Genomic DNA, 143,382 nt, shown 5'->3' with positions numbered 1-143,382 from the left:
AGTACCAGATCTACAGAAAAGAGGGTTATGGGTCGGTGTTGACAGTGTAATAAACAGTACCAGATCTACAGAAAAGAGGGTTATGGGTCGGTGTTGACAGTGTAATAAACAGTACCAGATCTACAGAAAAGAGGGTTATGGGTCGGTATACAGTGTAATAAACAGTACCAGATCTACAGAAAAGAGGGTTATGGGTCGGTGTTGACAGTGTAATAAACAGTACCAGATCTACAGAAAAGAGGGTTATGGGTCGGTGTTGACAGTGTAATAAACAGTACCAGATCTACAGAAAAGAGGGTTATTGTCGGTATACAGTGTAATAAACAGTACCAGCTCTAGAGCATCTCACGTCTGGAAATACATTTTGGAGGTGACATGATCGCGAAGTCACCGCTACAATCCTGTTTGTATGTACAGTATAGCTGTCCTACTTTTCTTGCTATTCGTCAAAAGTTATTAGTCAGGTTCCTCTTTTGAGTGTGTACAGTTGAAGTCGGAAGTTTACATACACCTTGGCCAAATACATTTAAACTCAGTTTTTCACAATTCCTGACATTTAATCACAATAAAAATTCCCTGTCTTAGGTCAGGTAGGATCACCACTTTATTTGAAGAATGTGGAATGTCAGAATAATAGTAGAGAAAATTATTTCTTTCAGCTTTTATTTCTTTCATCACATTCCCAGTGGGTCAGAAGTTTACATACACTAAATTGGTATTTGGTAGCATTGCCTTACATTGTTTAACTTGGGTCAAACATTTCGGGTAGCCTTCCACAAGCTTCCCACAATAAGTTGGGTGAATTTTGGCCAATTCCTCCTGACAGAGCTGGTGTAACTGAGTCAGGTTTGTAGGCCTCCTTACTCGCACACGCTTTTTCAGTTCTGCCCATAGATTTTCTATGGGATTGAGGTCAGGGCTTTGTGATGGCCACTCCAATACCTTGACTTTGTTGTCCTTAAGCCATTTTGCCACAACGTTGGAAGTATGCTTGGAGTCATTGTCCATATGGAAGACTCATTTGCAACCAAGCTTTAACTTCCTGACTGATGTCTTGAGATGTTGCTTCAATATAACCATGATTTTTATTCCTCAAGTAACCATCTATTTTGCGAAGTGCACCAGTCTCTCCTGCAGCAAAGCACCCCCACAACATGATGCTGCCACCCCCGTGCTTTACGGTTGGGATGGTGTTCTTCGGCTTGCAATCCTCCCCCTTTTTCCTCCAAAAATAACAATGGTCATAATGGCCAAACAGTTCTATTTTTGTTTCATCAGACCAGAGGACATTTCTCCAAAAAATACCATCTTTGTCCCCATGTGCAGTTGCAAACTGGAGTCTGGCTTTTTTTATGGCAGTTTTGGAGCAGTGACTTCTTCCTTGCTGAGCGGCCTTTCAGGTTATGTCGATATAGGACTCGTTTTACTGTGGATATAGATACTTTTGTACCTGTTTCCTCCAGCATCTTCACAAGGTCCCTTGCTGTTGTTCTGATTGATTTGCACTTTTCGCACCAAAGTACGTTCATCTCTAGGAGACAGGATGTGTCTCCTTCCTGAGCGGTATGACGGCTGCGTGGTCCCATGGTGTTTATACTTGCGTACTATTGTTTGTACAGGCGAACGTGGTACCTTCAGGCGTTTGGATATTGCTCCCAAGGATGAAACAGACTTGTGGAGGTCTACCATTTTCTTTCTGAGGTCTTGGCTGATTTCCTTTGATTTTCCCATGATGTCAAGCAAAGAGGCAGTGAGTTTGAAGGTAGGCCTTGATATACATCCACAGGTACACCTCCAATTGACTCAAATTATGTCAATTAGCCTATCAGAAGCTTCTAAAGCCATGACATCATTTTCTGGAGTTTTCCAAGCTGTTTAAAGGCACAGTCAACTTAGTTTATGTAAACTTCTGACCCACTGGAATTGTGATACAGTGAAATAATCTGTCTGTAAACAATTGTTGGATAAATGACTTGTGTCATGCACAAAGTAGATGTCCTAACCGACTTGCCAAAACTATAGTTTGGTAACAAGAAATGTGTGGAGTGGTTGAAAAACTAGTTTTAATAACTCCAACCTAAGTGTATGCAAACTTACAACTTCAACTTTATGTACACTTGTGTCAAAACTGTCGTTCCGCCGCTCGACATTGTAAAATAAAGCATTATGACTAATTTCAGAGCAATATAAAAATACAAAGTGTTCAGGTATTTACAAGCTGTTATGCATCACCAAAGTTTTCAATCACTAAACGAGTGTGTCATTGCCTGTAACTGTCCGTTGTTGTACACAGAATAAATATACAGAAACACTTGTCTTGTTCTCTGATACGTATATCATTTATCTTCATTATCAGCCATCCAGCCACACCCAGAGTTACAGAATACAAATGGAAGATAGTAAGATAGTATAAAGATGAAAATGCACAACATCAAACTTGTACAGACGTTCGGCCGTGTGCAGTTGTCTCCCACAGCATTGTACAGACGTTCGGCCGTGTGCAGTTGTCTCCCACAGCATTGTACAGACGTTCGGCCGTGTGCAGTTGTCTCCCACAGCATTGTACAGACGTTCGGCCGTGTGCAGTTGTCTCCCACAGCATTGTACAGACGTTCGGCCGTGTGCAGTTGTCTCCCACAGCATTGTACAGACGTTCGGCCGTGTGCAGTTGTCTCCCACAGTATTGTACAGACGTTCGGCCGTGTGCAGTTGTCTCCCACAGTATTGTACAGACGTTCGGCCGTGTGCAGTTGTCTCCCACAGTATTGTACAGACGTTCGGCCGTGTGCAGTTGTCTCCCACAGTATTGTACAGACGTTCGGCCGTGTGCAGTTGTCTCCCACAGCATTGTACAGACGGTCGGCCGTTTGCAGTTGTCTCCCACAGCATTGTACAGACGGTCGGCCGTTTGCAGTTGTCTCCCACAGCATTGTACAGACGTTCGGCCGTGTGCAGTTGTCTCCCACAGCATTGTACAGACGTTCGGCCGTGTGCAGTTGTCTCCCACAGCATTGTACAGACGGTCGGCCGTTTGCAGTTGTCTCCCACAGCATTGTACAGACGTTCGGCCGTGTACAGACGTTCGGCCGTGTGCAGTTGTCTCCCACAGCATTGTACAGTTTGCAGTTGTCTCCCACAGCATTGTACAGACGGTCGGCCGTGTGCAGTTGTCTCCCACAGCATTGTACAGACGTTCGGCCGTTTGCAGTTGTCCCCCACAGCATTGTACAGACGTTCGGCCGTTTGCAGTTGTCTCCCACAGCATTGTACAGACGTTCGGCCGTGTGCAGTTGTCTCCCACAGCATTGTACAGACGGTCGGCCGTTTGCAGTTGTCTCCCACAGCATTGTACAGACGTTCGGCCGTGTGCAGTTGTCTCCCACAGCATTGTACAGACGGTCGGCCGTTTGCAGTTGTCCCCCACAGCATTGTACAGACGTTCGGCCGTTTGCAGTTGTCTCCCACAGCATTGTACAGACGTTCGGCCGTGTGCAGTTGTCTCCCACAGCATTGTACAGACGGTCGGCCGTTTGCAGTTGTCTCCCACAGCATTGTACAGACGTTCGGCCGTGTGCAGTTGTCTCCCACAGCATTGTACAGACGTTCGGCCGTTTGCAGTTGTCTCGTGTGCAGTTGTCTCCCACCATTGTACAGACAGTATTGTACAGACGTTCGGCCGTTTGCAGTTGTCTCCCACAGCATTGTACAGACGTTCGGCCGTGTGCAGTTGTCTCCCACAGCATTGTACAGACGTTCGGCCGTGTGCAGTTGTCTCCCACAGCATTGTACAGACGTTCGGCCGTGTGCAGTTGTCTCCCACAGCATTGTACAGACGTTCGGCCGTGTGCAGTTGTCTCCCACAGCATTTCGGCCGTGTGCAGTTGTCTCCCACAGCATTGTACAGACGTTCGGCCGTTTGCAGTTGTCTCCCACAGCATTGTACAGACGTTCGGCCGTGTGCAGTTGTCTCCCACAGCATTGTACAGACGTTCGGCCGTGTGCAGTTGTCTCCCACAGCATTGTACAGACGTTCGGCCGTGTGCAGTTGTCTCCCACAGCATTGTACAGACGTTCGGCCGTGTGCAGTTGTCTCCCACAGCATTGTACAGACGTTCGGCCGTTTGCAGTTGTCTCCCACAGCATTGTACAGACGTTCGGCCGTGTGCAGTTGTCTCCCACAGCATTGTACAGACGTTCGGCCGTGTGCAGTTGTCTCCCACAGCATTGTACAGACATTCGGCCGTTTGCAGTTGTCTCCCACAGCATTGTACAGACGTTCGGCCGTGTGCAGTTGTCTGCAGTTGTCCACAGCATTGTACAGACGTTCGGCCGTGTGCAGTTGTCTCCCACAGCATTGTACAGACGTTCGGCCCAGTTGTTGCAGTTGTCTCCCACAGCATTGTACAGACGTTCGGCCGTGTGCAGTTGTCTCCCACAGCATTGTACAGACGTTCGGCCGTGTGCAGTTGTCTCCCACAGCATTGTACAGACAGCATTGTACAGACGTTCGGCCGTGTGCAGTTGTCTCCCACAGCATTGTACAGACGTTCGGCCGTGTGCAGTTGTCTCCCACAGCATTGTACAGACAGTTGTCTCAGCATTGTACCGTTTTGCAGTTGTCTCCCACAGCATTGTACAGACGTTCGGCCGTGTGCAGTTGTCTCCCACAGCATTGTACAGACGTTCGGCCGTTTGCAGTTGTCTCCCACAGCATTGTACAGACGTTCGGCCGTTTGCAGTTGTCTCCCACAGCATTGCTGAGCTTTATGGTACCTGTTGTACTTTAGAGCTGTGAGGTTTGCACCGGTTTTCCATCATAAAATACTGTAGGAGCTACAGTAAAATCAAGTGCAACTATGCAATTGTATTCCCATGTTGCTCAGTTGATAGAGCGTGGTGTTTGCAACACCAGGGTTGTGGGTTTGATTTCCATGGGGGACCAGTACAGGAATGTATGAAAATGTATGCACTCATTATTCTAAGTTGCTCTAGATAAGAGCTCCAGCGAAATGACAAAAACATTTGATTAATTTATTTCTCTAGGGCATTTGTTGACAATTCATTAATACAAAATGAATAACCCAAAGATATAGGAGGTATAGAATAAACATACATAAAGATAGTAACGTATTTAAGTAGCCTATTGTTTTTTGCTTTCCTCTTTAAACCTGGGAAAAGTTCAACATAATGAGTGTCTTTTCTTGCACTCTCTCTGAATCTCAGGAGTATATGTATGACCAGAACATGGTTTATTATATATATACTTTATCAGCATTAAATGAAGTCAAGCATTTAGAGAGGATGCTTTCGCTAATTTAATATCTGTTGATTGTTACCATGGAGATGATTCTGGTGTTGTTCATTGTAAGATTATTAGAAAGACTGCCTTTATTTTGTGAACCACATTTTCCTTCTAAAACACATCTTTTGTTTTGAGGCATAACTTCACGTGAAAATAAATTTTAGAATGAAGTATAATATCGAAATAAAGACAACCTTACTGAAATGTCTAACCTTGTGGTCTTTTATCAAAAATATAGTTAAATTAGTGTAGCAGCGTTTCATATTAATAGCTCGTTTTGCATTTGTTTTCCTTAGAGTTGACCACGTTCCTAGATAGAGGACCACAGAGACAGGAGTAATGCACCCACACACACACCTCTTAGGTTCAAATTCTTTACCATGTGTTCATATTCCAAGTCTGCACTACTATCAAAAAAATATATAATTCAATTCGTATCAGCATTACAGAGTGATTGAAATGTAACGGTAACAGTCACGCGTTAGCAGAGACGGCATTCACGGTCAACTCTGCATATGTTGGGTCAACATTTCTATCGCACTATAACTACCGAGGTAATGTTACGTCGATGAATGCTAAAACCAAAAGCAGTTTCAAGCTTTCCCTATACCTTCTTTAAAGGAGCAGGTATGCAAACACTGCAGGTGGTAAAGATCATTTCTTAAGTCATGTATTCTGCTAGTCTATAGAACCCTGGTTTAAACCTATAGATCCAGAATGCTTACTAATAGTGAAAAACAACAAGTGTTGTGTACAAGTGACAAAAATGGATCTAGTATATTTGATATCATAATTGTATTTTCTAGCATATAGAATCCAGGGTACTGAGGAGCACTCCTTTTTCTCCCCAATTGGTAGGTACAGTCTTGTCCCATTGCTGCAACTCCCGTACAGACTCAGGAGAGGCAAAGGTCAAGAACCATGCATCCTCTGAAACACGACCCTGCCAAGCCGCACTGCGTCTTGAGACACTGCTCTCTTAACATGGAAGCCAGCCGCACCAATGTGTCAGAGGAAACACCATACACCTGGAGACCGTGTCAGTGTGCATGCAACCGGCCAGCCACAGGGGTAGAGCATGATAGGACAAGGACATCAAACCCTCCCCTAACCCGGACAAGGCTGGGCCATTTATACGCCGCCTCATGGGTCTCCTGGTTGTGGCCGGCTATGACACAGCCCGGGATCGAACCCAGATCTGTAGCGACGGATCAAGCACTGCAATGCAGTGCCTTAGACCACTGCACCACTCGGGATGCCCGAGGAGCTCTCCTGCAAGCCAACTAATACAGCCTACATCGGTGATAATCAAATGGCAGACCATGATAATCCAGACCATGAGACCATGAAATGTGGTCTGTCCTGCTTATCATTTTGAGGATGGTATGTATCCATTATTAATTTACCACATTGTTAAAATTTTGGTTATGATTCAATTCTAGGTAGAAGTGAACCAAGAAATAACATAAAATACATTAAAAGGTTGTATGAAGTAACTTCAGTCTAATCGAATGTAACCTTATAGAAATAAGTGAGTCAAACATCCACTTCGCGCTCACAAATTATGAGTTGCTAGGCAATTGCAAGGCCATGTAGGCTTAATATGAGTGCTGCAAGATTGGCTTCAATTTATCTTAACTCCATCAATGCCGTTATATACAGTATCCACACCTATTAGAGTATGTTGGGTTATATACAGTATCCACACCTATTAGAGTATGTTGGGTTATATACAGTATCCACACCTATTAGAGTATGTTGGGTTATATACAGTATCCACCTATTAGAGTATGTTGGGTTATATACAGTATCCACACCTATTAGAGTATGTTGGGTTATATACAGTATAGTAGTATGTTGGGTTATATACAGTATCCACACCTATTAGAGTATGTTGGGTTATATACAGTATCCACACCTATTAGAGTATGTTGGGTTGGGTTATATACAGTATCCACACCTATTAGAGTATGTTGGGTTATATACAGTATCCACACCTATTAGAGTATGTTGGGTTATATACAGTATCCACACCTATTAGAGTATGTTGGGTTATATACAGTATCCACACCTATTAGAGTATGTTGGGTTATATACAGTATCCACACCTATTAGAGTATGTTGGGTTATATACAGTATCCACACCTATTAGAGTATGTTGGGTTATATACAGTATCCACACCTATTAGAGTATGTTGGGTTATATACAGTATCCACACCTATTAGAGTATGTTGGGTATCCACACCTATTAGAGTAGTTATATACAGTATCCACACCTATTAGAGTATGTTGGGTTATATACAGTATCCACACCTATTAGAGTATGTTGGGTTATATACATTATTATTAGAGTATGTTGGGTTATATACAGTATCCACACCTATTAGAGTATGTTGGGTTATATACAGTATCCACACCTATTAGAGTATGTTGGGTTATATACAGTATCCACACCTATTAGAGTATGTTGGGTTATATACAGTATCCACACCTATTAGAGTATGTTGGGTTATATACAGTATCTGTCACGCCTTGGTCTTATTATTTTGTGTTTTCTTTATTTATTTGGTCAGGCCAGGGTGTGACATGGGTTTATTTTGTGGTGTGTTTTTGTATTGGGGTTTTAGTAGGTATTGGGATTGTGGCTGAGTAGGGTTGTCTAGGAAAGTCTATGGTTGCCTGAAGCGGTGCTTAATCTTGGTAATTCAGTGATACATTGATCCACTCACTATAAAATATGGAAGATGCACCTTTAGTCAAAAGGTACAAAATGGCAATGGAAGGATCAAGGCCCTTCCTCCTGAGAATCAATTATTTGGAAGATGTTTGTTTGTTTGCATTATGCATAGCAGAATAAGAAGTCTGCTTTGCATCTCTGAGTTCCATACATATTTACTAGTCCTTGATATTGACTGTGATCAGGGATTCATATGCAGATGGAGGTCAACACGTTGATGGGGGTACTTTATGACAATACCATTGTACACCAGCAGGTGGTAGTAAAACACTTCCACACAATTCAAGCCACATTAGATAGGTTTGGGGCAATTCCATTTCAACACAGTTCAAGGAAAATTATTTTAAATTCAGTTCATTGAAGATTTTGACAGTTGTTTTAAATTATGATATGAATTGTTTTTTTGTTGCATAATATAGTCCAACAATACAAACATATGGTACAGTAATATACTGTATATGCATGCAAATTTATGAAGTTGATTTCTCAGGGATAGTTGGAGATTGATGTCATGCAATATAAAAATACTATCTCAAAACCCCTTCCAACCCCACCTTCCCTTCTTACTCAAAACAGATATGATATGTTTTGAGTAAGAAGGGAACAGATATGGTATGTTTTGAGTAAGAAAGGAACAGATATGATATGTTTTGAGTATGAAGGGAACAGATATGATGTGTTTTGAGTAAGAAGGGAACAGATATGATATGTTTTGAGTAAGAAAGGAACAGATATGATATGTTTTGAGTACGAAGGGAACAGATATGATGTGTTTTGAGTAAGAAGGGAACAGATATGATATGTTTTGAGTAAGAAGGGAACAGATATGATATGTTTTGAGTAAGAAGGGAACAGATATATGTTTTGAGTAAGAAGGGAACAGATATATGTTTTGAGTAAGAAGGGAACAGGTATGATATGTTTTGAGTAAGAAGGGAACAGATATGATATGTTTTGAGTAAGAAGGGAACAGATATGGTATGTTTTGAGTAAGAAGAGAACAGATATGATATGTTTTGAGTAAGAAGGGAACAGATATGATATGTTTTGAGTAAGAAGAGAAGAGATATGATATGTTTTGAGTAAGAAGGGAACAGATATGATATGTTTTGAGTAAGAAGGGAACAGATATGATATGTTTTGAGTAAGAAGGGAACAGATATGAAGAAATACAGCTAACAGCAAGGATATGTTCAGCAATAAGATGCAAAACTGACAGTAAATAATACATAACACTAGTCATAATTGTTTATTTTTATTATGTATATTTAATACAGGAACAACTGGAGCTCAGAATACCCATGTCTAGATATCATTTTGGCTCAACATAGCGTTTACTGGTGTTCTCCTTACATAAAATGCATTCGGAAAGTATTCAGACCCCTTGACTTTTTCCACATTTTGTTACGTTACAGACTTATTCTAAAATGTATTCAATTGTTTTTTTCCCCTCATCAATCTCCACACAATACCCCATAATGGCCTGCTCGCCTCCCTACCACTGAGGAAGTACAGTTCCCGCTCAGCCCAGTCAAAACTGTTCGCTGCTCTGGCCCCCCAATGGTGGAACAAACTCCCTCACGACGCCAGGACAGCGGAGTCAATCACCACCTTCCGGTGACACCTGAAACCCCACCTCTTTAAGGAATACCTAGGATAGGATAAGTAATCCCTCTCACCCCCCCCCCCTTTTAGATTTAGATGCACTATTGTAAAGTGACTGTTCCACTGGATGTCATAAGGTGAATGCACCAACTTGTAAGTCGCTCTGGATAAGAGCGTCTGCTAAATGACTTAAATGTAAATGTAAAAGCAAAAACAGGTTTTTACAAATGTTTACAAATGTATTAATTGGAGCTCAGAATACCCATGTCTAGATATCATTTTGGCTCAACACAGTGTTTGTGGTTCCCTCACATACGGAAGAGCAGGACACCACTGAATTTTTTATTTATTTCACCTTTATTTAGCTATGTTGTGATTATTGCGATAATCAAGGAGTCTGTGGTAAGAGGGGAGGCGCATGTAGACCAAGTGTCCCTCTTCCAGCTCTAGAGTCACTCCAGTGGATACATTCACTCTGTGTCCGTGACTATTGTACCACATTATACCCAGGTCATTCTTGAACAAACGTAAGTCCTTGTACTGTGATGAGCGCTTGTCCTTGGCACTGAATCTGAGGTAGTAGACTTCTCTCACTGGTGCTGTGAAGACACCTGCATCAGAAAAAAAACATGGAGACATCAACACTGTCTGTCTCTCACAGACAATGCAGCAGCCTGTTAGTAATGTTGGACACACTGATTAAAGCTGGCCCCTCTGGACACGTGTATATTATATGTAGATTGGTGTGTGAGCAGTACCTGAAATTGGGGTAGACCACAGTGGTGTCAGTATTGTAGGGTCCCACGTCTTTACCCAAAGCAGCAGAGAATGCCCCCTTTTGGCCTGTCTGTGAGCGGTGTACTGTATACACCTGACCACTAGGGCTAAAACATTCTGAATCCTATTGAACTGTAACATAAATGCAACATCTGGCAGCACATATCATAGTCTGCTGCTGGGAAAACATATGTGTTATGGCTTCACACCCCCTGCTATAATGTGGATAAAGGGGCTCGTCGTCATCGGTGATCAGGCCTACCACCTACGTGTTGTTGGCAAACTTAATGATAGTGTTGGAGTCTAGCACTCACCCCTGAGGAGCCCCCGTATTGAGGGTCAACATGACAGATGTGTTTTTGCCTACCCTCACCACCTGGAGGCGACCCGTCAGGAAGTCCAGGATCCAGTTGCAGAGACAGGTGTTCAGTCCCAGGGTCCTTGAAGGGCACTATGGTGTTGAACGCAAAGCTGTAATAAATTAACAGCATTCTCACGTAGGTGTTCCTTTTGTCCATGTGGGAAAGGGCAGTGTGGAGTGCAATAGCAATGGTGTCATCTGTGGATCTGTTGTGGCGGTATGCGAATTGGAGTGGGTCCAGGGTATCTGGGATGATGGTGTTGATGTGAGCCATGACCAGACTTTCAAAACATTTCATGGCTACAGATATGAGTGCGCATCCTGGTAATCCATCTGGCCCTGTGGCCTTGTGAATGTTAACTTGTTTAAAGTTCTTACTCAGATCGGCTACGTAACCACAAAGTCGTCTGGAACAGCTGGTGCTCTCATGCATGGTTCAGTGTTGCTTGCCTCGAAGTGAGCATAAATGGAATTTAGCTTGTCTGATGGCTTGTGTCACTGGGCAGCTCGTGTCTGAGTTTCCCTTTGGAATCCGTTATAGTTTGCAAGGCCACATCTGAAAAGGGTCAGAGCCGGTGTAGTAGAATTTGATATTAGTCATGTATTGACGCTTTGCCTGTTGATTGTTAGTCAGAGGGTGTAACGGAATTTCTTATTAGCGTCCGAATAGTGTTACGCTCCTTGAAAGTGGCAGCTCTAGCCTTTAGCTCAGTGAGGATGTGGACTGCAATCCATGGCTTCTGGTTGGGATATGAATGTACTGTATGGTCACTGTGGGGACGATGCCGTTGATGCACATATATATATATATATATATATATATATATATATATATATATATTTATATACACAGCACGAGATACTTTGATGACAGCTTTGCACACTCTTTGCTTAGGATCGTTGTCTTGTTGGAAGGTGAACCTTCACACCAGTCTGAAACCAAGAAACCAAGATTGAACTATTTGGTCCGAATGCCAAGCGTCATGTCTGGAAGAAACCTGGCACCATCGCTACGATGAAGCAAGGAGGTGGCAACATCATGCTGTGGTGATATTTTTCAGCGGCAGAGACTGGGAGACCGGTCAGGATCGAGGGAAAGATGAATGGAGCAAAGTACAGACAGATCCTTGATGAAAACCTGCTCCATAGCGCTCTGGATCTTTTCCCCCCTGACCCTACCATCTCTCCCCTAATTGGAGTAAACTAATGGACAACAACTCTTAGGCTTCTACTTCCAGCTTATACATACTATATACATTTTACGGACACAGTATAGCTTACAATAGTTCTATTTGGTTTGATTTTAGTACCATCTTTCAGCTCCACTCATCCCCTCCCATCTATCTCTGAACACCATCCACTGTTCAACTATGCTGTGATGTTCAACAAAATGTCTGAACCTTTACATTTTGATTGATTCTTATTGTAAGTTAAAGCTAAAAAATGTTGCAAATAGTGTAATTATATTATTAATCAATTGACTTAAGACTTTTTAAAATCACCCAGCAGTGCTATTTGCAGAGTTAGCTCCTGAACCTGCGACCAAAAACAAGCTACATATGGACAGTACCAAAACAAATCATCTAATGTCTCTACGCAGCAAAATCTGCAGAGCTGGGATGGTTGTATCCCCCATATATATAACATTATATTGGTTGCAAGAATTTTGTATAATCATTTAAATTGAAAAACTCTAATTTTTGAATTCAGCCCTGTTTTGTGTATCAGTTCATAAACCATGTTGTCATGTTTTGTCTTATTTTGTCTTGTCATTTTGCTTTTCCCTCTGTTCGTTTTACCCCTGCTGGTCTTTTTAGGTTTGTTCCCCTCTTTCTCTCTTCCTCCCTCTCTCTCTTCTCTCTATCGCTCCGTTCCTGCTCCCAGCTGTTCCTATTCCCCTAATCAATAATTTAGTCTTCCCACACCTGTTCCCTATCTTTTCCCCTGATTAGAGTCCCTATTTCTCCCCTTGTTTTCCGTTTCTGCCCTGTCGGATCCTTGTCTATTGTTCACCGTGCTGTGTCTGTGTATCGCCCTGTCGTGTCGTGTTTCCCTCAGATGCTGCGTGGTGAGCAGGTGTCTGAGTCTGCTACGTTCAAGTGCCTTCCCGAGGCAACCTGCAGTTCAAGATCGAGTCTCCAGTCTGTTCTCGTCATTACGAGTGGAAATTGTGCTTTATGATTGTATTTTTACTTTACTGGATTAAAGACTCTGTTTTCGCCAAGTCGCTTTTGGGTCCTCATTCACCTGCATAACACATGTGCCATGGAATCAGTACATCGAAAGTCTCTTCCCAACTATTTTGCAATCTAATGGCACAGGTGTCCATTTTTTGGTCCTTAAATGAAACTGGTATACTTTTTTATTTATCACAATTATCTTTAGCCGATGTTGGTCTTTAATGCAGGGTCAACAGAAAAGTTCCTTACTTTCTCCCCCTTCCACTTGCCTCTTCCATTTTTGCAGTAATGCTGCATTTAGTTGGTTGTAATTTTGAGTAGAGAAGATATTTCCATACATTTTTGTTAGCTGCATGTGTGCCATAACTCCACCAGTCCTATTTATGATATAATTTACCAATAATACCTATTATTATATATTTTTTATATTTCGAAAATATATGTTTTTTTAAATGAATTAGTATATTTGAGTTTAACCATAATATTTATTGTTGTGTCTTTTCTGTTGGGTTAAAGTGAAATCAACTTTATATGGCTTGCTTTAAAAAATATATAATAATAATAATATATAATAATAATAATAATATATGCCATTTAGCAGACACTTTTATCCAAAGCGACTTACAGTCATGTGTGCATACATTCTACGTATGGGTGGTCCCGGGGATCGAACCCACTACCCTGGCGTTACAAGCGCCATGCTCTACCAACTGAGCTACAGAAGGACCACGTTAGAGACACCAGTTCCCATTTGGGAACGCGCCCCCACCCCCCCAGCTGGAATGTGGCGCAGGGAACGCAAGAAATATTCCTAAAAATATTTAATCTCCACACATTAACAAGTAAAATAGCTCAAATGAAAGATAAACAAGTTGTTTATCTAGCCAGCAAGTCAGATTTATAAAATGTTTTACGGCGAAAACATAGCACATATTTATGTCAAACCACCACCGCAGACATAGCTCATTAGCATAGCCAAGTAGGAAAAAATATGCAATCAACAAAAGCAGGATTAAAAGAAAAATCATTTCACTAACCTTTTGAAATCTTCATCAGATGACAGTAATATAACATGTTACACAGTACATTCATTTTTTTCAATAATATGCTATATATATCCATAAATCTCTGTTTAAAATGATACATCGTTCAAAAAATGCTACCCAAATGTCCTGAGAAATGACGATAGCCCCGGCAGATAACGTCAGCTAACAAGGAATACACATCATAAACTTTGACTAAATATGCATGTTTTACATATGTATAGCAAGATACACTTCTTCTAAATGCAATTGCATTGTTACATTTAATTTTAACGTTACATTTTGCGTTCACTAGACTATAATATGGAGTCGGCGCTCCCACAGTAGCATAATGACTCCTCTATCTTGGAGTCGACAGAAACCCAAAATTAATACATGAAATATTCCCTTACCTTTGTTGTTCTTCCATCAAACGACCTGGAAGGGATTATACTTACCAAACCAGCATTTAGTTTTCAAGTCTACGTCTTTCGGTTCTCAAAATACCCACATTATTATTATATTATTTCGGTCGAAATTTACGCAAAATTGAAGTGATTGCGCACCAAAACGTTGAAATTATATATTATATGTCTAGTTAACTTGTCAAACTAACTTCATAATCAAGCTTTAACATGTTATAAAGGTGTACAGCAATTTTGAGAACAAACAGAAACACAGGCACCATTCAATCGATCTTGGAAGAAAGAGAGGACTTGACCACTGCGCACAGAAAAGTGACAGCTGTTTTTGATTGACTGGGAGCATACCGGCTCGCGAGCGGGCGATTCTCACAATGACAAGCCCTATTGAAAGCTGAGATCACGCTGAACACGTGGAGACTGTTCCTGGCGCTGTAACTGTTTGGAGAGGGTGTTTGTGATGACGTCAAAGGTGGCCCAAGTTTTCAGATGAGAAGAGATAGTTTGGGAGAATGCATATTTTGAGAGTTCTGCTTTACACAGAGACACAATTTAAACGGTTTTAAAAGCTTTAGAGTGTTTTCTATTCAATAATATTTATAATAATTATGTTTACCATGGGCACGCAATTACTTCAGCGGGGGCAGTAGACAGCCCTATCCCTAAAAGGTTAAAAATAGTGATATTATTGAGATTATTTCATTTTCAAATAACGGAAAGTGAGTTTGTAATCTGAATAAAGGGAAAAGGGACATTCTTGAATATGGGGTGAGACTTTCTTACTAATCTGCTAGAGAACCAGTTCGGATTTAAGTATGACTTTTGAATGACTGAAGCCTTTAGTGAGAGGTCTAATGTTTTAATATTGTATACTTTCTGCCATCGGAATTCATATTCATTATATAAATAGGCCTGTTTAATTTTGTCTGGCCTGCTGTTCCAAATGAAATGGAATATATTTAGCTCATTTAATTTAAAAACAAGTTGCTAGGTGTCGGCAAAACCATAAGCAAATAGGTAAACTGGTATATGACTAACGAGTTAACCAGGGGGATTTTTCCACAAATAGACAGGTATTTTAGTTTCCACGGTAACAAGATACATACCTTACATTACTCATCTCATATGTATATACTGTACTCAATACCATCTACTACATCTTGCCTATGCCGTTCTGTACCATCACTCATTCATATATCTTTATGTACATATTCTTTATCCCTTTACACTTGTGTGTATAAAGTAGTAGTTGTGGAATTGTTAGGTTAGATTACTCGTTGGTTATTACTGCATTGTCGGAACTAGAAGCACAAGCATTTTGCTACACTCGCATTAACATCTGCTAACCATGTGTATGTGACAAATAAAATTAGATTTGATTTGGATCCATTTTTGCTAACTTTCTATAAAAATGTATTGTAATGAGTTAATTTTTTCTTTTGGGATACGAATACCGAGTATGTCCACTTCACCGTCAGACCATCTTATTGGTAAACTGTAATGTAAAAGCTGTATTTTTAAATTATCCAATACATATAGTATACACTTATGATAATTTGATTCTAGTCCAGAGAAGTTAGAAAAAGTATCTAGATCATCTTTGAAGCTGTGGACTAAACAGAAAGCATGAATCATCAGCGTACAATGACACCTTTGTTTTTAAGCCCCAACTTTCTTGGCCCTTGATATTATTGTTGGATCTGATTTGAATAACATTTCAATGGACACAATAAATAGATATGCCGATGGTGAACAACCTTGTTTTACTCCTCTTGACAGTTTAAAACTTTGGAGAAGTAGCCATTATATACTCTTTTACACCAAAGGTATACGTATAAGAGATGACATGTATAAGAGATTCTCCAAAATTAAAATATTCCAGGCATTTATAAATTGCAGTCGTACTTTATCAAAAGCCTTTCCAAAGTCAGCTATGAATACCAAGCCTGGTTTCCCAGATGTGTCATAGTGTTCTATTGTTTCCAGTACTTATATTATCTACAATGTATTGTCCATGTTAAAAAATTGTCGGATTTGGATGAATAATATCCGACAATACCCTTTTAATTTTAAGCGCTATCCACTTTGCTAGAATTTTTGCATCAAAACACTGAAGTGTAAGGGGCCTTCAATTTTTAAAATGGACTGGATCTTTATATTTACCACTTAGGTTGTGTTTCAGTAATAATTTAATCAGACCTTGTTGAGTATCTGATAATCTACCATTTTTATAGGAGTGGTTAAGACATGCTAATAACGGAAAAGGTTTGGTACACCTCAACTGGTATGCCATCCAGCCCTGGAGTTTTCCCAGCTATAATTTGGTCTTCACATTAGTCTTTCTGTACAGCTGTTCATTTTACATTATTAATAGAGAAAAAATCCTTACAATGAACTGGTTGGTGGAGATGGAGTGAAAACATATGCTTAAAGTGAATCATGGGTAACTCCATCATTTGTAACAAGTTTCAGTAAATTATTTTGGTAGCATTTCAATGTTGAACTTTTAAAAACAAATGTGTGCATTTTTCCCCATATTCCATCCAGTTTGCTTTATTTTTTTATAATATATTACACTTGATCGTTCTTATAAGTTAAGTTCCTCCATTTCTTTTTGTTTTTCCTCTGACCTATTCTGTGCCTCTATGGTACAGTTTTTGTTTCTATCTATCTGCATATCACCCCAACAGATCCACTGATGATGCAATCTCTATTGCACTCCACACTGCCCTTTCCCACCTGGATTAAAGGAGCACCTATGTGAGAATGCTGTTCATTGACTACAGCTCAGCGTTCAACACCATAGTGCCCTCAAAGCTCATCACTAAGCTAAGGATCCTGGGACTAACCACCTTCCTTTGCAACTGGATCATGGACTTCCTGATGGGCTGCCCCAATTTGGAAAGGGTAAATAACAACACATCTGCCACGCTGATCCTCAACACACGGGCCCCTCAGGAGTGCTCAGTCCCATCCTGTACTCCATGTTCACCCATGACTGCATGGCCAAGCATGACTCCAACACCATCATTAAGTTTGTCGATGACACAACAGTGGTAGGACTGATCAACAACAACGAGGAGACAGCCTATAGGGAGGAGGTCAGAGACCTGGCCGTGTGGTGCTAGGATAACAACCTCAACGTGATCAAGACAAAGGAGATGATTGTGGACTACAAAAAAAGGAGGACGAGCACGCCCCCATTTTCATCGACGGGGCTCTAGTGGACCAGGTTGAGAGCTTCAAGTTCCTTGGTGTCCACATCACCAACAAACTATTATGGTCCAAGCACAGCAAGACAGACGTGAAGAGGGGATGACAATGCCTATTCCTCCTCCAGCGACTGAACAGATTTTGTATGGGTCCTCAGATCCTGAAAAAGTTATCCAGCTGCACCATCGAGAACATCCTGACCGGTTGCATCACTGCCTGGTACGGCAATTGCTCGGCCTCCGACTGCAAGGCACTTCAGAGGGTAGTGCGTATGGCCCAGTACATCACTGGGGGAAAAGCTGCCTGCCATCCAGGACCTCTGCACCAGGTGGAGACCCCAGCCACCAGCCACAAGACCCCAGCCACCCCAGTCATAGACTGTTCTCTCTACTACCGCATGGCAAGTGGTACAGGAGTGCCAAGTCTAGGACAAAAAGGCTTCTCAACAGTTTTTACCCCCAAGCCATAAGACTCCTGAACAGGTAACCAAATGGTTACCCAGATTATTTGCATTGTGTGCCCCCCCCAACCCCTCTTTTACACTGCTGCTACTCTCTGTTTATCTTATATATGCATGGAAAGCTGAAAATAGGTGTTCTGATTAAAAAAGCAATAAAACTGGCCTTCTTTAGACTAGTTGAGTATCTGGAGCATCGGCATTTCTGTAGCTCAGTTGGTAGAGCATGGTGCTTGTAACGCCAGGGTAGTGCGTTCGATCCCCGGGACCACCCATACGTAGAATGTATGCACACATGACTGTAAGTCACTTTGGATAAAAGCGTCTGCTAAATGGCATATATATATATATTGTGGGTTCGATTACAAAATGGCTAGAAACAAAGAAATGTCTTCTGAAACTCGTCAGTCTATTATTGTTCTGAGAAATGAAGGCTATTCCATGAGAGAAATTGCCAAGAAACTGAAGATCTCGTACAACGCTGTGTACTTCTCCCTTCACAGAACAGCGCAAACTGGCCCTAACCAGAATATAAAGAGGAGTGGGAGCCTCCGGTGCACAACTGAGCAAGAGGTCAAGTACATTAGAGTGTCTCGTTTGAGAACAGATGCCTCACAAGTCCTCAACTGGCAGCTTCATTAAATAGTATCCACAAAACACCAGTCTCAACATCAACAGTGAAGAGGCGACTTCGGGATGCTGGCCTTCTAGGTAGAATTGCAAAGAGAAAGCCATATCTCAGACTGGCCAATAAAAATAAAATATTAAGATGGGCAAAAGAACATAAACACTGGACAGAGGATCCCGGAGTCACCTCTTCACTGTTGATGTTGAGACTGCTGTTTTTGGGGTACTATTTAATAAAGCTGCCAGTTGAGGACTTGTCATCAAGGTCATCAAGGTTGTCATTAGCATATTTGAGAAATTCCTGATATATTATGCGGACCCATCTGGGGGCTTTAGCTTTGTTGGACCAATCCTGCCAGGCAGGCTCAGACTCTTGAGGGGGCAGTGCTGCTAAATGACAACATTTGCCGGATGACGGTGAAGACACTTCTGCTAGCCACCGGCTTGCTAACTTTATGAACGCCGTGTCTCCCGCTTACTAGCGTAGTAACAACTACCTAACGGCTTCCCTGTTCCATCTATTGCTGTTCAAGTGACCCTGATCACTTGGCTACATAGCTGATGCCTGCTGGACTGTTCATTAATCACGGTACTTCATTCTGTTTATTTTAGTTTATCTGTCGGCCCCAGCCTCGAACTCAGGCCCTGTGTGAAGTTAACTGATCCTCTCTGCCCATTCATTGCCATTTTAACTGTTATTGTTGTCTTAGTGGATTAGCTGTTGTTGTCTTACCCGTTGTTGTCTTACCCGTTGTTGTCTTAGCTGATTAGCTGTTGTTGTCTTACCCGTTGTTGTCTTACCCATTGTTGTCTTAGCTGATTAGCTGTTGTTGTCTTACCCGTTGTTGTCTTACCCATTGTTGTCTTAGCTGATTAGCTGTTGTTGTCTTACCCGTTGTTGTTTTAGCTGATTAGCTGTTGTTGTCTTACCCCGTTGTTGTCTTACCCGTTGTTGTCTTACCCGTTGTTGTCTTACCCATTGTTGTCTTAGCTGATTAGCTGTTATTGTCTTACCCGTTGTTGTCTTACCCGTTGTTGTCTTAGCTGATTAGCTGTTGTTGTCTTACCCGTTGTTGTCTTAGCTGATTAGCTGTTGTTGTCTTACCCCGTTGTTGTCTTACCCGTTGTTGTCTTAGCTGATTAGCTGTTGTTGTCTTACCCGTTGTTGTCTTACCCGTTGTTGTCTTAGCTGATTAGCTGTTGTGGTCTTACCTGTTGTTGTCTTACCCGTTGTTGTCTTAGCTGATTAGCTGTTGTTGTCTTACCCGTTGTTGTCTTACCCGTTGTTGTCTTAGCTGATTAGCTGTTGTTGTCTTACCCCGTTGTTGTCTTACCCATAGTTGTCTTAGATGATTAGCTGTTGTTGTCTTACCCCGTTGTTGTCTTACCCGTTGTTGTCTTAGCTAGCTCTCCCAATCAACACTTGTGATTGCTTTATGCCTCGCTTTATGTCTCTCTCTAATGTCAATATGCCTTGTGTACTGTTGTGTAGTTATCATTGTTTTATTTTACTGCAGAGCCCCTAGTCCCACTCAACATGCCTCAGATACCTATTTTGTCCCAGCTCCCACACATGTGGTGACCTCACCTAGCATAACTAGTGCCACCTGAGATGCAACCTCTCTTATCGTCACTCAATGCCTAGGTTTACCTCCACTGTACCCGCCCCCTATTAAACCCCTGTCTGTACCTTATGCCCTGAATCTATCTAATTGAATTACATTTTTTATTTATCCTTACTGCTATTAGCCCATACAAACGCATTGAATAACAGATAGTCCTTACTGCTATTAGCCCATACAAACACATTGAATAACAGATAGTCCTTACTGCTATTAGCCCATACAAACGCATTGAATAACAGATAGTCCTTACTGCTATTAGCCCATACAAACGCATTGAATAACAGATAGTCCTTACTGCTATTAGCCCATACAAACGCATTGAATAACAGATAGTCCTTACTGCTATTAGCCCATACAAACGCATTGAATAACAGATAGTCCTTACTGCTATTAGCCCATACAAACGCATTGAATAACAGATAGTCCTTACTGCTATTAGCCCATACAAACGCATTGAATAACAGATAGTCCTTACTGCTATTAGCCCATACAAACGCATTGAATAACAGATAGTCCTTACTGCTATTAGCCCATACAAACGCATTGAATAACAGATTCACTACATAGAACAACAGATAGTCCCCCGAAAACATTTAAAGGAAGTTTGTTCTGAAGTGTCTGTCCTTTATCTGAGAGATGTAACAAAGACCAGGAAACATTAGTCTCCATATATACTTCCATAATTGTTTTCAGCTGGTACTGGGGTACCTTAAGGAGGGTCTTGTGAGGCCTGTGGGTCATCCTAGAGCAAAACAACCGACATGTACGTGTTCATGAGAGTCTCACCTTTGCACATTAGTGTGTAGCCCAAACTGTTCGGATGCTACAGACAGAAGTTGGCAGATCGACTGTACCGATTTAAGACAAATCCCAAGGCGCTTGTGGTAGTCGTAGAGCAAAACGGAGAACACCACCATGTTTGTGAGAGTGTCATCTTTCCAATAGTTTGTAAGCCAAACTGTTCGGACGCTACAAATGATTTTGTGAGAAGACAGATTTTTGGGATGTCTCATGGTCTGACAAACACCGCTCTAGCTCTGTCACCTTTCACCGCAGGCCCGGGAAGTGTAACATCGACGGATGAGGTGGATTGAGATGCATCCAATGTAAAAAAAACAGATGTCTTAAACCGACGGAATTTATGCAGATTCTTTTTAAATATGCTAATTAGATTTCATTGGGCGCGGACGTCAACCTTATTAATTTTTTTAAAGGTATACTTTGGGATTTTGGGAATGAGGCCTTTTATCGACTTACCCAGAGTCAGATTAACTCATGTATACAATTTGTGTCTCTGTGTCCAGTATGAATGAAGTTAGAGGTAGTTTCCGAGCCAATGCTAACTAGCGTTAGCGGAAGTCTATGGGTAACTGCTAGCATGCTAGTAGAAGTCGGTGGGTATCTGCTAGCATGCTAGTAGTTACCCATAGATTTCCAGTCATTGTGCTAATGCTAGTTAGCCTTGGATTGCGAAACAACCTCTAACTTCTTTCATACTGGACACAGAGACAAAAAATGATGTCCACATTATTCATCGGACTCTGGGGAAAAGGGCCTCATTACCAAAATCCTGAAGTATCCCTTTAGGGTTTTGGCTTGTTGGCCATACTTGATGGGGATACTTCAGGATTTTGGGAATGAGGCCTTTTATGTAATTCCCCAGAGTCAGATGAACATGGGTATCTGTATGCTAGCAGAGACCCATAGATTTTCAGTCATTGTGCTAACGCTAGTTAGCATTGGCTTGTGAAACTACCTCTAAAATCCTCCATATGGGAGAAAGAGACATGAATATGGTATCCAAAAGTTCATCTGACTGGGAAGTTGGTAAAGGGTCTTGTTGCCAAACTCACAAAGTATCCCTTAACCTCTCTGCGCACCGAACCCGTTAGCGGGATTAAATTCGACAACATACGTTGATCGCTACATAACTAGTCATATTACACATGAATGAAAATACAAGTGTCTCACATGATTCGAAAGCCTAGAATCTTGCTAATCCAACTGCATTGTCAGATTTAAAAAAGGATTTACTGTGAAAGAATACGATGCGATTATCTGAGGACAGAGCCCCATAAAAGAACTATTTCAACCAGCACAGGCGTAACAAATTCACAAATTGCAATAAAATAAATCGTTACCTTTGACGATCTTCCTCTGTTTGCAATCCCAATGCTCATTGTTACACAATGAATGGTCTTTTGTTTGATAAAATCAATTTTTATAGCGTAACACGAAACATTTTGTGAACCGCTTGTGTCGTGAATTACGTCTCATTCAATTTTCGACGACACATTCAATGTAAATACACACACTAAACGTGATTTATCCAGTCATGTTTGGTTTCATTGCAATCAACTGGTTGTTTGTAACACAACCAAACTTGATGGGTCATTTCGCAGGACGTATTGACTGAAAGAAACCGATTTGAAGACAACAAGTAATGACATCATTGTGCAACAATGATATGACCGCTGTTTCGTTGGTTAACTGTATTTTAACCCAATGACTACTGATCGTCTTGAAATCTAGCCAATGAGCTGAGGTTGGAAGACCAACCCATGTAGTAAACTCCGGCATAAAGAGGGTCATTCGCCATTGAAGATTCATACTGGAAGGAGCCACGCATGTTACGCACAGCACTATTTTGGTAAAGCGCATCTTCAGCTGTTTATATATCAATCAGTATGGCGACTAAGTCAGGGAAAGCTACATCTAAGTCTAGATATACAGATGTACACACAATTTTAGAAGAAATTGATCAGGAAAGTGAGACAGATATTGTTGGAGGATGATTCATTTAGCTAGCATAGCTTTGATTCCCAAATGGAGGAATATATTTTGAACGGAGAGGACATCGTTTTGGACTGGAAAGTTCTTCTCATGCTAATGCCGTTGTTTGTAATTAATAATATAAAATATTATTTGTGATTTTTATTTTTTTTAGTAGCAATATATAAAAATGTGATGAAATGTGTAAAGTACACGTTAGCTATACAGTGTGGGTGGGGGTATGTTTGTATGTATGTGTATGACCCATAGCCTATGTTTGTATGTATGTGTATGTATGTGTCCTTCTATCATTTCATCGACATTGCTGTGGTGAATGCATTCATCCTACACAAGGAAATGGCTAAGAGCTGTGGAAAGCCCCCCATCTCACAGCTAGCCTTCAGAGAGCTGCTCATCAATGAGCTTGCTGGCTACAGCACCACAGCACCACTGCACCACATTCTGGCCCCTCTACCTCTGTCCCTTCTGCTCCTGCCACAAGTGGTGTTCATCTGCCTAAATGTATTTCTGCAGGCATGGATGTGTCTCAGGGCCAAAAGGGCACAGCATGGAGGTGTCGCTGTGTTCTTTGGAAAATGAAGTCCCCCATCACCTGCACCACATGCTTGGTGACCCTCTGCTTTACAGCAGAAAGAGACTGCTATGGCACCTGGAATCAGCAGCACAATAATGTGTAGAGGACTGAGGGTCTTCCAAATATTGAAAGTGTTACTTTGTAAATGTATATTTCTTTTTTTTCATGTTTTTTCTCCATTGTTTGGGGGTGTGTGTTAGAATGCCATTTTGGTATTTTGTATATACGAAGTTATTCCATTTAAAATGTATAACTTCACCAATTCGGCCACTTGGGTACATTTGGGCTACTTGTGTGGGACACCTGGGTGACTTCATGATAAATGTCATGTAGCACACTCATTTTGGAAGTTATCATTCTGAAACTTTGCACAAGTAATGTTGCCCTCATATGTTTCACTGAAATTGTCCCCATCATCTTATCTGAATGTTTTTTTTGTCTTGTTCATTTTAAAGATGAACAAACATTTTTTTTTTCATTGTATTATCTAAACCAGATCTATTGTGTTATATTCTCCTACATTTAATTCACATTTACACAAACTCCAGAGTGTTTTCTTTCAAATGAAACCAAGAATATGCATAACCTTGGTTCTGGGCCTGAGCTACAGGCAGTTAGATTTGGGATATGTCTTCAGGTGGAAATTGAAAAAAGTAGGGGGATAGCTGTTAAAGGTTAAGGAATGCTAATCAAATCAAATCCAATGTTATTAGTCACATGGGTCGAATACAACAGGTGTAGACCTTACAGTGAAATGCTTACTTATGTGCCCTTAACCAAAAATACGGATAAGAATAAGAGATAAAAGTAACAAGTAAGAGCAGCAGTAAAAAATGACAATATATACAGGGTGCCGGAACAGAGTCAATGTGCGGGGACACTGGTTAGTTGAGGTAGTATGTACATGTAGGTAGAGTTAATGAAAGTGACTATGCATAGATGACAACAGAGAGTGGCAGTGGTGTATAGACAGGGGGGCAATATGAATAGTCTAGGTAGCCATTTGACTAGATGTTCAGGAGTCTTTTGGCTTGGGGGTAGAAGCTGTTTTAGAAGCCTCTTGGACCTGGACTTGGTGCTCTGTTACCGCTTGCCGTGTGGTAGTAGAGAGAACAGTCTATGAAAAGGGTGGCTGGAGTCTTTGACAATTTTTAGGGCCTTCCTCTGACACCGCTTGGTATTGAGGTCCTGGATGGCAGGACGCTTGGCCCCAGTGATGTACTGGGCCGTACACACTACCCTCTGAAGTGCCTTGCGGTCAGAGTCCGAACAGTTGCCATACCAGGCGGTGATGCAACCAATGCTCTCGATGGTGCAGCTGTAGAACCTTTTGAGGATCTGAGGATCCTTGCCAAATCTTTTCAGTCTCCTGAGGGGTAATAGGTTTTGTCGTGCCCACTTCACAACTATCATGGTGTGCTTGGATCATGTTAGTTTGTTGATGATGTGGACGCCAAGGATATTGAAGCTCTCAACCTGCTCCACTGCAGCCCTGTCGTGCTCGGCGTGCTCGGTCCTTTTTTTCCTGTAGTCCACAATCATCTCATTTGTCTTGATCAAGGAGAGGTCGTTGTCCTTGCACCACATGGCCAGATCTCTGACCTCCTCCCTATAGGCTGTCTCGTTGTTGTCGGTAATCAGGCCTACCACTGTTGTGTCATTGGCAAAATAATGACGGTGTTGAAGTCATGCCTGACCGTGCTGCTTGCAGTCATGAGTGAACAGGGAGTACAGGAGGGGGCTGAGCATGCACCCCTGAGCGGCCCATGTGTTGAGGATTAGCGTGGCAGATGTGTTGTTACCTACCCTTACCACCTGGGGCCGTCCCGCCAGGAAGTCCAGGAACCAGTTGCAGAGGGAGGTATTTAGTCCCAGGGTCCTTAGCTTATTGATGAGTTTTGAGGGCACTATGGTGTTGAACGCTGAGCTGTAGTCAATGAATAGCATTCTCACATAGGTGTTCCTTTTGTCCAGGTGGGAAAGGGCAGTGTGGAATGCAAAATAAACTGCATCATCTGTGAATCTGTTTGGGGCGGTATGCAAATTGGAGTGGGTCTAGGGTAGCTTGGATAATGGTTTTGATGTGAGCCAGGACCAGCCTTCCAAAGCACTTCATGGCTACAGACGTGAGTGCTACGGGAAAGTAATCATTTAGACATGTTACCTTAGTGTTCTTGGGCACAGTCACTATCGTGGTCTGCTTAAAATATTTTGGTATTACAGACTCGGACAGGGAGAGGTGGAAAATGTCAGTGAAGACACTTGCTTGTTGGTCAGCGCATGCTCGCAGTACACGTCCTGGTAATCAGTCTGGCCCTGCGGCCTCGTGAATGTTGACCTGTCTAAAGGTCTTACTCACACCGGCTGCGGAGAGAGTGATCGCACAGTCTTCCGGTACAGCTGGTGCTCTCATGCATGTTTCAGTGTTATTTGCCTCGAAGCGAGCATGGAAGTCGTTTAGCTCGCCCGGTAAGCTCGTGTCACTGGGCAGCTCTCGGCTGTGCTTCCCTTTGTAGTCTATAATGGTTTACAGGCCTTGCCACATCTGACGAATGTCAGAGCCAGTGTAGTACGATTCGATCTTAGTCCTGTATTGACACTTTGCCTGTTTGATGTATGTCAGATGGCATAGCGGGATTTCTTATAAGTTTCCGGGTTAGAGTCCCGCTCCTTGAAAGCAGCAGCTCTAGCCTTTAGCTCAGTGTGGATGCTGCCTGTAATCCATGGCTTCTGGTTGGGGTATGTATGTACGGTCACTGTGTGGACGACGTCATCAATGCACTTATTGATGAAGCCAATGACAAATGTGGTGTACTCCTCAATGCCATTGGAGGAATCGAAGAACATATTCCAGTCTGTGCTCGCAAAACAGTCCTGTAGCTCAGCATGTACTTCTTCTGACCACTTTTTTATTGATGTAGTCACTGGTGTTTCCTGCTTTAATTTTTGCTTGTAAGCAGGTTTAACGGCTCGTTGGTGGTAGAAAGAGTAGACCAGGGCGCAGCGTGGAAAGTGTTCATAATTTGAATTCCAAAAACACTCAAACAAAATAACAAAATCGAAAAAAACAAAAGCGCACAGTTCTGTCAGGCAACAGTAACTAAACAGAAAACAAGATCCCACAAACTCAGGTGGAAAATAGGCTGCCTAAATATTATTTCCAATCAGAGACAACGATAGACAGCTGCCTTTGATTGGGAACCACACTATTCCAAAAACAAAGAAACAGAAAACATAGAATGACCCAGTGGCGTGCCGTGGGCCTTCAGTGAGGTCCTACACAGTCCCACCCGAATTAATCCACCTCTTATTACCATCATTATGATGCCATGGCCTTAGACACTATACATTTAGACAGAAACGCAGTATAACCAGGCGTTGCATCACTTTGAAATTGACATTTTTATTCAAAGAATTGCAGGGGAAGAGTACAATACCTTTTCATTGTGCAGCTCCGTTGCCCTGCTCGCTTGTTCGTTGAGCTGTACATCCACTCGGGTGTCCCCAAAAGTTTTCAAAAGCACCATTGCTTGTAAGTGCCCAGCCGTACTTTGGTGTCTCGTTGCTGCCTTGGTTAGACAACTCAAGTTTGCAAAGCCAGTGTGGCTCCAAACACCAAATCAATCACTTGCAAATAATAGGCATTCCCAGCAGTACAGTTTGCAGTGCTTCTCGGAGCCTGTGAGACATTGATAGCGCTCATAGTTGGAACTTTGAAAGTGGCGAACGAACCCCTTTCCCGCATGTGACAGGCTTTGTAGCGTCGGCGTCGGGCGACCTCTCCTTACAATGTCTAATTTTCTTGAAAGGTTAGTCTTGAGAATGGCGTTATAATTATATCCTCGACCAAATCGATATCTTCTCCTCCTTCCGCCATTGTGGGTTGAAAAAAACAGCATAGTAGTACGCAAATTAATTTGTTTATCAAATTCAGTTTCCTAGTTCTGAGGTTCTGCATAGACCTGCCCATAGGACCTGCCTCTCAATATTGGTAATCCAATCAAAAGACATGAACGCACTACGCCTGCTAGCTGGCTCCTGTGTAACACTGGAGCCAACCAGCAGGCGTACAATAGCCAACTCTAAAGCTGATTGGTTGACACTAAATTTTCACTTCCATTCACTTTAAGCTACAAGCGCCCGCACTGTTGATTCTGAAGGCCCGAGGGCAGATTTTAGACCCCTGGCAACACATGATGGCTGAATATGATTAGATAAAAGATCTAACATAAAGACCAGCCCTTCAAATCTCAATCTGGGGCTGGAAGCAGTGCAACCAAGAGAAAAGCTATGAAATGAAGAGTATAACTCTTACTCTGGGGAATCATTTAATACATATTTGTGGGAAAATTATATTCTGATAATGTTTAGGCCAGCAGAGAAGGCCTTGCTGGCCCTGATGGCCCACCACTGCCCTGACCTAACCAAACATAGAGAATAATAAGGAGGATGGAATTATGGTCAGATTTGCCAAATGGAGGGTGAAGGAGAGCTTTGTATGCATCTCTGTGTGTGGAGTATAGGTTTTCTGGAGTTATTTTCCCTGTGGTTGCACATTTAACATGCTGATAGAAATTTGGTAAAATTTATTTAAGTTTCCCTGCATTAAAGTCCCCGGCCAATAGGAGCGCTGACTCTGGGTGAGCGTTATCTTGTTTGCTTATGGCGGAATACAGCTCATTCAATGCTGTCTTAGTGCCAGCCTCTGACCGTGGTGGTATGAAAACAGCTACAAAGAATATAGATGAAAACTCTCTCGGTAGGTCATGTGGTTTGCAGCTTATCATGAGAAACTCTACCTCAGGCGAGCAATAGCACGAGATTTCCTAAGATATCGTGCACCAACTGTTGTTTACAAAAATACATAGACCTCTGACCCTTGTATTACCAGACGCCGCTGTTCTATCCTGCCGGTACATCGTATAACCAGCCAGCTGTATGTTGATACTGTTGTCGTTCAGCCACGACTCTGTGATGCATAAAATATTACAGTTTTTAATGCCCCGTTCGTTGATTGTTAAATCTTCTCAGTAACTCATCCATTTTATTGTCCAAAGATTGCATGTTTGCTAACAGAATTGAGGGAAGTGGGGGTTTATTCAATGCCTCCGACTCCTCAGAAGGCAGCCCCGCTCTCCGGCCTCTCTTTCTCCGCCTCCTCTTCACGCAGATCACTGGGGTCTGGGCCTGTTCCCGAGGGAGCCGTATATCCTCCGCCTCGGGCTCGTCAGAGTCGTGAAAGAAGAGAAAGGATTCTGCTAGTCCGTGGTGACTAATCTCAGTCCTGATGTCTAGGAGTTATTTTCGGTCCTAATAGACGGTAGTGGCAACATTATGTACAAAAAGAGTAAAACAATATGTTACAAATAACGCAGATAAACAAACAAAAAAACATAATATTTTTGGGGCACGGAAAACGTCTGCCGTTTGCTCTGGTACCATCTAATCACTGCATAGCATGGTTATATCCTGATTATCCTGATTATAATGAACATCATCATCATGAGGATGGTCATGCAGTTGTATGGACACCACTTGTTATGTCACTCTTATGACATCTGTACGTCAGGCTAATGTAAATGTGAAGTTTGCTTTAGCAGAGGATTATGGTTAAAGAAACAACAAGCCAGGGGCTAAGAACACATTAAATCCCCCATCAGGCAGGTTGGCTCTTAATGTAATGACTCATGTACTGGAGGCAGTTCTGCAGAGTGGTCACTAGCTGGCACAGCCACAAAGTCATAAAATCACACTTTAAACATAACTTAAACCTTAACCACTATGCTAAACCTAATGCCTAACCCTAACCATTAAGCCCCAAAATTGTTTTCATACATTTTTTCAATATAATCAAGTTTGACTTTGCAGCTGGCCAATCAAGCAGAAATCACTCAGTTCTGCTTCCAGGGCAAGATTCATGACAATAAAATTCAACCTGCTGCTATTGTAAGGCTTTGGTGCAACAATTAGAGGTACATATTTATACAGTATGTGTTCTCTGCAGTAGGGTTTAAATCCCGTTGGGGGAATAGGAGCAAGGCATGATATTGATAAGCCATCGCCATTGGGATTTACTTCTAGATGAGACAATTAAAGGGGTGTCAGCCTTTTCGAGCAAGCTACTAGACACATTATCCAACTAGGTCCCAGATTAATCTGTCATTGTGGTTACGCCCCAAATGGCACCCTATTCCCTATGGGCCGTGGTCAAAAGTGGTACATTATTAAGGGAATAGGATGCCATTTGGGATGCACACAGTGTGACTCAGTATTTTCAAGGACATTTTAGCTCTTACAAAGAGGTGGGCTTACAGCCGATTAGGAACTTGTGCAGCAATATTGGCACCTTTGTTAAGAGTAGGTACTTCTGATCGGGCTGATTTGTCAGTTAAAAAGGGGCCCTGCCATGCATCACATGTTTAAAAAAGTGTAACTGCAATGTCAGGTGGAACATTTCTGAAATATTTCAGGGCACATTTCATGACATGGGTTATTGTTAGTATTGCCACATTTGCCTGGGTCACAATCCCAAATTGTGCAATTTCCCTGGTGATGATTTATTTCACCTTTATTTGACCAGGTAGGCTAGTTGAGAATAAGTTCTCATTTACAATTGCGACCTGGCCAAGATAAAGCAAAGCAGTTCGACACATACAACGACACAGAGTTACACATGGAGTAAAAAAACATACAGTCAATAATACAGTAGAAACAAGTCTATATACGATGTGAGCAAATGAGGTGAGATAGAGAGGTAAAGGCAAAAAAAGGCCATGGTGGCAAAGTAAATACAATATAGCAAGTAAAACACTGGAATGGTAGATTTGCAATGGAAGAATGTGCAAAGTAGAAATAAAAAATAATGGGGTGCAAAGGAGCAAAATTAATTAATTAATTAAATACAGTTGGGAAAGAGGTAGTTGTTTGGGCTAAATTATAGGTGGGCTATGTACAGGTGCAGTAATCTGTGAGCTGCTCTGACAGTTGGTGCTTAAAGCTAGTGAGGGAGATAAGTGTTTCCAGTTTCAGAGATTTTTGTAGTTCGTTCCAGTCATTGGCAGCAGAGAACTGGAAGGAGAGGCGGCCAAAGAAATAATTGGTTTTGGGGGTGACTAGAGAGATATACCTTCTGTAGCTCAGTTGGTAGAGCATGGCGCTTGTTACGCCAGGGTAGTGGGTTCGATTCCCGGGACCACTCATACGTAGAATGTATGCACACATGACTGTAAGTTGCTTTGGATAAAAGCGTCTGCTAAATGGCATATATACATATATATATATATACCTGCTGGAGCGTGTGCTACAGGTGGGAGATGCTATGGTGACCAGCGAGCTGAGATAAGGGGGGACTTTACCTAGCAGGTTCTTGTAGATGACATGATGAGTACGTGTGGCATTTTCTAATTACATTTATTGCAGGTAAAATTATTTTGACCCAGGCGAGTGTGGTATGCTGTGCTGTGACATGCACAAAAACAGACTTGAAACTGTAGATGAATGCAAACAAACTTGGCGCTTGGCTTTGTCTGCAAAAGACATTGTCACATTAATGATTTACCGTTGAAAAGTAACGTATTAACAGACACATCTGTAGATATATATACTGAACACAGATACACTATGGGTATCCCTTCATGTCTGTCATATAGAGAGAAAGAGCGTACATTAGTTTAGGAATCCTGTTGGACCAACACTTACATCCAACTCTCTCTCTCTCTCTCTAGTTTTTCACAATGTGACACCTTGACAAGTTCATTTGCTTTAAGGTTACGACTGAAAGGAATTGAAAGAAAATGGAAAATAAAGCAAGTCAAGCATGGTGTGTCGGATGATACAATGCTCTGTATTTCTCTCTCCCCTCTACTGATGATTCATTATTTGGTCTCAAAGTGTTTGTTTCTTTCCATGTTGGGCGTCAGGGACGGCGGTACGTACAGAGATAGAGAGACACGAAATGGGAAATGTGCGCGAGCCCTCACCCTTGACCCCTCGGCATGGCATTCAGAAATGAAGGCTAGTCTTTTTCCCATCAGGAACAAGGTAGCAGCAAGGTCAGCTGTTTCAATGAAGAGAAAACTCTATTCGTGCGGTAGTGTTCTCGGAAAGCGAAGATAAAGGACAGTGTACGCTGCTCTTCTAAGAAACAACTCCCTCGATGGACCCATTGGACTGAATCATCTTTAGGTAACAGCTATATTGGCAACACTCCTCCATTATAGACAACTAAATATTGTGTACATTGGACAGTATCAATCTGGATAACACTTAACTTGAAGCCGAGCATTATAATGCATTATAAGCCTTGTTATAAGTATGTTGTCGTATTATCTCAATGATTCTGGTTTAATACAGCCATTGAACAGGCTCTTATAACTAGTAATAAATCATTATACCCATTGGTTGATACTGTAATCATACATGCCTATAACTAGTAATAAATCATTATACCTATTGGTTGATACTGTAATCATACATGCCTATAACTAGTAATAAATCATTATACCCATTGGTCGATACTGTAATCATACATGCCTATAACTAGTAATAAATCATTATACCCATTGGTTGATACTGTAATCATACATGCCTATAACTAGTAATAAATCATTATACCCATTGGTTGATACTGTAATCATACATGCCTATAACTAGTAATAAATCATTATACCTATTGGTTGATACTGTAATCATACATGCCTATAAATAGTAATAAATCATTATACCTATTTTTATTTTTATTTTTTATTTCACCTTTATTTAACCAGGTAGACAAGTTGAGAACAAGTTCTCATTTACAATTGCGACCTGGCCAAGATAAAGCAAAGCAGTTCGACACATACAACGACACAGAGTTACACATGGAGTAAAACAAACATACAGTCAATAATACAGTAGAAACAAGTCTATATACGATGTGAGCAAATTAGGTGAGAAGGGAGGTAAAGGCAAAAAAGGCCATGGTGGCAAAGTAAATACAATATAGCAAGTAAAACACTGGAATAGTAGTTTTGCAATGGAAGAATGTGCAAAGTAGAAATAAAAATAATGGGGTGCAAAGGAGCAAAATAAATAAATAAATTAAATACAGTTGGGAAAGAGGTAGTTGTTTGGGCTAAATTATAGGTGGGCTATGTACAGGTGCAGTAATATGTAAGATGCTCTGACAGTTGGTGCTTAAAGCTAGTGAGGGAGATAAGTGTTTCCAGTTTCAGAGATTTTTGTAGTTCGTTCCAGTCATTGGTAGCAGAGAACTGGAAGGAGAGGCGGCCAAAGAAAGAATTGGTTTTGGGGGTGACTAGAGAGATATACCTGCTGGAGCGTGTGCTACAGGTGGGAGATGCTATGGTGACCAGCGAGCTGAGATAAGGGGGGACTTTACCTAGCAGGGTCTGGTAGATGACATGGAGCCAGTGGGTTTGGCGACGAGTATGAAGCGAGGGCCAGCCAACGAGAGCATACAGGTCGCAATGGTGGGTAGTATATAGGGCTTTGGTGACAAAACGGATTGCACTGTGATAGACTGCATCCAATTTTTTGAGTAGGGTATTGGAGGCAATTTTGGAAATGACATCGCCAAAGTCGAGGATTGGTAGGATGGTCAGTTTTACAAGGTTATGTTTGGCAGCATGAGTGAAGGATGCTTTGTTGCGAAATAGGAAGCCAATTCTAGATTTAACTTTGGATTGGAGATGTTTGATATGGGTCTGGAAGGAGAGTTTACAGTCTAACCAGACACCTAAGTATTTGTAGTTGTCCACGTATTCTAAGTCAGAGCCGTCCAGAGTAGTGATGTTGGACAGGCGGGTAGGTGCAGGTAGCGATCGGTTGAAGAGCATGCATTTAGTTTTACTTGTATTTACGAGCAATTGGAGGCCACGGAAGGAGAGTTGTATGGCATTGAAGCTTGCCTGGAGGGTTGTTAACACAGTGTCCAAAGAAGGGCCGGAAGTATACAGAATGGTGTCGTCTGCATAGAGGTGGATCAGGGACTCACCAGCAGCAAGAGCGACCTCATTGATGTATACAGAGAAGAGAGTCGGTCCAAGAATTGAACCCTGTGGCACCCCCATAGAGACTGCCAGAGGTCCGGACAGCAGACCCTCCGATTTGACACACTGAACTCTATCAGAGAAGTAGTTGGTGAACCAGGCGAGGCAATCATTTGAGAAACCAAGGCTGTCGAGTCTGCCGATGAGGATGTGGTGGTTGACAGAATCGAAAGCCTTGGCCAGATCAATGAATACGGCTGCACAGTAATGTTTCTTATCGATGGCGGTTAAGATATCGTTTAGGACCTTGAGCGTGGCTGAGGTGCACCCATGACCAGCTCTGAAACCAGATTGCATAGCAGAGAAGGTATGGTGAGATTCGAAATGGTCGGTAATCTGTTTGTTGACTTGGCTTTCGAAGACCTTAGAAAGGCATGGTAGGATAGATATAGGTCTGTAGCAGTTTGGGTCAAGAGTGTCCCCCCCCTTTGAAGAGGGGGATGACCGCAGCTGCTTTCCAATCTTTGGGAATCTCAGACGACACGAAAGAGAGGTTGAACAGGCTAGTAATTGTCATGTTTTGTCATTGATTATCATGCCTTGTCCCTGTTCTTCTCCTTCTATTCGTTTCCCTCTGCTGGTCTTATTAGGTTCTTTCCCTCTTTCTATCCCTCTCTCTCCCCCCTCCCTCTCTCACTCTCCCGCTCTCTCTTCTCTCTATCGTTCCGTTCCTGCTCCCAGCTGTTCCTATTCCCCTAATCAATCATTTAGTCTTCCCACACCTGTTCCCGATCCTTTTCCCTGATTAGAGTCCCTATTTCTCTCCTTGTTATTCGTTTCTGCCCTGTCGGTTCCTTGTCTAGAATTCACCGTGCTGTGTTTGTGTATCGCCCTGTCGTGTCGTGTTTCCCTCAGATGCTGCGTGGTGAGCAGGTGTCTGAGTCTGTTTGGTTCAAGTGCCTTCCCGAGGCAACCTGCTGTTCACCTGCTGTTCAAGATCGAGTCTCCAGTTTGTCCTCGTCATTTCGAGTGAAAGTTGTGTTTTTTTGATTGTATTTACTTTACTGGATTAAAGACTCTGTTTTCGCCAAGTCGCTTTTGGGTCCTCTTTCACCTGCATGACAGAAGGAACCGACCAAGGAATGGACCCAGCGACTTCAGACGCTCGTAACACTGCCGTCGAGATCCAAGGAGCCATGCTCGGCAGACACGAGCAGGAATTGTCTGCTGCTCGCCATGCCGTGGAGAACCTGGCCGCTCAGGTTTCCAACCTCTCTGGACAGTTCCAGAGTCTTCGTCTTGTGCCACCTGTTACTTCCTGGCCTGCCGAGCCTCCAGAACCTAGGGTTAATAACCCACCTTGCTACTCCGGGCAGCCCACTGAGTGCCGCTCCTTTCTCACGCAGTGTGAGATTGTGTTCTCTCTCCAACCCAACACATACTCTAGAGAGAGAGCTCGGGTTGCTTACGTCATTTCACTCCTTACTGGCCGGGCTCGAGAATGGGGCACAGCTATCTGGGAGGCAAGGGCTGATTGCTCTAACAAGTACCAGAACTTTAAAGAGGAGATGATTCGGGTTTTTGACCGTTCAGTTTTTGGTAGGGAGGCTTCTAGGGCCCTGGCTTCCCTATGCCAAGGTGAACGGTCCATAACGGATTATTCTATTGAGTTTCGCACTCTTGCTGCCTCTAGTGAGTGGAACGAGCCGGCGCTGCTCGCTCGTTTTCTGGAGGGACTCCACGCAGTGGTTAAGGATGAGATTCTCTCCCGGGAGGTTCCTTCAGATGTGGACTCTTTGATTGCTCTCGCCATCCGCATAGAACGACGGGTAGATCTTCGTCACCGGGCTCGTGGAAGAGAGCTCGCATCAACGGTGTTTCCCTGCTCCGCATCGCAACCATCTCCCTCCTCTGGCTCAGAGACTGAGCCCATGCAGCTGGGCGGGATTCGCATCTCGAAAAAGGAGAGGGAACGGAGGATCACCAACCGCCTGTGCCTCTATTGCGGAGTTGCTGGACATTTTGTTAATTCATGTCCAGTAAAAGCCAGAGCTCATCAGTAAGCGGAGGGCTACAGGTGAGCGCAACTACTCAAGTCTCTCCATCAAAATCCTGTACTACTTAGTCGGTCCATCTACGCTGGACCGGTTCGGGTGCTACATGTAGTGCCTTGATAGACTCTGGGGCTGAGGGTTGTTTCATGGACGAAGCATGGGTTCGGAAACATGACATTCCTTTCAGAGAGTTAGAGAAGCCTACGCCCATGTTCGCCTTAGATGGTAGTCATCTTCCCAGTATCAGATTTGAGACACTACCCTTAACCCTCACAGTATCTGGTAACCACAGTGAGACTATTTCTTTTTTGATTTTTCGTTCACCGTTTACACCTGTTGTTTTGGGTCATCCCTGGCTAGTATGTCATAATCCTTCTATTAATTGGTCTAGTAATTCTATCCTATCCTGGAACGTTTCTTGTCATGTGAAGTGTTTAATGTCTGCCATCCCTCCCGTTTCTTCTGTCCCTACTTCTCAGGAGGAACCTGGCGATTTGACAGGAGTGCCGGAGGAATATCATGATCTGCGCACGGTCTTCAGTCGGTCCCGAGCCAACTCCCTTCCTCCTCACCGGTCGTATGATTGTAGTATTGATCTCCTTCCGGGGACCACTCCTCCTCGGGGTAGACTATACTCTCTGTCGGCTCCCGAACGTAAGGCTCTCGAGGATTATTTGTCTGTGTCTCTTGACGCCGGTACCATAGTGCCTTCTTCCTCTCCGGCCGGGGCGGGGTTCTTTTTGTTAAGAAGAAGGACGGTACTCTGCGCCCCTGCGTGGATTATCGAGGGCTGAATGACATAACGGTTAAGAATCGTTATCCGCTTCCCCTTATGTCATCAGCCTTCGAGATTCTGCAGGGAGCCAGGTGCTTTACTAAGTTGGACCTTCGTAACGCTTACCATCTCGTGCGCATCAGAGAGGGGGACGAGTGGAAAACGGCGTTTAACACTCCGTTAGGGCATTTTGAGTACCGGGTTCTGCCGTTTGGTCTCGCCAATGCGCCAGCTGTTTTTCAGGCATTAGTTAATGATGTTCTGAGAGACATGCTGAACATCTTTGTTTTTGTCTATCTTGACGATATCCTGATTTTTTCTCCGTCACTCGAGATTCATGTTCAGCACGTTCGACGTGTTCTACAGCGCCTTTTAGAGAATTGTCTCTACGTAAAGGCTGAGAAGTGCTCTTTTCATGTCTCCTCCGTTACTTTTCTCGGTTCCGTTATTTCCGCTGAAGGCATTCAGATGGATTCCGCTAAGGTCCAAGCTGTCAGTGATTGGCCCGTTCCAAGGTCACGTGTCGAGTTGCAGCGCTTTTAGGTTTCGCTAATTTCTATCGGCGTTTCATTCGTAATTTCGGTCAAGTTGCTGCCCCTCTCACAGCTCTTACTTCTGTCAAGACGTGTTTTAAGTGGTCCGGTTCCGCCCAGGGAGCTTTTGATCTTCTAAAAGAACGTTTTACGTCCGCTCCTATCCTCGTTACTCCTGACGTCACTAGACAATTCATTGTCGAGGTTGACACTTCAGAGGTAGGCGTGGGAGCCATTCTATCCCAGCGCTTCCAGTCTGACGATAAGGTTCATCCTTGCGCTTATTTTTCTCATCGCCTGTCGCCATCTGAGCGCAACTATGATGTGGGTAACCGTGAACTGCTCGCCATCCGCTTAGCCCTAGGCGAATGGCGACAGTGGTTGGAGGGGCGACCGTTCCTTTTGTCGTTTGGACAGACCATAAGAACCTTGAGTACATCCGTTCTGCCAAACGACTTAATGCCCGTCAAGCTCGTTGGGCGTTGTTTTTCGCTCGTTTCGAGTTTGTGATTTCTTACCGTCCGGGTAGCAAGAACACCAAGCCTGATGCCTTATCCCGTCTGTTTAGTTCTTCTGTGGCTTCTACTGATCCCGAGGGGATTCTTCCTTATGGGCGTGTTGTCGGGTTAACAGTCTGGGGAATTGAAAGACAGGTTAAGCAAGCACTCACGCACACTGCGTCGCCGCGCGCTTGTCCTAGTAACCTCCTTTTCGTTCCTGTTTCCACTCGTCTGGCTGTTCTTCAGTGGGCTCACTCTGCCAAGTTAGCTGGTCATCCCGGTGTTCGAGGCACTCTTGCGTCTATTCGCCAGCGCTTTTGGTGGCCGACTCAGGAGCGTGACACGCGCCGTTTCGTGGCTGCTTGTTCGGACTGCGCGCAGACTAAGTCGGGTAACTCTCCTCCTGCCGGTCGTCTCAGACCGCTCCCCATTCCTTCTCGACCATGGTCTCACATCGCCCTAGACTTCATTACCGGTCTGCCTTTGTCTGCGGGGAAGACTGTGATTCTTACGGTTGTCGATAGGTTCTCTAAGGCGGCACATTTCATTCCCTCGCTAAACTTCCTTCCGCTAAGGAGACGGCACAAATCATTATCGAGAATGTGTTCAGAATTCATGGCCTCCCGTTAGACGCCGTTTCAGACAGAGGCCCGCAATTCACGTCACAGTTTTGGAGGGAGTTCTGTCGTTTGATTGGTGCGTCCGTCAGTCTCTCTTCCGGGTTTCATCCCCAGTCTAACGGTCAAGCAGAGAGGGCCAATCAGACGATTGATCGCATACTACGCAGCCTTTCTTTCAGAAACCCTGCGTCTTGGGCAGAACAGCTCCCCTGGGCAGAATACGCTCACAATTCGCTTCCTTCGTCTGCTACCGGGTTATCTCCGTTTCAGAGTAGTCTGGGTTACCAGCCTCCTCTGTTCTCATCCCAGCTTGCCGAGTCCAGCGTTCCCTCCGCTCAAGCGTTTGTCCAACGTTGTGAGCGCACCTGGAGGAGGGTGAGGTCTGCACTTTGCCGTTACAGGGCACAGACTGTGAGAGCCGCCAATAAACGCAGGATTAAGAGTCCAAGGTATTGTTGCGGCCAGAGAGTGTGGCTTTCCACTCGCAACCTTCCTCTTACGACAGCTTCTCGTAAGTTGACTCCCGCGGTTCATTGGTCCGTTCCGTGTCTCCCAGGTCGTCAATCCTGTCGCTGTGCGACTGCTTCTTCCGCGACATCTTCGTCGCGTCCATCCTGTCTTCCATGTCTCCTGTGTCAAGCCCTTTCTTCGCACCCCCGTTCGTCTTCCCTCCCCCCTCCCGTCCTTGTCGAGAGCGCACCTATTTACAAGGTACATAAGATCATGGACATGCGTTCTCGGGGACGGGGTCACCAATACTTAGTGGATTGGGAGGGTTACGGTCCTGAGGAGAGGAGTTGGGTTCCGTCTCGGGACGTGCTGGACCGTTCACTCATTGATGATTTCCTCCGTTGCCGCCAGGATTCCTCCTCGAGTGCGCCAGGAGGCGCTCGGTGAGTGGGGGTACTGTCATGTTTTGTCATTGATTATCATGCCTTGTCCCTGTTCTTCTCCTTCTATTCGTTTCCCTCTGCTGGTCTTATTAGGTTCTTTCCCTCTTTCTATCCCTCTCTCTCCCCTCCCTCTCTCACTCTCCCGCTCTCTCTTCTCTCTATCGTTCCGTTCCTGCTCCCAGCTGTTCCTATTCCCCTAATCAATCATTTAGTCTTCCCACACCTGTTCCCGATCCTTTTCCCTGATTAGAGTCCCTATTTCTCTCCTTGTTATTCGTTTCTGCCCTGTCGGTTCCTTGTCTAGAATTCACCGTGCTGTGTTTGTGTATCGCCCTGTCGTGTCGTGTTTCCCTCAGATGCTGCGTGGTGAGCAGGTGTCTGAGTCTGTTTGGTTCAAGTGCCTTCCCGAGGCAACCTGCTGTTCACCTGCTGTTCAAGATCGAGTCTCCAGTTTGTCCTCGTCATTTTGAGTGAAAGTTGTGTTTTTTTGATTGTATTTACTTTACTGGATTAAAGACTCTGTTTTCGCCAAGTCGCTTTTGGGTCCTCTTTCACCTGCATGACAGTAATAGGGGTGGCAACAATTTTGGCAGATAATTTTAGAAAGAAAGGGTCCAGATTGTCTAGCCCGGCTGATTTGTAGGGATCCAGATTTTTCAGCTCTTTCAGAACATCAGATGAATGGATTTGGGAGGAGAAATGGGGAAGGCTTGGGTGAGTTGCTGTTGGGGGTGCAGTGCTGTTGACCGGGGTAGGAGTAGCCAGGTGGAAAGCATGGCCAGCCGTAGAAAAATGCTTATTGAAATTCTCAATTATGGTGGATTTATCAGTGGTGACAGTGTTTCCTATCTTCAGTGCAGTGGGCAGCTGGGAGGAGGTGTTCTTATTCTCCATGGACTTTACAGTGTCCCAGAACTTTTTTGAGTTAGTGTTGCAGGAAGCAAATTTCTGCTTGAAAAAGCTAGCCTTGGCTTTTCTAACTGCCTGTGTATAACGGTTTCTAGCTTCCCTGAATAGCTGCATGTCACCGGGGCTGTTCGATGCTAATGCAGAACGCCATAGGATGTTTTTGTGTTGGTTAAGGGCAGTCAGGTCTGGGGAGAACCAAGGGCTATATCTGTTCCTGGTTCTAAATTTCTTGAATGGGGCATGTTTATTTAAGATGGTTAGGAAGGCATTTAAAAAAAATATCCAGGCATCCTCTACTGACGGATGAGATCAATATCCTTCCAGGATACACCGGCCAGGTCGATTAGAAAGGCCTGCTCGCTGAAGTGTTTCAGGGAGCGTTTTACAGTGATGAGTGGAGGTCGTTTGACCGCTGACCCATTACGGATGCAGGCAATGAGGCAGTGATCGCTGAGATCTTGGTAGAAGACAGCAGAGGGGAAGTTGGTTAGGATGATATCTATGAGGGTGCCCGTGTTTAAGGCTTTGGGGGGGTACCTGGTAGGTTCATTGATAATTTGAGTGAGATTGAGGGCATCAGGTTTAGATTGTAGGATGGCTGGGGTGTTAAGCATGTTCCAGTTTAGGTCGCCTAGCAGCACGAGCTCTGAAGATAGATGGGGGGCAATCAGTTCACATATGGTGTCCAGAGCACAGCTGGGGGCAGAGGGTGGTCTATAGCAGGCAGCAACGGTGAGAGACTTGTTTTTAGAGAGGTGGATTTTTAAAAGTAGAAGTTCAAATTGTTTGGGTACAGACCTGGATAGTAGGACAGAACTCTGCAGGCTATCTTTGCAGTAGATTGCAACACCGCCCCCTTTGGCAGTTCTATCTTGTCTGACAATGTTGTCATTTGGAATTAAAATTTCAGAATTTTTGGTGGTCTTCCTAAGCCAGGATTCAGACACAGCTAGAACATTCGGGTTGGCAGAGTGTGCTAAAGCAGTAAATAGAACAAACTTAGGGAGGAGGCTTCTAATGTTAACATGCATGAAACCAAGGCTATTACGGTTAGAGAAGTCATCAAAAGAGAGCGCCTGGGGAATAGGAGTGGAGCTAGGCACTGCAGGGCCTGGATTCACCTCTACATCGCCAGAGGAACATAGGAGGAGAAGAATAAGGGTACGGCTAAAAGCAATAAGAATTGGTCGTCTAGAACGTCTGGAACAGAGAGTAAAATGAGGTTTCTGGGGGCAATAAAATAGCATCAAGGTATAATGTACAGACAAAGGTATGGTAAGATGTGAATACAGTGGAGGTAAACCTAGGTATTGAGTGATGAAGAGAGAGATATTGTCTCTAGAAACATCATTGAAACCAGGAGATGTCATTGCATGTGTGGGTGGTGGAACTAATAAATTGGATAATGAATAGTGAGCAGGACTGAAGGCTCTACAGTGAAATAAGCCAATAAACACTAACCAGAACAGCAATGGACAAGACATATTGACATTAAGGAGAGGCATCCTTAGTCGAGTGATCAAAAGAGTCCAGTGAGTGGAGTGGTTGGTTTCGGGGTCAAGGCGATTTAGACAGCTAGCCAGGACATCGGTAGCAAGCTAGCATAGGATGGAGGTCTGTTGTTAGCCACCTCTTGCGTTCCGTCAGTAGATTAGTGGGGTTCCGTGTGGTAGAGGGGATTAGTCCAAATCACACAACAACAAAATAAAATAAAAACAATAGATATAGTTATAGAGGCCCAAGAAGAAACATAATAATAATAATAAATAAATTGTCCGATTGTCTATTCTGAGAGCAGCCGGTAAGACAGCTAACGGTTAGCAGGCCGCAGATGGGCGTTCAGGTAACGTCGCGACGGAGGAGCCAGCCGGATCTCCTTCGGGTAGATAACGTCGGCAGTCCAGTTGTGAAGGCCCGGTGGGGCTCTGCGTAGGCAGTAAAACGGGTCCGGATAGGTGACTGCAGCCCAGGAGTGATTGACGGAGCTCAGGAGTGATTGACGGAGCTGGCTAGCTCCGGAGTAATTGATGTTTGCTCCGGAATCGACGAGAGCAGATAGACACACGGATAGCAGCTAGCTCGCTGTGAGATCCGGGAATGAATGTCCAGAGAGCAGTTGAAATCTAAAGACATGGAGAGAAAAATTGGTCCGGTATGTTCCGTTCCGAGCCGCGCTGCGCCGTACAAAACTGGCGATAGATTTATGAGCTAAAGGATAGCTGATGACCACAAACCGTGGTTAGCTGAATACTAACGATTTGCCAGTAAAGAAGCTAACTAGCTTCTGAACTAGCTTCTAGCTAGCTCCTGGCTAGCTTGTGGTTAGTTTCTGGCTAGCTTCTTGGAGTTTCTGGCTAGCTTCTGGCTAGCTTCTTGGAGGATTGAAGATTTGAGGTAAATAATACTTATTTATAAATATAAATTGGTGAGGCGGGTTGCAGGAGAGTGTTTTGAAGATGAGTTGATGGAAAATAAAAATGTATGTGAAAAAAAGTTGTAAATATATATATGTACAGGACACGACTATATCAGTATACCTGTCGGTTTAAAATAAAGTGTTACTCTAATATGTAACAATGTCTTTTCCACAATGGCCAAGAGAAGGAACACTGTATAACAAAGTAACACATTCCCAATGTATTGCTTATTAACCAAAGCAACACAAGTCCAATTTATTGCGTAGTAACCAAAGCAACACATTCCCAATGTATTGCTTATTAACAAAAGAAACACAAGTTCAATTTATTGCTTATTAACCAAAGAAACACAATCCCATTATATTACTTATTAACCAAAGAAACACAATCCCATTATATTGCTCATTAACCAAAGAAACACAATCCCAATGTATTAAGCATTCAGTTTCAAATAATAATGAACCAAGCAATAAGTACACTACTGGAATATTGGAATGATTCACAACCAAATACATAAATATTATCTTGAGTCCCAGAGTTCTCGAAGAATAATGAGTGGATTGGTATTTATGTTAGTGAGTTATTTCTGTAGAGCAGAGGAACTCCCTCTAGTCCAGTGTATCCCAAACTCCGTCCTCAGGAATCCAAAGGGTGCACGTTTCGGTTTTTGCCCTAGCACTACACAGCTGATTCAAATAACCAATTAATCATCAAGCTTTGATTATTTGAATAAGCTGTGTAGTTTTAGGGCAAAAAACTAAATGTGCGCCCCGGGGGAGCCCAAGGACCGAGTTTGGGAAACGCTGCTGCAGTCTCTCAAAGGCAAGAAGAGGGAACAAGAGAAATCCCTGCTGTATCTTTGAAGTAATTCAAAATGATTTACTAGGGTACGAACATAGAGGATCCTATACTGTTAGAAAATAAATTGCTATCTAGAACCTGAAAGGGATCTTCGGCTGTCCATATAGGAACACCCTTTGAAGAACCCATTTTGGTTCCAGGTAGAACCCTATTGGGTTCCATGTAGAACCCTTTCCCCAGAAGGATCTACATAGAAACCAAAATAGTTCTACCTGGAACTAAAAAGGGTTTTGCCAAGAACCAAAAAGGGTTCTCCTATGGGGATGGCCAAAGAATCCTGTTGAAACCTTTTTTTCTTAGAGTGTAGAGACTAGCAAATAGCCTATTCAGACTCTCCTATCTGATTCAGTTGAGAGGCATCCACATCGCTTTTATTTTCAGTTTGCTGCGCATTGATGCCAATGGGAGACTAAGGGTTGAATCCTTACTGCCACTTAGGTCAACATTTAAGTTAGCCATGCATTGTTCTCCATGGGAGATTAAAACCTTGTTCCAACTGTAGGCCGTAATGCTCAAATCAGTTTTGTTTTTCAAATCCGTTTTGTAATACTGATGGTACAAACAGCAAGTTACAAGTGACCAAATCGGGTGTATGTGTTCAGACAGCAGTCATTTGCTAACATGGAGCGGCAGGGTAGCCTAGTGGTTAGAGCGTTGGACTAGTAACCGGAAGGTTGCAAGTTCAAACCCCCGAGCTGACAAGGTACAAATCTGTCGTTCTGCCCCTGAACAGGCAGTTAACCCACTGTTCCTAGGCCGTCATTGAAAATAAGAATCTGTTCTTAACTGACTTGCCTGGTTAAATAAAGGTAAAATAAATAAAAAACATGGCAATGCTATTTGTCATAGTAACGACAGGTATGTGTGCACAGGGGTGTAGGCTGATTGGTAGTAGTGCTCCTGCTTCTTATCACTCAGAAGTTATGTAGCATGCTAACAACGCCTGTCATGGATGTTTCCCATTCATTGAATGTTCAAAATCATAGTGTAAGAAAACGTTTAAAGCCTCAAAGGATAAGATGATTCAACTTTCAAAACAAGTCATTTTGGCCAAGGCAGGCAACTAGCTAGCTAGGTAGCTGTTCAGATTTCTAGCACATTCACTCATTTGTTTGTTAACAATTAACAAGCTAATCATGTTCCTGTAAAACTGTCAGCAGAGTAGCTAGCAAGCAACAAGATAATGTATGTCAAATATCAGTCTAAAAACCACTTGAGGGCAAATAAATCAAATATGACTGTTCAGACAAGTCACACGGCCAGGAATCAAATTTGTATGACCTAAAACCAGCTATGACGATGGTTTGAAATATGGTTTAAAATGTCAGATTTCATGTGCTTTATGGCTGGAAAACGAACAGATTCAAATCGGAAATGCAAAAAAATTTGGATTTGAGTCACATCCAACTTCCAATATGAACAAGGCAAATCCTTAATGGAAATAGGATTCTCCCCTACGTTTACACCGTTGTTTTCCCCATACAGTAAATGTACATTCCTAATCTTCTGTAAGATGTTATCCTTCTTTGAATCTGTATTTCATCTGTTCTATATGTGTTTATTCCCCATGGCCTTATTTACACCATCCTTTCTAACCCTTCAATATGTATTGGTCTCCTCGAGTTTACAACTGTTTTTCAGAAGTGTGTATTTTATTCATACTTATTCATACATATTAGATGTGTATTGTATTCATACTGTTATGTTAGGTGTGTATTTTATTCATACTGTTATGTTAGGTGTGAATTGTATTCATACTGTTATATTAGGTGTGTATTGTATTCATACTGTTATGTTAGGTGTGAATTGTATTCATACTGTTATATTAGGTGTGAATTGTATTCATACTGTTATGTTAGGTGTGTATTGTATTCATACTGTTATGTTAAGTGTGTATTGTATTCATACTGTTATGTTAGGTGTGTATTGTATTCATACTGTTACGTTAGGTGTGAATTGTATTCATACTGTTACGTTAGGTGTGTATTGTATTCATACTGTTACGTTAGGTGTGTATTTTATTCATACTGTTACGTTAGGTGTGAATTGTATTCATACTGTTATGTTAGGTGTGTATTGTATTCATACTGTTATGTTAGGTGTGAATTGTATTCATACTGTTATGTTAGGTGTGTATTGTATTCATACTGTTATGTTAGGTGTGAATTGTATTCATACTGTTATATTAGGTGTGAATTGTATTCATACTGTTATGTTAGGTGTGTATTGTATTCATACTGTTATGTTAGGTGTGAATTGTATTCATACTGTTATGTTAGGTGTGTATTGTATTCATACTGTTATGTTAGGTGTGTATTGTATTCATACTGTTATGTTAGGTGTGTATTGTATTCATACTGTTATGTTAGGTGTGTATTGTATTCATACTGTTATGTTAGGTGTGTATTGTATTCATACTGTTATGTTAGGTGTGTATTGTATTCATACTGTTATGTTAGGTGTGTATTGTATTCATACTGTTATGTTAGGTGTGTATTGTATTCATACTGTTATGTTAGGTGTGTATTGTATTCATACTGTTATGTTAGGTGTGTATTGTATTCATACTGTTATGTTAGGTGTGTATTGTATTCATACTGTTATGTTAGGTGTGTATTGTATTCATACTGTTATGTTAGGTGTGTATTGTATTCATACTGTTATGTTAGGTGTGTATTGTATTCATACTGTTATGTTAGGTGTGTATTGTATTCATACTGTTATGTTAGGTGTGTATTGTATTCATACTGTTATGTTAGGTGTGTATTGTATTCATACTGTTATGTTAGGTGTGTATTGTATTCATACTGTTATGTTAGGTGTGTATTGTATTCATACTGTTATGTTAGGTGTGTATTGTATTCATACTGTTATGTTAGGTGTGTATTGTATTCATACTGTTATGTTAGGTGTGTATTGTATTCATACTGTTATGTTAGGTGTGTATTGTATTCATACTGTTATGTTAGGTGTGTATTGTATTCATACTGTTATGTTAGGTGTGTATTGTATTCATACTGTTATGTTAGGTGTGTATTGTATTCATACTGTTATGTTAGGTGTGTATTGTATTCATACTGTTATGTTAGGTGTGTATTGTATTCATACTGTTATGTTAGGTGTGTATTGTATTCATACTGTTATGTTAGGTGTGTATTGTATTCATACTGTTATGTTAGGTGTGTATTGTATTCATACTGTTATGTTAGGTGTGTATTGTATTCATACTGTTATGTTAGGTGTGTATTGTATTCATACTGTTATGTTAGGTGTGTATTGTATTCATACTGTTATGTTAGGTGTGTATTGTATTCATACTGTTATGTTAGGTGTGTATTGTATTCATACTGTTATGTTAGGTGTGTATTGTATTCATACTGTTATGTTAGGTGTGTATTGTATTCATACTGTTATGTTAGGTGTGTATTGTATTCATACTGTTATGTTAGGTGTGTATTGTATTCATACTGTTATGTTAGGTGTGTATTGTATTCATACTGTTATGTTAGGTGTGTATTGTATTCATACTGTTATGTTAGGTGTGTATTGTATTCATACTGTTATGTTAGGTGTGTATTGTATTCATACTGTTATGTTAGGTGTGTATTGTATTCATACTGTTATGTTAGGTGTGTATTGTATTCATACTGTTATGTTAGGTGTGTATTGTATTCATACTGTTATGTTAGGTGTGTATTGTATTCACTGTTATGTTACTGTATTCATACTGTTATGTTAGGTGTGTATTGTATTCATACTGTTATGTTAGGTGTGTATTGTATTCATACTGTTATGTTAGGTGTGTATTGTATTCATACTGTTATGTTAGGTGTGTATTGTATTCATACTGTTATGTTAGGTGTGTATTGTATTCATACTGTTATGTTAGGTGTGTATTGTATTCATACTGTTATGTTAGGTGTGTATTGTATTCATACTGTTATGTTAGGTGTGTATTGTATTCATACTGTTATGTTAGGTGTGTATTGTATTCATACTGTTATGTTAGGTGTGTATTGTATTCATACTGTTATGTTAGGTGTGTATTGTATTCATACTGTTACTGTTATGTTATGGTGTGTATTGTATTCATACTGTTATGTTAGGTGTGTATTGTATTCATACTGTTATGTTAGGTGTGTATTGTATTCATACTGTTATGTTAGGTGTGTATTGTATTCATACTGTTATGTTAGGTGTGTATTGTATTCATACTGTTATGTTAGGTGTGTATTGTATTCATACTGTTATGTTAGGTGTGTATTGTATTCATACTGTTATGTTAGGTGTGTATTGTATTCATACTGTTATGTTAGGTGTGTATTGTATTCATACTGTTATGTTAGGTGTGTATTGTATTCATACTGTTATGTTAGGTGTGTATTGTATTCATACTGTTATGTTAGGTGTGTATTGTATTCATACTGTTATGTTAGGTGTGTATTGTATTCATACTGTTATGTTAGGTGTGTATTGTATTCATACTGTTATGTTAGGTGTGTATTGTATTCATACTGTTATGTTAGGTGTGTATTGTATTCATACTGTTATGTTAGGTGTGTATTGTATTCATACTGTTATGTTAGGTACTGTTATGTTAGGTGTGTATTGTATTCATACTGTTATGTTAGGTGTGTATTGTATTCATACTGTTATGTTAGGTGTGTATTGTATTCATACTGTTATGTTAGGTGTGTATTGTATTCATACTGTTATGTTAGGTGTGTATTGTATTCATACTGTTATGTTAGGTGTGTATTGTATTCATACTGTTATGTTAGGTGTGTATTGTATTCATACTGTTATGTTAGGTGTGTATTGTATTCATACTGTTATGTTAGGTGTGTATTGTATTCATTACTGTTATGTTAGGTGTGTATTGTATTCATACTGTTATATTAGGTGTGTATTGTATTCATACTGTTATGTTAGGTGTGTATTGTATTCATACTGTTATGTTAGGTGTGTATTGTATTCATACTGTTATGTTAGGTGTGTATTGTATTCATACTGTTATGTTAGGTGTGTATTGTATTCATACTGTTATGTTAGGTGTGTATTGTATTCATACTGTTATGTTAGGTGTGTATTGTATTCATACTGTTATGTTAGGTGTGTATTGTATTCATACTGTTATGTTAGGTGTGTATTGTATTCATACTGTTATGTTAGGTGTGTATTGTATTCATGCATTTTTTTACCGGTTCTTCTCTTTATTCATGTTTTATTTCTGAATATTTATTATAAACTGTGCAGCACGGCCCATTCTATGGAAAATTGTACAAATCTGGATTTAAATGTATAGACATTGATTTAGAGGGTGGCTGAACCGATTTAGCCTTGGTTTTAATCCTCCTCATTAGGAAATGTGATTGAGAACCAGATGAGGTGCAACCATATAGTTTACTTGAGTCTTGTTCTTTAGCAAGGCACTTATCCCGAACTGCTTCTGTAAGTTGCTCTGGATAAGAGCTTCTGCTAAATGACTAAAATGTAAACAAAAATGGAGTAGGTTTATTTCAAAACCCAATTTTAGTCACGAGGCAACTGCTTTAATCACGAGGCAACTCTTTTAATCATGAGACAACCGTTTTCGGGACATCTGTGGATGTGCCATTTTGTTGCCAGGTATGAAACCGAATACATGTAGTCATAGAAACGAGAATAGTCAGAGAACAAAGACGCATTTGATTTTATTCAACTTGTTGAGTTGTATGAATAAATGTATTGTTGTTGAAAGTGCTGTTCTTAATGAGTTAATAATTGCTTGATTCAGATAATCACGCAATTAGAAACTTTTAATCATTCGATAAGCAACAGTCGTCACATTACCTAATACAAAGTCATGACTTATTGGTGCCCCCTGTGAGGAATCTAAGATAGGACTAGGCCGCACTGTTGGGTTAATTCCATACCAATTGTGTAGCAAGATACATATATAAATTGCATGAGCAGGAAGCTGGGGAATTCAAGGCACAGGTGGAGAGAACCAGGGAGCTGGCATCAAAAGCCGAAAAGGACAAGCTACTGCTAGCCGAGGAACTGTGTGTGAGGGCAGATAAATTAGAAGATCTGTCTAACACTTATTACAAAGAACGCGAACAAACTCTTGACCAAGTCCATATTCTAAAGGAACAACTCTCTTTAGCCAAAACCAAATACGATACGAAGTCCACACAAAACTAGATTAATCTGACAAGCTAGCTAGAAACTGGGGCGAGCAACTTGATGCCCTGCAAGCGGTTGTGAATGAACCCACACAAAACAATAATGCTCCATTCCAAATGCTGCAGACCAAAGACGATCAGTTAACCTCCTGATTGTAGGGGGCAGGATTTTCGTTTTTGGCAACAAACAAAAAAACGTACCCATTTGAAACAGCCTATTTCTCAGGCCCAGAAACTAGAAAATGCATATAATTGTCAGATTAGGATAGAAAATCCAACCGGGAAGTTCTGTTTTTCCTGAAAGCTTTCTGTTCCATTGGATGCCTTGCCTCCATTTAAAGGGATATCGAACAGATTCCTTTTGTGGCTTCCTCAAGGTGTCAACAGTCTTTAGACATAGTTTCAGGCTGTTATTTTGAAAAATGAGTGAGAAAGATCACATCGCGTCAGTGGATAGCTGGGTGTTCACAGAGTTTTGCTTGCGCAACAGAGTGGGGCAGCCATTGTCTCTCCCTCTCCTACTGAAAAAGCTACAGTCCTGGTTGATATATTATCGATTATATATTTTAAAAACAACCTGAGGATTGATTATAAAAACGTTTGACATGTTTCTGTGGACATTACGGATACTATTTGGACATTTCCGTCTGCAATGTCGTGACCGCTCGAGCCTGTGGATTTCTGAACATAACGCGCCAACCAAATGGAGGTATTTTGGATATAAAAATAATCTTTATGGAACAAAAGGAACATTTATGGTGTAACTGGGAGTCTCGTGAGTGCAAACATCCAAAGATCATCAAAGGTAAGCGATTTAATGTATTGCTTTTCTGACTTTCGGGACCAATCTTCTTGGCTGCTAGTGTTTGTATATTTTGTCTACTGAGAGAGATGTTCTTACATAAACACTTGTTATGCTTTTGCTGAAAAGCTGTATTTAAATCTGACACGCCAGGTGGATTAATAACAAGCTAAACTGTGTTTTGTTATATTGCACTTGTGATTTCATGAAAATTAAATATTTTTAGGAATTTAATTTGGCGCGCTGCAATTCAGTGGGTGTTGATGAAAATGATCCCGCTAACGCGATGGGTGCGTCAAGAAGTTAATGAACACAATGACCAAGTTGGAGGACAAAATAGCAGAACTCATTGAAGTCGCTGATTTAATAAAGGATGAGAAAGACCAGGTGAGAAAGTTGGAAAAGGTGACCTCTAAACAAAAGGAGGACATCGCATCACTGGTTCTCTCACTCCAGACTCGAGACCTAAACCATAACAGATAAGTATGACGCCGAGCAGAGCAAGGTAGAAAAAATAAATGAATAAATAAACACCCTCAACTCCCAGGTGGACTCTGCGATGTAGCAGAACACCACCCTTAGGTATCATCTGGAGGAACTCCAGAACAGTCACGTACTATCGCGGGACAACCAAACCAAGCAACCAAGCTCACATCCGGAACTCAGAGACCGAGGGAATGTAGATGACAGGAGATTTCAGCCTCTTTCACTTGGCCATTCGGCCCACAGTGAATTGGGGCCTCCTCGCCAACACAACCACAGCTTGACTTTTCCTCTTGGACTTTCGGCCCACAATTCCCCACGGGAGAGTGCAGATGCTCCCCGGGCACTTGGTGGTGGTTCTGCGACTCGCAAACACGATAGCTCGTTGGCTAACAATATCAGACAAGCTCAAAATGAACCTCCACAAGCCTACTATTACCGGCTTCGTTCAGCTTACTTTGGCATGCTCACTGAAACCGGAATGGAAGATCTATTGCCATTTAAACAACTTTTCCTGTCAAACATGTCTCCCAACTTCATTATTAACTACTTGGGCCCTACTGCCCACGTTGGGTTGCCAATCTCAATGCTCCTAGAACTTGCAAGAACCGCTTTGAAAGCATCAAAAGCAGGCCAGACACCTCGACTTTCGAGCTTAGGCGTGAACCATCACTCGAATTAGAAGGTGCTGCATCGGGGATATGTGCGGTAAAAGATGACGATCAAAGGGGGTGGCTACCAAGTAAAAACCACCCGACATCCACCGCCATAACAATAGCTACGATGAACGTCCCCAATCTAACAGGTCCCATAGAGATCAACCTAGCCGATATGCCCCTGCGCCTAACTCTCACAAAGGGTCAGGACCTAAGGGAAACAAGCGTAACAAGGGCAACAAAGTGTTCAACAATGATCTAAACGCTAACTGAAAAGATCTAGAAGCTCTGATAAGAGATGTACTGCATCGTAAAAAATCTGAGAAGGAGGACAAGGATAAGTCATCATGACTAGGCGTAAAATCGTTAGAAACCAAGTCCGCCGAAACTCATGCAATTCGAGAGGACTCAAACATTTCTATTACCCCCGCCCCCACTCAAATCCCTGTCCAGGAACCGCTCGTTCTAGACACAAACCTGCAGGTTTTGTCTATAGACTTGGATACGGATGTGGAGATAAGATAAGCAGCTTTGCAACAGATGATTCCTCTCCTATTCCAATAGAGGACCCACTGGGTCACGTAGGTGATTTATCTGTCTTGGAAATCAACACAGATTACAAACCGCTCCGTTCTCCCAACCTACTCCATTTTGTTGGGGATATGACGAGAAAAAAACAACTCAAACAGGCAATACCTCAGAACAGTCCTGGAGGACTGTTTGACCTGTCACGCTCTGATAGATTCGGGTTTAACAATTTCCCTCATATCGGAAACCTTGCTGGATGAACTAAAAAGGGCAGTGGACCCTGCAAAACGTTGGTTAAAAACAGAACATGGCGATACGAATCTTCGAGGCTTCATGCAAGCTACCTCGCCCCTAACCTAGCGTCTCCTACTTAAACTCAACCTCGAAAGCGTGTCACTGATCCACCCCGTGTAAGTGACTAGCATTGAAATTGAACGGATGCTGATTCGGATCGATTTAATTGTCCGTTTGGTTCCACTAATGGATTGGAAAACCAATAAAATCTGCTCACAAATATCTATGCCAACTCCGTTGACTTCACCGCATTCTTCCAAGGCTACCTGCCATACATTGTGCAACGATGTGGGTTCGATGTCAGCATCTGACGCAAACCCGGTGAACTTGGCCATGAGACCGCCATTGGTGGCAAATGACAAGGTGAGTTCAACTCGGAACTTAACCGAACATGAGGTTTTCCTGTGTGGCTTGGGTGACTCACCAGCCAACACTTACCACCTTCCTCTGATTGGGGGCGTGTGCCTAAACAGCACTATGATTGAGGATGCCAGACTGGCAACCTGGTCAGAAAAATCTGCAATCAGTTTGGAAATGTTCAATGAAATTTCTAAAACGGCTAACTGCCATCCCCTTGTGCTGAAAACATTTAGATTTCCACTTTGAACGACTCCCCAGATGACATTCACCGCAGTAGGGGTGTGTGCGCTATCAATCCGCATTGGAACCAAGGAAGTATCTCACTACCTACTGGTCGTCACGCACCTCCCGCATACAGTCTATGTGGGAGCGGACATTTTGGTAAGATTGGGTGTTAATAACAGTCGATCCCGACAGTTGGCTAGGACTCAAAATCCACAACCCAAGCTGACAGATCCAACTGACGTAGTACACATGATTGACATTGTAAGTGTAGAATTTAAAGTACAGAAATGCTAGTTATGATTGTGTAGGATTAACCTGTTATGTAGCGGAAATGTAAGGGACTTGATTAACTACACTCTACAGGTTATTGTGGAGTAATTGTGGAGCAACATCACGATATCGAAGGGCAACCTGCATTCTGAATGCCCAATAGCCCTACAGAAGGCAAAATACACTAACAAAAAACGTGTCTTTTTTTGTCTAGACGGATAGCAATTTCTGATGTTCTGATCAACTGGTTTGTTCTTGTGTCAAGAACCTTAATACCACATTAATTAGATAATATACCTGGTCATTACCACAGGTCAAAGATTTTTCACCAAATCCATAGCTACTATGTTTTGCAGCATAGGTTTCTAACATTATGATCTTACTTCTCACACACACACAGTTCTGACCTTTATTTCCTTTGTTTTGTATTTGTCTATGTTTGTTTTTCTATGTTTTGGGTTATTTCTATGTTTCGGCCTAGTATGGTTCTCAATCAGAGGCAGGTGTCATTAGTTGTCTCTGATTGAGAATCATACTTAGGTTGCCTGGGATTCACTGTGTGTTTGTGGGTGATTGTTCCTGTCTCTGTGTTTTGCACCAGATAGGGCTATTTTTAGTTTTCCACGTTTATTGTTTTGTAGTGTTCATGTTTCTTTTTTTATTAAACATGAATCAATATAACCACGCTGCATTTTGGTCCGCCTCTACTTCACCACAGGAATACCGTTACACACATACACACACACACATGATCCCAGCAAAGGTATGCACACAATGAGCCTAATCCTAAGAAGATGAAAAAACATTTTAGGCTGGCAAGGAAGCCCGAGAGTCAGCCCCAAAAATGTGTTGGGGGGTGGCACACAGGAAGTTTGGCGAAGCCAGGTAGAAGACCTTACCGGGGGGCGAGAGAGACCTCACGTCTGCCCAGCGCCATCTGAGCCACTCGTCTGCCCAGCGCCGCCCGAGCCACCCGTCTGCCCAGCGCCACCTGAGCCACCAGTCTGCCCAGCGCCGCCCGAGCCACCCGTCTGCCCAGCGCCTCCTGAGCCACCCGTCTGCCCAGCGCCGCCTGAGCCACCCGTCTGCCCAGCGCCGCCTGAGCCACCCGTCTGCCCAGCGCCGCCTGTGCCCCCGTCTGCCCAGCGCCGCCTGTGCCGCCCGTCTGCCCAGCGCCGCCTGTGCCGCCCGTCTGCCCAGCGCCGCCAGTCAGCCAGGGGCCCCCAGTGCCGCCAGTCAGCCAGGGGCCGCCAGTGCCGCCAGTCAGCCAGGGGCCACCAGTGCCGCCAGTCAGCCAGGGGCCGCCAGTCAGTCAGGGGCCGCCAGTCAGCCAGGGGCCGCCAGAGCCCCTCAGCCAAGAGCCCCTGCCCCTCAGTCCAGAGCCTCCGCCCCTCAGTCCAGAGCTTCCGCCCCTCTGTCCAGAGCTTCCGCCCCTCTGTCCAGAGCTTCCGCCCCTCTGTCCAGAGCTTCCGCCCCTCTGTCCAGAGCTTCCGCCCCTCTGTCCAGAGCTTCCGCCCCTCTGTCCAGAGCTTCCGCCCCTCTGCCCAGAGCTTCCGCCCCTCTGCCCAGAGCTTCCGCCCCTCTGTCCAGAGCTTCCGCCCCTCTGTCCCGAGCTTCCGCCCCTCTGTCCCGAGCTTCCGCCCCTCTGTCCCGAGCTTCCGCCCCTCTGTCCCGAGCTTCCGCCCCTCTGTCCCGAGCTGCCCCTCAGTCCAGTGGGGTCATTTAGAGGGGTCCCTGTGGTTAGGAGGCCACGGAAGCAGACAATAAGGCGGACTAAGACAATGGTAAAGTGGGGTCCGCGTCCCGCGCCAGAGCCGCCACAGCGGACAGACGCCCACCCAGACCCTCCCCTATAGGTTAAGGTTTTGCGGCCGGAGTACGCACCTTTGGGGGGGGGGGGGGGGGGGTACTGTCACGTTCTGACCTTTAGTTCCTTTGATTTGTATTTATTTTAGTATGGTCAGGGCGTGAGTTGGGTGGGCAGTCTGTTTGTTTTTCTATGTTTTGGGTTATTTCTGTTTCGGCCTAGTATGGTTCTTAGAGGCAGGTGTCATTAGTTGTCTCTGATTGAGAATCATACTTAGGTTGCCTGGGATTCACTGTGTGTTTGTGGGTGATTGTTCCTGTCTCTGTGTTTTGCACCAGATAGGGCTGTTTTTGGTTTTCCACGTTTATTGTTTTGTAGTGTTCGTGTTTCTTTTTTTATTAAACATGAATCAATATAACCACGCTGCGTTTTGGTCCGCCTCTATTTCACCACAGGAATACCGTTACACATACACATGATCCCAGCAAAGGTATGCACACAATGAGCCTAATCCTAAAAAGATGAAAAAACATTTTCGAAAGAGTTTGTTTTTTAATCCAGGACTAGGCTTAATCTGTGTCCGGAAAACACGTCCCTCGTAGTTTCGTATCTCTACGGGACGGATGGAGTAAAAAGCACCTCGTCATATCGTATCTCTATGGGACAGATGGAGTAAAAAGCACCTCGTCATATCGTATCTCTACGGGACGGATGGAGTAAAAAGCACCTCGTAGTTTCGTATCTCTACGGGACGGATGGAATAAAAAGCACCTCGTCATATCATATCTCTACAGGACGGATGGAGTAAAAAGCACCTCGTAGTATCGTATCTCTATGGGACAGATGGAGTAAAAAGCACCTCGTCATATCGTATCTCTATGGGACAGATGGAGTAAAAAGCACCTCGTCATATCGTATCTCTACGGGACGGATGGAGTAAAAAAGCACCTCGTCATATCGTATCTCTACGGGATGGATGGAGTAAAAAGCACCTCGTCATATCGTATCTCTACAGGACGGATGGAGTAAAAAAGCACCTCGTCATATCGTATCTCTACGGGACGGATGGAGTAAAAAGCACCTCGTCATATCGTATCTCTATGGGACAGATGGAGTAAAAAGCACCTCGTCATATCGTATCTCTACGGGACGGATGGAGTAAAAAGCACCTCGTCATATCGTTTCTCTACAGGACGGATGGAGTAAAAAGCACCTCGTAGTATCGTATCTCTATGGGACAGATGGAGTAAAAAGCACCTCGTCATATCGTATCTCTATGGGACAGATGGAGTAAAAAGCACCTCGTCATATCGTATCTCTACGGGACGGATGGAGTAAAAAAGCACCTCGTCATATCGTATCTCTACGGGATGGATGGAGTAAAAAGCACCTCGTCATATCGTATCTCTACAGGACGGATGGAGTAAAAAAGCACCTCGTCATATCGTATCTCTACGGGACGGATGGAGTAAAAAGCACCTCGTCATATCGTATCTCTATGGGACAGATGGAGTAAAAAGCACCTCGTCATATCGTATCTCTACGGGACGGATGGAGTAAAAAGCACCTCGTCATATCGTATCTCTATGGGATGGATGGAGTAAAAAGCACCTCGTCATATCGTATCTCTATGGGATGGATGGAGTAAAAAGCACCTCGTCATATCGTATCTCTATGGGATGGATGGAGTAAAAAGCACATAGAATGGAGAATCTCTATTGAACATGCTTCATCTTCTTAATCTGTGTCCGGGAAACCGGTCCTACAGGTTTGAGCTCAATCGATCTCCTCAAGCCTCTCTCCATATACCATATATTGGACTCAACCACACCGCCTCTCAGCATCAAGCACTTGACGATGATTGCAACACTAATTTCACTGTCAAGTAGAGACAGGGGGGTTTGTTGAGCTCTTTCCCAGCCATCTTCATTTCTATGCAAAGGGAGTTGCTTCTTTCGCTGTCTTGTCACCCATGTCTGAGAAACCATTATTCATGGGGCTAAGATGAATCGTTTTTTTTTAGTCGAGAAGTCTACAAAATAAGAAGTGCTTTGCTCGACGCAAGCCAAAACCTCATGAAATTAAATTGATAAATGTGTTATCTTTTGCAGATATAGTGGACTTAAAATACTTTGTAGTGAATAGGTTTGAAGTAATAACATTTAATTGACAGTACACAGTAAGAAAAAAAGCGTTTTATGCCCATGCCCATGGGAGAACTCTTTGAAGAACTCTTTTGTGTTCTTACCTGTACACTTATACATTCTAAACAGAGTCGAGTACGCTGACTGGCCATTAACTTTTATTAAAGTGAATATGTTGAATTTCTACATGGAAAAGATACTTCATTAACAACAAAAGCACAATGACAACACATCCATCTGCACATGGCTGATTCTCTTAAATAAAGTCAACTATGGAAAAATAATTGGAAAAGTACCATCCTATGATAGCTATGTCTTGAGAAGGTGACACACAAAGAAATCTCATTGCAAAGTATCCTCCTTTATAGGCTTAATAGATACATACTTTCTTTAAAACAGGTAAATTATCTGGGACAAACTCCTTTAAAGACAAGCAACGTAACTCAAACCACTAGTAAACCTAACAATAGAAGGATCCCATTGCAAGGGGTCACTTATATAACAATAAGACAGCAGCAGGGTGCAACTACCCCCCCCCCCCCCCCCCCAACTAGAGTAGGAACCATTCAGCATTTGAAACACATCACATATTGGTTCCTATCTAAGGAAATAAGTTATCTGTAGGTTACGCATTGAGAATGCAAAGCAACTCATTTCTGAGGCTCGGTCAAACGCTGGTCTGCATGCATTTTAAACAGCGAGCTCCAGTCTTTCTCTTCAAATTCTACTTAAGTGTAAGCAAGTTATAGCAAGTAGTCATCAAAAAGCATGTAGTGTATCACATTGCAGTAACTGTATGATGAGTCTCTATTGCTGTCAAGAATGAAAATGCTAAACTGGAATCGTTTGATTCAAGCCACGTGATCGATTCTAGCATGGATTCGGAGTGAGAGCTTCAAAAGCGTCGCCATTGGCTTTTACAATGCAAAGAATCGCTTTCATGTCTATACATTTGGCTGCTTTTCCTCACCCCCTTTTTGTTGTTGAGAAACAGCGCATTATGGTAATGACCAGTATTAGTTAACGGTACATAACAAATGTGTTGCAGAACGATGCTGTAGTAACTCAGTGTTCTGTGTGCGCACAGAAACACTTGGATGCCTTTTGAATCTCTTGTCTTGGGGGTTGTGTTGTGTGTTTGGGGGCGAGCAGGAGATATGGTGTTCTGTGGTCTGTTGCTAGTTGTTAGTCATGATCCACCAGGATGCTAGGGGGAAAAGAGAGGAGTTCTACTTGAGCTGGGGATAAATGGGTAAATAACATGTCATTTCTAGCAAATCTGGGTTAAAAATACTTTTGCTGGGCTTGATTGAGCTTGCCTGGCACAATGTAGTAAACAATAGAATATTTGCAAATCCCTGGCTCTCTAGGCGGGCTAAAGCAAATGCTAAAAGTATTTGAAGGATTTGAAATGGTATTTGAACCCAGGTCTGCTTTCTGATACGTATCCATAGAAGGTAAGTAGTGTTCCCTTTTGGATGGCTTAAACTGCTATCTCAAAATCATCATTTTGTATTTTTTTAAGCCAATGCAAATCGCTCAAAGACCAGTGTGAAATTATGCATTTGCCTCAATGCAACATTTTACATTTGAAATGTGTATGTATTTTTTTTTTGGGGGGGGGGGGTGAGCAATAATGTTCAAAGCATACATTTTCAAGAAAACACAAGTGACACTGTACTAACATTGAGTGGCTGCTGCCAACATACTGACTCAACTCTAGCCACTTAAAAAAAAAATCTGTTATTTTACCAGGTAACTTGACTGAGAACACGTTCTCATTTGCAGCAACGACCTGGGGAATAGTTACAGGGGAGAGGAGGGGGATGAATGAGCCAATTGTAAACTGGGGATTATTAGGTGACCGTGAGTCGCTCTGGATAAGAGCGTCTGCTAAATGACTTAAATGTAAATGATTTGAGGGCCAGATTGGGAATTTAGCCAGGACACCAGGGTTAACACCCCTAATCTTACAATAAGTGCCATGGGATCTTTAATGACCACAGAGAGTCAGGACACCCATTTAACATCCCATCTGAAAGATCGCACCCTACACAGGGCAGTGTCCCCAAACACTGCCATGGGGCATTGGGACATTTTTTTAGACCAGAGGAAAGAGTGCCTCCTACTGGCCCTCCAACACCCCTTCCAGCAGCATCTGGTCTCCCATCAAGGAACTGACCAGGACCAAGCCTGCTTAGCTTCAGAAGCAAGCCAGCAGTGGTATGCAGGGTGGTATGCTGCTGGCTTAATAATGGAAAAATTAAAAATGTATCACTAGCCACTTTAAACAATGACACTTTATATAATTTAAGTTTACATACCCTACATTACTCATCTCATATGTATATACTGTACTCTATACCATCTACTGCGTCTTGCCTATGCTGTTCAGCCATCACTCATTCATATATTTTTATGTACATATTGGTATTAATTCCTAGATATTACTGCATGGTCGGAACTAGAAGCACAAGCATTTTGCTACACTCACATTAACATCTGCTAACCATGTGTATGTGACATAAAATTTGATTTGATTATAGGAAGGTATAGATTGTAACACACACACACCTGGGAGCAGCATGGTAGACACAAGCTTGGGATCCTCCAGCATATCAATGACACAGCGCTGGAAAGTCTTACTGGCATCGGACTGCAGGTAGCTAGGGAGGACAAGAACACAGCAACAATCAATAGACTTGTGACATGACAGTAAGACATAATCACCATTATTATTCATGTCCAATAGGAGAATGGCTTGGTTAGTAAACCACATTACACAATACAACTAATATGTTTGGACTGATATTCCTAGTCTCTTTGCACTAAATATATGCACATGTATTTATGAGAATTAGAATGTAATCATACTGAATGTTAAGATGTTGAAGAAATATGACTGTCAGTCTGATCTAGACTGTACATATTGGTGTGTTTAAATCAACCCTGAGAAACAGGTTGGTGTGTTTAAATCAACCCTGAGAAACAGGTTGGTGTGTTTAAATCAACCCTGAGAAACAGGTTGCGTGTTTAAATCAACCCTGAGAAACAGGTTGCGTGTGTTTAAATCAACCCTGAGAAACAGGTTGCGTGTGTTTAAATCAACCCTGAGAAACAGGTTGAGTGTGTATCATGATATTAGAGATGGGCCATCTGCTCATCATCAGAGGAGGAAAGAAATGAGCAGCTTTCCAGCGTTACACACACACACACACTACAGACCCACCTCATCCAGGAGATACGATCCTGCCAAAACTCATATATTATGAAGCACGACTTCCCTGGGAGCTTCTGGATAGACACACTGACAGAGAGAGAGAGCGGGAGGGAGGAGAGAGAGACAGAAAGAGACCGAGAGTGTTGAAATTAGCATCTGGTAGAGTGAGTCAATCAGGCCAAAGCAATAAGATCTCATTTGAATTAAATGAGCACAAATCCATCATGATGCATAACTGTGTCTGTTTATTTTTAAATGAACAGGAAAATTGATCAATTAATATTTACTTTGAAAAAAGTACATTTAACTAATTCTTAGGAATCCCATAGTTGGGAAGCAAATAGAACAATCTCATTGATGACACATTTTCTATCATCTAGGAATAGGCTTTTCCTGCCAATGTGATCTGACCAGGAAGAACCAGGAATAACTGGGCTCCCGAGTGGCACAGGAGTCTAAGGCACTGCATCTCAGTGCAAGAGGCGTCACTACAGTCCCTGGTTCGATTCTGGGCTGTATCACATCCGGCCGTGATTGGGAGTCCCATAGGGTGGCACACAATTGGCCCAGCATCTCCGGGGGAGGCCGTCATTGTAAATAAGAATTTGTTCTTAACTGACTTGCCTAAACTGACTTGCCTAAATCATAAGGTGAATGCACCAATTTGTAAGTCACTCTGGATAAGAGCGTCTGCTAAATGACTTAAATGTAAATGTAGATAAATAAAGGATACTTTAAAAAAAAAAAAAACTCTGGGCCTTTGTTTCATTTTTACAGGCCAGGTCAGGTGACTTGGCGGCGAGTCATGTGCCCTGCACTGCCCTGTGCCAAGCCACTGTGCTTTGGGATCAAAGCCAGGTAACTCTCTATCACTTTGATTTCACTTACTGCAAGTTGTCGCTGTGGTTGGATGTGGCGTCCGCGTAGCTCTTGAGTACCCTCTGGAACTTATCAAGGTCCTCCTCCGTTGCCAACATCTGCCTCTGCACCAGCAGGATGTTCTGTTGGCACGGACGCCACAAGGAAATACATCATTTACATACATTTGGTAAACACTCTTATTAAATCAAATGTTATTTGTCACATGCGCCAAATACAAACAGGTTTAGACCTACCGTGGAATGCTTACTTACAAGGCCTTAACCAACAAGACAGTTCAAGAAATATATATTTTTTTAATAAAAAAGGAACACGATAAAATAATAATGAGGCAATATAGAGGGGGGTACTTGCACCGAGTCAATGTGGGGGTACAGGTTAGTCGAGGTCATTTGTAAAGGGGTAAAGTGACTATGTATAGATAATAAACACCGAGTAGCAGCAGTGTAAAACATTTGATTAATTGTTCAGCAGTATTACGGCTTGGGGGTATAAACTGTTAAGCCTTTTGGACCCAGACTTGCCGCTCCGGAGCCGCTTGCCGTGTGGTTTTTAGAGAGAACGGTCTATGACTAGGGTTGCTGGAATCTTTGACCATTTTTGGGCCTTCCTCTGACACTGCCTAGTATGTAGGACCTGGATGGCAGAAAGCTTGGCCACAGTGATGCACTACCCTCTGTAGCGCCTTACGGTCGGTTGCCGAGCAGTTGCCATACCAGGCGGTGATGCAACCAGTCAGGATGCTCTCGATGGTGCAACTGTAGAAATTTTTGAGGATCTGGGGACCCATGCCAAATCTTTTCAGTCTCCTGAAGGGGAAAAGGCATTGTCGTGCCCTCTTCACGACTGTCTTGGTGTGTTTTGACCATGATAGTTTGTTGGTGATGTGGACACCAAGGAACTTGAAACTCTCGACCAACTCCATCGATGTTAATGGGGGCCTGTTCGGCCCTCCTTTTCCTGTAGTCCACGATCATCAGCTATTAGTTAGAAATGGCTCTAGAAACCACCTTAAGTTTCCTTCAAACTGCACACAGAGACATAACAATGGTATCCATGAGTTCATCTGACTCTGGGTATGTAGTAAATAGGGCTTGGTTAGTTGTCTCTGGGTATGTAGTAAATAGGGCTAGGTTAGTTGTCTCTGGGTATGTAGTAAATAGGGCTTGGTTAGTTGTCTCTGGGTATGTAGTAAATAGGGCTTGGTTAGTTGTCTCTGGGTATGTAGTAAATAGGGCTAGGTTAGTTGTCTCTGGGTATGTAGTAAAAAGGGCTTGGTTAGTTGTCTCTGGGTATGTAGTAAATAGGGCTAGGTTAGTTGTCTCTGGGTATGTAGTAAAAAGGGCTTGGTTAGTTGTCTCTGGGTATGTAGTAAAAAGGGCTTGGTTAGTTGTCTCTGGGTATGTAGTAAATAGGGCTTGGTTAGTTGTCTCTGGGTATGTAGTAAAAAGGGCTAGGTTAGTTGTCTCTGGGTATGTAGTAAATAGGGCTAGGTTAGTTGTCTCTGGGTATGTAGTAAATAGGGCTAGGTTAGTTGTCTCTGGGTATGTAGTAAATAGGGCTAGGTTAGTTGTCTCTGGGTATGTAGTAAATAGGGCTAGGTTAGTTGTCTCTGGGTATGTAGTAAATAGGGCTAGGTTAGTTGTCTCTGGGTATGTAGTAAATAGGGCTAGGTTAGTTGTCTCTGGGTATGTAGTAAAAAGGGCTTGGTTAGTTGTCTCTGGGTATGTAGTAAAAAGGGCTTGGTTAGTTGTCTCTGGGTATGTAGTAAATAGGGCTTGGTTAGTTGTCTCTGGGTATGTAGTAAAAAGGGCTAGGTTAGTTGTCTCTGGGTATGTAGTAAATAGGGCTAGGTTAGTTGTCTCTGGGTATGTAGTAAATAGGGCTAGGTTAGTTGTCTCTGGGTATGTAGTAAATAGGGCTAGGTTAGTTGTCTCTGGGTATGTAGTAAATAGGGCTAGGTTAGTTGTCTCTGGGTATGTAGTAAATAGGGCTAGGTTAGTTGTCTCTGGGTATGTAGTAAATAGGGCTAGGTTAGTTGTCTCTGGGTATGTAGTAAATAGGGCTAGGTTAGTTGTCTCTGGGTATGTAGTAAAAAGGGCTTGGTTAGTTGTCTCTGGGTATGTAGTAAATAGGGCTTGGTTAGTTGTCTCTGGGTATGTAGTAAAAAGGGCTAGGTTAGTTGTCTCTGGGTATGTAGTAAATAGGGCTAGGTTAGTTGTCTCTGGGTAAGTAGTAAAAAGGGCTTGGTTAGTTGTCTCTGGGTATGTAGTAAATAGGGCTAGGTTAGTTGTCTCTGGGTATGTAGTAAAAAGGGCTAGGTTAGTTGTCTCTGGGTATGTAGTAAAAAGGGCTTGGTTAGTTGTCTCTGGGTATGTAGTAAATAGGGCTTGGTTAGTTGTCTCTGGGTATGTAGTAAATAGGGCTAGGTTAGTTGTCTCTGGGTATGTAGTAAATAGGGCTAGGTTAGTTGTCTCTGGGTATGTAGTAAAAAGGGCTTGGTTAGTTGTCTCTGGGTATGTAGTAAATAGGGCTAGGTTAGTTGTATGTAGTTAGGTTAGTTGTCTCTGGGTATGTAGTAAAAGGGCTAGGTTAGTTGTCTCTGGGTATGTAGTAAAAAGGGCTTGGTTAGTTGTCTCTGGGTATGTAGTAAATAGGGCTTGGTTAGTTGTCTCTGGGTATGTAGTAAATAGGGCTAGGTTAGTTGTCTCTGGGTATGTAGTAAAAGGGCTTGGTTAGTTGTCTCTGGGTATGTAGTAAATAGGGCTTGGTTAGTTGTCTCTGGGTATGTAGTAAATAGGGCTAGGTTAGTTGTCTCTGGGTAAGTAGTAAAAAGGGCTTGGTTAGTTGTCTCTGGGTATGTAGTAAATAGGGCTTGGTTAGTTGTCTCTGGGTATGTAGTAAATAGGGCTAGGTTAGTTGTCTCTGGGTAAGTAGTAAATAGGGCTTGGTTAGTTGTCTCTGGGTATGTAGTAAATAGGGCTAGGTTAGTTGTCTCTGGGTAAGTAGTAAATAGGGCTAGGTTAGTTGTCTCTGGGTATGTAGTAAATAGGGCTTGGTTAGTTGTCTCTGGGTATGTAGTAAATAGGGCTTGGTTAGTTGTCTCTGGGTATGTAGTAAATAGGGCTTGGTTAGTTGTCTCTGGGTATGTAGTAAATAGGGCTCGGTTAGTTGTCTCTGGGTATGTAGTAAAAGGGCTTGGTTAGTTGTCTCTGGGTAAGTAGTAAAAAGGGCTAGGTTAGTTGTCTCTGGGTATGTAGTAAATAGGGCTTGGTTAGTTGTCTCTGGGTATGTAGTAAATAGGGCTAGGTTAGTTGTCTCTGGGTAAGTAGTAAATAGGGCTAGGTTAGTTGTCTCTGGGTATGTAGTAAATAGGGCTTGGTTAGTTGTCTCTGGGTATGTAGTAAATAGGGCTTGGTTAGTTGTCTCTGGGTATGTAGTAAATAGGGCTTGGTTAGTTGTCTCTGGGTATGTAGTAAATAGGGCTAGGTTAGTTGTCTCTGGGTATGTAGTAAATAGGGCTTGGTTAGTTGTCTCTGGGTATGTAGTAAATAGGGCTAGGTTAGTTGTCTCTGGGTATGTAGTAAATAGGGCTAGGTTAGTTGTCTCTGGGTATGTAGTAAATAGGGCTTGGTTAGTTGTCTCTGGGTATGTAGTAAATAGGGCTAGGTTAGTTGTCTCTGGGTATGTAGTAAAAAGGGCTAGGTTAGTTGTCTCTGGGTATGTAGTAAAAAGGGCTAGGTTAGTTGTCTCTGGGTATGTAGTAAATAGGGCTAGGTTAGTTGTCTCTGGGTATGTAGTAAATAGGGCTAGGTTAGTTGTCTCTGGGTATGTAGTAAATAGGGCTAGGTTAGTTGTCTCTGGGTATGTAGTAAATAGGGCTAGGTTAGTTGTCTCTGGGTATGTAGTAAAAAGGGCTTGGTTAGTTGTCTCTGGGTATGTAGTAAATAGGGCTTGGTTAGTTGTCTCTGGGTATGTAGTAAAAGGGCTAGGTTAGTTGTCTCTGGGTATGTAGTAAATAGGGCTAGGTTAGTTGTCTCTGGGTATGTAGTAAATAGGGCTAGGTTAGTTGTCTCTGGGTATGTAGTAAATAGGGCTAGGTTAGTTGTCTCTGGGTATGTAGTAAATAGGGCTAGGTTAGTTGTCTCTGGGTATGTAGTAAATAGGGCTAGGTTAGTTGTCTCTGGGTATGTAGTAAATAGGGCTAGGTTAGTTGTCTCTGGGTATGTAGTAAATAGGGCTAGGTTAGTTGTCTCTGGGTATGTAGTAAATAGGGCTTGGTTAGTTGTCTCTGGGTATGTAGTAAATAGGGCTTGGTTAGTTGTCTCTGGGTATGTAGTAAAAAGGGCTAGGTTAGTTGTCTCTGGGTATGTAGTAAATAGGGCTAGGTTAGTTGTCTCTGGGTAAGTAGTAAAAAGGGCTTGGTTAGTTGTCTCTGGGTATGTAGTAAATAGGGCTAGGTTAGTTGTCTCTGGGTATGTAGTAAAAAGGGCTAGGTTAGTTGTCTCTGGGTATGTAGTAAAAGGGCTTGGTTAGTTGTCTCTGGGTATGTAGTAAATAGGGCTTGGTTAGTTGTCTCTGGGTATGTAGTAAATAGGGCTAGGTTAGTTGTCTCTGGGTATGTAGTAAATAGGGCTAGGTTAGTTGTCTCTGGGTATGTAGTAAAAGGGCTTGGTTAGTTGTCTCTGGGTATGTAGTAAATAGGGCTAGGTTAGTTGTCTCTGGGTATGTAGTAAATAGGGCTAGGTTAGTTGTCTCTGGGTATGTAGTAAATAGGGCTTGGTTAGTTGTCTCTGGGTATGTAGTAAATAGGGCTAGGTTAGTTGTCTCTGGGTATGTAGTAAATAGGGCTAGGTTAGTTGTCTCTGGGTATGTAGTAAATAGGGCTAGGTTAGTTGTCTCTGGGTATGTAGTAAATAGGGCTTGGTTAGTTGTCTCTGGGTATGTAGTAAATAGGGCTAGGGTAGTTGTCTCTGGGTATGTAGTAAATAGGGCTTGGTTAGTTGTCTCTGGGTATGTAGTAAATAGGGCTTGGTTAGTTGTCTCTGGGTATGTAGTAAATAGGGCTAGGTTAGTTGTCTCTGGGTATGTAGTAAATAGGGCTTGGTTAGTTGTCTCTGGGTATGTAGTAAATAGGGCTAGGTTAGTTGTCTCTGGGTATGTAGTAAATAGGGCTAGGTTAGTTGTCTCTGGGTATGTAGTAAATAGGGCTTGGTTAGTTGTCTCTGGGTATGTAGTAAATAGGGCTAGGTTAGTTGTCTCTGGGTATGTAGTAAATAGGGCTAGGTTAGTTGTCTCTGGGTATGTAGTAAATAGGGCTAGGTTAGTTGTCTCTGGGTATGTAGTAAAAAGGGCTAGGTTAGTTGTCTCTGGGTATGTAGTAAATAGGGCTAGGTTAGTTGTCTCTGGGTATGTAGTAAATAGGGCTAGGTTAGTTGTCTCTGGGTATGTAGTAAATAGGGCTAGGTTAGTTGTCTCTGGGTATGTAGTAAATAGGGCTAGGTTAGTTGTCTCTGGGTATGTAGTAAATAGGGCTAGGTTAGTTGTCTCTGGGTATGTAGTAAATAGGGCTAGGTTAGTTGTCTCTGGGTATGTAGTAAATAGGGCTAGGTTAGTTGTCTCTGGGTATGTAGTAAATAGGGCTAGGTTAGTTGTCTCTGGGTATGTAGTAAATAGGGCTAGGTTAGTTGTCTCTGGGTATGTAGTAAATAGGGCTAGGTTAGTTGTCTCTGGGTATGTAGTAAATAGGGCTAGGTTAGTTGTCTCTGGGTATGTAGTAAATAGGGCTAGGTTAGTTGTCTCTGGGTATGTAGTAAATAGGGCTAGGTTAGTTGTCTCTGGGTATGTAGTAAAAGGGCTAGGTTAGTTGTCTCTGGGTATGTAGTAAATAGGGCTAGGTTAGTTGTCTCTGGGTATGTAGTAAATAGGGCTAGGTTAGTTGTCTCTGGGTATGTAGTAAATAGGGCTAGGTTAGTTGTCTCTGGGTATGTAGTAAAAGGGCTAGGTTAGTTGTCTCTGGGTATGTAGTAAATAGGGCTAGGTTAGTTGTCTCTGGGTATGTAGTAAATAGGGCTAGGTTAGTTGTCTCTGGGTATGTAGTAAATAGGGCTAGGTTAGTTGTCTCTGGGTATGTAGTAAATAGGGCTAGGTTAGTTGTCTCTGGGTATGTAGTAAATAGGGCTAGGTTAGTTGTCTCTGGGTATGTAGTAAATAGGGCTAGGTTAGTTGTCTCTGGGTATGTAGTAAAAGGGCTTGGTTAGTTGTCTCTGGGTATGTAGTAAATAGGGCTAGGTTAGTTGTCTCTGGGTATGTAGTAAATAGGGCTAGGTTAGTTGTCTCTGGGTATGTAGTAAAAGGGCTAGGTTAGTTGTCTCTGGGTATGTAGTAAATAGGGCTAGGTTAGTTGTCTCTGGGTATGTAGTAAAAGGGCTAGGTTAGTTGTCTCTGGGTATGTAGTAAATAGGGCTAGGTTAGTTGTCTCTGGGTATGTAGTAAATAGGGCTAGGTTAGTTGTCTCTGGGTATGTAGTAAATAGGGCTAGGTTAGTTGTCTCTGGGTATGTAGTAAATAGGGCTAGGTTAGTTGTCTCTGGGTATGTAGTAAATAGGGCTAGGTTAGTTGTCTCTGGGTATGTAGTAAAAAGGGCTTGGTTAGTTGTCTCTGGGTATGTAGTAAATAGGGCTAGGTTAGTTGTCTCTGGGTATGTAGTAAATAGGGCTAGGTTAGTTGTCTCTGGGTATGTAGTAAATAGGGCTAGGTTAGTTGTCTCTGGGTATGTAGTAAATAGGGCTAGGTTAGTTGTCTCTGGGTATGTAGTAAATAGGGCTAGGTTAGTTGTCTCTGGGTATGTAGTAAATAGGGCTAGGTTAGTTGTCTCTGGGTATGTAGTAAATAGGGCTAGGTTAGTTGTCTCTGGGTATGTAGTAAATAGGGCTAGGTTAGTTGTCTCTGGGTATGTAGTAAATAGGGCTAGGTTAGTTGTCTCTGGGTATGTAGTAAATAGGGCTAGGTTAGTTGTCTCTGGGTATGTAGTAAATAGGGCTAGGTTAGTTGTCTCTGGGTATGTAGTAAATAGGGCTAGGTTAGTTGTCTCTGGGTATGTAGTAAATAGGGCTAGGTTAGTTGTCTCTGGGTATGTAGTAAATAGGGCTAGGTTAGTTGTCTCTGGGTATGTAGTAAATAGGGCTAGGTTAGTTGTCTCTGGGTATGTAGTAAATAGGGCTAGGTTAGTTGTCTCTGGGTATGTAGTAAATAGGGCTAGGTTAGTTGTCTCTGGGTATGTAGTAAATAGGGCTAGGTTAGTTGTCTCTGGGTATGTAGTAAATAGGGCTAGGTTAGTTGTCTCTGGGTATGTAGTAAATAGGGCTAGGTTAGTTGTCTCTGGGTATGTAGTAAATAGGGCTAGGTTAGTTGTCTCTGGGTATGTAGTAAATAGGGCTAGGTTAGTTGTCTCTGGGTATGTAGTAAATAGGGCTAGGTTAGTTGTCTCTGGGTATGTAGTAAATAGGGCTAGGTTAGTTGTCTCTGGGTATGTAGTAAATAGGGCTAGGTTAGTTGTCTCTGGGTATGTAGTAAATAGGGCTAGGTTAGTTGTCTCTGGGTATGTAGTAAATAGGGCTAGGTTAGTTGTCTCTGGGTATGTAGTAAATAGGGCTAGGTTAGTTGTCTCTGGGTATGTAGTAAATAGGGCTAGGTTAGTTGTCTCTGGGTATGTAGTAAATAGGGCTAGGTTAGTTGTCTCTGGGTATGTAGTAAATAGGGCTAGGTTAGTTGTCTCTGGGTATGTAGTAAATAGGGCTAGGTTAGTTGTCTCTGGGTATGTAGTAAATAGGGCTAGGTTAGTTGTCTCTGGGTATGTAGTAAATAGGGCTAGGTTAGTTGTCTCTGGGTATGTAGTAAATAGGGCTAGGTTAGTTGTCTCTGGGTATGTAGTAAATAGGGCTAGGTTAGTTGTCTCTGGGTATGTAGTAAATAGGGCTAGGTTAGTTGTCTCTGGGTATGTAGTAAATAGGGCTAGGTTAGTTGTCTCTGGGTATGTAGTAAATAGGGCTAGGTTAGTTGTCTCTGGGTATGTAGTAAATAGGGCTAGGTTAGTTGTCTCTGGGTATGTAGTAAATAGGGCTAGGTTAGTTGTCTCTGGGTAAATGTAGTAAATAGGGCTAGGTTAGTTGTCTCTGGGTATGTAGTAAATAGGGCTAGGTTAGTTGTCTCTGGGTATGTAGTAAATAGGGCTAGGTTAGTTGTCTCTGGGTATGTAGTAAATAGGGCTAGGTTAGTTGTCTCTGGGTATGTAGTAAATAGGGCTAGGTTAGTTGTCTCTGGGTATGTAGTAAATAGGGCTAGGTTAGTTGTCTCTGGGTATGTAGTAAATAGGGCTAGGTTAGTTGTCTCTGGGTATGTAGTAAATAGGGCTAGGTTAGTTGTCTCTGGGTATGTAGTAAATAGGGCTAGGTTAGTTGTCTCTGGGTATGTAGTAAATAGGGCTAGGTTAGTTGTCTCTGGGTATGTAGTAAATAGGGCTAGGTTAGTTGTCTCTGGGTATGTAGTAAATAGGGCTAGGTTAGTTGTCTCTGGGTATGTAGTAAATAGGGCTAGGTTAGTTGTCTCTGGGTATGTAGTAAATAGGGCTAGGTTAGTTGTCTCTGGGTATGTAGTAAATAGGGCTAGGTTAGTTGTCTCTGGGTATGTAGTAAATAGGGCTAGGTTAGTTGTCTCTGGGTATGTAGTAAATAGGGCTAGGTTAGTTGTCTCTGGGTATGTAGTAAATAGGGCTAGGTTAGTTGTCTCTGGGTATGTAGTAAATAGGGCTAGGTTAGTTGTCTCTGGGTATGTAGTAAATAGGGCTAGGTTAGTTGTCTCTGGGTATGTAGTAAATAGGGCTAGGTTAGTTGTCTCTGGGTATGTAGTAAATAGGGCTAGGTTAGTTGTCTCTGGGTATGTAGTAAATAGGGCTAGGTTAGTTGTCTCTGGGTATGTAGTAAATAGGGCTAGGTTAGTTGTCTCTGGGTATGTAGTAAATAGGGCTAGGTTAGTTGTCTCTGGGTATGTAGTAAATAGGGCTAGGTTAGTTGTCTCTGGGTATGTAGTAAATAGGTTAGTTGTCTCTGGGTATGTAGTAAATAGGGCTAGGTTAGTTGTCTCTGGGTATGTAGTAAATAGGGCTAGGTTAGTTGTCTCTGGGTATGTAGTAAATAGGGCTAGGTTAGTTGTCTCTGGGTATGTAGTAAATAGGGCTAGGTTAGTTGTCTCTGGGTATGTAGTAAATAGGGCTAGGTTAGTTGTCTCTGGGTATGTAGTAAATAGGGCTAGGTTAGTTGTCTCTGGGTATGTAGTAAATAGGGCTAGGTTAGTTGTCTCTGGGTATGTAGTAAATAGGGCTAGGTTAGTTGTCTCTGGGTATGTAGTAAATAGGGCTAGGTTAGTTGTCTAGGTTAGTTGTCTGGGTATGTAGTAAATAGGGCTAGGTTAGTTGTCTCTGGGTATGTAGTAAATAGGGCTAGGTTAGTTGTCTCTGGGTATGTAGTAAATAGGGCTAGGTTAGTTGTCTCTGGGTATGTAGTAAATAGGGCTAGGTTAGTTGTCTCTGGGTATGTAGTAAATAGGGCTAGGTTAGTTGTCTCTGGGTATGTAGTAAATAGGGCTAGGTTAGTTGTCTCTGGGTATGTAGTAAATAGGGCTAGGTTAGTTGTCTCTGGGTATGTAGTAAATAGGGCTAGGTTAGTTGTCTCTGGGTATGTAGTAAATAGGGCTAGGTTAGTTGTCTCTGGGTATGTAGTAAATAGGGCTAGGTTAGTTGTCTCTGGGTATGTAGTAAATAGGGCTAGGTTAGTTGTCTCTGGGTATGTAGTAAATAGGGCTAGGTTAGTTGTCTCTGGGTATGTAGTAAATAGGGCTAGGTTAGTTGTCTCTGGGTATGTAGTAAATAGGGCTAGGTTAGTTGTCTCTGGGTATGTAGTAAATAGGGCTAGGTTAGTTGTCTCTGGGTATGTAGTAAATAGGGCTAGGTTAGTTGTCTCTGGGTATGTAGTAAATAGGGCTAGGTTAGTTGTCTCTGGGTATGTAGTAAATAGGGCTAGGTTAGTTGTCTCTGGGTATGTAGTAAATAGGGCTAGGTTAGTTGTCTCTGGGTATGTAGTAAATAGGGCTAGGTTAGTTGTCTCTGGGTATGTAGTAAATAGGGCTAGGTTAGTTGTCTCTGGGTATGTAGTAAATAGGGCTAGGTTAGTTGTCTCTGGGTATGTAGTAAATAGGGCTAGGTTAGTTGTCTCTGGGTATGTAGTAAATAGGGCTAGGTTAGTTGTCTCTGGGTATGTAGTAAATAGGGCTAGGTTAGTTGTCTCTGGGTATGTAGTAAATAGGGCTAGGTTAGTTGTCTCTGGGTATGTAGTAAATAGGGCTAGGTTAGTTGTCTCTGGGTATGTCTCTAGTAAATAGGGCTAGGTTAGTTGTCTCTGGGTATGTAGTAAATAGGGCTAGGTTAGTTGTCTCTGGGTATGTAGTAAATAGGGCTAGGTTAGTTGTCTCTGGGTATGTAGTAAATAGGGCTAGGTTAGTTGTCTCTGGGTATGTAGTAAATAGGGCTAGGTTAGTTGTCTCTGGGTATGTAGTAAATAGGGCTAGGTTAGTTGTCTCTGGGTATGTAGTAAATAGGGCTAGGTTAGTTGTCTCTGGGTATGTAGTAAATAGGGCTAGGTTAGTTGTCTCTGGGTATGTAGTAAATAGGGCTAGGTTAGTTGTCTCTGGGTATGTAGTAAATAGGGCTAGGTTAGTTGTCTCTGGGTATGTAGTAAATAGGGCTAGGTTAGTTGTCTCTGGGTATGTAGTAAATAGGGCTAGGTTAGTTGTCTCTGGGTATGTAGTAAATAGGGCTAGGTTAGTTGTCTCTGGGTATGTAGTAAATAGGGCTAGGTTAGTTGTCTCTGGGTATGTAGTAAATAGGGCTAGGTTAGTTGTCTCTGGGTATGTAGTAAATAGGGCTAGGTTAGTTGTCTCTGGGTATGTAGTAAATAGGGCTAGGTTAGTTGTCTCTGGGTATGTAGTAAATAGGGCTAGGTTAGTTGTCTCTGGGTATGTAGTAAATAGGGCTAGGTTAGTTGTCTCTGGGTATGTAGTAAATAGGGCTAGGTTAGTTGTCTCTGGGTATGTAGTAAATAGGGCTAGGTTAGTTGTCTCTGGGTATGTAGTAAATAGGGCTAGGTTAGTTGTCTCTGGGTATGTAGTAAATAGGGCTAGGTTAGTTGTCTCTGGGTATGTAGTAAATAGGGCTAGGTTAGTTGTCTCTGGGTATGTAGTAAATAGGGCTAGGTTAGTTGTCTCTGGGTATGTAGTAAATAGGGCTAGGTTAGTTGTCTCTGGGTATGTAGTAAATAGGGCTAGGTTAGTTGTCTCTGGGTATGTAGTAAATAGGGCTAGGTTAGTTGTCTCTGGGTATGTAGTAAATAGGGCTAGGTTAGTTGTCTCTGGGTATGTAGTAAATAGGGCTAGGTTAGTTGTCTCTGGGTATGTAGTAAATAGGGCTAGGTTAGTTGTCTCTGGGTATGTAGTAAATAGGGCTAGGTTAGTTGTCTCTGGGTATGTAGTAAATAGGGCTAGGTTAGTTGTCTCTGGGTATGTAGTAAATAGGGCTAGGTTAGTTGTCTCTGGGTATGTATGTAGTAAATAGGGCTAGGTTAGTTGTCTCTGGGTATGTAGTAAATAGGGCTAGGTTAGTTGTCTCTGGGTATGTAGTAAATAGGGCTAGGTTAGTTGTCTCTGGGTATGTAGTAAATAGGGCTAGGTTAGTTGTCTCTGGGTATGTAGTAAATAGGGCTAGGTTAGTTGTCTCTGGGTATGTAGTAAATAGGGCTAGGTTAGTTGTCTCTGGGTATGTAGTAAATAGGGCTAGGTTAGTTGTCTCTGGGTATGTAGTAAATAGGGCTAGGTTAGTTGTCTCTGGGTATGTAGTAAATAGGGCTAGGTTAGTTGTCTCTGGGTATGTAGTAAATAGGGCTAGGTTAGTTGTCTCTGGGTATGTAGTAAATAGGGCTAGGTTAGTTGTCTCTGGGTATGTAGTAAATAGGGCTAGGTTAGTTGTCTCTGGGTATGTAGTAAATAGGGCTAGGTTAGTTGTCTCTGGGTATGTAGTAAATAGGGCTAGGTTAGTTGTCTCTGGGTATGTAGTAAATAGGGCTAGGTTAGTTGTCTCTGGGTATGTAGTAAATAGGGCTAGGTTAGTTGTCTCTGGGTATGTAGTAAATAGGGCTAGGTTAGTTGTCTCTGGGTATGTAGTAAATAGGGCTAGGTTAGTTGTCTCTGGGTATGTAGTAAATAGGGCTAGGTTAGTTGTCTCTGGGTATGTAGTAAATAGGGCTAGGTTAGTTGTCTCTGGGTATGTAGTAAATAGGGCTAGGTTAGTTGTCTCTGGGTATGTAGTAAATAGGGCTAGGTTAGTTGTCTCTGGGTATGTAGTAAATAGGGCTAGGTTAGTTGTCTCTGGGTATGTAGTAAATAGGGCTAGGTTAGTTGTCTCTGGGTATGTAGTAAATAGGGCTAGGTTAGTTGTCTCTGGGTATGTAGTAAATAGGGCTAGGTTAGTTGTCTCTGGGTATGTAGTAAATAGGGCTAGGTTAGTTGTCTCTGGGTATGTAGTAAATAGGGCTAGGTTAGTTGTCTCTGGGTATGTAGTAAATAGGGCTAGGTTAGTTGTCTCTGGGTATGTAGTAAATAGGGCTAGGTTAGTTGTCTCTGGGTATGTAGTAAATAGGGCTAGGTTAGTTGTCTCTGGGTATGTAGTAAATAGGGCTAGGTTAGTTGTCTCTGGGTATGTAGTAAATAGGGCTAGGTTAGTTGTCTCTGGGTATGTAGTAAATAGGGCTAGGTTAGTTGTCTCTGGGTATGTAGTAAATAGGGCTAGGTTAGTTGTCTCTGGGTATGTAGTAAATAGGGCTAGGTTAGTTGTCTCTGGGGGTATGTTAGTAAAGTAGGGCTAGGTTAGTTGTCTCTGGGTATGTAGTAAATAGGGCTAGGTTAGTTGTCTCTGGGTATGTAGTAAATAGGGCTAGGTTAGTTGTCTCTGGGTATGTAGTAAATAGGGCTAGGTTAGTTGTCTCTGGGTATGTAGTAAATAGGGCTAGGTTAGTTGTCTCTGGGTATGTAGTAAATAGGGCTAGGTTAGTTGTCTCTGGGTATGTAGTAAATAGGGCTAGGTTAGTTGTCTCTGGGTATGTAGTAAATAGGGCTAGGTTAGTTGTCTCTGGGTATGTAGTAAATAGGGCTAGGTTAGTTGTCTCTGGGTATGTAGTAAATAGGGCTAGGTTAGTTGTCTCTGGGTATGTAGTAAATAGGGCTAGGTTAGTTGTCTCTGGGTATGTAGTAAATAGGGCTAGGTTAGTTGTCTCTGGGTATGTAGTAAATAGGGCTAGGTTAGTTGTCTCTGGGTATGTAGTAAATAGGGCTAGGTTAGTTGTCTCTGGGTATGTAGTAAATAGGGCTAGGTTAGTTGTCTCTGGGTATGTAGTAAATAGGGCTAGGTTAGTTGTCTCTGGGTATGTAGTAAATAGGGCTAGGTTAGTTGTCTCTGGGTATGTAGTAAATAGGGCTAGGTTAGTTGTCTCTGGGTATGTAGTAAATAGGGCTAGGTTAGTTGTCTCTGGGTAAGTAGTAAAAGGGCTTGGTTAGTTGTCTCTGGGTATGTAGTAAATAGGGCTAGGTTAGTTGTCTCTGGGTATGTAGTAAATAGGGCTAGGTTAGTTGTCTCTGGGTAAGTAGTAAATAGGGCTAGGTTAGTTGTCTCTGGGTATGTAGTAAATAGGGCTAGGTTAGTTGTCTCTGGGTATGTAGTAAATAGGGCTAGGTTAGTTGTCTCTGGGTAAGTAGTAAAAGGGCTTGGTTAGTTGTCTCTGGGTATGTAGTAAATAGGGCTAGGTTAGTTGTCTCTGGGTATGTAGTAAATAGGGCTAGGTTAGTTGTCTCTGGGTATGTAGTAAATAGGGCTAGGTTAGTTGTCTCTGGGTATGTAGTAAATAGGGCTAGGTTAGTTGTCTCTGGGTATGTAGTAAATAGGGCTAGGTTAGTTTTTAACTTAGGTTAACTTTTTTGCCCGCTTTGAGGACAATACAGTGCCACTGACACGGCCTGCAACGGAAACATGCAGTCTAGGTTAGTTGTTCACTGCAGTAAATAGGGCCTTCACTGCAGCCGAGGTGATTAAGACATTTAAACGTGTTAACCCTCGCAAGGCTGCAGGCCCAGACGGCATCCCCAGCCGCGCCCTCCGAGCATGCGCAGACCAGCTGGCCGGTGTGTTTACTGGGACATATTCAATCAATCCCTATACCAGTCTGCTGTTCCCACATGCTTCAAGAGGGCCACCATTGTTCCTGTTCCCAAGAAAGCTAAGGTAACTGAGCTAAACGACTACCGGTTAGTAGTCACTCACTTCCGTCATCATGAAGTGCTTTGAGAGACTAGTCAAGGACCATATCACCTCCACCCTACCTGACACCCTAGACCCAGGGCCAGGTTAGTTGTCTTACCGCCCAAATAGGTCCACAGGGATGCAATCTCAACCACACTGCACACTGCCCTAACCCACCTGGACAAGAGGAATACCTATGTGAGAATGCTGTTCATCGACTACAGCTCGGCATTCAACACCATAGTACCCTCCAAGCTCGTCATCAAGCTCGAGACCCTGGGTCTCGAGTTGTCCCGCCCTGTGCAACTGGGTACTGGACTTCCTGACTGGGGGCCGCCCCCAGGTGGTGAGGGTAGGCAACAACATCTCCTCCCCGCTGATCCTCAACACGGGGCCCCACAAGGGTGCGTTCTGAGCCCTCTCCTGTACTCCCTGTTCACCCATGTAGACTGGTTAGTTGCACGCTCCAACTCAATCATCAAGTTTTGTCTCTGGGACGACACAACAGTGGTAGGCTTGATTACCAACAACGACGAGACGGCCTACAGGGAGGAGGTGAGGGCCCTTGGAGTTGTGTGGTGTCAGGAAAATAACCTCACACTCAACGTCAACAAAACTAAGGAGATGATTGTGGACTTCAGGAAACAGCAGAGGGAACACCCCCTATCCACATCGATGGAACAGTAGTGGAGAGGGTAGCTAGTTTTAAGTTCCTCGGCATACACATCACAGACAAACTGAATTGGTCCACTCACACTGACAGCGTTCGTGAAGAAGGCGCAGCAGCGCCTAGTTGTTTCAACCTCAGGAGGCTGAAGAAATTTGGCTTGTCACCAAAAGCACTCACAAACTTCTACAGATGCACAATCGAAGCATCCTGGCGGGCTGTATCACCGCCTGGTGTAGCAACTGCTCCGCCCTCAACCGTAAGGCTCTCCAGAGGGTAGTGAGGACTGCACAACGCATCACCGGGGGCTTGGTTAGTTGTCTCTGCCCTCCAGGACACCTACACTGGGTATTGTTACAGGAAGGCCATAAAGATCATCAAGGACATCAACCAGGAACCACTGCCTGTTCACCCCGCTATCATCCAGAAGGCGAGGTCAGTACAGGTGCATCAAAGCTGGGACCGAGAGACTGAAAAACAGCTTCTATCTCAAGGCCATCAGACTGTTAAATAGCCACCACTAACATTGAGTGGCTGCTGCCAACACACTGTCATTGACACTGACCCAACTCCAGCCATTTAATAATGGGAATTGATGGGAAATGATGTAAATATATCACTAGCCACTTTAAACAATGCTAGGTTATATAATGTTACTTACCCTACATTATTCATCTCATATACATATGTATATACTGTACTCTACAACATCGACTGCATCCTTATGTAACACATGTATCACTAGCCACTTTAACTATGCCACTTTGTTTACTTTGTCTACATACTCATCTCATATGTATATACTGTACTCGATACCATCTACTGTATGCTGCTCTGTACCATCACTCATTCATATATCCTTATGTACATGTTCCTTATCCCCTTACACTGTGTATAAGACAGTAGTTTTGGAATTGTTAGTTAGATTACTTGTTGGTTATCACTGCATTGTCGGAACTAGAAGCACAAGCATTTCGCTACACTCGCATTAACATCTGCTAACCATGTGTATGTGACAAATAAAATTTGATTTGATTTGATTTGATTTGTCTCTGGGTATGTAGTAAATAGGGCTAGGTTAGTTGTCTCTGGGTATGTAGTAAATAGGGCTAGGTTAGTTGTCTCTGGGTAAGTAGTAAAAAGGGCTTGGTTAGTTGTCTCTGGGTATGTAGTAAATAGGGCTAGGTTAGTTGTCTCTGGGTATGTAGTAAAAAGGGCTAGGTTAGTTGTCTCTGGGTAAGTAGTAAATAGGGCTAGGTTAGTTGTCTCTGGGTATGTAGTAAATAGGGCTAGGTTAGTTGTCTCTGGGTATGTAGTAAATAGGGCTAGGTTAGTTGTCTCTGGGTAAGTAGTAAAAGGGCTTGGTTAGTTGTCTCTGGGTATGTAGTAAATAGGGCTAGGTTAGTTGTCTCTGGGTATGTAGTAAATAGGGCTAGGTTAGTTGTCTCTGGGTATGTAGTAAATAGGGCTAGGTTAGTTGTCTCTGGGTATGTAGTAAATAGGGCTAGGTTAGTTGTCTCTGGGTAAGTAGTAAATAGGGCTAGGTTAGTTGTCTCTGGGTATGTAGTAAATAGGGCTAGGTTAGTTGTCTCTGGGTAAGTAGTAAATAGGGCTAGGTTAGTTGTCTCTGGGTAAGTAGTAAATAGGGCTAGGTTAGTTGTCTCTGGGTATGTAGTAAATAGGGCTAGGTTAGTTGTCTCTGGGTATGTAGTAAATAGGGCTAGGTTAGTTGTCTCTGGGTAAGTAGTAAAAAGGGCTTGGTTAGTTGTCTCTGGGTATGTAGTAAATAGGGCTAGGTTAGTTGTCTCTGGGTATGTAGTAAATAGGGCTAGGTTAGTTGTCTCTGGGTATGTAGTAAATAGGGCTAGGTTAGTTGTCTCTGGGTATGTAGTAAATAGGGCTAGGTTAGTTGTCTCTGGGTATGTAGTAAATAGGGCTAGGTTAGTTGTCTCTGGGTATGTAGTAAATAGGGCTAGGTTAGTTGTCTCTGGGTATGTAGTAAATAGGGCTAGGTTAGTTGTCTCTGGGTATGTAGTAAATAGGGCTAGGTTAGTTGTCTCTGGGTAAGTAGTAAAAAGGGCTAGGTTAGTTGTCTCTGGGTATGTAGTAAAAAGGGCTAGGTTAGTTGTCTCTGGGTAAGTAGTAAATAGGGCTAGGTTAGTTGTCTCTGGGTATGTAGTAAATAGGGCTAGGTTAGTTGTCTCTGGGTATGTAGTAAATAGGGCTAGGTTAGTTGTCTCTGGGTAAGTAGTAAAAAGGGCTTGGTTAGTTGTCTCTGGGTATGTAGTAAATAGGGCTAGGTTAGTTGTCTCTGGGTATGTAGTAAATAGGGCTAGGTTAGTTGTCTCTGGGTATGTAGTAAATAGGGCTAGGTTAGTTGTCTCTGGGTATGTAGTAAATAGGGCTAGGTTAGTTGTCTCTGGGTAAGTAGTAAATAGGGCTAGGTTAGTTGTCTCTGGGTATGTAGTAAATAGGGCTAGGTTAGTTGTCTCTGGGTAAGTAGTAAATAGGGCTAGGTTAGTTGTCTCTGGGTAAGTAGTAAATAGGGCTAGGTTAGTTGTCTCTGGGTATGTAGTAAATAGGGCTAGGTTAGTTGTCTCTGGGTATGTAGTAAATAGGGCTAGGTTAGTTGTCTCTGGGTAAGTAGTAAAAAGGGCTTGGTTAGTTGTCTCTGGGTATGTAGTAAATAGGGCTAGGTTAGTTGTCTCTGGGTATGTAGTAAATAGGGCTAGGTTAGTTGTCTCTGGGTATGTAGTAAATAGGGCTAGGTTAGTTGTCTCTGGGTATGTAGTAAATAGGGCTAGGTTAGTTGTCTCTGGGTATGTAGTAAATAGGGCTAGGTTAGTTGTCTCTGGGTATGTAGTAAATAGGGCTAGGTTAGTTGTCTCTGGGTATGTAGTAAATAGGGCTAGGTTAGTTGTCTCTGGGTAAGTAGTAAAAGGGCTTGGTTAGTTGTCTCTGGGTATGTAGTAAATAGGGCTAGGTTAGTTGTCTCTGGGTATGTAGTAAATAGGGCTAGGTTAGTTGTCTCTGGGTAAGTAGTAAAAAGGGCTTGGTTAGTTGTCTCTGGGTATGTAGTAAATAGGGCTAGGTTAGTTGTCTCTGGGTATGTAGTAAATAGGGCTAGGTTAGTTGTCTCTGGGTATGTAGTAAATAGGGCTAGGTTAGTTGTCTCTGGGTATGTAGTAAATAGGGCTAGGTTAGTTGTCTCTGGGTAAGTAGTAAATAGGGCTAGGTTAGTTGTCTCTGGGTATGTAGTAAATAGGGCTAGGTTAGTTGTCTCTGGGTAAGTAGTAAATAGGGCTAGGTTAGTTGTCTCTGGGTAAGTAGTAAATAGGGCTAGGTTAGTTGTCTCTGGGTATGTAGTAAATAGGGCTAGGTTAGTTGTCTCTGGGTATGTAGTAAATAGGGCTAGGTTAGTTGTCTCTGGGTAAGTAGTAAAAAGGGCTTGGTTAGTTGTCTCTGGGTATGTAGTAAATAGGGCTAGGTTAGTTGTCTCTGGGTATGTAGTAAATAGGGCTAGGTTAGTTGTCTCTGGGTATGTAGTAAATAGGGCTAGGTTAGTTGTCTCTGGGTATGTAGTAAATAGGGCTAGGTTAGTTGTCTCTGGGTATGTAGTAAATAGGGCTAGGTTAGTTGTCTCTGGGTATGTAGTAAATAGGGCTAGGTTAGTTGTCTCTGGGTATGTAGTAAATAGGGCTAGGTTAGTCGTCTCTGGGTAAGTAGTAAAAAGGGCTTGGTTAGTTGTCTCTGGGTATGTAGTAAATAGGGCTAGGTTAGTTGTCTCTGGGTATGTAGTAAATAGGGCTAGGTTAGTTGTCTCTGGGTAAGTAGTAAAAAGGGCTTGGTTAGTTGTCTCTGGGTATGTAGTAAATAGGGCTAGGTTAGTTGTCTCTGGGTATGTAGTAAATAGGGCTAGGTTAGTTGTCTCTGGGTATGTAGTAAATAGGGCTAGGTTAGTTGTCTCTGGGTATGTAGTAAATAGGGCTAGGTTAGTTGTCTCTGGGTAAGTAGTAAATAGGGCTAGGTTAGTTGTCTCTGGGTATGTAGTAAATAGGGCTAGGTTAGTTGTCTCTGGGTATGTAGTAAATAGGGCTAGGTTAGTTGTCTCTGGGTAAGTAGTAAAAAGGGCTTGGTTAGTTGTCTCTGGGTATGTAGTAAATAGGGCTAGGTTAGTTGTCTCTGGGTAAGTAGTAAAAAGGGCTAGGTTAGTTGTCTCTGGGTAAGTAGTAAAAAGGGCTAGGTTAGTTGTCTCTGGGTATGTAGTAAAAAGGGCTAGGTTAGTTGTCTCTGGGTAAGTAGTAAAAAGGGCTAGGTTAGTTGTCTCTGGGTATGTAGTAAAAAGGGCTTGGTTAGTTGTCTCTGGGTATGTAGTAAAAAGGGCTAGGTTAATTGTCTCTGGGTATGTAGTAAAAAGGGCTTGGCTAGTTGTCTCTGGGTATGTAGTAAAAAGGGCTAGGTTAGTTGTCTCTGGGTAAGTAGTAAAAAGGGCTAGGTTAGTTGTCTCTGGGTATGTAGTAAATAGGGCTAGGTTAGTTGTCTCTGGGTAAGTAGTAAAAAGGGCTAGGTTAGTTGTCTCTGGGTATGTAGTAAATAGGGCTAGGTTAGTTGTCTCTGGGTATGTAGTAAATAGGGCTAGGTTAGTTGTCTCTGGGTATGTAGTAAATAGGGCTTGGTTAGTTGTCTCTGGGTATGTAGTAAAAAGGGCTAGGTTAGTTGTCTCTGGGTAAGTAGTAAAAAGGGCTAGGTTAGTTGTCTCTGGGTATGTAGTAAAAAGGGCTAGGTTAGTTGTCTCTGGGTAAGTAGTAAAAAGGGCTAGGTTAGTTGTCTCTGGGTATGTAGTAAATAGGGCTAGGTTAGTTGTCTCTGGGTATGTAGTAAATAGGGCTAGGTTAGTTGTCTCTGGGTATGTAGTAAATAGGGCTAGGTTAGTTGTCTCTGGGTAAGTAGTAAAAGGGCTTGGTTAGTTGTCTCTGGGTATGTAGTAAATAGGGCTAGGTTAGTTGTCTCTGGGTATGTAGTAAATAGGGCTAGGTTAGTTGTCTCTGGGTATGTAGTAAATAGGGCTAGGTTAGTTGTCTCTGGGTATGTAGTAAATAGGGCTAGGTTAGTTGTCTCTGGGTAAGTAGTAAATAGGGCTAGGTTAGTTGTCTCTGGGTATGTAGTAAATAGGGCTAGGTTAGTTGTCTCTGGGTATGTAGTAAATAGGGCTAGGTTAGTTGTCTCTGGGTAAGTAGTAAAAAGGGCTTGGTTAGTTGTCTCTGGGTATGTAGTAAATAGGGCTAGGTTAGTTGTCTCTGGGTAAGTAGTAAAAAGGGCTAGGTTAGTTGTCTCTGGGTAAGTAGTAAAAAGGGCTAGGTTAGTTGTCTCTGGGTATGTAGTAAAAAGGGCTAGGTTAGTTGTCTCTGGGTAAGTAGTAAAAAGGGCTAGGTTAGTTGTCTCTGGGTATGTAGTAAAAAGGGCTTGGTTAGTTGTCTCTGGGTATGTAGTAAAAAGGGCTAGGTTAATTGTCTCTGGGTATGTAGTAAAAAGGGCTTGGCTAGTTGTCTCTGGGTATGTAGTAAAAAGGGCTAGGTTAGTTGTCTCTGGGTAAGTAGTAAAAAGGGCTAGGTTAGTTGTCTCTGGGTATGTAGTAAAAAGGGCTAGGTTAGTTGTCTCTGGGTATGTAGTAAAAAGGGCTTGGTTAGTTGTCTCTGGGTATGTAGTAAAAAGGGCTAGGTTAATTGTCTCTGGGTATGTAGTAAATAGGGCTAGGTTAGTTGTCTCTGGGTATGTAGTAAATAGGGCTAGGTTAGTTGTCTCTGGGTAAGTAGTAAATAGGGCTAGGTTAGTTGTCTCTGGGTAAGTAGTAAATAGGGCTAGGTTAGTTGTCTCTGGGTATGTAGTAAATAGGGCTAGGTTAGTTGTCTCTGGGTATGTAGTAAATAGGGCTAGGTTAGTTGTCTCTGGGTATGTAGTAAATAGGGCTTGGTTAGTTGTCTCTGGGTAAGTAGTAAATAGGGCTAGGTTAGTTGTCTCTGGGTAAGTAGTAAATAGGGCTTGGTTAGTTGTCTCTGGGTAAGTAGTAAATAGGGCTAGGTTAGTTGTCTCTGGGTAAGTAGTAAATAGGGCTTGGTTAGTTGTCTCTGGGTATGTAGTAAATAGGGCTAGGTTAGTTGTCTCTGGGTATGTAGTAAATAGGGCTAGGTTAGTTGACTCTGGGTATGTAGTAAATAGGGCTAGGTTAGTTGTCTCTGGGTATGTAGTAAATAGGGCGAGGTTAGTTGACTTTGTCAGTAGAACAAAGGGCTAAAATTGCCAAAATGTCGCACTATCCATATAAGCCTTTTTTCTATCCTACAGAGTACACAATGCAATACCATTTTACATAGCTAATTGAAGTTAACGGCTCATATTTGCTCAACAAACATAGGTGCAGCCCTGCAATTTATACATTGAAGCAAGTACGCAAGATTGCCATTTTGAGTAGCTAATTGCCTTCTTGCGTTGTATACATAAGGCTTCAACATACAGTAGGTAGGTAACAAAAACATGTCAGTCATATCTTTCAGAAAGCAGCTATCAGCTAAATCAGTGCTAGTAAGAAAAGTGCTCGTGCAAGAAAGACAAGAACAGTAAGGTGTTTGAGGGACGACATCAAACACTCCTCTGAGCTCCTACAGCTGAGCTATGGGCAACAGCTGGGCTCCTACAAAGACAGACGCAGGTTTGAGGAGCAGATGGGGGAGTGTTTTTTTGTGCCTGTGAGGGGAAGCTCAATGTGTGAATGATGAAATTGAAAGTTTGGAGGTTTTCTGAGTACAGTCACCCAAGGGCGAATGCTATGTGAATTCATTTGGTTGCGCGTTGAAAATCAAAAACAAGATGAATCATGGAAAATGGAACAGTGAAACTGAAGCACACTAAAAAACGTGTCAACGTAAAATCCTGAATTACCCTGGCTTTAAAAAAACATTAAACTTTTAAAGTGTACTTTCATCAGATAACTGTGCTGTTAAACTCCAATGACACCCTGTGGCCCAAGGTGCCCCTAAGAGTATTAATAAAGTTGTATTGAACTGAATCGAATTTAAGGTAACAACAATCATCACTCACAGATTTATATGTACTGGCCAGTGTATCTTCTTTCAGGGGTTCCAATTTTGGACTCTGAAAAAAAAAAAAAAAGTTAAAAACCTACTTATAATTGGCAAAGCTCAAACTCATTGAGTTCAAGAAGTGGGTGTTTTCTTTTTTTGAGTATTTTACTCCTTTTTTTCTCCCCAATTTTGATCTTGTCCCATTGCTGCAACTCCCCAACAGGCTCGGGAAGCGAAGGTTGAGTCATGCATCCTACAAAACATGACCCAAGCAAACTGCACTTCTTAACACCCGCCTGCTTAACCCAGAGGCCAGCCTGCAGGCACCCGGCCCACCACAAGGAGTTGTAGGGCACGATGAGCCAAATAAAGCCCCTTCGGCCAAACCCTTCCCTAACTTGGACAACGCTGGGCCAATTGTGCGCTGCCCTATGGGACTCCCAGTTACGGCCGGTTGTGACACAGCCTGGGATCACTGCGATGCAGTGCCTTAGACCTCCGCACCACTCGGGAGGCCCGTGTGTTTTCTTTTAAATACTTTAGCTCTGCTTGACAGAGCTTTCCTGATGGAATGGAACCAATGGAAAACACTCGGAAAGAAAACAAATACTACTTGAACCTAGGTCTGACTATAATATAATTATCTCATGCACGGTATATAATATAATTATCCAATACATTGTATCATTGACAAACATTCTGACAAGAGTTTATTTCAACCCCTGCCCACACATTTAGAACCCTCTATTTCCATTCAATCATGAGAAAGAGCAATATAAGCTATCATATTAAAGTAGAGTATAAAGTTGAACCTAAAGGTGAAATAGCTCACTGCAAAGGGAATGAGACGCTGTGAGGTGACGATTGATATTGCACTACAGTATGTGCTGCAGGTTAGGAATTGCTCTGATATTGCAGTACAGTATGTGCTGCAGGTTAGGAATTGCTCTGATATTGCAGTACAGTATGTGCTGCAGGTTAGGAATTGCTCTGATATTGCAGTACAGTATGTGCTGCAGGTTAGGAATTGCTCTGATATTGCAGTACAGTATGTGCTGCAGGTTAGTGCTCTGCCGCAGGATTGCTCTGATATTGCAGTACAGTATGTGCTGCAGGTTAGGAATTGCTCTGATATTGCAGTACAGTATGTGCTGCAGGTTAGGAATTGCTCTGATATTGCAGTACAGGTTCCTCTTGAGTGACAAACGAGACAGTCATACAGATAGGCAGGCAGGCGAAAGAAAGGGCTTAGGGAGTAAAAGAATGACAGACTGAGAGCATAGGGATTTAAAGTTGTGAGGGAGAGAGAAAGAGAGAACATATGTCAAGAACTGGTTAAAGGAATGAGCAGCACAGAGCAAGAGGTATTCAGGTTGTCAGGATGAGATATCCCCAGGACAGTCCAGTACCTGCCACTCCAGCTTGTCCAATAGCAACTGGAGCCTGTTGATCTGGGAGCACCAGTGGTCATCAGTCTCCATGGTGACTCCTAAGAAACACACACACGTTTCCTTTACTTGTCAGGATTTTCTGGGGAGTAAAAATATGTTCCCATTCAAAATCACATTTTCCCAAACCCCTAACCATAACTCCTAACCCCAAACCTAAAGTAGCATTTTTACTTTTCAATAACCACAACAACATAATTTAGCCGGCATGTTTGTTTATATTAACTTACAACAGTGAGTGCAATTTTTTGTTGTTGAATTGTTGACACTGGCGGGAATCAAACTCAGAACCCTGGCGTTGTTACTTTTTCACTCCACGGGGAGTTGAGATGTAGCGGGGTGTTGCGTTCCCTTCTCCAAGAGGCTTCCGTAACAGCCACACTCTTACCAACTGAGCCACACAGGATTGTGTGGATTAAGCATTGGTATTACCTGTAGTGAGAATGCCTGAGTAGGGGTCGGTGGGGGAGAGGCACATGTTCTTCTGAACCTTGCGGCCACATCGCCTGCTGTTCCTCTGCGCCGAGGGATGCTCCACCACCTTCACCTCTCTCCTGAAAACAGACAGAACCAGAAAAGGAAGAGGAATAAACATCAAAACGACTGTCAGAGAAGTGTGAAAGGGAGGGATGGCACTGGTCACAGGGAACGAAGAGAAGAGGAATAACATTCAGAGAAGAAGAGAATAGTGGAGAATGATGATGGTAGATGGTAGGCATTAGACGGTAGGCAGTAGACGGTAGGCAGTAGACGGTAGGCAGTAGACGGTAGGCGGTAGCACCGGTAGGTTTTAGCAGCAGCAGCAGGCCGTAGCATCAGTATGCGGTAGCAGCAGTAGACGGTAGCAGCAGTAGATGGTAGCAGCAGAAGGCGGTAGCAGCAGTAGACGGTAGCAGCAGTAGACGGTAGCAGCAGTAGACAGTAGATGGTAGCAGCAGTAGATGGTAGCAGCAGTAGACAGTAGATGGTAGCAGCAGTAGGTGGTAGCAGCAGTAGCAGCAGTAGACAGTAGCAGCAGCAGACAGTAGATGGTAGCAGCAGTAGACGGTAGCAGCAGTAGACAGTAGATGGTAGCAGCAGTAGACGGTAGCAGCAGTAGACAGTAGATGGTAGCAGCAGTAGGTGGTAGCAGCAGTAGCAGCAGTAGACAGTAGACGGTAGCAGCAGTAGACGGTAGCAGCAGTAGACGGTAGCAGCAGTAGCAGCAGTAGACAGTAGACGGTAGCAGCAGTAGACGGTAGCAGCAGTAGACGGTAGCAGCAGTAGCAGCAGTAGACAGTAGACGGTAGCAGCAGTAGACGGTAGATGGTAGCAGCAGTAGGTGGTAGCAGCAGTAGACAGTAGATGGTAGCAGCAGTAGGTGGTAGCAGCAGTAGCAGCAGTAGACAGTAGACGGTAGCAGCAGTAGACGGTAGCAGCAGTAGACGGTAGCAGCAGTAGACAGTAGATGGTAGCAGCAGTAGACGGTAGCAGCAGTAGACAGTAGATGGTAGCAGCAGTAGGTGGTAGCAGCAGTAGCAGCAGTAGACAGTAGACGGTAGCAGCAGTAGACGGTAGCAGCAGTAGACAGTAGACGGTAGCAGCAGTAGACGGTAGCAGCAGTAGACGGTAGCAGCAATAGACAGTAGATGGTAGCAGCAGTAGGTGGTAGCAGCAGTAGACAGTAGACGGTAGCAGCAGTAGGTGGTAGCAGCAGTAGCAGCAGTAGACAGTAGACGGTAGCAGCAGTAGACGGTAGCAGCAGTAGACGGTAGATGGTAGCAGCAGTAGATGGTAGCAGCAGAAGACGGTAGATGATAGCAGCAGTAGACGGTAGATGGTAGCAGCAGTAGACGGTAGATGGTAGCAGCAGTAGACGGTAGCAGCAGAAGACGGTAGATGATAGCAGCAGTAGACGGTAGATGATAGCAGCAGTAGACGGTAGATGATAGCAGCAGTAGACGGTAGATGATAGCAGCAGTATGCGGTAACAGCAGTAGACGGTAGATGATAGCAGCAGTAGACGGTAGATGATAGCAGCAGTAGACGGTAGATGATAGCAGCAGTATGCGGTAACAGCAGTAGACGGTAGCAGCAGTAGACGGTAGATAATAGCAGCAGTAGACGGTAGTTGATAGCAGCAGTAGGCGGTAGATGATAGCAGCAGTAGACTGTAGATGATAGCAGCAGTATGCGGTAACAGCAGTATGCGGTAGATGATAGCAGCAGTAGGCGGTAGATGATAGCAGCAGTAGACGGTAGATGATAGCAGCAGTATGCGGTAGATGATAGCAGCAGTAGGCGGTAGATGATAGCAGCAGTAGGCGGTAGATGGTAGCTGCAGTAGACGGTAGATGGTAGCAGCAGTAGACGGTAGATGGTAGCAGCAGTAGACGGTAGATGATAGCAGCAGTATGCGGTAACAGCAGTAGACGGTAGATGATAGCAGCAGTATGCGGAAACAGCAGTAGACGGTAGATGATAGCAGCAGTAGACGGTAGATGATAGCAGCAGTAGACGGTAGATGATAGCAGCAGTATGCGGTAACAGCAGTAGACGGTAGCAGCAGTAGACGGTAGATAATAGCAGCAGTAGACGGTAGTTGATAGCAGCAGTAGACGGTAGATGATAGCAGCAGTAGACGGTAGATGATAGCAGCAGTATGAGGTAACAGCAGTAGTATGCGGTAACAGCAGTAGACGGTAGATGACAGCAGCAGTAGACGGTAGATGATAGCAGCAGTAGACGGTAGATGATAGCAGCAGTAGATGATAGATGATAGCAGCAGTATGCGGTAGATGATAGCAGCAGTATGCGGTAACAGCAGTAGACGGTAGATGATAGCAGCAGTATGCGGTAACAGCAGTAGACGGTAGATGATAGCAGCAGTATGCGGTAACAGCAGTAGACGGTAGATGATAGCAGCAGTATGTGGTAACAGCAGTAGACGGTAGATGGTAGCAGCAGTATGTGGTAACAGCAGTAGACGGTAGCAGCAGTATGCGGTAACAGCAGTAGACGGTAGATAATAGCAGCAGTATGCGGTAACAGCAGTAGACGGTAGATGGTAGCAGCAGTAGACGGTAGATGATAGCAGCAGTAGACGGTAGATGATAGCAGCAGTAGACGGTAGATGATAGCAGCAGTTGACGGAGATGGTAGCAGCAGTAGACGGTAGCAGCAATAGACGGTAGATGGTAGCAGCAGTATGCGGTAGATGATAGCAGCAGTAGACGGTAGATGGTAGCAGCAGTAGACGGTAGCAGCAGTAGACTGTAGCAGCAGTATACGGTGGATGATAGCAGCAGTATGCGGTAACAGCAATAGACGGTAGATGGTAGCAGCAGTATGCGGTAACAGCAGTAGACGGTAGATGGTAGCAGCAGTAGAAGGTAGATGGTAGCAGCAGTATGCGGTAACAGCAGTAGAAGGTAGATGGTAGCAGCAGTATGTGGTAACAGCAGTAGACGGTAGATGATAGCAGCAGTAGAAGGTAGATGGTAGCAGCAGTATGTGGTAACAGCAGTAGACGGTAGATGATAGCAGCAGTATGAGGTAACAGCAGTAGACGGTAGATGGTAGAAGCAGTAGGTGGTAGCAGCAGTAGCAGCAGTAGACAGTAGACGGTAGCAGCAGTAGACGGTAGCAGCAGTATGTGGTAGCAGCAGTAGACAGTAGTAGCAGCAGTAGACGGTAGCAGCAGAAGACGGTAGCAGGTAGCAGCAGTATGAAGTAACAGCAGTAGATGGTAGATGATAGCAGCAGTATGCGGTAACAGCAGTAGACGGTAGATGATAGCAGCAGTAGACGGTAGATGATAGCAGCAGTAGACGGTAGATGATAGCAGCAGTATGCGGTAACAGCAGTAGACGGTAGATGGTTGCAGCAGTATGCGGTAACAGCAGTAGACGGTAGATGATAGCAGCAGTATGCGGTAACAGCAGTAGAAGGTAGATGGTAGCAGAAGTAGACGGTAGATGATAGCAGCAGTAGAGGGTAGATGATAGCAGCAGTAGACGGTAGATGATAGCAGCAGTATGCGGAAACAGCAGTAGACGGTAGATGATAGCAGCAGTATGCGGAAACAGCAGTAGACGGTAGATGATAGCAGCAGTATGCGGAAACAGCAGTAGACGGTAGATGATAGCAGCAGTAGACGGTAGATGATAGCAGCAGTAGATGATAGCAGCAGTAGACGGTAGATGATAGCAGCAGTAGACGGTAGATGATAGTAGCAGTATGCTGTAACAGCAGTAGACGGTAGATGATAGCAGCAGTATGCGGTAACAGCAGTAGACGGTAGATGATAGCAGCAGTATGCGGAAACAGCAGTAGACGGTAGATGATAGCAGCAGTATGTGGAAACAGCAGTAGACGGTAGATGATAGCAGCAGTAGACGGTAGATGATAGCAGCAGTAGACGGTAGATGATAGCAGCAGTAGACGGTAGATGATAGCAGCAGTAGACGGTAGATGATAGCAGCAGTAGACGGTAGATGATAGCAGCAGTAGACGGTAGATGATAGCAGCAGTTGACGGTAGATGACAGCAGCAGTATGCGGTAGATGGTAGCAGCCGTAGACGGTAGCAGCAATAGACGGTAGATGGTAGCAGCAGTATGCGGTAGATGATAGCAGCAGTAGACGGTAGATGGTAGCAGCAGTAGACGGTAGCAGCAGTATACGGTGGATGATAGCAGCAGTATGCTGTAACAGCAGTAGACGGTAGATGATAGCAGCAGTATGCGGAAACAGCAGTAGACGGTAGATGATAGCAGCAGTATGTGGAAACAGCAGTAGACGGTAGATGATAGCAGCAGTAGACGGTAGATGATAGCAGCAGTAGATGATAGCAGCAGTAGACGGTAGATGATAGCAGCAGTAGACGGTAGATGATAGTAGCAGTATGCTGTAACAGCAGTAGACGGTAGATGATAGCAGCAGTATGCGGAAACAGCAGTAGACGGTAGATGATAGCAGCAGTATGCGGAAACAGCAGTAGACGGTAGATGATAGCAGCAGTATGCGGTAACAGAAGTAGACGGTAGATGGTAGCAGCAGTATGCGGTAACAGCAGTAGACGGTAGATGATAGCAGCAGTATGCGGTAACAGCAGTAGACGGTAGATGGTAGCAGCAGTAGGTGGTAGCAGCAGTAGCAGCAGTAGACAGTAGACGGTAGCAGCAGTAGACGGTAGCAGCAGTAGACTGTAGCAGCAGTATGCGGTAGCAGCAGTAGACAGTATGCGGTAGCAGCAGTAGACAGTCGTAGCAGCAGTAGACGGTAGCAGCAGAAGACGGTAGCAGGTAGCAGCAGTATGAAGTAACAGCAGTAGATGTTAGATGATAGCAGCAGTATGCGGTAACAGCAGTAGACGGTAGATGATAGCAGCAGTAGACGGTAGATGATTGCAGCAGTATGCGGTAGATGATAGCAGCAGTAGACGGTAGATGATAGCAGCAGTATGCGGTAGATGGTAGCAGCAGTATGCGGTAGATGGTAGCAGCAGTATGCGGTAGATGGTAGCAGCAGTATGCGGTAGATGATAGCAGCAGTATGCGGTAGATGATAGCAGCAGTATGCGGTAGATGATAACAGCAGTAGGCGGTAGATAATAGCAGCAGTAGACGGTAGATGATAGCAGCAGTAGACGGTAGATGATAGCAGCAGTAGACTGTAGATGATAGCAGCAGTAGACTGTAGATGATAGCAGCAGTATGCGGTAACAGCAGTAGACGGTAGATGATCGCAGCAGTAGACTGTAGATGATAGCAGCAGTAGACGGTAGATGATAGCAGCAGTAGACTGTAGATGATAGCAGCAGTAGACGGTAGATGATAGCAGCAGTAGACGGTAGATGATAGCAGCAGTAGACTGTAGATGATAGCAGCAGTATGCGGTAACAGCAGTAGACTGTAGATGATAGCAGCAGTAGACGGTAGATGATAGCAGCAGTAGACTGTAGATGATAGCAGCAGTAGACTGTAGATGATAGCAGCAGTAGACGGTAGATGATAGCAGCAGTAGACTGTAGATGATAGCAGCAGTATGCGGTAACAGCAGTAGACGGTAGATGATCGCAGCAGTATGCGGTAGATGATAGCAGCAGTATGCGGTAGATGATAGCAGCAGTATGCGGTAGATGATAGCAGCAGTATGCGGTAGATGATAACAGCAGTAGGCGGTAGATAATAGCAGCAGTAGACGGTAGATGATAGCAGCAGTAGACGGTAGATGATAGCAGCAGTAGACGGTAGATGATAGCAGCAGTAGACTGTAGATGATAGCAGCAGTATGCGGTAACAGCAGTAGACGGTAGATGATCGCAGCAGTAGACTGTAGATGATAGCAGCAGTAGACGGTAGATGATAGCAGCAGTAGACTGTAGATGATAGCAGCAGTAGACGGTAGATGATAGCAGCAGTAGACGGTAGATGATAGCAGCAGTATGCGGTAACAGCAGTAGACGGTAGATGATCGCAGCAGTATGCGGAAACAGCAGTAGACGGTAGATGATAGCAGCAGTATGCAGAAACAGCAGTAGACGGTAGATGATAGCAGCAGTATGCAGAAACAGCAGTAGACGGTAGATGATAGCAGCAGTATGCAGAAACAGCAGAAGACGGTAGATGATAGCAGCAGTAGACGGTAGATGATAGCAGCAGTAGACGGTAGATGATAGCAGCAGTAGACGGTAGATGGTAGCAGCAGTATGCGGTAGATGGTAGCAGCCGTAGACGGTAGATGATAGCAGCAGTAGACGGTAGCAGCAGTAGACGGTAGATGGTAGCAGCAGTATGCGGTAGATGGTAGCAGCAGTAGACGGTAGATGATAGCAGCAGTAGACGGTAGATGATAGCAGCAGTATGCGGTAGATGATAACAGCAGTAGGCGGTAGATAATAGCAGCAGTAGACGGTAGATGATAGCAGCAGTAGACGGTAGATGATAGCAGCAGTATGCGGTAACAGCAGTAGACGGTAGATGATCGCAGCAGTATGCGGAAACAGCAGTAGACGGTAGATGATAGCAGCAGTATGCAGAAACAGCAGTAGACGGTAGATGATAGCAGCAGTAGACGGTAGATGATAGCAGCAGTAGACGGTAGATGATAGCAGCAGTATGCGGTAACAGAAGTAGACGGTAGATGATAGCAGCAGTATGCGGAAACAGCAGTAGACGGTAGATGATAGCAGCAGTATGCGGAAACAGCAGTAGACAGTAGATGATAGCAGCAGTAGACGGTAGATGATAGCAGCAGTAGACGGTAGATGATAGCAGCAGTATGCAGTAACAGCAGTAGACGGTAGCAGCAGTACACGGTAGATAATAGCAGCAGTAGACGGTAGATGATAGCAGCAGTAGACGGTAGATGATAGCAGCAGTAGACGGTAGATGACAGCAGCAGTATGCGGTAGATGACAGCAGCAGTATGTGGTAGATGGTAGCAGCAGTAGACGGTAGATGGTAGCAGCAGTATGCGGTAGATGGTAGCAGCAGTAGACGGTAGATGATAGCAGCAGTATGCGGTAGATGATAGCAGCAGTATGCGGTAGATGATAGCAGCAGTATGCGGTGACAGCAGTAGACGGTAGATGATAGCAGCAGTATGCCGTAACAGCAGTAGACGGTAGATGATAGCAGCAGTATGCGGTAACAGCAGTAGACGGTAGATGGTAGCAGTAGACGGTAGATGATAGCAGCAGTATGCGGTAACAGCAGAAGGTAGATGGTAGCAGCAGTATGCGGTAACAGCAGTAGACGGTAGATGATAGCAGCAGTATGCGGTAACAGCAGTAGACTGTAGATGATAGCAGCAGTATGCGGTAACAGCAGTAGACGGTAGATGGTAGCAGCAGTAGACGGTAGATGATAGCAGCAGTATGCGGTAACAGCAGTAGATGGTAGATGATAGCAGCAGTATGCGGTAACAGCAGTAGACGGTAGATGATTGCAGCAGTATACGGTAACAGCAGTAGAAGGTAGATGGTAGCAGCAGTATGCGGTAACAGCAGTAGACGGTAGATGATAGCAGCAGTATGCGGTAACAGCAGTAGAAGGTAGATTATAGCAGCAGTATGCAGTAACAGCAGTAGATGGTAGATGATAGTAGACGGTAGATGGTAGCAGCAGTAGGAGGTCGCAGCAAAAGACGGTAGCAGCAGTAGACAGGATCAGCAGTAGACGGTAGCAGCAATAGGCAGTAACAGCAGTAAACAGACTGTAGCAGCGGTAGGTGGTAGCAGACGGAAGCAGCAGTAGACAGAAGCAGGAGCAGGCGATAGCAGCAGTAGGCGGTAGCAGCAGTCGGCGGTAGCAGCAGTCGGCGGTAGCAGCAGTCGGCCGAAGCAGGAGCAGGCGATAGCAGCAGTAAATGGTAGGCCGTAGCATCAGTAGACAGTAGACTGGAGCAGCAGTGGTTGCAGATGGTAGCAGTAGGCGGTAGCAGCAGTAGACGGTAGCAGTAGTAGACGGAAGCAGGAGCAGGTGATAGCAGCAGTAAAAGGTAGGCAGTAGCATCAGTAGACAGGAGCAGCATTACACAGTAGATGGTAGCAGCAGTAGGTGGAAGCAGCAGTAGACAGTAGCAGTAGAAGCCAGTAGCAGCAGTAGAAGCCAGTAGCAGCAGTAGGCGGAAGCAGCAGTAGACAGTAGCAGTAGAAGCCAGTAGCAGCAGTCGACAGTAGCAGTAGAAGCCAGTAGCAGGAGAAGCCAGTAGCAGCAGTAGACAGTAGACGATAGCATCAGACAGTAGAAGGTAGCATCAGTAGGCAGTCGTAGCAATAGACGTAGCAGCAGTAGACAGTAGCAGTAGAAGCCAGTAGCAGTAGAAGCCAGTAGGCGATAGCATCAGACAGTAGAAGGTAGCATCAGTAGGCAGTAGTAGCAATAGATGTAGCAGCAGTAGACAGTAGCAGCGATAAATGGAAGCAGCAGTAGACGGTAGGCAGTAGACGGTAGGCAGCAGCAGTACATTGGTCCAACCAAAACACAACAAAGGGTGAAAGCGATTTTGTGGATAGTTCCAATTCCAAATGAAAAGCCCAACATTGTAATTATCCCCCTGGGAAGTGTAGGACATGGTGTTGACTGCTCAGGGCTGACCCTAACCATTCATAGATTAAGTGTGTGTGTTTATATATGTGTGTAACAGAGTAAATTGTGTGTGCATGTGCATCTGAGTCTGTGGGTGTCTCTGTGTGTGGATTTGTGTGAGAGAGTAGATGGGTGGAGAAACATTGTTTTCTCCAGCAAGTTAAGACTCTGTGTGCCTGCCTGTCCCGCTGACAGAGCAGAAGGAGTGTATGACTGGGACACTTCTACTGCTGGGCCAGTTAGCAGCCCGAAAGGGCACTGTAGCACATAGAGGACTACCACAGATTAACAGAAAGGAGGACAAAAAGGTGGTGCCATAGTATTTAGTAATGAGGTGGTGCCATAGTATTTAGTAACGAGGTGGTGCCATAGTGTTTAGTAACGAGGTGGTGCCATAATGTTTAGTAACGAGGTGATGTCATAGTATTTAGTAATGAGGTGGTGCCATAGTATTTAGTAGTGATGTGGTGCCATAGTATTTAGTAATGAGGTGGTGCCATAGTATTTAGTAATGAGGTAGTTCCATAGTATTTAGTAATGAGGTGGTGCCATAGTATTTAGTAGTGATATGGTGCCATAGTATTTAGTAATGAGGCGGTTCCATAGTGTTTAGTAATGAGGTGGTTCCATAGTATTTAGTAATGAGGTGGTGCCATAGTATTTAGTAATGGAGTGGTGCCATAGTATTTAGTAATGAAGTGGTGCCATAGTATTTAGTAATGAGGTGGTGCCATAGTAGTTAGATGGTGCCATATTACTTAGTAATGAGGTGGTGCCATAGTGTTTAGTAATGAGGTGGTTCCATAGTATTTAGTAATGAGGTGGTTCCATAGTATTTAGTAATGAGGTGGTGCCAAAGTAGTTAGTAGTGAGATGGTACCATAGTACTTAGTAATGAGGTGGTGCCATAGTATTTAGTATTGAGGTGGTGCCATAGTATTTAGTAATGAGGTGGTTCCATAGTGTTTAGTAATGAGGTGGTTCCATAGTATTTAGTAATGAGGTGGTGCCATAGAATTTAGTAGTGATGTGGTGCCATAGTATTTAGTAATGAGGTGGTGCCATAGTCTTTAGTAATGAGGTGGTGCCATAGTATTTAGTAATGTGGTGGTTCCATAGTATTTAGTAATGAGGTGGTGCCATAGTCTTTAGTAATGAGGTGGTGCCATAGTATTTAGTAATGTGGTGGTTCCATAGTATTTAGTAATGAGGTGGTGCCATAGTATTTAGTAATGTGGTGGTTCCATAGTATTTAGTAATGAGGTGGTTCCATAGTGTTTAGTAATGAGGTGGTTCCATAGTGTTTAGTAATGAGGTGGTTCCATAGTGTTTAGTAATGAGGTGGTTCCATAGTATTTAGTAATGAGGTGGTGCCATAGTATTTAGTAATGAGGTGGTGCCATAGTATTTAGTAATGTGGTGGTGTGCTTTCACCATGTGCTGCCCCTCGCTAACAATACCGCTACAGAATTATTTAGTAGTGAGTTTGTGGCTGGAATGGTGTTGCGAGGTAATTCCATAGTTGTTTATGTAGTGAGGTGCTGTTGTGTATTTGAGACTGGGTATTCAGTAGTATGGTGCTGCCATAGTCTTTAGGTGTGTTGAGCACTAGTGACTCACGGTGCAGGGCTGCTTTGCTCCTCCACAGCCTCCATGGCACACTGCAGGGACATTTGAAGAGAGAGCAGCTGGCTGGAGGTCTCCCTCAGCATGAAGCGGGTCACAAACTGTCCCAGCACAGAGGAGCCCTGGTACTCCTAACGAGGGAGAGATGGGGGAGAGGAGATGGGGATAGAGGAGAGTAGGAGGGGTGGGAGAGAGGGGGTAGAAGAGTGGGCATGGGATAGGTAGGGAAAGGTGGGGGAGAGGGGAGCAGGGGTGGGGAGACACAGGAGGTGAGTAAGAGAGAAAGGAAGTGAGAGGGAACAGATTGGCAACCTTTATTCGGAAAACCCTAATCGATTCAAAAAGCTGTTATGCTCACGACAGCTACAGCATCAAGAGATAAGGGTGGAAGCTCATAACAGATGTTTTACTCCAATTCAATCGCTATGTTTCACAGCATGCATGATTCTTAGCCATTTCAAATATTGAACGGTTTTCATAAAAATAAACATCTATTCCATCTTTAACTAGTGGGAGACTCGTCGTAACAAGACTGTAATTTAAGCCGACCTAGAGGAATGGTGCAGGCTGGTTAATGGAGTAATTGTAGTGGAGCACCCCACTAGAATGTACAATGACAACCTGGTAGCGTCCCAAAAGGCACGCTATTCCCTACATAGTGCACCACTTTTGACCAGAGCCCTATGAGCCTTGGTCAAAGTAGTGTCCTAAATGGTAAATAGGGTGCAATTTATTAGGCTACCCGTGCTACTGTTGATTAATACCATGGGGTAATTCTAGTCTAGGGCCTTGGTGATGACATTTATGACAGACTACAGCTGCTAACAATCGCTAGTGAAAACCTCTATGGATTTCCTTCTGACAGTGAATAAGACAGTGCATGAATGAATGTGGCTTTAATTGTGTCAGGGTGCATAATTATGCAGTAAAATCCCTCTTTTTCTAATAGGGATAGCTGGATTTTCTCCTTCCTTCACTGTTGTGCTTCACTGATTCCTGGGCTGGCTAATATACATACGTCTCCGTCACAGGTAAGAAAACACATTTAAAAAGGTATCTTCTTGAGGTAGATTCGAAAATACTTTCTTTTAATGTCTGATTATTAAAGTCTTTTCTTAGGATTGTACAGTTGGCTAATCATTGAAATCTGATCTCACTCATAAAATTGTTTGTAGCCTAAATACAACAGTTACTTACAAATGTAAAAAAAAATACATTGACAAATAACAATAATTTACAACAGCTTACAAATGGTGAACAAATTAATGAATTGTGGTTTGTAAGAAATGTATAGTCACACTGTAACGTCTCTCGTCGGAAGGCATGGACAAAACGCAGCGTGGTAAGTGTTCATGATTCTTTATTACTCAAAAACACTCGAACAAAGTGAAAAAACAAACTGTTCTGTCAGGTGTAGACACTAAACAGAAAATAACTACCCACAAAACACAGGTGGGAAAAAGGCTACCCAAGTATGATTCCCAATCAGAGACAACGATAGACAGTTGCCTCTGATTGGGAACCACACTCAGCCAAAAACAAAGAAATAGGAAACATAGAATGCCCACCCTAATCACACCCTGACCTAACCAAATAGAGAAATAAAATGTCTCTCTAATGTCAGGGCGTGACACACACCTTGAATTAAAGTGTTACAATAGATTCAACCAAATGACTATGATCTTTAGATCCCAGACTCCAAGGCTCGTCCAACATGTTGATTTTTGTCATAGTCTTCACATTTTTCTTTTTGGATAATATCAACCATAAAGATAATAAATAGGCAACTGAAAGAAAAGGCACCTTGTAGCGCATTGGAGTTTTTAATATGTCCTTTAGGAACCAAGGTAGTTCTACTTTGTTTCTCACCTATTCCGATCTGTATAAAACGTGTATGCAATAATTAACTATATAAATCCCAAAACATATAGCTGGCATATGAAGGCATCACTGAAATGTAAGGCCATTTACAGAGCCTTCAGAAAGTATTCACACCCCTTTATTTTTTGCACATTTTGTTGTGTTACAGCCTGAATTTAAAATTGGTCTACACACAATACCCCATAATGTCAAAGTTGAATTATGTTTTTTAAATATTTTTACATATTAGTTTAAAGTTAAAAACTGAAATGTTGAGTCAATAAGTATTCAACCCCTTTGTAATGGCAAGCCTAAACACGTTCAGGAGTAATGTGCTTAACAGGTCACATAAAAAGTTGCATGGACTCATGGTTTTTGAATAACTACCTCTCTGTACCCCACACATCCAATTATCTGTAAGGTCCCTCAGTCGAGCAGTGATCCCTGTAGCCGGTCTCATCATCGTCGGTTATCAGGCCTTCCACCGTCGTGCAAACTTAATGATGTTGTTGGAGTCGTGCGCGGCCACGTAGTCTTGGGTGAACAGGGAGTACACGAAGGGACTAAGCACACACCCCTGAGGGGCCCCCGTGTTGAGGGTCAGTGTGGCGTATGTGTTGTTGCCTACCCTCAAGCATTGTGGTGGTTTCATGTTATGGGTATGTTGTAATTCATGCAGCGTGTTGTCAAGATCGCATATTTTAGAGAAACAACAAATGTCGGTACATATAAGTGTCTTATATCGGCTGAAAGCTTAAATTCCTGTTAATATAACTGCACTGTCCAATTTACACTAGCTATTACTGCAAAAAAAATACTATGCTATTTTTGAGGAGAGCTCCTAACAAAACACTTTTCACCGCGATAGGTTTGATAAATTCACCACTGAAGGTGAAATGTGTACTTACATTCTGAAATCTTGCTCTGATTTATCATCCAAAGGGTTCCAGAGATACCGTGAAGTGTTGTTTTGTTATTTCATATCCTAAAAAGGTCCATATAGCTTGCACAATTGATTTTGTATTTCTACTCGTTCAATTTGCAAAGAAAGGAATCTGTGAAAATCTCACCCTAAATGTTGTATCAACAAGTGAAATCACGTTCGTATGTATTCCTCAGAGATCCTAGAACATAACAAGACTTTGCTATATCATTAGGGGTGTAGTATCCTATAGGACACCATATTTGGTCAGAGCGAAGCCTTCATGGCACGCCGACGTCGCCGACGGCCATCACTTGAACGGCTGTATCTTTGTCAAATAAGCACCAACCGGGATCAAACAAAGCTAGCTAGATAACCAATGAGCTTGGCTTTACGGAAGTATCCGGAAACCATGTATATATCGTAAAATGTAGCTACTAACCTTGTACGACAGCATACCTTTTCATTTTGGACAAAAATTACAAGGATATTCAGAGTTATGAAAACTAGTTGTTTTGCAAATGTTGATCTTATAATATGGCTACTAATACTTGGAAAGCTAAATCAAAGTCACTGCGATAGTGCAAACTGCTAAAACACTCAGGAAAAACTAGGAGAGTGAAGGGCATTTACCAGCAGCAGGTTCGGCAGAAGCTAGAAGGAAGGCGACGCCGAACGCCTGAGCTGGACAGAAGGGGGAGCCAAAGTGAAGGCTGGTGTGATTCACTGGGAGATTAATTCACCTTTCAGCAGGAAAATAACCTAAAACACAAGGCCACATCTACACTGGAGTTGCGTACCAAGAAGACAGAGAATGTTCCGGAGTAGCAGAGTTACAGTTTTGAAAATGGTTGCCTAGCAATGATCAACAACCAATTTGACAGAGCTTTAATAATTTAGGAAAGAATAATGAGAAAATGTTGCACAATCCAGCTGTGGCAAGCTCTTAGAGACTTACTATGAAAGACTCTCAGCTGTAATTGCTGCCAAAGGTGATTCTAACATGTATTGGGGGTTGAATGCTTACAGTATCTAATCAAGATACTGTATTTTAGTGTTTTATTTTTATAAATACTACCGTTCAAAAGTTTGGGGTCATTTAGAAATGTCCTTGTTTTTCAAAGAAAAGCACATTTGAGAAACAAACGTCTCACAAGTCCTCAACTGGCAGCTTCATTAAATAATACCCGCAAAACACCAGTCTCAACGTCAACAGTGAAGAGGCATCTCCGGGATGCTGACCTTCTAGGCAGAGTTCTTCTGTCCAGTGGCTGTGGTCTTTTGCCCATCTTAATATTAAATTTTTATTGGCCAGTCTGAGATATGGCTTTTTCTTCCCGGAGTAGCCTCTTCACTGTTGACATTGAGACTGTTGTTTTGCGGGTACTTTTTAGTGGAGCTGCCAGTTGAGGACTTGTGAGGCGTCTGTTTCTCAAACTAGACACTCTAATGTACTTGTCCTCTTGCTCAGTTGTGCACCGGGGCCTCCCTCTCCTCTTTCTATTCTGGTTAGAGACAGTTTGCGCTGTTCTGTGAATGGAGTAGTACACAGCGTTGTACGAGATCTTGAATTTCTTGGCAATTTCTCACATGGAATAGCCAGCATTTCTCAGAACAAGAAGAGACTGACGAGTTTCAGAAGAAAGTTATTTGTTCCATTTTGAGCCTGTAATTGAACCCACAAATGCTGATGCTCCAGATACTCAACTAGTCTAAAGAAGGCCAGTTGTATTGCTACTTTAATCAGTACAAAAGTTTTCAGCTGTGCTAACATAATTGCAAAATGGTTTTCTGATGATCAATAAGCCTTTTAAATGATAAACGTGGATTAGCTAACACAACGTGCCATTGGAACATAGGAGTGATGGTTGCTGATAATGGGCCTCCCCTGTACACCTATGTAGATATTCCATTAAAAAATCTTCAGTTTCCAGGTACAAAAGTAATTTACAACAATGTCTACACTGTATTTCTGATCAATTTAATGTTATTTTAATGGACAAAAAAAATTGCTTTTCTTTCAGTAACAAGGGCATTTCTAAGTGACCCCAAACTTTTGAATGGTAGTGTATAATTTAACAAACGTTAGAATTTTTCTTCCAGTTAGACATTTTGTGTAGATCGTTAAGAAAAAAAATGACAAATCCATTTTAATCCCATAACAAAATGTGGAAAAATTCAAGGGCTGTGAATACTTTCTGAAGGCACTGTATAACCTCTGGTGTATCATGAAGGAAACCTGACCGAAACACTGACAATGTGCAGTGGTAAAATTGTGTGTGGGGGAGATATACACTGAACAAAAAAATAAATGCAGCATGTGAAGTGTGGTTCCCATGTTTCATGAGCTGAAATAAAAGATCCCAGAACAGTTCCATATCCACAAAAAAACGTATTTCTCTCAAATTTTGTGTACAAATTTGTTTACATCCCTGTTATTTAGCATTTCTCCTTTGCCAAAAAAATCCATCTATCTGACTGGTGTGGCATATCAAGAAGCTAATTAAACAGCATGATCATTACACAGGTGCACCTTGTGCTGGGGGTCAATAAAGTTTTTCACATCACAATGCCACAGATGTCTCAAGTTGAGGGAGAGTGCAATTGGCATGCTAACTGCAGGAATGTCTAGTAGAGCCGTTGCCAGAGAATTGAACATTCATTTCTCTACCATAAGCCACCTCCAACATCATTTTAGAGAATTTATCAGTATGTCCAACCGGCCTCATAAACACAGACCACGTGTAACCATACCAGCCCAGGACCTCCACATCCACCTTATCCACCTGCAGGATTGTCTCAGACCAGCCACCTGGACAGCTGATGATACTGTGGGTTTGCAAAACTGTCAGAAAGCGTCTCAGGGAAGCTCATCTACGTGCTCGGCGTAATCACCAGGGTCTTGAACGGACTGCAGTTCGGCGTCGTAACCGACATCAGTGGGCAAATACTCTCCTTAGAGGGCCACTGGCATGCTGGAGAAGTGTGCTCTTCATGGATGAATCTCAGTTTCAACTGTACCGGGCAGATGGCAGACAGCATGTATGGCATCATGAACAGAGTGACCCATGGTTACAGTAGGGTTATGGTATAGGCAGGCATAAGCTATGGACACAATTGCATTTTATCGATGGCAATTTGAATGCACAGAGATACCGTGACAAGTTCCCGAAACCCATTGTCGTGCCATTCATCCGCCGCCATCACCTCATGTTTCAGCATCATAATGCATGGCCCCACGTCTCAGGGATCTGTACACAATTCCTGAAAGCTGAAAATGTACCAGTTCTTCCATGGCGCATGTTTGTGACAATCTGGATCGACCTGTACGACACCTTGTTCCTGTTCCCGCAAATATCTAGCAACTCCACATAACCATTGAAGAGGAGTGGGACAACATTCAACAGGTCACAATCAGCAGCCTGATCAACTCTATGTGAAGGAGATGTGTCGCTCTGCATGAGGCAAATGGTGGTCCCACCAGGTACTGACTGGTTTTCTGATCCACAACCCCTACCTTTTTTTTAAAGATACCTGTGACCAACAGATATATCTGTTTTCCCGGTCACGTGAAATGCATAGATTAGTGTCTAATGAATTTAGTTCAATTGACTGATTACCTTATATGAACTGTAACTTAGTAAAATCTTTGACATTTTTGCATGTGGCGTTTATATTTTTATTCAGTGTATATACTGTACATTTGCTACAATGGGTGACTTAGGAATCCCATCAAGCACTTGGCCATACAATTCCTTTTACATCTTCCCTCTTTAGCCACAATGGGAAGGGCTGACTGCACTGCAAAACTCTACAGTTAGCTAGCCAGCTTCCCAATGTTCCTGTATGGGCTCTGGGAAGCTCGATAAAACGTCTCAGCTATAAAAAAGCATTATATAGACCATAATGTGATGCTAATGAATGCAGATATGCTTGGCTGGACTATTCCTACACCAATATTGTTGCTTGACTCATCATTTTTATGAGGCACACTAGATTGCCTCCATCTGTGCTGGGGAGCCGTTTCGTCTCAAAGTCATGAATCAGCTGAATGGAGGGAAACTAGCCCCTGGTCCATGGACTGTGGAGTATTTACTGCTAATACAAAACATAGGTAGGGTATATTTTGTAGCCTATACCGTAAGGTACAGTATATAGCCAGGTGTGTGCCTTTCCAAATCATGTCCAATCAATTGAATTTACCACAGGTGGACTCCAATCAAATTGTAGGAACATCTCAAGCATGATCAATGGAAATAGGATGCGCCTGAGCTCAATTTCGAGTCTCATAGCAAAGGGTCTGAATACTTATATAAATAAGGTATTTCAGTTTTTGTTTAATAAATTTGCAAAACTGTATGAGGAAAATGTTTTATTAATACATTCTAGAATAAGGCTGTAACATAACAAAATGTGTAAGGGAAGGGGTCTGAATACTTTCCGAATGCACTGTATATTCTACATAAGGTATATTCTGTAGCCTATATCGTAAGGTATATTCTACATAAGGTACATTCAGCAGGCTTTATCTATACCCTATATAATATATTCTATAGCTCCCATTCAATGGACTGTGTAGCATTTACAGTTCATAATACAAAACATACAGTGCCTAGTGAAAGTCTACACACCCTTTGCACAGTTTTCATATTTTGCTGCCTTCAAATGTCATTTATTTCATTTTTATTAAATTCATTTTTTTCACTTATTGATCTACACAAGCTACTGCACACTTCCAAAGTAAAAGCCAAATTATAGAACATTTATGAAAAATAAAAAATATATATCTTAATTGAGTATGTCTTCACACCCAAGAGTTAATACTTGGTGGTGGCACCTTTGGAAGCCATTACAGCTGTCAATAATTTTGAATAAGATTCTACCAAATTTGCACAAATCTTAGGGGAACATATATCCATTGTTTTTGTCAAAATTGCTCAAGATTAGTACATTTGCTTGGGAATCATTGATGGACAGCAATATTCAAACCTTGTCACTGATTTTCACACAGATTTAAGTCGGGTCTGAGACTATTCAGGAACACTCAACACCTCTTGGAAATCCATTCTGGTGTGTCTTTGGCATTACAATGTGTGTATTGTCCCTCTGAAAAATATAAAACTATCCCATCGTCAGGTATTCAGAAGACTGAGGTAGGATTCTCTCTCACTTTTTTTATCTGGGCTATGCTCCTTTCATATGTATTTTGAACCTGACAAAGTCCCCAGTACCTGCCGGTGACAAGCATACCGATAACGTGATGCTGCCACCACAGTACTTGAAAAGATACGGGGTAGACTTTCACTAAGCACTGTAGGTATAGAGTATATTCTGTGGCCCACAGTCACCAAGCTGTGAACTCTTGCTTTCACCTATACAATCCTGTTACATCAGTGATTACTTCAAGGTGCAGAGGAAAGAAGGGTGTATTTTTGAATTCACTCATCTATTTGACAGTAACCCTTGAGCATGGATGGGTATGATGTCTCAAAATAGTTCACACAAAGGCTTACCTCTTTAGTTTTGTCCATGGCCTTCAAGATGGCGACGTTTAGGGTTTCCAGAGCAGAGAGGACATTCATATACTCCCCCAAGTGTTGAGCAAAGTAATCTGAAATAAGCAAACATTTGTTTATTTAACATAGACTCACCAGTTTCTTATATTGTACAGTAAGGTATAAACATAAAAATTCAGTTGGATATCTAATGTGCATGATATTGCAAGAGCTTTCCCTGATAATGACATCTTTGCTCTTTGATCGGTCTCTGAAAAATGTATTGACTGATCAAAGAACCAAATAGAATGGTACATTCTGAAACACAAGAGTAGACATTGATTGGATAAACTGTTATAACCACTTATAAAGTCGGAAAGTAATTAAAGGTCGACTTTGGTCACGAAAAACTGTCCAAGCTCACCCCTCATCTGCATTTTCAAACAGAAATGTGGTGTGCCGTTGGTGGTTCGTCAATGTGTGGTCATGGGCGCCACTGCTGGCGTAGTCAGTTCATTAGCAAAGTTAGCCACTTTAGCTAGCCAGTATCGACGACGTTGTCCCAGCCGTGAGGGTTCACTGCTTCCCCAATCAAAAGCCCTGGATTAACACTGAGGTTGGAGATAAATTAAAGGACAGGACTACCACATACAGAGCCATCGTAGACAACCCTGGGGATATGGCCAAGGACAGGACTACCACATACAGAGCCATCGTAGACAACCCTGAGGCTATGGCCAAGGACAGGAATACCACATACAGAGCTTTCGTAGACAACCCTGAGGCTATGGCCAAGGACAGGAATACCACATACAGAGCTTTCATAGACAACCCTGAGGCTATGGCCAAGGACAGGAATAAGCACAAGAAGTCCCGCTACAACTCTGCAGAGTCATCAAACGAGCAAAAGGACAATATAGGAATAAAGTGGTATCATATTACACAACGCCTGCCTCAAGTGGCAGGGGCTACAGTCCATTACGGATTACAAAAAGGAAGACCCAACTTTGCCGCTCTATCAGACAAAGTCAATGCATCTTATGCTGGGTGTGAGTGCCGTCACCGACCCAGATTATTTGGTCATCTCGCTCTTCGAGGCCGAGATGAAAAAGATCTTTAAATCAGGTCAACCCAAGCAAGGCTGCGGGGCCGTTCTCAGAGGATATGCAGAACAGCTGCAGAACAACCTCTCCTTGTCCCAGTCTGTAATCCCCTACATGTTTAAGATGACCATCATCATTCCTGTTCCCAAGAACTCTAAGGCTTCATGCCACAATGACTATTGCCCTGTAGCACTCACATCTGTAATCATGAAGTGCTTTGAGAGGCTGGTTATGGCACACATTAACTCCATCATCCCAGACACCCTAGATCCACTCCAATTTGCGTACCGTCCCAACAGATCCATAGATGACGCAATCTCAATTGCTATCCACACTGCCCTCACCTACCTAGATAAGAGGAACCTAAGTGAGAGTGCTGTTCATGGACTACAGCTCAGCGTTCAACACCATTTTCCCTTCAAAGCTCATCACCAAGTCTCGGTCTGAACACCTCCCTCTGAAACTGGATCCTGGACTTCCTGACGGGCCGCCCCCAGGTGGTGAGGGTAGATAAAATGCCCTCAACACAGGGGGGCGTGTGCTTCAACCTCTCCCTCAACGTCAGCAAGACCAAAGAGCTGATTGTGTACTACAGGAAACAAAGGAGCAGGCACGCCCCAATCCACATCGACGGGGCTGCAGTGGAGCAGGTAGACCGCTTCAAGTTCCTCGGTGTCCAAAACACTAAAGACTTAAAATGGTCTAAATACGCACACAGTCGTGAAGAAGAGCTCTTCCCCCTCAGAAGGTTTAAAAAGTTTGTCATGGGCCCTCAAATCTTTAAAGGGTTCTACAGCTGCACCATTGAGAGCATATTGACTGGCTGCATCACTGCCTAGTGTGGCGATAGCGGTCTTTGATCGCATGGCGCTAGAGAGTGTGGTGGGGACAGGACCAGGACAACTATATCAGGTGGTGTGTTAGGAAGGCCCGGAAAATCATTAGACAACCACTCAAATCAGACTATTCCCTCTGCTTCCGCACGGCAAGCGGTACCGGTGCATCAAGTCTGGCACCAACAGGCTCTTGAACAGCTTCCATCCCCAATCAATAACACTGATAAAGAGCTAACAAAATAGCTACACGGACTACCGGAGTCAATCTTGTATCCTCATTTTCATTTTTGTCTCTATACACACTCACAGGTCCCTACACACTCACCAGGTCCCTACACACTCATACTCCATCATTTACCCACTCACACATAACATGCACATACATTTATACTGACTACAAACACCCACTCACATACAAGCTCAGCGTATGTGTTTATCTTATATCCTGATGCCTAGTCCCCTTATTCAATACATATCTACCTCCATCACTTCAGTATCCCTGCACATTGTTAATATAGTATTGGAACTGACCCTGTATATAGTATGCTTACTTAGTTATTGTGTTCTTAATACATCTTCACATTTCTCGTGTTTCTTTTCTAGTAATACATTGTTATTGATTATTGCATTGTTGGGATTTGAATTAGCAAGAAAGACATTTCACTGTACTTGTGTATATGACATTAAAACATTGGGCTCCCAGGTGGTGCAGTGGGTCTAAAGCACTGCATCTCAGGGCTAGAGGCATCACTGCAGACCCTGTATCACATCCGGTCTTTATTGGGAGTCCCATAGGGCGGCGCACAAATGGCCCAGTGTCGTCCGGGTTTGGTCGGAGGAGGTCATCATTGTAAATAAGAATTTGTTCTCAACCGACTTGCTTAGTTAAATAAAAATATGTGTTGACATCCTTTCACCTGATTTGATTTTGGACAGAAGCTGTAGAGGTTGGTAAGAAATGGAACTTCTGTAGCCAAATATCGTGTTCATATAATTCGTTTAAAGCATTAAATGACCTGGTATTATGGTGCACTGATCAGTCATGCAGTTTATTTTTTGCATTTTTGCCCAAAGTCGACCTTTAAGCCAAAACGCTTCATGAAGTGTGTCAGTGTGCCAACTGTAGTCACACTTCACCATGGTAATGCCAACTGTAGTTATACGTGACCATGGTAATGTCAACTGTAGTCATACTTGACCATGGTAATGCCAACTGTAGTCATACTTGACCATGATAATGCCAACTGTAGTCACACTTGGCCATGATAATGTCAACTGTAGTCACACTTGACCATGGTAATGTCAACTGTAGTCACACTTGCCCATGATAATGTCAACTGTAGGCACACTTGCCCATGATAATGTCAACTGTAGTCACCCTTGGCCATGATAATGTCAACTGTAGTCACCCTTGACCATGGTAATGTCAACTGTAGTCACACTTGACAATGGTAATGTCAACTGTAGTCACACTTGACAATGGTAATGTCAACTGTAGGCACACTTGCCCATGATAATGTCAACTGTAGGCACACTTGCCCATGATAATGTCAACTGTAGTCACCCTTGACCATGGTAATGTCAACTGTAGTCACCCTTGACAATGGTAATGTCAACTGTAGTCACACTTGACAATGGTAATGTCAACTGTAGTCACACTTGACAATGGTAATGTCAACTGTAGTCACACTTGCCCATGATAATGTCAACTGTAGTCACACTTGACCATGGTAATGCCAACTGTAGTCATACTTGACCATGGTAATGCCAACTGTAGTCACCCTTGACCATGGTAATGTCAAATGAATCAGGACATTTTAACTTTCACCAAATCAAAGAGTGTCCTGGATTTCCTTCACCTATGAAGCAGACATTGACCGATGTCCATTGGACTAACTCCAAGATGACGCAGCGAAGGCACTTACAGTGATGAGAGATAGTTAACTTCCCCCTGACGTCAAGCTGCTGCACGACTGACGCTTTTGCCATTCAATAAATTATGCAGCAGATTTATTCTCGGAAGTGAGTGTTTACATGTCTTTGTACTATTCCTTGGCTTTCCAGACCATCTGCCACTCACCTCCATACGCTGGAGATCTAGATGTCTGTCAGGTTACAGTTTATACCCAGACGGATAATAACAGATGATGATCGGCGATGATGCAGATGTTGAAGATGGGAATGGTGATGTGATGACAATAACGAGGAAGATTATGCTAATGTTTGACAGCCTATCACAACAATAAGATACTGACATAACATGGTTGAGCACAAAAGCTCCACAGGTAAGACCAATGCTTAACTGGAAGTACATTGGAGAGATTGCAGGGTTAATGTGAAGAAAGGATAGGCCACATTAACACAAACAGTAGCCCCAACACTCACCTGAAAGCTTGTCGGTGTCTAGGTTGCTACAATGTAGCAGAAAAGAAAAAGAGGGGAAAGAAAGAGAGTTAATTGAATCATTTAAGTCATGGAAGCACGTCGGGTGCCATAAACCCCATGTACTGTAAAACTTTCAGGAATTAATAAGCTCAATAAAAGTTAGATAAAATGTGCCAATTACAATGCTTTCTTCCTAATCATCTTGGAAAAACAGAATCCTTGTTCATCCTAGGAGTACGATTAATTCACCTCACACTTTTTCACTCATAGTGTCTGATTGAAGCCTACAGGCTTTGATTTAAAAAATTGAATTATATTTATTAGTACTATATCTCTTGACACAATGATGAAAATAATCATGGCCTCTAATCTTTCAAGCTGCATACTGGACCCTATTCCAACTAAACTACTGAAAGAGCTACTTCCTGTGCTTAGCCCTCCTATGATGAACATAATAAATGTCTCTCTATCCACCGGATGTGTACCAAACTCACTAAAAGTGGCAGTAATAAAGCCTCTCTTGAAAAAGCCAAACCTTGACCCAGAAAATATAAAAAACTATCGGCCTATATCGAATCTTCCATTCCTCTCAAAATATTTAGGAAAGGCTGTTAGCAGCAACACACTGCTTTCCTGAAGACAAACAATGTATACAAAATGTTTCAGTCTGGTTTTAGACCGCATCATTGGACTGAGACTGCACTTGTGAAGGTGGTAAATTACCTTTTAATGGCATCAGACCGAGGCTCTGCATCTGTCCTCATGCTCCTAGCCCTTAGTGCTCCTAGACCTTAGTGCTCCTAGACCTTAGTGCTCCTAGACCTTAGTGCTCCTAGACCTTAGTGCTGCTTTTGACACCATCGATCAGCACATTCTTTTGGAGAGATTGGAAACCCAAATTGGTCTACACGGCCTGGTTTAGATCTTATCTGTTGGAAAGATATCAGTTTGTCTCTGTGAATGGTTTGTCCTCTGACAAATCAACTGTAATTTTCAGTGTTCATCAAGGTTCCGTTTTAGGACCACTATTGTTTTCACTATATATTTTACCTCTTGGGGATGTCATTCGAAAACAATGTTAACTTTCACTGCTATGCGGATGACACACAGCTGTACATTTCAATGAAACATGGTGAAGCCCCAAAATTGCCCTCGCGAGAAGTCTGTATTTCAGACATAAGGAAGTGGATGGCTGCAAACTTTCTACTTTTAAACTCGGACAAAACAAAGATGCTTGTTCTAGGTCCCAAGAAACAAAGAGATCTTCTGTTGAATCTGATAATTAATCTTAATGGTTGTACAGTCGTCTCAAATAAAACTGTGAAGGTACCTCGGCGTTACTCTGGACCCTGATCTCTCTTTTGATGAACATTTTGAAGAACTTGTTTTTCAAGGACAGCTTTTTTCCATCTTCGTAACATTGCAAAAATCAGAAACTTTCTGTCCAAAAATGATGCAGAAAAATTAGACTACTGCAATGGTCTACTTTCCGGCTACCCGGATAAGGCACTAAATAAACTTCAGTTAGTACTAAATACGGCTGCTAGAATCCTGACTAGAACCCCAACATTTGATCATATTACTCCAGTGCTAGCCTCCCTACACTGGCGTCCGGTTAAGGGCTGATTTCAAGGTTTTACTGCTAACCTACAAAGCATTACATGGTCTTGCTCCTACCTATCTCTCTGATTTGGTCCTGCCGTACATACCTACACGTACGCTACGGTCACAAGACGCTATTGCCCCTAGAATTTCTAAGCAAACAGCTGGAGGCAGGGCTTTCTCCTATAGAGCTCCATTTTTATGGAATGGTCTGCCTACCCATGTGAGAGACGCAGACTCTTCAGTAGGTCCTATGATTGAGTGTAGTCTGGCCCAGGAGTATGAAGGTGAACGGAAAGGCTCTGGAGTAATGAACCGCCCTTGCTGTCTCTGCCTGGCCGGTTCCCCTCTTTCCACTGGAATTCTCGGCCTCTAACCCTATTACAGGGGCTGAGTCACTGGCTTACTGGTGCTCTTTCATGCCGTCCCTAGGAGGGGTGCGGTACTTGAGTGGGATGAGTCACTGATGTGATCTTCCTGTCTGGGTTGGCGCTCCCCCCTTGGGTTGTGCCGTGGCGGAGATCTTTGTGGGCTATACTCTGCATTGTCTCAGGATGGTAAGTTGGTGGTTAAAATGACCCCTCTAGTAGTGTGGGGGCTGTGTTTCGGCAAAGTGGGTGGGGTTATATCCTTCCTGTTTGGCCCTGTCCGGGGGTATCATCAGATGGGGCCACAGTGTCTCCCTCTTGTCTCAGCCTCCAGTATTTATGCTGCAGTAGTTTGTGTCGGGGGCTAGGGTCAGTTTGTTATATCTGGAGTACTTCTCCTGTCTTATCCAGTGTCCTGTGTGAATTTAAGGATGCTCTCTCTAATTCTCTCTTTCTTTCTCTCTCTCGGAGGACCTGAACCTTAGGACCATGCCTCAGGACTACCTAGCATGAGGAGTCCTTGCTGTCCCCAGTCCACCTGGCCGTGTTGCTGCTCCAGTTTCAACTGTTCTGCCTGCGGCTATGGAATCCTGACCTGTTCACCGGACGTGCTACCTGTCCCAGACATGCTGTTTTCAACTCTCTAGAGACAGCAAGAGTGGTAGAGATACTCTTAATGATCGGCTATGAAAAGCCAACTGACATTTACTCCTGAGGTGCTGACTTGATGCACCCTCGACAACTAATGTGATTATTATTATTTGACCGTGCTGGTAATTTATGAACATTTGAACATCTTGGCCATGTTCTGTTATAATCTCCACCCGGCACAGTCAGAAGAGGACTGGCCACCCCTCATAGCCTGGTTCCTCTCTAGGTTTCTTCCTTGGTTTTGGCCTTTCTAGGGAGTTTTTCCTAGCCACCGTGCTTCTACACCTGCATTGCTTGCTGTTTGGGGTTTTAGGCTGAGTTTCTGTACAGCACTTTGAGATATCAGCTGATGTACGAAGGGCTATATAAATACATTTGATTTGAACTCCTCTCTGGAAATGCAATTTCCCTGTTAATTGGAGCCAACATTGTTGAACAATATTTGAACTTTTCAAGTCAGAATTCTCTAGGCTGAAATGAATTGCTGGGCAGAAACAAATCGCCTAAAAGACAAACCACTTAACATGCTGTCATTAATATTAGCCTAATATATGCACCTATAAAAGCATCTTCCCTGCTGGCATTTGCTAGCCTTTTATTGGCTCGTCTTGGACTGCCAAATTAAGAGCAAAAGTAAACCTGGTTAATGACTTGTGTAATTGGAATGTGCAACCTGCATTGCACCTATTACCTTCCGCTGTAATTTATCATTGTTGATGCTAAAATCCGCCCTTTTGAAAGCTGCGATGCCCTTTGTCACTTCAAGGGAATTAGCTTGTAGCTGCTAATGTGTTTTCACTAGAAGAGTAACACTGTCCTTGGCATTCCAGCTGTGTGTTCATTAACATAAGCATTAACATAATCCCAAAATTGAACAGAATGTTCAGAAGTATTCATTACTTTGAGAGAAGTCTGGGAGAATCCTGGCCTGCAGCGTTTGCGAGGAGTGCTCTGTGTGTGTTTCTCTATTTGTTCAGCTAAGCTGCAGGGACATTGAAGGACAAGCTAATCTCCATAACAAGGGCTTGCTTGGACTTTAAATGTTATAATGTGAAATTGTTCACGTTGGGGGAGCAAGTCGTAAAGTGCTCAATGAATCTACATTTCCATTCTGCCAAAGACAATCAAGTCAACATGCTTAAACAATGGAACGTTAAACTTTTGCCACTTCAGGAGAGAAAGGCTTTTAAAGGGGAAGTTCAGGATTTATAACTTGATATTAGGTGGTTCCTCACCCTAAAAGTACTCTGTAGGCCAGGAGAATATGTAATTCATGATTCAGTTTGCTAAAAAACGGTCTCTGTTGTTGTTGCTATATTACACTGATGCTCAACAGTCTTTTACATGTTGTCATTACCAAGTGAGGGATTTCTTTTATCGTGGGAAGTGTAACACAGCATAAAAAAATCTGATGTGGTCTATGCATGGTAAATTACACAAAATCGTACTGATTCTGATTATCCACCATCTACTCTGTTGTTACTTAGTTCTGCAAAACACTTGGTCGAGCATACAAGGAGTCTGCATGTTCAGGAATTGTAAATGTGCCTGTGCTATGTGTTCCTTTAATCTAATCAATGTCACAAACCATGTTACAAACCATGTTACAAACCATGTTACAAACCATGCATGTTGCAAAGAGGGAACATACTTATTCTGCCTTCCATCTATGGAGTAGAAGAGCTCCTGCAACTCCTCAGTGGTGAGAATCCCATCGGCAAAATAAGCATTGAACTCATCAAACGACAGTTTTCCGTCATCTGAAAAGACAACACAAGACCACAGTTTACTGTGCATCCTTGACTGAGACACATGGCCAAAAGGAAATCAAACCAGGGTTTAAATAGTATTTGCGGTCTTTCAAATACTTGACTGTTTAATGGACCTGCCTTGAGAGCCAGATGGTTTGGGTTCCCATTGGTTGCATACATGCAAGCTCAATCAAGAGCAGCTTAAAGTATTTGATATAAAACAAATACTATTTGAACCCAGGTCTGGAAGAAATAGAACTGGCCTACATCATAGCTTCAAATGCTTTGTACCAAATGGTACCCAGTCATATGGGCACTGGTCAAAAGTAGTGCACTATTGAGAGAATAGGGTGCCATTTAGGACGCATTTGATGACTTTGCTGAATACAACCACAAGTGGCAGTTGTTGATGTTTGTTACATTTTGTGCTAAGCACTAGCATAAGGCACAGGAAGAGCTCAGTGCCCTTAGTTGCCTTAGTGCCCTTAGTTGTCTGATTTGTGACAAACATATTCCTGGTGTCAATCTGACGCTTGGCAGGAGAACTAGACACACAAACGTTGGAGCCAGCAGCCGGTTAGCCAGACCTGGCGTGCTGAAGGACAGAAGGAAGTCATCAGCAGATTTATAACACTTTTGCTATGTCCCAAATGGCACCCGGTTCCCTATATAGTGCACTACTTTTGACCAGGGCCTATAAAGCTCTGGTCAAAAGTAGTGCACTATATAGGGAATAAGGTGCCATTTGGGACTCAGATTTGAAAGGGCAAACCATACCCAAACCATAGAAGTCAGAATCATTCTATGTCTATGATCCAAACAATCAAAAAGAACTGTCAGAGCTGCTTTCCAGCAAACTGCCCAAATAATCAGGCCAATCTGGCCACATTGCACACGACAAGGTAACAATGAATATAATTCAATATGCCAGAAGTTCCAGACAGTTGATTCGCCTCATTTCAAGGGCAAATTTGAGGACCATCTGTTTGGCTAGGATCCGTCTCAGATCTCATCATGGCTGTTCTGAATTTGTAATGCGCTGGCTGGGAGGATGATGCAAGGCCTTTACCGCGACCTCCTTTCACCTGAAATAGCTAAGGACGACCCAACCAAACGGCTAATACACTTATACAAGCTACATCAAACAGATCCTAAGACATTGCTTACAACTTCGTTGTGGTAATAGGAAGAGGGACATTTTTACATAATGAAAAGGTTCTTTGTTCAAAGCGGTCCTATCTGATTCTGTCAGTGGCTTTGTGCAGATCAGCAGTAAGAAGAACAGGCTAAGGGTTATAATACGAAGTAGATATGCAGGAAATATGGTACAACATTGTGATGCTTGATCTAGAAAACAATGGGAGGCTGTCTGTCTGCACTTTTTTATAGTTATTTTTTTCAAAAACAGGATCAAATAATAGGAAACACACTTAATCTAGTACGTTGTTCCAGTAAGTGTTGTTCCAGTATATGTTGTTCCAGTACATGTTGTTCCAATTCCAGTACATGTTGTTCCAGTTGAGATGTTGTTCCAGGAGATGTTGTTCCAGTTCCAGTAGATGTTGTTCCAGTACATGTTGTTCCAGTACATGTTGTTCCAGGAGATGTTGTTCCAGTTCCAGTAGATGTTGTTCCAGTACATGTTGTTCCATGTTGTTCCAGGAGATGTTGTTCCAGGAGATGTTGTTCCAGGAGATGTTGTTCCAGTTCCAGTAGATGTTGTTCCAGTACATGTTGTTCCAGTACATGTTGTTCCAGGAGATGTTGTTCCAGGAGATGTTGTTCTAGTAGATGTTGTTCTATGAGATGTTGTTCCATGAGATGTTGTTCCAGTACATGTTGTTCTATGAGATGTTGTTCTAGTAGATGTTGTTCCAGTACATGTTGTTCTATGAGATGTTGTTCTAGTAGATGTTGTTCTAGTAGATGTTGTTCTAGTAGATGTTGTTCTAGTAGATGTTGTTCCAGTACATGTTGTTCTATGAGATGTTGTTCTAGTAGATGTTGTTCTAGTAGATGTTGTTCTAGTAGATGTTGTTCTAGTAGATGTTGTTCTAGTAGATGTTGTTCTAGTAGATGTTGTTCTAGTAGATGTTGTTCCAGTAGATGTTGTTCCATGTTGTTCTATGAGATGTTGTTCTAGTAGATGTTGTTCCAGTACATGTTGTTCTAGATGTTGTTCTAGTAGATGTTGTTCTAGTAGATGTTGTTCTAGTAGATGTTGTTCTAGTAGATGTTGTTCCAGTACATGTTGTTCTATGAGATGTTGTTCTAGTAGATGTTGTTCCAGTACATGTTGTTCTATGAGATGTTGTTCTAGTAGATGTTGTTCTAGTAGATGTTGTTCTATGAGATGTTGTTCTAGTAGATGTTGTTCTATGAGATGTTGTTCTATGAGATGTTGTTCTAGTAGATGTTGTTCTAGTAGATGTTGTTCCAGTAGATGTTGTTCCAGTACATGTTGTTCCAGTACATGTTGTTCTAGTAGATGTTGTTCTATGAGATGTTGTTCTAGTAGATGTTGTTCTAGTAGATGTTGTTCTAGTAGATGTTGTTCTAGTAGATGTTGTTCTAGTAGATGTTGTTCTAGTAGATGTTGTTCTAGTAGATGTTGTTCTAGTAGATGTTGTTCTAGTAGATGTTGTTCTATGAGATGTTGTTCTAGTAGATGTTGTTCTAGTAGATGTTGTTCTAGTAGATGTTGTTCTAGTAGATGTTGTTCCAGTACATGAGATGTTGTTCTAGGAGATGTTGTTCAGTATGTTGTTCTAGATGTTGTTCTAGTAGATGTTGTTCTAGTAGATGTTGTTCTAGTAGATGTTGTTCTAGTAGATGTTGTTCTATGAGATGTTGTTCTAGTAGATGTTGTAGATGTTGTTCTATGTTGAGATGTTGTTCTAGTAGATGTTGTTCTAGTAGATGTTGTTCCAGTATGTTGTTCTAGGAGATGTTGTTCTAGATGTTGAGATGTTGTTCTATGAGATGTTGTTCTAGTAGATGTTGTTCTAGTAGATGTTGTTCTAGTAGATGTTGTTCTAGTAGATGTTGTTCTATGAGATGTTGTTCTATGAGATGTTGTTCTATGAGATGTTGTTCTAGATGTTGTTCTGTAGATGTTGTTCTGAGATGTTGTTCTAGTAGATGTTGTTCTAGTAGATGTTGTTCTAGTAGATGTTGTTCTAGTAGATGTTGTTCTAGTAGATGTTGTTCTAGTAGATGTTGTTCTATGAGATGTTGTTCTAGTAGATGTTGTTCTAGTAGATGTTGTTCTAGTAGATGTTGTTCTAGTAGATGTTGTTCTATGAGATGTTGTTCTAGTAGATGTTGTTCTAGTAGATGTTGTTCTAGTAGATGTTGTTCTAGTAGATGTTGTTCTATGAGATGTTGTTCTAGTAGATGTTGTTCCAGTACATGTTGTTCTATGAGATGTTGTTCTAGTAGATGTTGTTCTAGTAGATGTTGTTCCAGTAGATGTTGTTCTAGTAGATGTTGTTCCAGTACATGTTGTTCTAGTAGATGTTGTTCTAGGAGATGTTGTTCTAGTAGATGTTGTTCTAGTAGATGTTGTTCTAGTAGATGTTGTTCTAGTAGATGTTGAGATGTTGTTCTAGTAGATGTTGTTCTATGTTGAGATGTTGTTCTAGTAGATGTTGTTCTAGTAGATGTTGTTCTAGTAGATGTTGTTCTAGTAGATATGAGATGTTGTTCTAGTAGATGTTGTTCTAGTAGATGTTGTTCTAGTAGATGTTGTTCTAGTAGATGTTGTTCTAGTAGATGTTGTTCTAGTAGATGTTGTTCTAGTAGATGTTGTTCTAGTAGATGTTGTTCAGTGTTGTTCATGTTGTTCTAGTAGATGTTGTTCTAGTAGATGTTGTTCTAGTAGATGTTGTTCTAGTAGATGTTGTTCTATGAGATGTTGTTCTATGAGATGTTGTTCTAGTAGATGTTGTTCTAGTAGATGTTGTTCTAGTAGATGTTGTTCTAGTAGATGTTGTTCTAGTAGATGTTGTTCTAGTAGATGTTGTTCTAGTAGATGTTGTTCTAGTAGATGTTGTTCTAGTAGATGTTGTTCTAGTAGATGTTGTTCTAGGAGATGTTGTTCCAGTACATGTTGTTCTATGAGATGTTGTTCCAGTAGATGTTGTTCCAGTACATGTTGTTCTAGTAGATGTTGTTCTATGAGATGTTGTTCCAGGAGATGTTGTTCCAGTAGATGTTGTTCTAGTAGATGTTGTTCTATGAGATGTTGTTCTATGAGATGTTGTTCTATGAGATGTTGTTCTAGTAGATGTTGTTCTAGTAGATGTTGTTCTAGTAGATGTTGTTCAGTATGTTGTTCCAGTAGATGTTGTTCTAGTAGATGTTGTTCTAGTAGATGTTGTTCTAGTAGATGTTGTTCTAGTACATGTTGTTCTAGTAGATGTTGTTCCAGTACATGTTGTTCTATGAGATGTTGTTCCAGTACATGTTGTTCTAGTACATGTTGTTCTAGTAGATGTTGTTCTATAGATGTTGTTCTAGTAGATGTTGTTCCAGTACATGTTGTTCTAGTAGATGTTGTTCTAGTAGATGTTGTTCTAGTAGATGTTGTTCTAGTAGATGTTGTTCTAGTATATGTTGTTCTAGTAGATGTTGTTCCAGTACATGTTGTTCTAGTACATGATGTTCCAGTACATGTTGTTCTAGTACGTGTTGTTCCAGTACATGTTGTTCTAGTACATGTTGTTCTAGTACATGATGTTCCAGTACATGTTGTTCTAGTACGTGATGTTCCAGTACATGTTGTTCTAGTACATGATGTTCTAGTACGTGATGTTCCAGTACATGTTGTTCTAGTACGTGTTGTTCTAGTACATGTTGTTCTAGTACATGATGTTGTTCCAGTACATGTTGTTCTAGTAGATGTTGTTCCAGTAGATGTTGTTCATGTTGTTAGATGTTGTTCCAGTACATGTTGTAGATGTTGTTCCAGTAGATGTTGTTCCAGTAGATGTTGTTCCAGTAGATGTTGTTCCAGTACATGTTGTTCCAGTACGATGTTGTTCCAGTACATGTTGTTCTATGAGATGTTGTTCCAGTAGATGTTGTTCCAGTAGATGTTGTTCAGGTACATGTTGTTCCAGTACACGTTGTTCCAGTAGGCTGTTCTAGGAGAGCTTGTTCTAGGAGAGCTTGTTCTAGGAGAGCTTGTTCTAGGAAGCTTGTTCTCGTACATGTTGTTGTAGATAATATACAGTGGGGCAAAAAAGTATTTAGTCAGCCACCAATTGTGCAAGTTCTCCCACTTAAAAAGATGAGAGGCCTATAATTTATCATAGGTACACTTCAACTATGACAGACAAAATGAGAAAGAAAAATCCAGAAAATCACATTGTAGGATTTTTAATGAATTTATTTGCAAATTATGGTGGAAAACAAGTATTTGGTCACCTAAAAACAAGCAAGATTTCTGGCTCTCACAGACCTGTAACTTCTTCTTTAAGAGGCTCCTCTGTCCTCCACTCGTTACCTGTATTAATGGCACCTGTTTGAACTTGTTAACAGTATAAAAGACACCTGTCCACAACCTCAAACAGCCACACTCCAAACTCCACTATGGCCAAGACCAAAGAGCTGTCAAAGGACACCAGAAACAAAATTGTAGACCTGCACCAGGCTGGGAAGTCTGAATCTGCAATAGGTAAGCAGCTTGGTTTGAATAAATCAACTGTGGGAGCAATTATTAGGAAATGTTTTTTTTTTTTTTTTTCACCTTTATTTAACCAGGTAGGCTAGTTGAGAACAAATTCTCATTTGCAACTGCGACCTGGCCAAGATAAAGCATAGCAGTGTGAACAGACAACACAGAGTTACACATGGAGTAAACAATTAACAAGTCAATAACACAGTAGAAAAAAATGGGCAGTCTATATACAATGTGTGCAAAAGGCATGAGGAGGTAGGCAAATAATACAATTTTGACAAAACGGATGGCACTGTGATAGACTGCATCCAGTTTGCTGAGTAGAGTGTTGGAAGCCATTTTGTAGATGACATCGCCGAAGTCGAGGATCGGTAGGATAGTCAGTTTTACTAGGGTAAGCTTGGCGGCATGAGTGAAGGAGGCTTTGTTGCGGAATAGAAAGCAGACTCTTGATTTGATTTTCGATTGGAGATGTTTGATGTGAGTCTGGAAGGAGAGTTTGCAGTCTAGCCAGACACCTAGGTACTTATAGGTGTCCACATATTCAAGGTCGAACCATCCAGGGTGGTGATGCTAGTCGGGCATGCGGGTGCTGGCAGCGATCGGTTGAAAAGCATGCATTTGGTTTTACTCGCGTTTAAGAGCAGTTGGAGGCCACGGAGGGAGTGCTCTATGGCATTGAAGCTTGTTTGGAGGTTAGATAGCACAGTGTCCAATGACGGGCCGAAAGTATATAGAATGGTGTCGTCTGCGTAGAGGTGGATCAGGGAATCGCCCGCAGCAAGAGCAACATCATTGATATATACAGAGAAAAGAGTCGGCCCGAGAATTGAACCCTGTGGCACCCCCATAGAGACTGCCAGAGGACCGGACAGCATGCCCTCCGATTTGACACACTGAACTCTGTCTGCAAAGTAATTGGTGAACCAGGCAAGGCAGTCATCCGAAAAACCGAGGCTATTGAGTCTGCCGATAAGAATATGGTGATTGACAGATGGCGAGGTCGATGAAGACTGCTGCACAGTACTGTCTTTTATCGATGGCGGTTATGATATCGTTTAGTACCTTGAGTGTGGCTGAGGTGCACCCGTGACCGGCTCGGAAACCAGATTGCACAGCGGAGAAGGTACGGTGGGATTCGAGATGGTCAGTGACCTGTTTGTTGACTTGGCTTTCGAAGACCTTAGATAGGCAGGGCAGGATGGATATAGGTCTATAACAGTTTGGGTCCAGGGTGTCTCCCCCTTTGAAGAGGGGGATGACTGCGGCAGCTTTCCAATCCTTGGGGATCTCAGACGATATGAAAGAGAGGTTGAACAGGCTGGTAATAGGGGTTGCGACAATGCTGGCAGATAGTTTCAGAAATAGAGGGTCCAGATTGTCAAGCCCAGCTGATTTGTACGGGTCCAGGTTTTGCAGCTCTTTCAGAACATCTGATTTGGGTAAAGGAGAACCTGGAGAGGCTTGGACGAGGAGCTGCGGGGGGGGCGGAGCTGTTGGCCGAGGTTGGAGTAGCCAGGCGGAAGGCATGGCCAGCCGTTGAGAAGTGCTTATTGAAGTTTTCGATAATCATGGATTTATCGGTGGAGACCGTGTTACCCAGCCTCAGTGCAGTGGGCAGCTGGGAGGAGGTGCTCTTGTTCTCCATGGACTTCAGTGTCCCAGAACTTTTTGGAGCTACAGGATGCAAACTTCTGCCTGAAGAAGCTGGCCTTAGCTTTCCTGACTGACTATGTGTATTGGTTCCTGACTTCCCTGAACAGTTGCATATCACGGGGGCTATTCGATGCTATTGCAGTCCGCCACAGGATGTTTTTGTGCTGGTCGAGGGCGGTCAGGTCTGGAGTGAACCAAGGGCTGTATCTGTTCTTGGTTCTGCATTTTTTGAACGGAGCATGCTTATCTAAAATGGTGAGGAAGTTACTTTTAAAGAATGACCAGGCATCCTCAACTGACGGGATGAGGTCAATGTCCTTCCAGGATACCCGGGCCAGGTCGATTAGAAAGGCCTGCTCACAGAAGTGTTTTAGGGAGCGTTTGACAGTGATGAGGGGTGGTCGTTTGACTGCGGCTCCGTGGTGGATACAGGCAATGAGGCAGTGATCGCTGAGATCCTGGTTGAAGACAGCGGAGGTATATTTGGAGGGCCAGTTGGTCAGGATGACATCTATGAGGGTGCCCTTGTTTACAGAGTTAGGGTTGTACCTGGTAGGTTCCTTGATTATTTGAGTGAGATTGAGGGCATCTAGCTTAGATTGTAGGACTGCCGGGGTGTTAAGCATATCCCAGTTTAGGTCACCTAACAGAACAAACTCTGAAGCTAGATGGGGGGTGATCAATTCACAAATGGTGTCCAGGGCACAGCTGGGAGCTGAGGGTGGTCGGTAGCAGGTGGCAACAGTGAGAGACTTCTTTCTGGAGAGAGTAATTTTCAAAATTAGTAGTTCAAACTGTTTGGGTATGGACCTGGAAAGTATGACATTACTTTGCAGGCTATCTCTGCAGTAGACTGCGACTCCGCCCCCTTTGGCAGTTCTATCTTGACGGAAGATGTTATAGTTGGGTATGGAAATCTCTGAATTTTTGGTGGCCTTCCTGAGCCAGGATTCAGACACGGCAAGGACATCAGGGTTAGCAGAGTGTGCTAAAGCAGTGAGTAAAACAAACTTAGGGAGGAGGCTTCTGATGTTGACATGCATAAAACCAAGGCTTTTTCGATCACAGAAGTCAACAAATGAGGGTACCTGGGGACATGCAGGACCTGGGTTTACCTCCACATCACCCGCGGAACAGAGAAGGAGTAGTATGAGGGTGCGGCTAAAGGCTATTAAAACTGGTCGCCTAGAGTGTTGGGGGCAGAGGATAAGAGGAGCAGGTTTCTGGGCATGGTAGAATATATTCAGGGCATAATGCGCAGACAGGGGTATGGTGGGGTGCGGGTACAGCGGAGGTAAGCCCAGGCACTGGGTGATGATGAGAGGTTGTATCTCTGGACATGCTGGTTGTAATGGGTGAGGTCACCGCATGTGTGGGAGGTGGGACAAAGGAGGTAACAGGGGTATGCAGAGTGGATCTAGGGGCTCCATTGTGAACTAAAACAATGATAAGTAACCTGAACAACAGTATACAAGGCATATTGACATTTGAGAGAGACATACAGCGAGGCATACAGTAATCACAGGTGTTGAATTGGGAAAGCTAGCTAAAAACAGTTGGCGAGGCTAATCAGCTAGCACAACAAACAGCAGGTAAAATGGCGTTGACTAGGCAACTGGGCCGACATAAAACAAACAAGCAGAATGGAGTACCGTGATTAATGGACAGTCCAGCGTGCGTCAGCTATGTAGCCAAGAGATCAGTGTCCAGGGGGCAGTGGTGGATGGGCAGGGAAGCTGGGCTGGCGAGTGTTATCCAGGTTTTAAAAAATAATAATATAATTAAAAGTAATAGCGATTCCGTATCACATTGGGTGAGGCAGGTTTCCGGAAGGTATAAACAAATTAAAAATCAAAAAGAGATAGAAAGTAAATGGGTTCAGAGAGTGTTTGGGACGCGGTGATTGACGGTTAGCAGGCCTGTGCTAACAAGCTAACAGTTCGTAGGCCCGGGCTAGACAAGGTAGCAGTTAGCGGACCGGAGCTAGACAAGCTAGCCGTTAGCAGGCCGAATTAGCAAGCAGGGAGATTAGCGAGGGCTAGATAGTTAACCTTTGGGGGACGTCGCGATGGGGTGAGTCTGTTTATTCCTCTTCATGCGGTGACATCGACAGACCGGTCGTGGGCCCGGGTAATTGTAGCCCAGGAGTATGCTACAGGTGCTCTAGTACGCTAGGTGAGCTGGAGACACAGCGATTCAGAAAGCTCGCGGGCCTTGGCCAGCAGATGGATCTTTGGCGATGTCGCAACGGAAAAGCCTGTTGAAACCACCTCGGACGATTATGTCGGCGGACCAGTCGTGATGGATCGGCGGGGCTCCGTGTCGGCAGTAAAGGGTCCAGGCCAATTGGCAAAGGAGGTATTGTTGGACCTCTTCAGCTAGTCGGGAGATGGGCTTAGCTCAAGGCTAGCTAGCTCAAGGCTAACTGGTGCTTGCTTTGGGACAGAGACGTTAGCCAGGAGTAACTTTTTGGTAAAAACTCAACTCGTCGTGTTTGGAGGACAAAGAATGCTGAGTTGCATCCAAAGAACACCATACCTACTGTGAAGCATGGGGGTGGAAACATCATGCTTTGGGGCTGTTTTTCTGCAAAGGGACCAGGACGACTAACCCGTGTAAAGGAAAGAATGAATGGGGCCATGTATCGTGAGATTTTGAGTGAAAACCTCCTTCCATCAGCAAGGGCATTGAAGATGAAACGTGGCTAGGTCTTTCAGCATGACAATGATCCCAAACACACCGCCCGGGCAAAGAAGGAGTGGCTTCGTAAGAAGAATTTCAATGTCCTGGAGTGGCCTAGCCAGTCTCCAGATCTCAAACCCATAGAAAATCTTTGGAGGGAGTTGAAAGTCCGTGTTGCCCAGCAACAGCCCCAAAACATCACTGCTCTAGAGGAGATCTGCATGGAGGAATGGGCCAAAATACCAGCAACAGTGTGTGAAAACCTCGTGAAGATTTACAGAAAACGTTTGACCTCTGTCATTGCCAACAAAGGGTATATAACAAGGTATTGAGATAAACTTTTGTTATTGACCAAATACCTTTTTTTCCACCATAATTTGCAAATAAATTCATTTAAAAAATCCTAAAATGTGATTTTCTGGATTTTTTTTCTCATTTTGTCTGTCATAGTTGAAGTGTACCAATGATGAAAATTACAGGCCTCTCATCTTTTTAAGTGGGATAACTTGCTCAATTGGTGGCTGACTAAATACTTTTTTGCCCCACTGTACATGTGCCTTCATCATCTGACTCTGACCTTCTTTCATTTCGATGAGGGGATTGGAGACCTCCCAAGTTTCGCTGTCAAGCCACCAGATTTGATGCCTTGCTCTTTGGCAGCCTAATGGTGACTACTGGGAGCTTGTTCACTTCTCTGACAGTTCTGAGTTAAAATGGCTTACTAAAATGTGTTGCTCTTCTAGGTCGTTCCAGGACGACCTAGAAGGAATGTAGGAATGTACCTTACTTGACAGAAGAAGACAGCAATCCCTTGTGACTGGATCTGTAGATCATTGCCTTATCTTTCACTGTATTGTGCAGTTCATACTCTCTTACTCTGACTTGGCACCATTTCAACTTTCATTATATTTAATTATATCAGTGATACAGGAACTAACACAAGGCCTTTGGAACATTGTGTAACACTCATTGTAAGATGATAATATTACACCTGTCATGGATTGATTGTGCTTAAATTAACAGTGCCCTGCTTGTCAATTTATGAAACCTACAGTATACATGATGACTTGACCACTGTTAGGAAAACCTCCTGGCCCTAAATATGGTTAGGAAAAAATCCTGGTCCTACATAAGCTATGATTTAACTGTCCTGTCATTTTAGCCTCGAGCTAAATCAGGGAGTGGCTCAAGCTCAGTCTTAGTCAGAACGATGCCTATCAAGCCTGGCCACTCTCCTCCTCTCGCTACTTTCCAATGGCCATACATTCACCCTCCCTCCAATCTGCCCTGTCAGATTACATCAACAGATGCCCATAAAGCGTGCACAACTACAGTACCAGTAAGCCTCGCTGAAAGTCTGTGAACTGTGGAAAGAGAGAGGAAAGAGACAAAGAAAGAGGGGGATAAGAGAGAGGGAGCGAAAGGGAGAGAAAATGTAGAATGGAGAGAGAGAGAGAGAGAGAGAGAGGAAGAAGGAAGGAAGGAAGGGGAGAGCGAGAGAGAGAAGGGGAGAGAGACAGATACAGATACAGAGATTGAGTTGAGGTTAGCATCTGGTGGACTGTTGAATCTGGCCAAAGTAATAAGATGTTATTCTGCAGAACAGGAACATGTGGCATAGCAGAGAAGTAGCTTTCGAATAATATTGTCCTGACTCATTCCTCCCACCATTCCATTTACTCGTGAATTTACTCAGATCTAATTATATTACATTATTGCTATGCTTGGAGATGTGAGGGAAAGTCTTCATAAGGACATCCAGATTGACATGTTGTTGTAATTTTATTGACGAAAAGACATCAATCGAATAGGCGGATGACAGCTATTAGTTGACACAGCTGATTGTGTTATGTAATAACCTATGCGTGTGAAGTTTCCCCTAAGTACTGATCTAGGAGCAGCTTCCCCACCCCAATCCTAAAATGTTAAAACAGACACAATGTTAAAACAGCGACTAGGTGTAACCTCAGCATACTCCTACAGACAGTCTTCAAGGCCAAGCAGAGAGCGCCACTGTTGCAGAGTCCATAAGACATTCATCCTCTGACAGTGAGAAATAATGATACATTTCGACGACACTCACTTGAACAGAAATCTCCACCCTGCACAGCCAGAAGAGGACTTGCCACCCCTCGAGCCTGGTTCCTTTCTAGGTTTCTTCCTAGGTTCCTGCCTTCTAGGGAGTATTTCCTAGCCACTGTGCTTCTGCATCTGCATTGCTTTCCCTTTTGGGTTTTATGCTGGGTATCTGTATAGCACTTTGTGACAACTGCTGATGTAAAAAGGACGTTATAAAACCAATGTTATTAATTGATTGAATATTCGGCATTCTGAGTGAAATGTAAGTGTTACGAACAAATTATTTAAGCAGTGGGCTAAATGTGCACTCAAACATACTAACAAATGAAAATATATTTTATATTTGAGATTCTTCAAAGTACCCAACCTTTAACTTGATGACAGCTTAGCATTCTCTCAACCAGCTTCATGAGGTAGTCACCTGGAATGCATTTCAATTAACAGGTGTACCTTGTTAAAAGTTAAATAGTGGAATTTCTTTCCTTCTTAATGCGTTTGAGTCAATCAGTTGTGTTGTGACAAGGTAGGGGTGGTATACAGAAGATAACCCTATTTGGTAAAAGACCAAGTCCATATTATGGCAAGAACAGCTCAAATAAGCAAAGAGAAACAACAGTCCATTATTACTTTAGGCCACTCAATCTGGAAAATGTCAAGAACTTGTGCAGTTGCAAAAACCATCAAGCGCTATAATGAAACTGGCTCTCATGAGGACCACCACAGGAAAGGAAGACCTACCTCTATTGCAGAGGATAAGTTCATTCGAGTTACCAGCCTCAGAAATTGCAGCCCAAATAAATGCTTCACATAGTTCAAGTAACAGACATCTCAACATCAACTGTTCAGAGAAGAATGCGTAAATCAGGCCTTTATGGTCAAATTTCTGCAAATAAACCAGTACAAAAGGGCACCAATATGAAGAAGAGATGTGCAAGGGCCAAGAAACACGAGCAATGGACATTAGACTGGTGGAAATCTGTCTTTTGGTATGATGAGTCCAAATTTGAGATTTTTGGTTCCAACCGCAGTGTCTTTGTGAGACACAGAGTAGGTGAGCTGATGATCTCCGCATGTGTGGTTCCCACCATAAAGCATAGAGGAGGAGGTGTGATGGTGTGGGGGTGCTTTTCTGGTGACACTGTCAGTGATTTATTTAGAATTCAAGGCAAACTTAACCAGCATGGCTACCACAGCATTCTGCAGTGATACACCATCCCATCTGGTTTGCACTTAGTCCCACTATCATTTGATTTTCAACCTCCAGGCTGTGTAAGGGCTATTTGCCCCTTTAACCAATATTAATTGCCCATATACTACAGTTAATACTGCAGCATCAATATATTCAATAGCATCCCAGACCAAACTATCAAGTTTCAAAACATATTGAAGAAGAAGGTTTGAGGGGGGGACCTTGAACCTTCTTTTCCATATGGCTGAGAAGGAGGTTTAGGATGTGAGGAATTGTCAAAAGACAAATTGAGATAGAGCCCAGAAGTTTTTTCCCTGATCATGTGACCTGGCCAGGAAACACTCCTGTGTTATGAATGGATTAGCTGTGATTGGACTATCTTTGATTGGATTACCAGTAATTGTTCACCAATCAGTATACCATGGAGAGAAGTTGGCTCTACATATGAAATCCAAACCTTTATTCAAATGCCATCATGAGAATAGACTTCCATTCCAATTGATTGGTTTCTGTACCAACTCAACAGAATGTCTGACAGTAAGCTACTGTAGCCTACATTGTTTCCAAGACACATTTTCTGCAGTCAAAGCAATATTCCTCCTCCTTGCCAGGGTTTTAATTGGGCAAGGAAAGTGGGACGCACTGAAGTGTGAAGAGAGAAAAGCCTCACTTGAGGCTCACTTGTTTCCTTCATGCGAGTCATTTGGCTCTTTGATTGAACAAAACATAACAACAACTGCATATTCCCCCATAAATGGTATCCTGTGTGAGGACGATACTTTAGAAATGGAATAGGGTGAATGAGAAAACGACAAATTCACATGAGACAAAATGAATCATCGCTTGACAAGTAGAGTTGTTGTCTACTCACCATTCTTGTCAGCACGGCGGAAAATCTGAAATAAAAAGGGAAACATTTTAGGTACAGCTTTTAACAAAGCGTCACAATAGGCTTTCTCCAAAAACTATTTCAAATCAGGGTAATTCATCAAAAAGACAGTTCCCAGGAACTCTGGTCATCTTTTATGCCCATAGAGCATTTCATAGGCAGGCTATTCCAATCCTTTTTGAATGAGGTACCATAACAAGGAAACAAGCATACAGAGAAATGTGTACATCCACTTGTCTGGGCATTTAGTCATAGTCATAGGATTACCTTGTGAACAAATCAAAATGAACTCAATCTTTTACATTTGGCAAGCAATTGCTCATCCTCAAACTGATTTCTCCATCACTTGGGATAAGTGAAGACGAATGGCCTTAGACATCAGGGGCTGTGTCCACAAAGCGCCTCAGAGTAGACAAATGATCATAAGTGCTAAGAGTAGAGACATTCTACTCTTATGGGTAGAAATAAAAGCTATGCATGAAGCCATTTTAGGCATAATAGTCACACCTTGTCGACAGACACTTAGAGCACCTCGTGAGCTGTCCTAACCAGTTAAGAGTTAACAGCAAGTGACTTGATAAAAAAATTTAAGTCAGTGGTTCCTGCGCCACTGTTGCAGGAGAACTTTCCTGAAATGCAGGACATTTAAAACGTGTAGTGTATTTGAGGTTTAAAAAGGCTTCTGAAGTTTAATTTCCACTCTGACATTTCCGACTTGTCAAATGTGTCAAACCCTACAAAAATGTCCATGAACTATAATCCACATAATTCACATTTCCAAACTTGCTCAAATTAAGATCCGACATCTGTACATGCAACAGTTTCTCTTGCGCTTTTGACAATGATTTCACATGAGGCCTAATTTCACATGATATGCCCAAATAGCCATGCTTATAACCACTGGGCTAATAAATAATCACATTTTTCTTTCAATTACTTAATTAACCTATATCATGCTACTTCAAGTTATTGATTTGAGGGAAAAATATGACATTGTAAAAAAAAGAGCTTAAATTGGGTATGCCTATAAAAATGGGTCAATTGAAGGCATTTAGAGGTTCATGTTAACTTTAATTGTTTTCGATGAAAATGATAGACCTTTCAAAAATGTAATGCAACATTATTGGCAAGTGACTTGATGCTTCCTGTGCCAAAGCGATTTAGAGTTCTTAAACGGGAGTGACGAGTGTGTTGATATAATGGTAATATTATCAAAATATATCCACTTTTTACAACCATCAGAATTGGTTAAAAAAATAAAATAAAAAAAGTTATTCATGCCAACATATTAGGCACATTAATTAAAATTTGGCAAAGTGATCATGTCAGGTGAAAATTAGGCAATTAATTAATAGTAGGCAAAGTGATCATATCAGGTGAAAATTTGATCAAACATTTTACCATTGCAACATTTGATGTACAGTCACATTCCCTGCGTTTGTCTGAAGTGTGCAGTAGAGGTCAAAGCTGGCAAAGCCTCCTCGCTATTGGTTATTCCCCATAATTTGCAACAATGTCAATGAGTCATAATGATCTTTTCTTTGCGTTACCTCAAATTGTCGCGATTACCAGCTAAGAAACTTTTATGAATTAATTTTACATCTGGCTGAGAGTTTGAGTTTTAGCAGTGTCTTAGCATGAACCTGAAACCTACTCTGAGCTGGGAGTTTTCGTAGTATTAAAACAGGTTTTAATAGGATTCCTAGGACCTTTTCTGAGATGCATTGTGCACCTGTCATGTTTTGTCATTTATTATCTTGTCTTGTCCCTGTGCTTCCCATTCTATTCGTTTCCCTCTGCTGGTCTTATTAGGTTCTTTCCCTCTTTCTATCCCTCTCTCTCCCCCTCCCTCTCTCACTCTCTCGCTCTCTCTTCTCTCTATCGTTCCGTTCCTGCTCCCAGCTGTTCCTATTCCCCTAATCAATCATTTAGTCTTCCCACACCTGTTCCCGATCCTTTCCCCTGATTAGAGTCCCTATTTCTTCCTTTGTGTTCCGTTCCTGTCCTGTCGGTTCCTTGTCTAGAATTCACCGTGCTGTGTTTGTGTATCGCCCTGTCGTGTCGTGTTTTCCTCAGATGCTGCGTGGTGAGCAGGTGTCTGAGTCTGTCTGGTTCAAGTGCCTTCCCGAGGCAACCTGCTGTTCACCTGCTGTTCAAGATAGAGTCTCCAGTTTGTCCTCGTCATTTCGAGTGAAAGTTGTGTTTTTTGTTTGTATTTACTTTACTGGATTAAAGACTCTGTTTTCGCCAAGTCGCTTTTGGGTCCTCTTTCACCTGCATGACAGCACCTTTCAGAAGTCAACAAGCTCAGCATTTTCAACTATGCCACCTGCTGTCAATGTCTATTTGTAACGTAAATAGCCCCAGACCAGTTGACTGAGTCAAATAGTATGAACAATAATCAAACACTAATTTGTTCTACTTTGGACGGATGTCTGATCATAATGGCGCTGGAAGGGATGGCTACCGTTTTACGGTTACAAAACCAATTGTGTTATTTTGTGTGTTTTTTTCGCATTGTAACTTATTTTGTACATAATGTTGCTGCTACCGTCTCTTATGACCAAAAATAGGTTCTGGATGTCAGAACAGCGTTGACTCACATTGAACTGGACAAAGAATTTTTCTTTAATGAGTCTGATGCGAAGGATATACCGTTTCTCCTACGCCAGGCCCAAATCCCCGACATTCACATGATGAAAAGACAAAAGATACAGGGGGCTGAGATCCGGGTGCTTTGTGAGAACTCTTTAGCGAGTGGGTAACCCATCCGTTCTATTAGCCAACATGCAATCACTGAAAATTAAAGTGGATGAGAACCGTTCGAGACTATCCTACCAACGGGACATTAAAAACTGTAATATCTTATGTTTCACAGCGTCGTGGAAGTTGGTAGGGTTTTCCGTGCATCGGCAGGACAGAACAGCTATGTCTGATGAGAGGTGGTGGTGTTTGTCAATAACAGCTGGTGCGCAATCTCTAATATTAAGGAAGTCTCAAGGTAATGCTCGCCTGAGGTAGAGTACCTTATGATAAGCTGTAGACCACACTATCTACCAAGAGGGTTTTCATCTGTATTTTTCGTAGCCGTCTATTTACCACCACAAACCGATGCTGGCACTAAGACCGCACTCAATGAGCTGTATAAGGCCATAAGCAAACAAGAAAATGCTCATTCAGAAGCGGCACTGTAATGCAGGCAAACTTAAATCAGTTTCACCTAATTTATACCAGCATCTCACGTGCAACCAGAGGGAAACACTTTAGACCACCTTTACTCCACACACAGCTCTCCCTCACACTCCATTTGGCAAATCTGACCAGAATGCGATCCTCCTGATTCCTGCTAACAAGCAAAAACTAAAATCAGGAAGTACCAGTGACTCGCTCAATACAGAAGTGGTCAGATGACGCGGATGCTAAACTACAGGACTGTTTTGCTAGCACAGACTGGAATATGTTCTTGGATTCATCCAATGGCATTGAGGAGTAAACCACCTCAGTCACCGGCTTCATCAATAAGTACATCGACGATGTCGTCCCCTCAGTGACCATATGTACATATCCAATCCAGAAGCCATGGATTACAGGAAACATTCTCACCGAGCTAAAGGCCAGAGCTGCCGCTTTTAAGGAGCGGGACTCTAATCCAGACACTTATAAGTAATCCCTCTATGCCCTCAGACAAATCATCAAACAGTCAAAGCGTCAATACAGGATTAAAGTTGAATCTGACTACACCGGCTCTGATGCTCGTCGGATGTGGCAGGGCTTGGAAACTACTACTGGCTACAAAGGGAAACCCAGTCGCGAGCAGCCCAGTGACACGAGCCTACCAGAACAGCTAAATGCCTTTTATGTTCGCGTCGAAGGCAAGCTACACTGAAGCATGCATGCGAGCACCAGCTGTTCCGGACAGCTGTGTGATCACTCTGTCCGTAGCCGATGTGAGCAAGAGAGAATGCCAAGAGAATGCCAAGAGTGTGCAAAAAAACATCATCGAGGCAAAGGGTGGCTACTTTGAAGAATCTCAAACATAAAATATTTTGATTCCATATGTGTTATTTCATAGTTTTGATGTTTTCACTATCATTCTACAATGTAGAAAATAGTAAGAATAAAGAAAAACCCTGAAATGAGTAGGTGTGACTGGTACCGTACATGTTTCAAGTGGACCACCATAGTCCCTGCACCCAAAAAAGCTTAGCACTCACGTCGATAGCCATGAAGTGCTTTGAAAGGCTGGTCAGGGCTCACATCAACACCATCATCCCGGAAACCCTAGACCCACTCCAAGTCGCATACCACCCCAACAGATCCACAGATGATGCAATCGCACTCCACACTGCCCTTTCCCACCTGGACAAAAGGAACACCTATGTGAGAATGCTGTTCATTGACTACAGCTCAGCGTTCAACACCATAGTGCCCACGAAGTTCATTACTAAGCTAAGGACCCTGGGACTAAACACCTCCCTCTGCAAATGGAGGCTATATTGTAGGGGGTCGAGAGTTTCAAGTTCCTTGGTATCCACATCAACAACAAACTATCATGGTCCAAACACGCCAAGACAGTCGTGAAGAGGGCACAACGCCTTTTCCCCCTCAGGAGACTGAAAAGATTTGGCATGGGTCCCCAAATCCTAAAAAAAGAATAATAATTCTACAGCTGCACCATCGAGAGCATCCTGACCGGTTGCATCACCGCCTGGTATGGCAACAGCTCGGCATCCAATCGTAAGGCGCTACAGGGGGTAGTGCGTACAGCCCAGTATTTCACTGGGGCAAAGCTTCCTGCCATCCAGGACTTCTATTCTAGGCGATGTTAGAGGAAGGCCCGAAAAAATTGTCAAAGATCCCAGTCACCAAAGTCATAGACTGTTCTCTCTGCTACCGCACGGCAAGCAATACTGGAGCGCCAAGTCTAGGTCCAAAAGGATCCTTAACAGCTTCTACCCCCAAGCCATAAGACTGCTAAAAAATCTATCAAATGGCCACCTGGACTATTTGCACTGACACCCCCCCCCACCCCTGTTTTTACACTGTTACTAGTCGCTGTTTATTGTCTTATCACTTTACTCCTACCTACATGTACAAATTACCTCGACTAACCTGTACCCCCGCAAATTGACTCGGGACCGGTACTCCCTGTATATTGCCTCGTTATTGTTATTTTGTTGTGTTACTTTTTAATTACATTTTTTACTTTTAGTTTATTTTGTAAATATTTTCTTAAACCTGCATTGTTGGTTAAAACCTCTTAAGGATGGGACACCTTTTTTTCAATTTTCACATAAAATGCATATTCTTGATACCATTTGAAAGGAACCACTTTGAAGTTTGTGGAAATGTGGAAAAACATAAGACATTAGATCTGGTAAAAGATAATACAAAGCAAAAAGGCATGTTTTTTTGTTCCATCATCTTTGAAATGCAAAAGAAAGGCCATTATCTGACTTATGACTCTAGGTGCAATTTATATTATGGATGGCAGCAGTGTATGTGAAAAGTGTTAGACTGATCCAATGAACCATTGAATTTCTGTTCAAAATGTTGTATCAAGTCTGCCCAAATATGACTAATTGGTCTATATATACATTTTCAAGTACATAACTGTGGACTCTCCTCAAACAATAGCATGGTATGTTTTCACTGTAATAGCTACTGTAAATTGGACAGTGCAGTTAGATTAACAAGAATGTAAGCTTTCTGCCCACAGAAGATTTGTCTATATCCTGGGAAATGTCCTTGTTACTTACAACTATAAACTATCAAAATAAAGTCGCACACTCCATATATAATCTCCTAGCAATTTAATGGGTATTTACCAACGTTTTGGCATCACTGTTCTTTCCTTAGTTACAACGTCATACTAATCACATTAGCGCACATTTGCTCAACCATCCCGTAGGTGGGACACCGATCTGTGGAGAACTTTAAGAGTTAAGGGCTTGTAAGTAAGCATTTCCTGGTACACCTGTTGTATTCAGCGCATCTGACAAATGAAATTTGGTTTGATTAGATTTGACTGGCCGATAAGTCGTACTCTTGTGTTTACTATGATCGAATACATTCCCATTTAATTGTTCTTGTCTGAATGAAAGATAACACAAGAAATTGGGATCTGAAGACATATTTTTTACACTTCAATGAAAACTTGATAGTGAAAGGAACACATGTATATTGCCGTCAGCTGAAATGCGCTTTCCTGTCTACTACCTCAGGATTGAAAGAAAATGCATGAAAGAAGCCTATTAAATATAACTGGCCGCACACATTCTCTTATCTGTCTAAACATGATCTACTTGGCATTTGCTCCTAGACAGCTCTGAGATTGTCTAAGTTGCACGGCCCAGTATTTTACTCCAGTGTTCTGAGAGGATAATGCATCATTTACAATGTGCAGATAAAGGTCAGCCTTGCTTCCCAGAGCGTCTCTGTTTCAGATGGCATGTCAGCAGGTGTTAAGCCAGTAAGAACCATGTGTCCTTTTGACACGGTTTTCTATAAGGAGAAGGAGACCGGCCTCGGGTTCGGAGAAGGAGACCGGCCTCGGGTTCGGAGAAGGAGACCGGCCTCGGGTTCGGAGAAGGAGACTGGCATCAGGTCAGACCTCAGGTTGAAAGAGTCTAAATAGGTGCCCAAGTGACTTGAGGATGATCTCCTTCACCGTAAGTGACTGAGGATAATCACCTTCACAATCTCATATGTTTTTTTAGTGGAAGGAAACACACACACCCACACCTCCCATATTCTATACACAGTCAATGAAGAAGACATCAACCTTCAGATGAGAAATCTTTTGAAGCGTCATCCTTCTCCATCTACTTCTGCTTAATTTAAGCAGTTGAGATCTGAGGGTGTATCCTACTGTGTTCAGATTGGAGTTTAGACCGTGATTATGTCTGGCCTGCAGTGTTGTGTTCAGATTGGAGTTTAGACCGTGATTATGTCTGGCCTGCAGTGTTGTGTTCAGATTGGAGTTTAGACCGTGATTATGTCTGGCCTGCAGTGTTGTGTTCAGATTGGAGTTTAGACCGTGATTATGTCTGGCCTGCAGTGTTGTGTTCAGATAACAAATAAGAATTTCATTATGCACAGCTTCACACTCCCATGAATTTCAATTGCCATCATAGACTGACTTTTGTATGTTGCCAAGGGAAAAATACAGTATATGCCAGCATATCTTGAAACTATTTAGCTTGTTACTGTAATACTTCATATTGTAGCTCGCTTCGCCACTTATAAACCTTGGCTTCGTTACAGGCTAACATTTTCTAATGCCATATAAGATGACACATTTCCAAGGGCAAAATATCTCAGAACGATTTAGACTTGTAATATATTCATATCAGCTCACCCACGTATCAACCTAATTAATTAGCCAAACATTCTCTCACGCTGTTTGGGTGGTTTATCTCTCGAGGGTGAAAGAAAATCTATTTCCCATTCACTAAGTTCATCTGTATGTATTGTCAGGTAGGACTCAGGAGTGCACGCATCTCGATAAATCTATCTTCTGAGCTGCAATTTAAACAAGGAGATGATGGCAAAGGTAATAGATTTTTATCTATCTGCATGCATTATTCTCCCTGAGGTTAGTGCATTGCTGCTGTCGCATAAATAAGATATGATCCACGATGAACCGATCCCAACTCACTGTGATGAAACAAAGAAATGAACAAGGAATCCAATAAAAACTAGACGTTAGAAACCTCAGAACGTCAGTGTGTTACAGTATATCAATGAGATATCCACAAATGAACAGATGCCGACTCCCTGTAATGATCATGAAACAAACAAATAAAACCAACCAACCAAAAAGACAACAAACCAACAACAACATCCGACCAACAATGCAGTACAACCGACACAATAGAAACCACGAGCTTCAGTGTGTTAGTACTCAAGGTTACTCTACAAGCCGATATAAACAGAAGTCTTTCAAGGGAGCTTTTCCATAATTGCTTCAAATCTCAGTTTGCGTCAAGCTCTGCAGAAACAGCTTTTCACAATCAAACCAACAAGGGATGCATGATTGTCAGACAATAGAAAACACTATGATGCTTCAGTTTGTTAGTATTTAAAGGGATACTTTGGGATGTTAGCAGTCTTCCTAGGGAGCTTTTGCATAATTGCTTCAAATCTCTGATTGCGTCAAGCTCTGCCTGAAACAGCTTTTTGTGCATGCCTACAGTAGGTACAAAGGGATTGTCAGAGTTGCTGACACTCAACGGAAGCAGTGATCCTTCAAAAACAACATATACACAGTGCATTCGGAAAGTATTCAGACCCCTTCCCTTTTTGCACATTTCGTTACATTACAGCTTTATTCTAAAATTGATTAAATAAAAATGTTGTCATAAATCTACACACAATACCCCATAATGGCAAAGGGAAAAAAATTCTACAGATTTATAAAAAATGTAAAACTGAAATACAGTTGAAGTCGGAAGTTTACATACACTTAGGTTGGAGTCATTAAAACTCGTTTTTCAACCACCCCACAAATTTCTTGTTAACAAACTATAGTTTTGGCAAGTAATTTTTCCAACAATTGTTTACAGACAGATTATTTCACTTATAAATGACTGTATCACAATCATACAGTCAACTTAATGTAACTTTAAACAACTTGGAAAATTCCAGAAAATGATGTCATGGATTTAGAAGCTTCTGACAGGCTAATTTACATCATTTGACTTAATTGAAGGTGTACCTGTGGATATATTTCAAGGCCTACCTTCAAACTCAGTGACTCTTGCTTGACGGTAAAATCATGCGAAAATCAAAGGAAATCAGCCAAGACCTCAGAAAGAAATGTAGACCTCCACAAGTCTGGTTCATCCTTGGGCGCAATTTCTAAACGCCTGAAGGTACCACGTTCATCTATACAAACGATAGTACGCAAGTATAAACTATAAACACCATGGGACCATGCAGCTGTCATACCACTCAGGAAGGACACGTGTTCTGTCTCCTAGAGATGAACATACTTTGGTGCGAAAAGCACAAATCAATCCCAGAACAGAAGCAAATGACCTTGTGAAGATGCTGGAGGAAACAGGTACAAAAGTATCTATATCCACAGTAAAACGAGTCCTGTATCGACATAACCTGAAAGGCCGCTCGGCAAGGAAGAAGCCACTGCTCCAAAACCGCCATAAAAAAAGACTACGGTTTGCAACTGCACACAGGGACAGATTGTACTTTTTGGACAAATGTCCTCTGGTCTGATGAAACAAAAAAATAACTGTTTGGCCATATTGACCATCGTTATGTTTGGAGGAAAAAGGGGGAGGCTTGCAAGCCGAAGAACACCATCCCAATCGTGAAGCATGGGGGGTGGCAGCATCATGTTGTGGGGGTGCTTTGCTACAGGAGGGACTGGTGCACTTCACAAAATAGATAGCATCATGAGGTAGGAAAATTATGTGGATATGTTGAAGCAACATCTCAAGACATCAGTCAGGAAGTTGAAGCTTGATCGCACATGGGTCCTCCAAATGGACAATGAACCAAAGCATACTTCCAACGTTGTGGCAAAATGGCTTAAGGATAACAAAGTCAAGGTATTGGAGTGGCCATCACAAAGCCCTGACCTTAATCCCATAGAACTGAAAAAGCATGTGTGAGCAAGGAGGCCTACAAACCTAACTCAGTTACACCAGCTCTGTCAGGAGGAATGAACCAAAATTCACCCAACGTTTTGTGGGAAGCTTGTGGAAGGCTAACTGAAACATTTGACCCAAGTTAAACAATTTAAAGGCAATGCTACCAAATGCTGATTTAGTGTATGTAAACTTCTGACCCACTGGGAATGTGATGAAAGAAATAAAAGCTGAACTAAATCATTCTCGCTATTAATTCTCGGTATTGTGTGTAGATTGTATATCCTGATGTGTAACTGTCGATTTTCCTCCCCATCACTAATGACAACCAACCTGGGTATGATGGGTAGGGACTAGAGAAATGGGTTAGCTTGCAGGTTTCTGTAGCAACGCACTGTACATTACACACTGGTAGTGATGGGTAGGGACTAGAGAAATGGGTTAGCTTGCAGGTTTCTGTAGCAACGCACTGTACAGTACACACTGGTAGTGATGGGTAGGGACTAGAGAAATGGGTTAGCTTGCAGGTTTCTGTAGCAACGCACTGTACAGTACACACTGGTAGTGATGGGTAGGGACTAGAGAAATGAGTTAGCTTGCAGGTTTCTGTAGCAACGCACTGTACAGTACACACTGGTAGTGATGGGTAGGGACTAGAGAAATGGGTTAGCTTGCAGGTTTCTGTAGCAACGCACTGTACAGTACACACTGGTAGTGATGGGTAGGGACTAGAGAAATGAGTTAGCTTGCAGGTTTCTGTAGCAACGCACTGTACACACTGGTAGTGATGGGTAGGGACTAGAGAAATGGGTTAGCTTGCAGGTTTCTGTAGCAACGCACTGTACAGTACACACTGACTAACAAATAGCTTACCAAAATGTTGGAAATTACAGTATAAGCAGAAACACATCTAAATCAGGCAACAACACAAAATCTTGCCCCCCCCCCCCTCAGATTTTCCCTTTATCACATATAGTCGGGGGTTGCGGATGGGTTATTAGCAAATGCAGGCAGGTGCCTGAACAAACAGCTGACCCACGCACCACTAGTATCTCTGCAGCAAAGTACTGTACTGTACACACTGGCCTCAAGTCTTTTCTGTCCTACCACAGGGTGTGTGTGTGTGTGTGTTCGGAGGAGGGGGGGGTCCCAAAATCACTCCAGCTGTGAAGGCTTAATTTATCATGCAGAGGCAGCAGCTGTACCTCTCCCTATATCCCTCAAACACACACAGTCTCTCTCACACACACACACACACACACACACACACACACACACACACACACACACACACACACACACACACACACACACACACACACACACACACACACACACACACACACACACAGTTAAATTATTCCCAATAGTTGTTATGCATGCTTACAATATTGCTCTGTATTGTGTATGTGAAATGGGCAACTATACATATTTAGCTACCTTCTTTCTAAATATAGATGCTTGTAGCCTAAATGAATATACACCATTCAAAGGTAAATAAATCATTTTAATTTCTTGATAGATCCGCACACTGCTATCAGAAACAATCAGCGCGAAGACGAGATTACTTACATCTTTGAAAATTGGAAGTCCATTAACGTGGCTACGCAGTGGCTGCTGCTGAGCGCGAAGGTGCTTCTGTTTTGCCGACTGAAGGCACATGGTGATCATCTCCGTGCACGCCAACATCTCTGAATATTTTTGGAAGATGTTGTATAGCCAACTTGTACACACCTGCTTCTTTTAATAGCTCGAAAATGCCGTTTTTTTGTGGGGGGGGGTGTTCAAAAGTGTCGCCCTGTGCTGTCAAACGAAGCAACCGTGCTCCAACAGTGATGTCGCTCTGCAACTTTCTGCGGTAGGTAACCCACCTTCTCGAGAGCTGATTGGTCAGTGTCTTCGTGGAGCATCCCTCCTAGGCAAGATAAGGAAAAAATACCAGGTGGCGCATTAACATCATTTTACAAGATACATCTTATAAAATAGTAGAATCAGGCGATATCAAGCTAAATTAGAGAATACAATTGATAAACCTACAATGCAGATGTTGGATGGGATTACAATTAGGACTACTTCTACATGTAGGTTACATTTATTTAAATATGAATTGCATATTTCACCTCAAAACACTGATTTTCTTGAAAATAAAGGAAATGCATGTACATTTATTTCACTTCCCCTTATAAAGGTGTATCAGCAATGTATTGTGCCTGACATTGCCATCTGCTGGTGATGACTATGCCCACAGAACAATGAGCCAGATATTTCACCGGACGTAAAAATGTAAGCATCCGGTTGACATTTCCACTCACTACCAAATTTGGTGATGAGAGGAAGCCCGATGGCCGAGAGTATAAATTGGAGCGAGAAGGATTTTGGTCAACATTATGCAAATGTTCTCTTTGATTAATTATTTGTTTTACCTTTATTTAACAAGGCAAATCAGTTGTGAAAAAATGATTATATACAATGACGGCCTACTAGGAAACAGTGGGTTAACTGCCTTGCTCAGGGGCAGAACGACAGATTTGATCCAGCAACCTTGATCTCAATACAGTTTTCTGTTACCCAAAACTAAAATCTGTCACAAACAGAGTGGAGAAAGTTTTGTAGATGTTACACTTTGCCAAAGTAAAAAAAATATTGCATTGTTTAGAAGGAGTGCAAGGGCGAACTTAGTTATACTACACGCGCACTTCAGAGTAGGCGTTACCTAACGGAAATATGCTAATATATGCTAGAACGCGGCAATAGGATCTAATTAGTTCCCATTGGAAACAACAGGCTATCTTTGGTTAGTTATAAAAATCTTTGCTATACCCTTTAAAAAAGATGGCAGTTTTGAAACCGCAGTAAAGGTGCAGTAACTGTGGTCTTTTGGATGCAGTTATTTCAGAATAACTGCAGTTGAAGTGCAGTTATATTGCATTATTTTGGACACAGTAATTGCAGGACTCTGACTTCAATCTTTTTTGTAAGGGTAGCTAATAATACTGCAGCAAATTCGGGGGTAGCCCCGGCTGTTATTCATACCCAGGTCCGGCAACTCTCAAGCTAACACCTTAACCTTTTAAACCAGAAGGTCCTGACCTCATGATGAGGTCCTTATGTTTTGGATTAAGGTTGCTACATTATCAGGCATCTCAGTGTATCGCACCCCTTCCTTTGGCAGAACATATCCCCACTCTTCTCTATACCAAATCCTTCTCGTGAATAAGCCTCTCTAATGATGTCACAGGCACCATCCTGCTTCTGCTTCCAATGTAATGAATTCAGGGGGTAGCCCCAACCTGGACTCAAACCCAGGTCAAGTAACTTTCTAGCCAACACCTCAACTGCTACACCAAGAGGTCCGAACCTCTTGACAAGGTCACTCGGTGTTAGGTTAAAGGTAATTGTAACTTTTCTCTGTAAGAAAAGCACCACCTATTTTTAAAATTAGGAATCCAATGTGCCATTTGTTTATTTCTGTGTTTACGTGACTAATGCTACTACTTTTTGGAAAATGTGTTGTATAATTACTACTTTTTGGAAAATGTGTTGTATAATTATACAACACATTTTCCAAAAAGTAGTAGCATTAGTCACGTAAACACAGAAATAAACAAATGGCACATTGGATTCCTAATTTTAAAAATAAGTGGTGCTTTTCTTATACAACTACATAACAATGGGGAGATAAAAGAGAAAAAGTGTTTAATATAGATAACACTGAATACTGTCAAACTTTAATAAACTAACAGTGGTGATAAAGCTCAACACAGCCTACATTCTTAGTACAATTGATCACCAAACAATTATCTTCAAGACAGCCCTTAAAATGGTTGCTCTCACACAAATACACTTGCACAGCAAACACCTCACAAACTCTGCACTGGACTTTTGGTGACAAAAGCTATTTTATACATTTTACATGTTCACCCCTAGTCCCAGGGGAAACACTAACTAAAACTATGGTCTGTGCCCTGTCACACACTCACACACTTTTTAAAATCTCCCACAACATTTTGTTTCAATGTATCAAAATATTTTTTGGTATTTATATTTTGGGAGGGAATTTCAAATTTCTTGAAATGATTGGTGCTCGAGAGCATCACAACATTTACATTACATTTAAGTCATTTAGCAGACGCTCTTATCCAGAGCGACTTACAAATTGGTGCATTCACCTTATGCCATCCAGTGGAACAGTCACTTTACAATAGTGCATCTAAATCTTAAAGGGGGGTGAGAAGGATTACTTATCCTATCCTAGGTATTCCTTAAAGAGGTGGGGTTTCAGGTGTCTCCGGAAGGTGGTGATTGACTCCGCTGTCCTGGCGTCGTGAGGGCGTTTGTTCCACCATTGGGGGGCCAGAGCAGCGAACAGTTTTGACTGGGCTGAGCGGGAACTGTACTTCCTCAGTGGTAGGGAGGCGAGCAGGCCAGAGGTGGATGAACGCAGTGCCCTTGTTTGGGTGTAGGGCCTGATCAGAGCCTGGAGGTACTGAGGTGCCGTTCCCCTCACAGCTCCATAGGCAAGCACCATGGTCTTGTAGCGGATGCGAGCTTCAACTGGAAGCCAGTGGAGAGAGCGGAGGAGCGGGGTGACGTGAGAGAACTTGGGAAGGTTGAACACCAGACGGGCTGCGGCGTTCTGGATGAGTTGTAGGGGTTTAATGGCACAGGCAGGGAGCCCAGCCAACAGCGAGTTGCAGTAATCCAGACGGGAGATGACAAGTGCCTGGATTAGGACCTGCGCCGCTTCCTGTGTGAGGCAGGGTCGTACTCTGCGGATGTTGTAGAGCATGAACCTACAGGAACGGGCCACCGCCTTGATGTTAGTTGAGAACGACAGGGTGTTGTCCAGGATCACGCCAAGGTTCTTAGCGCTCTGGGAGGAGGACACAATGGAGTTGTCGACCGTGATGGCGAGATCATGGAACGGGCAGTCCTTCCCCGGGAGGAAGAGCAGCTCCGTCTTGCCGAGGTTCAGCTTGAGGTGGTGATCCGTCATCCACACTGATATGTCTGCCAGACATGCAGAGATGCGATTCGCCACCTGGTCAACCTTGATGTATCATAGGTAAATTGTGACTGACAAATCGACAAAAATATTGAATAGTTATTTAGGGTGCAAGATCTGTAGATCATTCAGTCCCAACTCTCCTTTAAAGTCGGCTGCGATGTCGAACGGCCCCTTACATAAAATGCAATAGAGCAGGCCAGCTTGTACTCCTAAAACCCTGAAATAAATTACCATAGGAGTTTGGAATTAACGCCGAAAATAGGTCTGAGGTGAACACAGGTTTAGGAGATCTTATACGTTTTGTTCTATGAGATAATAGCAGTCAGTTAACATTACCTTTATGAATTATGAAGGCTTTATCGTTTGTATTTATTATTACAAAAACATCTTACAAATTCTGAAAGTGTAGTTAGCTGATGAAGATAATCTCATAGAACAAAACGTATAAGCTCTCATAAACCTGTGTTTACCACATACCTTATTTTCGGCGTTTACCTAAAAACATTACAAAAACACCATTAATTTTATTCATAGGCATTGTCCAAAGAACCATAGCGAAGTAAGTGCCTACAAAAAGACGCCATTACTATTCCTGTCTATATACTTGGCCTACTACGTCAAATATATTTATAACTGACCCAAGATAGTTAACCTGTTTGATGAAACACAGTCTGGCTTCATGAGGAACAGACATATTTCTAACAATGTCAGACTAGTATTAGACGTACTTGACTACTCAGACCTAATAACCGAGGATAGCTTCATACTATTTTTTTGATTTTTATAAAGCATTTGACACAGTAGAGCATCAGTTTCTCTTCCACTCCCTTGAGAGACTTGGCTTTGGGGATTTTTTCTGTAAGGCTATTAAGACTCTCTATGCAAATGGTAACAGCTCTATCAAATTGAAATATGGCACCTCACCTAGATTTGAATTAAAGAGAGGAATTAGGACAACCTTGCCTATCTCTCCGTACCTGTTTTTATTAATCACCCAACTTCTTGCAAATTCTTTAAATAATAGTCCTGTACAAGGTATTTCCATAGCTGGTAAAGAAATTATTATAAGCCAGCTGGCTGACGATACTACACTTTTTCTGAAAGATGCTAACCAAATTCCCATATCGATCAATGTGACATTAAGAAATGTGAACTCATGGCTGTCAAAGATTGTGTGACACCTTCATATTATGGTATTCCAGTAAAAGAAGAACTTACATGTTTAGGCATAACCATTACAAAGAATCAGAAGTCTAGAGGCTTACTCAATTTTAACCCTCTTATTAAAAAAACCCAGAAGAAACTAAATCAATGGCTACAGAGGGACTTATCTTTAAAAGGTAGAGTCCTAATAACCAAGGCTGAAGGTATCTCTAGACTAACATATGGTGCTCTATCTTTATATCTTGACCGTAAAATAAGCAAGGAGATAGACCAGATGCTTTTCAACTTTCTTTGGAGAAACCGTACCCATTACATTAGGAAAACTGTTGTAATGAACACTTGTGAGAATGGCGGACTGAATTTTCTGGATTTTACTACTTTAAATAATACTTTCAAGATCAATTGGATAAAACAATTCCTAAGAAGACCCACTTCTATCTGGAATTTTATTCCTCATCATGTCTTCTCTACTTTTGGTGGCCTTAACTTCATGTTGTTTTGCAATTATAATATTGACAAAGTTCCAGTGAAACTTTCTGCTTTTCGTCGGCAGGTTTTCTTGTCATGGTCCTTAATTTATAAACACAATTTTTCTCCACACAGATATTATATATGGAATAATCGGGATATATTGTATGAAAATACCTCTCTGTTTTTAGAATATTGGTTCAGAAATAATATCCTATTGGTGAGCCAACTGGTAAATGCAGAGGGTCTTTTACTCAGTTATAAAGAATTCTTATCACTTTACAAGGTCCCTGTAACACCTAAAGATTTTGCAATTGTTTTAGATGCCATTCCCTCAGGTGTTGCTATGTTATTCAGGAACATGTCAAGACCTGACCCTCAGAGCCTACCTTCTATTGACCCTGTTGACTCATCAGTAGGAAAGATTTGTTTCTCTTTTGGTCCATTCAACAACAGAGTGATACGATCCTTGTTTCAGCAGGATGTTGTATCTATACCTTATGTCATGCCGTATTGGAATGGATTTATTGATAATATCTGTTGGAAAAAAGTTTGGATGTTGCCACAAACATACCTACTTGTTAACAAAATTAAGGAAGTTTCCTTTAAA

At 42.6% G+C, this 143,382-nt stretch overlaps 2 protein-coding genes across 2 annotated transcripts in view; one reads left to right on the top strand and one right to left on the bottom strand.

Moving 5' to 3' along the window:
• LOC124026358 (protein CBFA2T2-like) overlaps positions 1-605 on the top strand; it is an 88,964-nt gene extending 88,359 nt beyond the window's left edge. Inside the window, 1 exon segment of the mRNA XM_046339384.1 lies at positions 1-605. This exon segment is cut by the window's left edge and continues 1,781 nt beyond it. The gene's annotated coding sequence lies outside the window, so the exon portion shown is untranslated.
• Positions 606-57,124: 56,519 nt separating this feature from the next.
• Positions 57,125-138,003, bottom strand: necab3 (N-terminal EF-hand calcium binding protein 3). The gene is made up of 13 exons (XM_046339379.1): positions 137,705-138,003; positions 126,504-126,528; positions 112,244-112,352; positions 107,972-107,997; positions 103,666-103,763; positions 95,365-95,501; positions 85,104-85,225; positions 84,633-84,712; positions 83,240-83,293; positions 61,092-61,204; positions 60,213-60,290; positions 59,558-59,649; positions 57,125-58,190 (listed from the first exon to the last, which is right to left on the bottom strand). The coding sequence occupies exons 1-13, from the start codon at positions 137,819-137,821 to the stop codon at positions 58,162-58,164; spliced, it is 1,080 nt and encodes a 359-aa protein (XP_046195335.1). The 5' UTR covers positions 137,822-138,003; the 3' UTR covers positions 57,125-58,161.
• Between the last annotated feature and the right edge of the window lie 5,379 nt (positions 138,004-143,382).

Source organism: Oncorhynchus gorbuscha, linkage group LG03 (genome assembly GCF_021184085.1).
Source record: "Oncorhynchus gorbuscha isolate QuinsamMale2020 ecotype Even-year linkage group LG03, OgorEven_v1.0, whole genome shotgun sequence".
Classification (NCBI taxonomy): Eukaryota; Metazoa; Chordata; class Actinopteri; order Salmoniformes; family Salmonidae; genus Oncorhynchus; species Oncorhynchus gorbuscha.
This window is presented reverse-complemented; position numbering and strand designations above follow the sequence as displayed.

Excerpts from the sequence above, each read along its gene's own strand:
- necab3 (XM_046339379.1), bottom strand. The coding sequence starts at position 137,821 with ATGTTGGCGTGCACGGAGATGATCACCATGTGCCTTCAGTCGGCAAAA. Across the intron at positions 61,205-83,239 it reads TGGCCAGTACATATAAATCT|AACATCCTGCTGGTGCAGAG; the intron begins GTGAGTGATGAT and ends CCGTGCCAACAG. Across the intron at positions 59,650-60,212 it reads GATCGTATCTCCTGGATGAG|CTACCTGCAGTCCGATGCCA; the intron begins GTGGGTCTGTAG and ends TGTCCTCCCTAG.